The following is a 144,179-nucleotide window of genomic DNA, read 5'->3' on the forward strand; positions in this document are numbered from 1 at the left end:
TTGTTTTCTTTTATTATATGGGTCTTTTTAATGTTTTACTCATTGGTTATTTTTAGATCCTTATAGGTCACTTTGGGAATGAACCTTATTTATATTATCTTATTTAATCCTTTTTTGATGACCGGATAGCAATTTCAGTAACGTATTAGTACTGGTTTTTAAAATGTCAGTATGTCCTCCTTATAAAATGAGTTTTAAAAAATATTCTTATTACGAAAGTTCTAATAAAAATTGTTCTTATATTATATATTCTTATTAAGCATGTCTTTATAAAAATTGTTCTTATAATATATATGCTTATTAAGTATGTTCTTATAAAAATTGTTCTTATATTATATATTCTTATTACGTATGTTCTTATAAAAATTGTTCTTATATTATATATTCTTATTAAGTATGTTCTTATAAAAATTGTTCTTATATTATATATGCTTATTAAGTATGTTCTTATAAAAATTGTTTTTATATTATATATTCTTATTAAGTATGTTCTTATAAAAATTGTTCTTATATTATATATGCTTATTAAGTATGTTCTTATAAAAATTGTTTTTATATTATTTCTTATTAAGTATGTTCTTATAAAAATTGTTCTTATATTATATATTCTTATTAAGTATGTTCTTATAAAAATTGTTCTTATATTATATATGCTTATTAAGTATGTTCTTATAAAAATTGTTTTTATATTATATATTCTTATTAAGTATGTTCTTATAAAAATTGTTCTTATATTATATATTCTTATTAAGTATGTTCTTATAAAAATTGTTCTTATATTATATATTCTTATTAAGTATGTTCTTATAAAAATTGTTCTTATATTATATATTCTTATTAAGTATGTTCTTATAAAAATTGTTTTTATATTATATATTCTTATTAAGTATGTTCTTATAAAAATTGTTCTTATATTATATATTCTTATTAAGTATGTTCTTATAAAAATTGTTCTTATATTATATATACTTATTACGTATGTTCTTATAAAAATTGTTCTTATATTATATATTCTAAAGTATGCTTTCACAAAATGTTTCTTATTAAAGTGTGTTCTTATAATAGCCTATACACAAAGTATTTCCTTGTAAATGATTGCTAATTGTTTTTAAAGTGTGTTTATAAAATTATAAATTAAGTTTTTATAAATTCTTATCATAAAGTGTTTTCATATAACTGTTCTTAAAGTATATTATAAGGTGTGTTCTTATAAAATGTATATTCAAAAATTATTTTATTATAAAGTTTGTCCTTATATAAATGTATATTTATATAATATGTGTTCTTTTAAAAAGTTCTTATTGTTCTTGCTCTTATATAAGAGATATAAAGTGAGTTCTTAATTCTAAAGTCTGTGTTCTATGTTCTTTATAGTATTTTCTTAAAATAATAAATTCTTATTATAAACCTCATATAACTGTACTTGGTATTTTCTTATAAGGTGACGTGTTCTTATAAAATGTATATTAAACATATTATAAAGTTTGTTTTTATATAAATGTATCTTATAAATGTGTTCTTATAAAAAGAATGCGTTCTTATAAGAGTATATATAAAGTGTGTTCTTAAAAGTTAGTTCTTATTTCTAAAGTCTGTGTTCTTATGTTTTTTATAGTGCGTTCTTATAATAAATATGTTCTTATAAAAGTGTGTTCTTATATACTACAGCGTGCCAGAACTTATAAAAATAAGGTGTGTGATGGTCCTGTGAAATCGTTGACTTTTGACCAGCATCCATCATATTGTGTTATGCTGTATATTCATTTAAGGCTATCTATGGTTAATTGTATAAATAAAACGATAATTTGACGTCAGCAACATTACTTAAAACATGGAAAACAGGATTTTTCTTCATATACATGTATATGTATAAACAAATATCATATTAGTTTAGTTAACCTGTTAATAATAATAAGTCAAAGTCAGAAGTCAATGTCAAAATTAGCACAGATATTCATAAGTAACTAAGCTGTGTAGCCTTTTATGGCATTCATCATGCGTAGACGTTTCCGATTGAACTTTGACTCTCACGAAGGGAAATTCCCTTTTAACTTCCAATGTCAAAACAGAATAAGTGTGGGTGTAATGAACCGAAAACAGTTTCCTACTTTAAAAATAACTTAATAGGCCTGAATAAAGACTTTGCTTTTATTTAAAGAAAATATAAATAGAATTTTGCATAATGGCATTAATCGGATTAAGTGAGTGGAACCCAGTTTTCGACTAGCTTCAAACATTTTTTCCTATAATATTAACAATTTCATAATAATTATACAATAATTAACACTTCTATAGTCAACATAGAAAGAAATATTTTCCATTACTAAATCTGCATTTTACAGCGAATAAATCTAAAAAGATTGCATAAAAAAGCAAAAGTGTTAATATTTTATTTTCAAGAAACCTACATTATTGTATAAATACAATTATTTATATAAATAAAATATTACTCTGTATAATATATTATAAATTGTTTACTATCACTATTTTAACTATAATAAATATTAGAATTATTATAATATATGAAAATAAGTTTAGGTATGAGATTAAATTGATGAATAATGGAATGAACAAAACAAACCACCAATATTTTAAACTACTATTACTATCACTGCCACCACCACTACCCATACCACTACTACCAACTACTACTACCACTAACACTTCCACCACAAGCACCTAAACCACAACCACTACCACTTCCACCACCACCTAAACCACCACCACTACACTGATACCACTACCACTACTACCACTACAACTACCACCGCCACCTAAACCTTAACGGGACACCTCTTAAGGGAACAACAAACCTTAAAGGAACACCTCTTAAGGAGACAACTAATATATAAATCTTAAGGGGACCCCTTCTTTAAAGGGACACTGTGTTGGGTACTGAAGGTGTCCCAATAATAACGAGGAATTAATTAATCTATGCTCCTAACTAATATGATACGGTACACATAATATATTATGATAATTATAATAATATAATATTATGTAATGTATTAGCATTCAGTCTGCTATACAAATGATCTAAAACGTAAAGAACAATAAAAATCCCTTAAACAAAAAAGTCCCTTTTAGGTAAACATCACTTTCTTTTTATTTTCTTGAATCCAATTCTGTTCCTTAGTTCCTTATTTTGTATAATACATTGAGGGCGCTGTTTATATCCTTATATAAAATATTATATTATTCAACACACAAACAAGGAAACAAATGGAAAAAAATAATACAGATGATCTCATTAGTGTAAGGTAAATTCTAAAAATAGTTTTAGGGAAACCTCATTGAGTTTGTTATAAATACTAAGCGTGTCCATAGACATTCATTCAAACAGCATTCACATACAGACTTGGTATAACAATTCTAGTCCTGAACTATAATTGAAAACATTAATTTTTATTTATTTAACTGTACAGTGAATAGGCATAGAGGCAATATGAATTCAATGGATATTCTCAAGCTGGTATTATGTACTTTGGTATTCAACATGGCAATGGTGAGCGGCAACCCGCTATCATCTAGACTAAGACGATCAATTTCTTCGACTGCGAATCAGGACGGGCCTTACAGTACTTGTTCGAATACTACCTCATTAGAGCGAACAATGTACTATCCACAAACAACTATTATTCCTGTACATGCGTTTGATGTTAGTTTGTTGCTGCCCGGTGACTACGACACACAGAGTAGCATTCCGAATAGGGAATGCCCATACAATCAGGCACCCAGTAAGTTTTATTTTACATTATACTACCTAAACCATGGAACTATAAAATTAGATAATTTTACATCCATTCCAAAACAATGTATCCATGGAGATAGCTTGATATATCTATACATTACGAACCAGATAGAGTAAATAGTGTACTTTGGACATTTCTAGAATCGTTTAAATAATTCACTGTTCAAATAAAGTGCAGGGAACTGAATTGGTTCCGGTTAAATAATCGTGAATATTGTAACATATTCTTATTTTTTTATTGTCTTTTTTTGCAGCTGATTACAGTCTATCTGAGTCTGGTCTGTGTCCCTTTGATTACTACGAAGACTATCAATCTGATCGTATCCCAGCCAGAATCATGAAAGCAAGATGCCGGCCATCTTGTACAACATGTATTGATCCTTTTACCAACAAACAGACGTCAGCATTGCAGTGCAAAGAAGTAACGTATACAATGACGGTAATGAAAAAGGTTGGATGTGAAGGTGATGTGTTTAAGTATGAACAATACACTGAAGAGTTTCCAGTAGCGTGTGTCTGCCAGCGAACTGTAAGACCACAACCACCTAGAAGAGATGATACTGGTCTGCCACCACTTTAGATACAAAACGTCTTGTAAGTGTCCGTTCAGACGGGACAAAAGTTGAAGCCTTGAAATTATTTCGTATTTATAATATTTATTAAATTATTGTATAGATAGAGAAAATATATTACATAATGTAGCTGCATTGTGTAGGCTCAAATTGGGTTACTGACTTTCGTGCAATATGGCAATGTATAATATATATATATATATATATATATATATATAAATTTCTATTCTTTTTTAATTGCTAAAGATTCGTTCGTTATAGAACTTTAACGTGCCTTTTATATTATCAAACACAAACATATTAATTATTGGCTATACACTGTTTGTGCTAATTTATTATTAATGAGTTTAAATGAAATGGAAGCTTTATAAGTATTACAGAATACATGTGGTTTTAACACATGTATCATAATGTTGGATAAACTCACTGTTGTTAACAGAAAAATGATATGTATCTACTGTGTAGAGAATACATTGAGGAGCTCGTCACGTGACGTAAGTTCCAATCTAAAGAAAACAAAAAATATAAGCTAACTTAGCCTGTGTAGGCATACATTACAGCAGTATAATAATGTACTATTTTGAATATTTGTAAATTTATATTAGGCCTACTATTATTAATTATGATATTGTATGGTGTATTCCTTTTAGACATAACTAAGATTGTATATTGTATTCCACTTAGACATAACTACAAGTGATTTTTATAGAAAATAATAATAATTATTCGTATTTGAATCCAAAAAATTAAAGATGCTATAATTAACTATACTGTATATATAACTGCTAATCACAAATGAGATTTTATAAGCAGGAAATTTAGTTATCTAGTGCTATGTCAATTAGACTGTTACAGTTGATAAGAAAGTTAATGGCTCGTATTTATTAATGCTATTGTATATTTTTGATTTTGCTTTAGAATTTTTTAATTTTATGTAGATCGGCAATGATTACAGCTTATTTTCTATTTTGTTTACCATTACTTAGAAAGTAACAAACTGTATGATAAAAGTTTGAAACAATTACTGTAAATGTCAATATGAACATAAAACGTATTTAGGTTGTTTATGATTACTGTTTTTACCTTGAAAGAATGAAAAAAAAAACACTAGGGCCTATAGATTCACGGTTGTAATTTCCGGATAGGCCTATTTTTAAATATTTTATAAGCCTCTTGAAAATGCATTGAATTCAAATATTCTATTTGTTTCTATTGTTATTTGCTTATACTAAGCTTGCATATGATCGTCTATTGTTGTAGTGTTAGTTTATTATGATTATCATTCACGATTATCTTAAACATTGAATGTAGAACAATTATTCTTTATCATTTTTGCTTCAAATAAATATCATCGTATGAATCAATACTATTGAAGTTGTTTCTTTTTTTTAAAGATGTATTGTCCCCCTGAAATTTTTTGTTGTTGAATAGTCATTTTAATGTCACATAGTTATTCAGTTTGACCAAAAATTGGATCGGAAAAAAACTATTAACCTTAAAAAAACTGTAATTTAAAGCAAAAAATAGTCAAATTGGCTGATAGCCAATGTGTTTTTTGGGGGGCAGTACATCTTTAATGATTTACTTTTTAAATAACATCTACCGTAAATAACAATGCTTTTTTGTTTTTTGAAAATGACCACGGAGAAGTGCACTGTATTGCAAAGCCTAAACATCTGTTTACATTGACTGCTTGACTTGAGTAGAATTGAATAATGTGAATACAATGATTATAAACCTTCGTTCCCACTTGGCTGCAGCAACTCAAAGTCGTAATAATCGCGCCGCAAACAATCTGACCAATCACGACACGATCACCGGAACCAGTCCCTTGTGATCGGTCAACTCACTTAAATTAATATTTTTCTTTAAAATGTATCAAACCGAATGATTGATTGAAGAGAAATATGGAATTACATTTCCACCAATTTAATTCAGTCTATTCCGGATTTTCAAAACAAACAATAATCACACATGCTAGACCCGGGGGACTCCAACAGCGAACTCAATCGCTTTAATTTTTAGATCTCATTTGAGGGCAAAGATAAAAGTCTGTCTTGTAACTTTTATGCCATCCTTCTTCAGCTCTTCAATGCCTTTATATATTTACTTCACCTGTTATATCTTGCTCTTACATTGCTATCATCCCCCGGACGCATTATTGTTTAATGCCCATCGGACTCGCATCGCATCCTTCCAATCTTCCGTTCACTGAAACTAATGCAATAAACACACTCTCATTTCTCAGGTGTATCTTTGGTACACGAGGACTTGCAAATTGGAGATATTAATATTAGAATACAATACTTGTACATGTGTACAGTGCAGTACAGTTTGTTTTTAGAATGGTTTCAAACTTGGCTTTATATTGGACCAGAATGTCCATCCATGAGTGGACCACGTTGGGCTCATCATGACCTCTGAATTAAACTTCAGGTAATCGATTTCAATCTGATCTTTTATTACATAATTGACTAATGATAATAATAGTCTGAGGGAAATCTCTCAGAAATAGACACTTATTTTATCATATTCAAACAAATTATGTTATTAACTGGTAAAAGACATAGAGTGGGCATGCGTATTTTGAAGTTGCTATTATGTGCTCTCGTATTCTACGACGTGACGGTGAGTGGTAACCCCTTATCGTCCAGGCTAAGCAGAACAACTTCTTCCACTGACGGACCCTACAGTACTTGTTCGAATACATCTTCAATAGAACGAACACGTTACTATCCACAAACAACTATTGTTGCTATCCATGCATTTGATACTAGTCTGTTACTCGATGAATCTGGCAACACAGAACATGCAATTCCTGATAAGGAATGCGCATACAATCGGGTACCAAGTAAGTATAAATGTAAAGCTCTGTCTACAATATCAAATTTTATGTGACAACAAAATATGATGTGCCCATTATATGGACATGATGATGTTATAACACTACCATATTTAGGCATATCATTACCATATTTGGGCACATCACACTTTTTTTGTTAAACTAGTTTGATAGTGTAGACAGAGCTTTACATTACCCAAGATAATATTTCAAATATGGTATTTTAAATATCCGGAGTCTATCGAAATACCTCACTGTTGAATAGTGTAGGAAAACAATCTTAGTTAGTTCCGGTAGAACATCAAGTAATCACCATGTTCATATTTCATAATCATATTTTTTTGCAGCTGATTACAGTCTATCTGAGTCTGGTCTGTGTCCCTTTGATTACTACGAAGACTATCAATCTGATCGTATCCCAGTCAAAATCATGAAAGCAAGATGCCGGCCATCTTGTACAACATGCATTGATCCTTTTACCAACAAACAGACGTCAGCATTGCAGTGCAAAGAAGTAACGTATACAATGACGGTAATGAAAAAGGTTGGATGTGAAGGTGATGTGTTTAAGTATGAACAATACACTGAAAAGATTCCAGTAGCGTGTGTGTGCCAGCGAACTGTAAGACCACAACCAAATAGACCAGATGACGGTGACTTGCAACAATTCAGTTAAGAATTACAACATTTTGTCTTTCTTTCTAACAGAAAAAAAACCTGAAGCCTGAAATCATGATTGTTTATATTTAATGAGTTCTGTAAATAGTAATTGCTGATGACCTTCATGAAATACTACAATGTATTTAAATATATTAGGCCTATCGTGGAAATACCTAGTTATTTCGGGTTGTTTTACTTTATCGTTTTGGCTTAGTGTTTTACTTAAAGATATAATTATTGTCACCCTAATTTTGTTTTCCAATTTTTTTGTTGAATATGCCATATTAATGTCACATAATGGTCACATATTCACTTTGACCAAAACTGGATCGAAACAAAAATGATTTACCCGAAAAAATGTAATTTAATTGAAGCAAAAAATACTTAAATTGTCTATCAGACATTGGTTTTTGGTTAAAATTAACCGTTTCTTTGTCTTTTTATAAGTGAAATAATTTTTTTTACAGAAGTGAATAATTTTATTAAAACTGCAAACTGTTCTTTTTACAGTTCATTTCATATTATTGGGGTCATACACCTAATTATTTCATCTGAGGTCTATCTCAATTGAGATCAAGCCAATGATAACAGCATTGTCATGTTTTTTCAATAATGTGCTTATATGTATCTACTGTGTAGAGAATAAACAAAATAGAATAAAGGATACTTTATGTAAGTTGATTGTCTGCAAACTACAATACAACCACAATATTGACAAAGTGGCACATAACAAGTCACTCTTTCTGTTGGGTGGTAGAGCAAGTATTCTAATTTAAATGATGACAGATTAAATCATGTGATTTTGTATAATATTATCATAAAGTTAACATTGGCTTTATGAGTGAGCATGTGAACTACTCTGCATCTAACTTCATTAAGGCTATTTGAAATTTATTCAATTCAATATTTCACGTGATGAGTCATCTATGCATTATCACGTGATGCAAAACAATTGTCTATTTTGTATTTTCATAATTTGTTTTCATTTCTTAAATAGGCCTATACATTTTCTGTTTATACTATTAATAGATATAGAAGCATATAGCATATTAATAGCGCTCCTTCAAATTGCATGCAACGGCCTGACCTACGCTCATTGGTCGTCTCAAATTAATCCGCCAAAATTATGTAGAGTACACTGTAATCCAGTGAAAAATGTTCGTGCATGCACACATTGATATGATGTGGTCGTCCAGGTCATTACAGATGGTTCCCATCAACCACAATCACTAATTTCAAATTGATAAATCTATTTCATTAATAAATAATAATAATTGAAGTGTATAAAATTTGTTTTTTTTTTATATTGTTATAGGCCTGACGGGTGAAGCAAAGAGAATCTCTCCATTAAGTAAGGTATCTCCCAAATAGTATGTGTCCAGTAATAGCCAAATTCCTTAATACAGCATCTCATGTGTATCACGGGGTGGTGGCTGTATCATGTGGAATATGATACGGCGTAACTTCTGATACAGTACTGTATCACGTACCGTATTATTCTGTACTGGGAAAATTTAAATACAGTATCGAGAACTGGCTAAGAACTGAACAAAACAATGTAATAAACTATTAGTATTTGTGACCGATCACAAAATACGGATGACAAACATTAGAGAGAAACTCAGTAGGTATACCGCCATGTGCTCAGGACGGACCTAGGACCCTAACTTGCTAAAAAAACAATGGCGAGCACAGGCGAGTCGCGCGATGTCTAACGACGACTGGCGTTTAAGCTTGGTTCCCACTAGGACGTAAACGCAACGTAAGCGAGTTGACCAATGACAAGCGACAGTTCGAATATGCCATCGCTTGTGATTGGTCAACTCACTTACGTTGCGTTACGCCCTTGTGTTGCGTCTCTAGGGGGAACAAAGCATTAAAAATAAGACGAGAAACTTCTATTTGGTTATTATTGATTAAACCAACGCTTAACCAAATAATAATGTATAGTACCTTTTCCCCTCGGTGCCCTCCCGCTAAACGTCGTTCAAAATGTTGTTTTGTTTAAACTCAACGAATCCACTAGTGTTTAAGCATTATGCAAATGTGTGGGATGGGGGGGGGGGGGGGCTGGGGTACATGCACATGTAAGACTATAATAATATAGTGATTAATTATTAAATTCTGTTTTATGAACGTAATGGCATGTCATGTCTGAATATAATAGGCTTATAACTGTAGACAAATATATAATATAATGTCTACACTGTGTATTTAATCAATAACTACACTGTATTGTGTGTTGCTCATTGTCAATGATGTGATGGAAATATACTACATCAGTGGAAACTGTCAGAAAAGCAGAAACAAAAGCGAAAAATAAATAAAAAAACACTATACATGAGTGCTGGTGGTTCCATTCGAAGACATTATCACGATGAAATAATGATTTCATTTTCTTATTTGATTTCAAATTATTTGATTGGAAGTCCTTTGTGTGAAATTTAATATTCAAATCCTAGTTCTTGGGTTGGGTTAGCCAATACATTACGTCACACAAATATACCGGTATGTAAGTTTCCATTCATTCAGTCTGACCACAATGTATTTTCCCGTGGTCAGATAATAATTTAGTGTATAGTATTTTCCATGTTCGTAACAAACCGCAGGTTATTTTACAATTTACCAAAAAAAAAAAAATGGATAAAAATACATTAAGACATTAAGATAGTATTTTCAATTAGCCTATTATGTTATCTAATCATAATGCATAGGCTACGGTTATGTAAATTATTAAATATTGATATATATGTATATATTATTTTAAGTATAATATTATACAATAAATGTTATTATGAATAACTGTATCATTTCTGTAGCGCTTTGCTCAATGAGGTCACGGAAAGTAGTGGAAACCATTGATTAAATTATGACAGGTTCAATATAGTTATTTTCCATTACAAAACATTATTACGGTGTGTTACTGTTATTCGTCAAGGAAAAAAACAGAAATGTTGCTCAGTAGGTCACAATGGATACGGATGGCTAATCCCAAAGCCTTATCATAAGTACATCGCTCAGTCTTGTTATATTTTGCATCGTTATTCGGCGTTTCAATACAGAGTTATATAACTTTTCTTTATTGGATTTTCCCGACGTGCCACTCGAAAATTAAGAAATTCTAAGCCGATAACATGACGGGCACTCTTGAATATTACAAGGCCTATTTAATCAGCAAGTATAAGTCTATATTCTGACAATCATTTATTTCACCTCTAATGTTGATTGGTCAGTTGCCTGTCCATCTCAGCCCTCTTAAGCTCTACATCAAACTAGTTTGACAAAAAAAGTGTGATGTGCCCAAATATGGTAGAGGTATGCTTAAACATGGTAGTGATATGACATCATCGTGTCCATATAGGGGCACATCCCATTGTTTTGTCACATAAAGTTTGATAATGTAGATAGAGCTTTGGACGGTCAATTATTCAATCCTGTGATGAACAAATACAATATTGAATCATAAAGCTTTACCTCATTGTGTGCAATTTGTATTATTTAATAACGATGATAGCATTTACAGATTATTATTGCCATTTAAAAAATGTTTATACATTGATTTTATATGTTGTACAAGACTGCTTCTCCTGGAGGTTTTATGAAATAAACAAAACTGTTTTTGTATTATGTACCTTTTTTTTTAAATTGTCATGGTACTGATACAAAAAGTTTAATATTTTTACTGACTTCATTATGTCTTTTATTATATTCAAATAATTTTATAATAATAATTATGGTTTTGTTTGCATTGTTTCTTAGTTGGTAGAAGCTGGTGATTAAGCACTTTACTTCAAGTGTTTCCTCTATATATACCACTGGGTTAGGCCTAACTATGTCATCAAAAAGACCTTTAAACTTTAAAATAATTACTGTAAACGTCCCCGTTCGTATTTTCACGTTCGGGAAAATACAACATACACAAGAATAAGCTTTCTATAGAACTTCCTCACTCAGGGCTTGACAAAATTAGCCACACGCCACACTACCACGTGCAGACTTCAGTTGCGGGAAAAAGCATTTTTAACCAAAATAAAGCCTCTGTATCGCATGATTTAATAGAACAATTAATCTGAATGATATATATATATATACAGTATCAATTTAAAATGACACGAGAACAAAAAACAACCCGGAAATCATTATAAAACTAGAAATTTGAAATGAGGTACAATATAACACCGATGTGTTCATATACTTTGAATGAATTTTTCATCTGATCAAATCGATACATAATATACAGGAAGCTAATAAAAGACCAAACTATGAAACATAAACAAAAAGATATAGCTTCCTTTGATGAAACAGAACAAGAAACATAAAACAACGTTAAAATTAAAGTTCCTTTACTTAACTTCGATAGAGAAAAAGATTAGAGAAAATGATTGACTATTGAATATTAAATTAATGACTGACCGACTGAATATTAACTGACAGGCCGACTGAATATTAACTGACAGGCCGACTGAATACTAACTGACAGGCCAACTGAATATTAACTGACTGACCGACTGAATATTAACTGTCAGGCCGACTGAATATTAACTGACTGACCGACTGAATATTAACTGACTGACCTACTGAATATTAGCTAACTGACTGACTGAATATAATTTAACTGACTGACCGACTGAATGCTAATTGACTGACCGACTGAATATTAACTGATTGACTGAATATTTACTGACTGACCGACTGAATATTAACTGACTGACCGACTGAATATCGACCGACTGACTGGTACATTAATGACTAACTGGTACATTAATGACTGACTGGCCGGCTGAATATAAATTAACTGACTGACCGACTGAATAGTTGACGATTGACTGGACGACAGCGCGGCTATTATTTTTAGCGTGCGCAGCAGACACTGCAGTGTTGTTCTATTATCGCGTCATAAAATCGAAGAGTTATTAAAATCGTCATTAGAAATCACTCTTGCAGTCAGTTGAGGGAGACAAACATATTTTAGTTAATGTCACGTCTAAAAGTAATTTCGATTGTACTTGCATTTTTATTAAATTTAAAATTTATTTTAAACTGAGATAAAATTTGAATATAATGTTTTAAAGGCTTGTTGTTTTAACCTCAAAGTCAATATTAATTTCTACTTTGATAGGATGCTCTTAAGACCATCTTTAACTTCCCTCTTCCTTGTTTCGAGTATTGATGTTAAAAGAAGTAACTAAACTGGTGATACTTAAGTCATCATGCATGGTTATGAATATCCCCAAATAACCATTTTCTCTGAAATTTTGACTATAATTTTCGGTTGAAACTTACACTGAGAATCAATTACGATTTTGAATTTTCTAGACATTACAATGCATTCATTTATGGTAGAATACGGAAGGATTGGTGTTTTGTAATATCGATTTTTACTGTTAAACTTGAACTATTATTTTTAAAACCAATAATATATTTTTTTTTAATAATCTGTGGTCTCTAGCATACAAACCTCCTGGTTTCCTGAAACCCCATTTCATCATTTTCTTGAAACATTGTACATATTATAATTTTTATTATGACTTGATGAATAAATGTATCATTGTATTTTTTTGGTAGTTTCCTGGAGAATTTAATTTTAATCGTATTATTAAGTATTATGCACAAACGCTTCAGTCCTAATGCAGTTCGTAAATGAAAAGTTAAAAAGAAAAGCCTATTATTAATATTTGAAGTATTACAATATAATTCTTTTATTTCAATGTAACAATTGTATTGTTGACATATACTATACTTTTACAAGTGACATTTTGCACGACAATGTGTACAAGAAAACTGTACATCATCTCACATCATGTGGAGAAATCATGGAAGAAAAAGGTTTATGATTTAATAATAGAACAAGAATGAAAGTGCAGTACGTAGTAGTAACCGTTCGTAAAGTAGAAAGTTTGTTAATGAGAAGGATTTTGCTTTTTGAACCATAAGCTCTGCAAAACGTACACACTAAAAAAAAAAGGTGCAAATCTCTACCTAAAAAGGTGCAAACCGATGCAACAATAGCAGCTCCCTTTAAGGTGCACAACTGCACCTTTGACGGAAGGTGCAATTTTGAACCCTGATAAAGGGTGCTATAATGCTCCTTTGGAGTTCACATTTGCACCATATAAGGTGTAATTTTCTACCCTAAAAGGTGCAAACGAAATGCAACAATAGCAGCTCCCCAAAGGAGCAAAATTCAACCTCTAAATAAAGGTGCAACTTTACACCCTAATAAAAGGTTCAATAATGCTCTTCTAAGGTTCAAATTTCTGTTAAAAAGGTGCACAAATAAAAATCACCAAAATACAAAAAAATATTGATTAAGCTTGGTATAATTTTATTCAACTTTAAAACATTACATTATTCAATTCAACTGCTGAATTATTGGATGGCAATTACCAGTCTTTGCACCTTAAATAGAGTGTGGCCATCTCTTCTCAAACCAACAATAGGCCTATTGCTAAAAGTATCTAATGATGACATCTTTGACAGTATTCTCTTCTTATTCCCATATATCTGAAACAGTGTTCTTGATGTCTGGTTCACCTTTTTTCCGAACATTTTCACCTGATTATGTACTTTCCTAAAAAGCATGAAATAGGAAGGGAAACTATTATATTAATATTATCATTAATATGACAATATCATACAATACATTATTGACATTGTTCTGATTTTTAAAGTCAAATTACCTTGTCCACATGCTTCACATACTTTAAAGTATGTTCCTCTCCCTTTCCTCAGCTCGTAGTATAGTAGGCCCTATATATAATAGAGTATTACGGTACATGTGGTCACATTTCTTTCTCCTTTTCTGGACATCTTCATTGCTGCTGATCAGCAGAGCAGAGGTGCTCTTTCATGTTTAAACTTATTTTATCCCTCCATGACATCATGTAGGCTGTAACTATTTATAATTAAAAATAAAGTGTATAAGAAGAATTAATATAGCCTATAGGTAGGCCTAGGCATAATAATACCCAACTACACTACTGTAACTAATATTAATAACTAGGCCCTAGGCTAGGCCACTAGCCTGCCTAGCTAGGCCTATTATTAATTATAGGCCTAGCCGCCTGGCCTAGGCTACCCTCTAGCTAGCTAGGCCTAGCTAGCCTTATTTATTTATTTAGCTATCATTTTAGGCCTAGGCTTATAGGCCTATATAATAATTAATCTAATAAAAACCACCAAATTACATGCCTATAAAGCTTCATTACTTACTTTTAACACGGGAGAGGTGTGGCATCCGGGAGCTAGACCTAGTTTTATAGGCCTGATTTTTTGGGCGCAAACTCCTCTCAATATTTAAACTGCATGTTTAACAACCGCACGCGCTTAAAATTATTGTTCAATTCCTGTTTCAAATAAATTTACAACAGATGCCTACATTATGATATTAAATATTCTAATAATATTGTTAAATATGAAAGAAAAGTTTACTTATTCTAGACTTAAGCAAACCAGAGTAAATAACCTCTGAAATTCAATATTTTAAAAATTGTTTACAGACATCTTGCGTGCGCATACGGCACGAAAATTGTACAAAAAGGTGCTATTATGCACCTTTTAACTGATGTTAAACCTTATAGGGTGCCCAGTTGAACCTTTGAATTTATCATGTTAAAGGTATAAAACTTTAATTTTCAGTTACAAGCCAGCGACTTTCTAATGTTCCGTAAGAAACAGATTTTTTCGAATTCCGATATTATTATGAATCTTTCTTATTTTTGTTTTAACTTACCACAATAATGTCATTCTAAAAAAATTGTCATAATCATTACCTTTTAAGTTTTTAGAAGCCCTAAGTTAAATATATCAAGAAGCGTTCATTAATCTAACACTAATAGGTCTTATTTTGTCACACAGTCACCATGGCCTACTTGGGCCTTTGTGGTGCAGTTCTGCACCTTTTTATACTTGTCTGCATTTTTCGATATAAAAGGTGCAAAAATAAACCTTTTATGAACTCTGCACCATTTTATGAGAAAAAGGCGCAAATTAGCACCATTTTATAGGTTTGCACCCTTTATTGCACCTTTAGTTTTAAGTGTGTACTGCACTTGATCATAAAATTCCGAAGACAATGGTTGCGTAGCACAATGATGCGGTGATTGGCTGATTCGAAGATTAAGTGATCACTTACTGCTATTTCAAAGCAACCAGCCAAATACAGTTTTCACACTTGTTTTCACAACAAGTTGGTCCCTTGGCCTAGCGATAATAAGCCTACCGATTAAATGGTAATAATTATCAAATAGGATAAGTTTTTATAGCCCTTAAATATAACAAATAATGAATCACTTACTATAACAGGAACTGTGATGATTACAAAACACATTTCGATGTAGATTGAAAGTTTTCAGAGATATACGTGCAATAGGCCTACATGACGATAAGACGTATGTCCTACTCAGCGATATAATTCTGATTGACACGTGTCATTCAATTCTTACCCAATTCTCGATTCATGTATGGAAAATATTACAACATGAGGGGTTAAGCTTTGGCCATTTTTGACGGTTTTATATCTATTTTTGACAGATTACTAATTTCATATCAGGTTACCGATCCTCCGTTTTATCCTGGATTCGCCCTTGGTATTATCTATTTGTTGGGGTGGTAGTTGTCTGGGGTCAGTTTTCCAGGTGGTATACAGACAAGAACAACTTGTAGGCCTAGTACTAGACTTACATCTATCATTAGTATTACATTTACTGCCGTTCAGTATTGTAAAAAAATGCACCCCTGGCTCTACAAAAAAGTAATGAAAAGACATCTATTCACACGACTTGAAACTAGCATTTGGATAGGCCTACCCCTCACTTCACTCGGCAAATGATTCCATGATTTCTATATAAAGTTTTGTACCAGCGACACGGAGCGATCTGATGTGGTAAGTCCCGATTTCCAGTGCTGTATCTCCACATAGACCCTACTATCTATTTCCAAAGTATCATAGGAATATTTTTATAATACAGCATCTTATTTATATCACATGTGGTGCCTGTATCATGTATGGTTAACTAGGTTACTACTAGATAGATGTTAAACACAAATGTGATGTGGTATTAACAAACATTCCTATGATGCTTTGGAAATAGATAGACCTACAGTACCGAGAATCGGTTGGTAAATGCGACATAGGGTGGTCGTCAAGTATATGTTTTACTATTGGCTACATCTACTAACAAAGGTGAAAGAGCAACCATATACTCGATTCGATACAACTTATTATTATCGATACAAACACGAAAAAAAAATCTTTCAACGCAATTCAAAACTTCTTTTCTGTATTTTAAGAAATCATTAGCTCATGTAATCAATCATTTATTTCATACATAAATATAAAATATAAAGCAATTGTATACAAGACTGAAAATACCATAATAACATTTATTACGTACGTACGTAAGGTTGGTTAAGAAAGCTAATTGTTAATTAAGTTTGTGCTAATCAAAACTCATAATAAAGTATCCACCCACATACCATTGCCCTCCGTCCCCAGACGAGATGGCATAATGGAAACATTCATATTTTTATAATGATATACATAACAAGTTGAAGACAGAGGGCATTTTAGCAGGTGAGAGAGCTCAGAGTTTTTACCCAGATCATCATGAAGCACACCGCCACACCGAATAGGACAAAATAGGCCTAAATACATTAATTCACGTTTGTGAAGTACAGAACTGGGAATCTTGATAGATTATTCAACATTTTAAACTATACGACATTGAAAATTTGTTACTCTTCCTTCACACATGGATGTCTATTTTTATACCTCCATGCTTTACACATGATGATGATTAATACATCTTTAACAATATAATAAAGTTATTTTAATAACTTAAACACATAATTAAATATTGGAATGTTTATGAAGAACTTTCATTACATGTTAGTAGATAGGCATATGTCCTTTTAAAGTTTATAAATCAGCCTATAAAACAAAAGGTGCGTCGTTACTCCTACGCTGGACTTTGACTTTAGATGTATGATGTCCTGATTTTGACTTTAGATGTATGATGTCCTGATCCAGATTATTGTATCTTCTTAAAATGCATCAAAGAAAAAAACACCCCTTGTGGTGTGGAAGTAATTGTTTCTTTCTTCTCCTCTGATTGTCAGTGGATCGTCTGCTAAACATAAAAAAAACGTTCAGTTCGAAGGCCTGGAACAAGTACAAGCCACAGGTATAATTTCATCAACGGGTTTATAGGTGTAGACCCCGGATTCACATTTGCCTGTCTTTCGTAACACGGTAGTGATACGCAATATCGGTTTACACGACAAAAGAGCTGCAGCGGAATCGCGTTTAGTCTGGCATTCGTCACACATGCACCTGGCTACGGACACCCTTGATGGGATCCGATCCGGATCGTCGATGTTTTCCATACGGTACGGACACAGTGTGGTAGCATCTGTTGGACATTCTTCTTTATCGGAAGCATACGTGCTGATTCCGTCGTCGATTGGATCAAATCGTAACACTTCAGCCAGCTGGGAATAAAGAGTTTGTTCCAACGGTTCATTACATTCGAGGTCTCGGAATTTCGTTTCCAGTATAGTATTGGTAAAACTATACGGTCCTGCAATTGCGTTGCAAACCAGGCCAAGAACAACACATATGGAGAGTACCTTCATCTGAAAGACAAAACGAAACATATTATGATTAACAAATTTAACCTAAAATGGTATTATGGTTATCGACATCAAATATTCACAAATATTAACAATTTTAGTATACGGTATAGTAGTCGTGAGCAATAATTCCTTATATGCACATAATGAGAGAGCGATTTACAATAAGGAAATACATTATTATTTTTATACAATCATTGGAGACCGTGTTGTAATGTTAAACACAACACACGGGGTTAAAATAATATCAACATATTTATTCTACACTACTTCCGGGTTCTATTTTCGTCAGATATAGATTAAAATAATACCTTAACTTACTAAATATTAATAATATAGCAGACACTGTTGGATATTGTACCAAGAAGTCTTAATTCAAAAGTGGTATAAAGATCCCAGCATGAGCTTATATAGGGTTCAAATTAGCGGAACTGGGCTATATTAAGGAATGATAGATTGTATAATATAGAATGAATCATCTATTATGTGTGTTCAGATGCCTGTATTACACAACGCTATACTTATCTCTTTTGAAATGATGAAATATTGAATAATGAAATAACATACAGTACTACAACTAAAATTATCACAATATCACGGTGACAATATATTCATATTGACGGAAAGTTTAACATTATTTTAATAGCTTTGCCATGAAGTCACTTTCATGAAACGCGCCACTAAGAAATTACGATATAAGCCTACAGATGATAACATTTTTTACAGTTGACCATTTCTACGGTTACAATCTGTTTCGTAATGTCTGTCAGTATGTCCTATCATTTCGTTATTATTTTTATTGTCATAAATAACGTCTTCACCATTCATAACGGAGTATAATCATTGCCATGATCATTTATCATACCATTATCATCGTCATCATTATTGTCTTATCATCCTCATCAACCGCGTCATCATCACATAACCACAGTATCATTATCATCCTCATCATCAAGAAATATGTAAATGCTTCTTTTTAAATTGTAACCATTTTTATTGTATTTATTTACCAGTACTTTTTGCGCTTGCGATTGACGAGCACAGAGAGGTGTTATTATTATGTTATGTTGTTATTATTATGGAAGAAACTAAGTTAGAAAAAAAGAACCCTTAAAATGTTTGTCTTAATCCCGATTATCGCGTAAAGCCTTGTCTACACTATCAAACTTTATGTGACAACAAAATGTGATGTGCCCATATATGGACTTGATGATGTCATATCATTATCATATTTAGGCATATCACCACCATATTTGGGCACATCACACTTTTTTTGGCAAACGATTTTAAGTGTAAACAGAGCTATAAATATTATTTGCTGTATTTATTTTAAATAGCCTGTTCCAGTTTCGATCGTTAAAACATTTTCTTATTTCTCTTCCTTGTTCTTAGTAGGCCTACAAACAATCTTTCTTTCAACACACTTCACAAACGAAACCAAAACCACTTGAAGTTGTTCTGCTTATGTTCTTTATATTTGTATGAATAAAGTGTGGAGGAACAAATAAAGAAACACAAAGAAAGAAAAAAGAAGTAATTTCAATCAATTATTTCAACACAAGTAAACTACTTGATGTGGGTACCATTAAGTTTCTTGGTGAAGGTTCAACACTGGATAAAGATGTTGATGTATCAACAGAGTTACAAGTGGGGTACTGTCTCAGTTTGAATATTCCTGCTATTCACATTTAAAGCTATGTCTACACTACTGATCAACAAAGTGTGATGTGCCCAAATATAGTAGTGATATGCCCAAATGTGGTAGTGATATGACATCATCATGTCCATATAGGGGCACGTCACATTTATTTTGTCACATAAAGTTTGATAGTGCAGACAGACCTTAAGAGCGATATTAAAGGAATTAATCCGACCGAATACAATTACGAACTATTACTTTTATTACCATTGTTATTGAGTGGTCTTTATGTATTAATAAATTAATAATAATAATTAGTGAAGAATAAGCAGACCCATTGGATAGAAGTGAACGTGGTCCAGAAAAGTTCAGGTACATTAGGCCTACTCACTCACCACCTATATATGTAAAGCTATAGATTAAATAGAAAATAAGAAACACCACGGACAAAATTACTACCTTAATCCATAGTGGCTGGGGATGTATCAAAGTCTAGGCATCTCCATAAGTAGAGAGCACTCCCAACCCTTACCCCAACACAGGTCCGTTTCTTTCCATACAATACCACTCCAGTACTGTATACAACAAATACATGCAATGACCAGTTCACTGTATATGAGTCCAATCTCACCAGCGATGTAACCGGTTTTTGACCAGGGAAATGGCATGTACATTTCCTGACCGAAAACCAGTTACAATCAAATGTTTTGCTCAAATTCAGCACTTGAGAAAAGCTTGTGAACAAATTCGTAAGCCGAGCATAATATTGAGAACAACAATTTTCATATTAAATTGAAGTACTCCATGCTCAAACTCAATCAAATAAACTGAACACTAATAATGCCTTGATGTTTAGCCTAACGAAATAGTAAAAATGATAAAGATACATACCTTAACCCGGGCACACTGCACATAACAAGGCAATTGATTCGGTTAGTGAATGGTTCATGTAACGCAGATCAGTTAAACGGGGAATGAAAGGGGAATTCTCTTCTCGTAATAATAATAATCTATTGTTATTAGTACATCCTTCTCTGGACGCGACCATTATATGAAAGGGGTTGCTTGAAATGTGTGTAAATATAAACAGTTTGTGTTATTGTTCAAACTTAAACTTTGTACCAGTGCATGGATAATCAAATATATATCTTTAAATATTCTTGCAGATAAACTATCTAAAAGAGTGCGAGGGTCAAAACAATTTGTAAAAAGTTGTGCTGAACTTAACAATGCTACCGTATTTTACAATTTTCAAAATTTAGAGGGGGACCGGGTGGACAAGACCCTCTACTCAATACAACATTATTTAAAATACCACGTTAATTAAACATAATGACATTTGGATTCATAAATATAATAAGCTAATATAATATAAAATATGGAATTTTACATTTTTTTAAATCTCTAAAACAGAACAACAATCAATCTTTTGAAATTATGGAGAGAAAGTTTCGACTCCCGGTGATTTGAGTAACTTATGGCATCGCTGTTGGGTTTTAACATGGAGGTAAAAATAAGAGGAGTTATAAGTAGACGTTTTTTTATTTTTACCTCCGCATGGAATGCTACTCTTATTGTATACTTTCATCAATGTATAATCCATGGAGGTATCTATTTTTATACCTCCATGTATAATCCACATAAACCCAAAATCTTAAGGATGCGGTTATTTTTTTCGGGGTTTAATTCGAAGTAAATAATAATTATAAATACTACCGTTGGCCTACAACCATATGTTATTTCATTTTGGCAGGAAATATCCTGGTCGCAAAGTAATCAAAAGAGACGTTTTAAGGGGATGTTTATTTAAGTATTTAAGTCAGTTGCTACATCATTTATTTGGTTCTTGTTAATGCGAATAAGCATTATGGCGTAAATGATGGGCCTTCTTGTCACACATAAGTTGTAATTGTGAAATGACAGGAAGAGAAGAGAGTTTGATGAGAAAATCTGATCTTTATGCCCATGTTTCAATTCGTTCTAGCAAGGAGTAGGGCTCCGGGCAATTCATTTTTTATACACCATGTCAAAATACTAAACTAGTCGGGTATGGCTTATACTGTACTAACGAAATAGGAAGTATACAATTATTATTTCTATTTTAATAATTTGTTAAAATAATAAGAGGGCTAAATTTTGTGTTTCTTTTTATTGTATATTTTACTCTATTTTTACTCGTTTACAGAGGCGTAGGCCGGTTGCTGTCTTGCTGAGAAGTGTAAATGCGGAACTAAACAAACTCGGACTTTATAGGCCTAAGCCAAGCCCGTCGGCGATTTCTTTTTCCGTAGGTAAGTTCCTCCATCGGTTCGTTTCGGCCTCAATCAAATGCGTGACAACGTATACAAACCGCCAGCTAACTTCACACAAGGCAGTCATAACCAAAGATCGTATAGCGCTACACATAGTGCGGCCAGCGTCGCTTGCGGCCATACACACCTGCCCTGTTAAAAATCACACTTTTAACTTTTGATTTTGTTAATCAATTGAAATGTCCAATTCATGCAAGGTATTGTATTGTAATATTATCTTATGAATAAACGATTATTCATAACATATTACAATACAATATCTTGCATGAATCAGACATTCGCTACCAATGTAGCAACATTGATTAACAAATTCAAAATTTAACAGTGTGGCGTGTTCATTCAATACCATCTTTCCCACTACACCTGCACGTGACAATTGCATAACAACGCACGGCATACCAAACCGTTTTGTACATCTGCGATGAAAATATAAATTAATTCAAATTCTTTTAAATTTGAGGGCGGAAAACATAAAATTTACGAGATCAAATCCAAAAATAAAAAAAAAGTGCTCTCCCTGCCTCAGCACTAAGGCCCTGCCACAGACTTGGAGTCATTCCTACCACATCATCAACAGATGCATTGCTAGTGCCTTCTTACGATGTCTGGTGGAAAGGGGGACGTATAATTCTGTGAATCGAATCCCAAACACAGTTGTCGCATACCTTTAACTCTATTCCACCGACCAGCGCGCGTGGGAATCGAACCCACGACGTAAATGTTGTCAACACGACGCTCAGTCGTCTGAACTAACTGGTTATTTTGGTTTTAACAAAGTTAATATGATATTTATGACGTAATGATTTTTGACTTATTGACTTTTGCAAACTAAAAGAGGGGAGCTGCTAGGTTCTCGCCCGGAAAATATTTTATTTACATGATTTGAACAATCTTCTAATGTAAAGATATCATTGGAAAAAAAATGACGAAACGCACCAATATTTTATTTGGACTTATTTATTTTCTTATAGATCATGGAGGCCATGTATAGATCAACACATTTTAAATTTATACAAAGTGATTAACAATAGACCCATTCCCCCTCCTCTTCCTCGGCCCCTCACACCTTATTCCCCATACTTTATTAAGTTTTGAATTTCAATATTAAAGAGTTATTATATTATAATTAGTATTATTATTTATACATTTTTCACTACTTATCACACCCTATTAACGTTATACTGTACATTATATTATAAACAAGAAATACAAATGAATGTTCGCTTCTCCTCTTCCAGGGACATTTAGCCGGGATACTCAGTTGAGTCTCGAAGGTGTCCCCCTACAAACAACGTGTTTGCACGACGATCACGACGGACGCCGACAAACAAATGACGTAATCATCATTCTATATTTCTGTTCATACTTAGCAATATCATGCGAACCATAGCCTGTGTCTAACAGGTAAGGTACATTGTATTTAACTGGAAGGCAAAACTGGTCAGGAATCCGTTTATTTGTGTGTGGATGTATACAGTTATTATGCGAAAGAAGAAGCTCAGCTTGTTCGAACGAGGTCGGAATTGAACGCGTATCAGTGTACGTCACATGTACGTGTGGACACATCGTACCCAAGTTAAGCGGAGTGTAAACATCTGGTGCTCCAATCTCTTCTATAGGAGGTCGAAGTGGTGGTGTGAACAGAGGTTTTCTTGGAACCTGCTCTGGTTGCCTCTCACGGTAGAAGTATTGGTGACCCGTTTTAACAGTATTGTTTTTTATTTCATGTTCGTTTGCCGTTACATTTTCGTGCACAACATCAGATACTACAATTTGATCTCTGGTCAGCGGTTGTCGGGTTGTTGAATGTTGTTTCTGGTGCCGGTGACGATGGTGGTGGTGGTTATGATGGGTGTGGTTTGGATGGTGATGGTTTACTTCAGGTTGACCATTCGCAGGCGTCTGATCAGAAATGTGGCCAACAGAGGGCGATATTATGTTCTTCAATGTCACCAATACCAATATTATTGTCTGCAATTTCTGAATACCAAACAAATAAAATAAATATTTTTAAATATTTATATCAAGTATAATTCGTCAAAATGACGAATTAAAGTCTATTTATATTTAATATCGATTGTCTTACTATTAGTGTCTGTGCGTGCATACTTATAGTGTCTTTATTTACGGTATTTCAAAAAATAGCTCAAGAGGGAGATGTGTACATTGGATGCAAGGATCACCTACGGTACATGGAAGATATAAAATGAGTGCGAATAAAACAGACACTGATTTCTATAGGTTTAACATGGGCGCTAAAATGAATTCAATGGATGAATTCTGCCACAGTAGGCCCACATAAAAGTTATGCCAGAATTAAAATTTTGTGATTCTAGTATACAAAAGGATAATGAAACAAATATAAAACTTACCATTGCGTTATTTCGACAAATTAACCGACTGTTGTATAGCAGGAATTGTTTCCTTTCTTCACGAAAATGTAGAGCTATCTACTGTATGTAGCAGCGTAAAAACCAAGCTACTTGTTGATATAATTAGTAAATTAACTGATATACCTTAATTATGAGATTTTCTGCTTTTAAATGCTTTGACAAACGTACATAAATAGAACGTCGTAATATTATTTTTAAAATATACAATCATACACATGTGTGTTGATATGATGTTCTAAAGGTAGACCTAAATATTTGTTTTATTAGTAATATTAATTACTTCAAATGGAGGAAGTAGCTTCTTATCGTAAAACAATAAAATTAAACGCTACAGATAAAACTAAATATTTGCAGGTTTATCCTGTAGGTTGTTGTCGCGTTTGACGTCACATAGACACGTACTGACGTGGACTTCTGGTAGATACATCATTATTTTTACATCACATTTCCAAATTTGACCAACAACAAGTATTATTTTCTAGATGAATTCAAGTTTGAAAGAAAACAAAATTAACAAGAACATACCAATTGGAATATTGATATCTCTGTTTTATCCAAGTTCGCCCTCTAGTGGTGACTTAAAAGTTTTCCACTCTCAATTATTATCAGTTCGTGCAATTTGTTTTTTTAAATTCATATTGTTTATAATTTCTATAAAACCACAATAATACCTAACAATTGATTTAAGTTTACTTATTCCTTGTTCCAAATCTTCCTCACATGATAATAAATAATAATCATAAAAAAAACTAACCGAGTCTATGTACACTATCTATCAAACTTGATGTGAAAAAAGTGATGTTCCCGTAATGAACACGATGACGTCATATCAGTACCATATTTGGGCACATCATATATTTTTTTGTAAAACTAGTTTGATAGTGTATACAAAGCTTTACGATTTCATGATATTTGATAATTTGATTAGTTTTAAAATTTTCTTTATCGAAAACAACATAATGCTCTAGCATACCTAAACCTATTTTGTAGTATCAAATAACTGGTAATATAAACTAGAATAGGCTAGTCTTTGTAAATATCTGTCTACACTATCAAACTAGTTTGAAACAAAGTGTGATGTGCCCAAATATTGTATTGATATGACGTCACCGTGTCCATATATATAGGCATCATGTTTTTGTCACATAAAGCTTGATAGTGTATACAGAGCTTTTTTCTTTTGTGGTTCACAACCACGTACCTTTAATCATTCAAAGTTTCGTTACATATATTTCTAAACATTTCCTAACTACATACATCAAATGCATTGTACACACCCACATTGTGTTGACACATGTAAACATAAACATTCATTTATATAATTTTCACAAATTTAACAAATATCAATTACCGTATTTATTTATTTATAATAATTATTATAAACACTTTTAAGTATATACAGAGTTTTAGGATGATCCATCACGTCGTGATTTGTCAAATTATTGGCAGTGCGCTTACGTACGTCCTAATAGAGGGAACTATGCTTTACAATGCAAATTTGCTAGTACGTATTTGAGGCCTATGCAAATCCTAAAATTATGATTGTACACGATTGGGCGTGAATGATGACTAGGCTAAATGTATAAAATCTATTTTCTAATTCCCATGTTATGCATTTCCATTCGATTGAAAAAAAGAACCTTATCGATTAATCAAAAAGGTATAACGCACAACGTAGTTCAGACCGTACTTTCAAAACATCCGTATAAGAGGATATACGTTGTCACATGCCAAGCAGCACAACTTGTGAATACAGTGGGTTGTACCTCCGGAAAAATCTTTCTAAACACGGCCCGGAACTGTCCAGAACTAACAGTTCGTCATGTGGGTAATCAACAATGCCAATAATACCTACTGCTTAATATATGTCCCTATTAAATTTTTCTTTTATTGAATTTTCCAACTTTGCATTGTCTAAATTGTATATTTCATGTTATAGACATATATTGCTTTGCGCGTATCATCGTCCTTAAGTATATAACGTGACCGACACAAAGCTTGGTTCCGATTGGACGCAACGCAACAAGGTAGCCTCAACGCAAGTTCGGATGACTTATCGCGCGCGTCGTAATTGGCCAATTACTTGCGTTGCACCTTTTTCGTTGAGTTGAGTCCGAGTGAAAACGAAGCTTAAAGATTGTCCCCCAAAAACATGAAAAATGAAGATTAGTTAAATCAGACTTTGAATATGTTATTTATGTAGTTTTAATCAAGTTAATCACTTCAATAAAAAAAATGTTTTCACTTGACAAAATAAAATTGTAAAATTCAACCAAAAATCCATTGGCTGGCAGCCAATTTGACCATTTTTTTGCTTTAAATTACATTTTTTCAGATAAATACATTTTTTTCTATCCAATTTTGGGTTAAAGTGGATAACTATTATGTTACATTAAAATGGAATATTAAAAAAAAAAATTTTAAATTATTTTTCAGGGTGACAATTTATCTTTAAGTATAATTTAGAATGAAGAAGCTCAGAACATAACATTTTGTCACAAAACCTTTTATTAAATATCTATCATACTTAATCTATAAGTAACAATTACATATTTCGCATTATAAATACTAAATTACACATTAATTATACTATTCTACATATTAAAGCAGCACAAAAATGCTTACATGATATGATCACGTTATTTGATACAAATGACGTAATTTGTGTTTTTTTTTAATTTGAGATCTTTTTATATAATGTATACACCAAGACCCCATTATAAATACAATAGCCTATATAAATAATTAAATATATTATGTCTTATAATAAATAATAAATAACACATATTGCAAATAATACTACTTTCTACAGAGTGCTTTAAACTAACATTTTTATATTCACAATAGATATTATACTGTAATAAACTTCACGTTCAACTTATAAGAAGTAACAATATTAATATATAGGCCTAGTAGATTCAATTAAAACAAAGATTATACGTAACTTTAAATACTTTTGTTCACAATAAATGCATGGTTTACAAGCCTTAAATTAGGCTACATTTTACACAGCACACTCGGTAAATTGCTTCATTTTTGTTTTCACACACAAAACATCAATGTTAAGTACAAATTTAAACAAAACTCCCTAACTGTAAATTATGATGATAGCGGTATGGCATGATGTGAAGGAACATCATGTGAGAGAGGCATGGATTGTATCCGTAGATCGGAGGTAAAGCCGATGTACGGCATAATGGGACACCATAATGGTGTGTTAGGCCCTCTGGAAGAACAGTTTTTTTAGGCTATCCCAGTAAAAAGAATAAATTATCTAATAAATAATATAAAACTATGAAAAATTTATTGTAATTGTGCAATAAAATAAATATTAAACTAAAGGTGTCTAAAGCTTAATTGCCTATACAACGTTTCAAGTGAGTTGACCAATCACAGGCGGCAGTTCGGATGATCATACGTGATTGGTCAAACTACTTGCGAAGTATAGAAACCAAGCTATAGACAGACAGCCTATCGTCTTAAATACGTGATCTTGCACAGGCGAACCCAACAACTATTTCCTCAAAGGTCTGTTGATAATAGTACTTATCCTGAGTGTCCATACTGTTTACACGTTTAAAAACAGGCACGTTATACTTGATTGCTTCGCATGTACCCCCGTGACCAATACAAGAACTGCAGCTACTATTTTTCTCTGATAGAACTCGTGGTATTCGGTCGTTATCAATGTTTAATACGCTGTACCAGGGACACACAGCAGCATCGTCAATACTGCTACCCACATCAGGCGTCGAAGATCTTGGGCAGGAGGGGGCGGGTGACACCCCGCTTACAGGTGCAAATAAGGGTAAATTGTTAATAGATGTCTTGTTCGCGGCAAATAATAAAGCATTTGCACTTCGATCCGTTCGTAACTGTTTGTGTTCGTCTATATTGTTGTTGTTTTGTTTTATTGGTATCGATACAGCATTCATTAATAAACAGCAACAGCCAATTAAATACATCTGAAAAGTAAACATACAATTTCAAAAGGTAGCAGTTATTATGTAACTTGTGAGGCCCAGCTCAGACCTATTCCACCCCAATCCTCCGTATTTTATTTACAGAAACAATGGCAGTGAGTTCTGGTTATATGGTGAAAAAAAAACCCAGCAAAACGGAATAAAAATATTGTTAGGCTTATGCTGGTTTCTTGTCATCCACTTTTTTAATGTGAATTAAATTCACCACATATACAAGACAAAACTGGATAAAACATAAAACAAACACAACAAAACCAAACAAAAACAGGTAGACTTGTTTTGAAACGAAAATACATAAACATGGATAGTATAACATTTATATTACATTATTAAAAAATATTTGTTTTTTCAAATTTACTTAAATAAATACATTTTTAGTTAGATACTCTTTTGACGGTTATGAAAATGTCAACACTTTTATGTATTATTTTCATCACTTTCTATAAATAATAACAATAATAAAACATACCAAGTAATTCGCCATTTTCTAAGTCTGTGTTAGTAAAAATATCAAACAATTTATCTTGAGTTTTATCGACAACTTACAAAGTTCTCAAACTGAATTATGATGGATGCTAATTTTCCATAGGTCTTATAAAGAACTTAATCGAAAATAAATTTCCTAATATCTAATTATAGAACATCCAATAGTATTCTCAGTTCTATCCGTGATTGCATTCAATGCTATAAACATATCCTGAGTGGGATGTATGGATAGCCCCTTATAATAACAATAACAATTGTAATGGCACCCATTAATTAATAATCATAAATTAACTCTATGAGGGAAATGTTGGAATTTATGAATACGTCACCGAGAAATGGTCAAAATCCAATTATAACCTACCGACCTTTCCCTAATAATCAGATAAGGCAATTATTGATACTAAATTACATGTTTTTATTGTGAATATCATATAGTATTCCCTGGAGTCACGTGTTGAGTTTTGTTTATTTATTTCCTATCAAAACCAGGTTAAACGGTTGATGGATTGTTTCTATTGTTTTACCCACTTAATTAATTAAAAAAATAAAATAGTATACAAATTATGATGAATTACATAATAATATGGTCACACATTACCCATTTGTTTAGGCAGCTGAAATACGTCGACTCTGGATGTAACACTAAAGATGATGTTCATAAAAAAAACAAATTGGTTTTATTGGTAGATACAGGACAGGACATGGTCATGCATTGACCATCGTGTGGTTTTGTGTCCTGGAGCCCCGAAAGAATGTTAATTAAAGATGTATTGTCCCTTGAAACACAAAATATGAAGGTCTACATATTCTAAATTTAAATTGGCCATATCAAAGTAATATTAAAGTTATTCACTTTAGTCAAAAATTCGAGCCAAGAACAAAAAGTTTATATAATTAACAGGTAAATTAATTTGATTAAATTTCGTATGGAAAATTGTCGTGATTGAAAATAAAACAAAGATTTTAAACCACGAGCATATGCATGATGCTAATTAGAATTGTTTACAACTCGTCACGGTTGAGAAGGTGTTTTCACACAGATTGCGAGGAAGTTTTGTGATTATGCATACAGAGTAGCCAAATAAGCGCGTTGCATTATGAGATATGTTTTGATCGAAAACTTTGACTTATTTTTTGAATAAAAAAAACGTCTGTATTTCAGTCGAATGATTTTTTTTCGACTAATTTTTGGTGAAAATTAATAACTATTATGATACTTCAAAATGATCCACTTTTTTTCAAAATATTTTTTTTTCAATTTTTTTGGAATTAGTGAAAGTGACAATACATCTTAACCGTTGATTAAATTGAATACGCCTCATCGGTGCGTGGATATCTATAGTTATGCAATAAATACCTAACGCAGGGATGAAACACAATGATGTTACTCAAATGTTTTTTTAGGGCTCTCATGTGTTGAAGTACCGGAACCCGACCGAATTGGTAAAAGTAAAACGCTGATTAAAGCCTCATGCGTTTAATAACGTGATTAAGTTGTAGAAATGTCAAATGGAACTTCCGAAAGTATAAAATAAAATTAGAGATAACTATTAAAGACTCAGAACCAGAAATATCTGCAGCTTAATTACATGCATATGCCTAAGGGAGACAATCGTAGCTGTCAGTGAAGCATATATTGAGAAGTCATAGGGTTAGAGTTATGGTAGTGTACTGTATAGACCTAAGTAAATTTGAAAGGCTATAATACACACATCATGGACTAAGATATTTCTTATATGCCTTAAGTATTTCTTCCATTTAAACTTATTGTAACTATTCATTTATTTATGTGACCAATAGTTGCATTTTAATTTGTATTTATTTATTTTGAGATATAAGAACATTGGTAGGCCTATTGACATTCCGACCCTAATTTGAACATAAACTTTATTAAAACCTTTAAATACATATTTATAAATTATAGGCTACTACAATATTATAAAAACATTGTTGAAATTGTATTTGTATTTTTGGAGGCCTCCGTGGTTAAATAAAGTTGAATTGAATTGTATTGAACAAAGCCATTGTCTTCGTTTCTCTTCATATTGGTAGGCATACCATCTTCACAAGTTAGGCTTATGTTTGAGTTTCCCTTGTTTTTCACACCCCGGTTGTTTTACTACTTATTTCACATGGTTTTAAATAGCATTTAATTAACACATAATACACACATAATTATTGTGTTATTTTATTCATTTCTTTAGTTCTTTAGCGTTACATTTCATTTGCTATAAAAGCAGGTATAAAAGCCCTTGATTATCCTCATGAAAATAAAAACAGACAATAGAAATTGGAACAAATACGAATCACACTCTGGCAACATTATTTATTTTGAATTTAAAAATCAAACTTTTGGAAAGTCTGTCGATGGTCGTCGTCAAAAACACACTGCTGTTTAAAAACTGTATTTTCACGTAAGTTTGAAGTTGTAGTTTTGTATAAAGTTTGCCAATATGAGTTATGATACTTTTGTTTAATACAGACTATATTATACTTCTAAGACAGGGGCACATTCTGTTTTTTAATGCCTAGCTAGGCTAGGCCTAGCTAGCTCTAGTAGAGGCCTAGGCCTACCTAGGCCTAGTCTCCTATTCTTTCTAAGCTAGCCTAGGCATAGGCCTATGTTTTACGGCGCTTCCTTAGGCTAGTGTTTGTACTCTAGTCGTTTGGGTTCACAAAAAAAGGATTCGTATTAGCTACTACTGTAGGCTATATTTGGCCTATTCAGTCTCTTTATTTTAACAAATAACCATGCTTTGCTTATTAATAATTAGGCCTATTTATTATTACGCCGTGGCTAAAGATACGGTACCGTATTCTAACTTCTGTTTACTAAAGGTACGGTAAAATTGCATTACGTCATTACCAGCCAATGGGGTGCTGGTACGTGTGTGACGTCATCGTATAAGGACTTTGGATTTTTTCATATCGCGAAAACAGTGATCAACCGCATTTTCTTTATGTTTCATTTATCGCGATTATCGCCGTCGTGTGTGACAAAAACTAAATGTAGCCTACGTCTGTTATTATTATTAAATATTATTGAAAAGCCAAAACATGTTGATTTTAATTCTAGAATACAAAAAACCGTTTCAAAAGAGGCCTAGGCCTACTTACTACGTACTATATAACCTCATTATATGAGTTTGTTTGTGTAGGGAAAGCGATGCCAGGCTGGGTATGTTGACATGTGTGCGCTGATTTCTGTGACTCAGACCTGGGGCTACTGTCTAAAAATCATAGTATTTGAGGGCCCCTTTATTGTCCGCATTTGCTTGTTGTTTATGGTCACCATTGTAAACAAAGTTTAATAAAAAATATAGGCCTATAGGCCATTTGGAATAAAACCCTCATCAGAGCGCATACACGTACACCCATGCAGCCTGTTGGCGCCGCCGTCAGGAATTCTCTACATACACAACAGACGCGATATGAAAAAAAAATCAAAAGTCCTTATACGATGACGTCACACACGTACTAGCACCCCATTGGCTGATTATGACGTAATGCAATTTTACCGTATCTTTAGTAAACAGAAGTTAGAATACGGTACCGTATCTTTAGCCACAGCGTTATTATTACGCCGTGGTTAGGATTCCGGCACCGGAACTCAACTGCCCAGCGTTAGGGATTCCGACACGCTATTGCGCATGCCCAGAGCGAGGTAATCGGCGACTCTATACTTATCAACAGCGATGGATTATTTCATAGCTGCGCCACACGGCGAACTAGCCTAGATGCCTTCTAATATGGGATCCACTAATCTAGGCTAGGGCTACCAGTTAGACTACGTGACCAGTGGGCCTATAGTATTTATTTTGTAATTAAAAAGTGGTTGCTTCATTCATATATAAAATTCATATCATTATGAATTATATAAATACATGACTAGTTTTATGATTTTTCATAACGCATTATACTGTACATATACAACATGCAATCACAAGTTGATTTGTTGACGGCAGCCACCGCGTGGATGTGAAAAAACTGTTCGGGAAGTCAGGGTCGCAACGCTAAAAACAGCATTACGATTCTTAGATAGATCAACTCCCTGGATAGATACTGATACTTATTAATATCATAATTATTTTAACGCGTGGCGTAGTCATATTTTAATTATTAATTCATGTATGGCATAGGCCAAGTTTCATCCATCGCTCTCTCGCTCGCGCAACGACTATCTAGGCTACAGTAAATCCCTATAACACTCCGACTCTCCGTGGTGTGGCACTATTATTAGAGTGCAAGCTATAATTCACTTCCCAGAGCTCTGGGCATGCGCAATAGCGTGTCGGATTCCCTAACGGTGGGCAGTTGAGTTCCGGTGCCGGAATCCTAACCACGGCGTTATTATTATGATGGCGTAGGCCTATTTCTATTGCATTGCATCGTTCAATGTTTTATTTTTCAGAAATTTTAAGCGTTTCTTCCCTGAGTTGAGTGAGGCTGAGACTTGAATAATATCAATCCATATATTATTAATTACATTTATTATCCATTTAATTATGGAACAATCTGTCTATATCCTGAAGAATGATGAAACAACAATGGCTTCTTTCATTGTTCAAGCAATTTTGAACAAGATCGACAAAGGTATTTTCTTTATTTGAATATAAGTTATACAAAATACTAATTTACCTTGGCAACGTTTAGAGAGGCCTATGTTTGTTTGTCCCTCTTATGGATACATATGGGCTGGACCAGACCAGTTTATTCTATTCAGACCAGACTTAGGGATATTGACACATTTGGCATTTACAATTTCTATTGGCAGCGTGTTCCAATAATTCAATAGTAATACTCACACACACTATATCTCTTTCATATCTCTTTTTTACAAATATTAGGTCTACCTTTGTATACAGTAGTTTAAAATCATGACCTCGTGTTTTTGCTTACTTTATGAGCTTTTTCTGACTCAAATTCTATAGAAATTAGAATATCTTTTAAAATATGATGTTTCTTTTTCCAGGGTTAATAGTGATAGGAGAATTTGAGAATACCGAAAACATGATTGCAGAGACGTTTGAGAGTTTGTCGCATTATTTGATCCATATTTACAGACTACTGCGGCTTCATAAGAATGAACGACAGACAATCTACAGTGAGGAGGACCAGTTATTAGCCACGCAGCTTTGCATGGCTGATTATAACAGAGAGGTAGATTTTAAACAAACAACATTAAGCTCTGTCTATACTATCAAACTAGTTTGAAAAAAAAGTGTGATGTGCTGAAATATGGTAGTGATATGCCCAAATGGTAGTGATATGCCCAAATATGTAAGTAATATGACATCATCATGTCCATCCATGTATGGGAAGTAAAAAATAACAACAGTAGAACGTTGATGGAAAATGGAAAAACAATGTCATATTGATGGGATGTTTGCTGACTAGTTCTAAGCATTCTTCTCTTTAATCATCAAGATAATTGTGTCCAAAACGGTCATTATAGTGTGTGCACACAGCATTCTAATGCCATGTTGTATGTGCTTGACCTTTGACTGCCCAGGAAAAATCTAATTACCATTACGGTACCATTTCAATTAAAAATTAAAATATTTTGTTGGTAATTAGTTATTAAACTAATATATCTTTATTTACAAAAAATACACATTTATTCAAATATTCAAATTCTTTATTGCAACAAAATAAATATTGTTGAATTTACAATATTAAAATAACAAAATAGTTCACATTACGACATATGAAAATGTTAATACCTGTATATATAAAGTATAATGATAAAATGTTATTTAACAAAATAAAACAAGCGATGTAAATCATGTGTTCTGTAGGCCGACAATATTGTCATAAAATGTATTCATGAATTTGCTTTTCCTTCATCCAATCTACATAGTAAATGGATAAAGCTATTGTTCTAACCACGTGACTATGTAGCGTAGGTTTTTTTAAAAAATATATCTACATATATATATATAAACACAAGAGGCAAAGAACATTAATTCTAAACCGCCCGGTGATATACTGAAATTTAATTAATTAATTTGAAACGATAAAGATGAGGAAATCTGTGAGATTGAGAAAAAGTCGCCCCAACCGAGACTCGAACTCGGACCGCCTGCTTGATATGCAGATGTCCTAACCATTAGACCACTGGGGCTTTCATATATATATATGTATTTGTTATATTTGCAATAATGTACACTAATTTGTTACTGAACTATGGAGAATTTTTTTTTTCCGAAATAAAAGATGAATGAATAGTACAGAATCAAAATTATCTGTTGATTTTGCATTGTGAGTATGTGCACTACACTACAGTAACATAACTTTCAAACTTAACTAAAAAATAATACAAAGAAATTACTATTGTGCATCTTTTATATACAGAAGTATGACTTGTATGATGTAGCAACTAGCGAAGTTCTCGGAACAGCAGACCACTTAAACCAAGATGCAATAGAAGGGATAATGACAACCTCCGATTCCGTATCTGATTCAAAAACGTCCAAAAATGAGTACAATGAAATCTCAAGATTCTATCATGAATTTCTAAACAGTTGTAACAGCGTTGATCTTGCAATGGCATACTACAAAGTCAAGTGTGAGTTTTTAAATACTAAATCAGAAGAAACTGCAAAATCCTGGAGTAAATCGAAATATTTAATTCTTCAGCATCCCAGGAATATTATAGAGGTGAGTTTATTAAATATAGTTCAATAATTGGTTGATAAATTCAAATTTTCAACTTGTTTAAATAACTTTTTTTAATTCATTGTTACAGTACATTTGAATTTTTTAATTTTGTACAAATATAATTCAGGCAATGTAATTATATAAAATACACACAATCATTCTTTTGTATATAGCATTTCCTTTTTATTTACACACAGTTTTTCACTTAGTGATATCTATTTTTTACAGTCAGAAAAGAAACCAAAAACCATAGTATCTAACTATATAGAACAGCATGATATAAAACCTTAGTTTCTTTATTTTTTTAATGAAAAATACAGTTTTGAATTCTTACTAAAACAAAACATTGAGAATTACAGTTTTGAAAAAGTTTTGTTATTTTTTCGTAGTCAATTGCTTTTTTTAATTTATGGTATTTAATGCTCATCACATGTTTAAAGTTTCTCAATGTTGACAATTTTTTTTAAATCAAAGGTCAATAATGAATGTTTTTTAAAATGTTTTATTTTTGTAATCAAGTAATCTATCTAGTTTTTTGTGTGCATGATATTTAAATGATCACGGATTTCAAGATTATCAATGTTGACACAATTTCAAGGTTAATCAGTTTCTATATAATTTATTTTAAAATTGACCTACTAATTCATAAAAAAAAAATTAATTGTGTTTTTTATGTGCATGGTATTTGAATGCTCATCACATGTTTAAAGTTCTCAATCTTGACAAAGATCCAAATTTAAATATTTTTACTTTTTCTAATTTTCTTTTTATTTATGGATTTTTGTTATGGGATGTGCATGATATTTATGTTCACATCACATGGTTTTCAAAGTGCCAAAAAAACGTATGATACTTTTCAATTTCATTACATTTTTTTTAGAAATTAGGATGCTTTTGTTTTTGGTAATAATGCCAAAGTAATCAGGACACGGCATTAGTATCGCATTCACGCTGATTCGCTGACAGGAAGACGATTTTGATGTTTAATTATTTAGGACTATTGTTGCTAATGTTAATCCAATGTTGTCATCATCATCAGTTCCTGTTAAAAATTGAATTGAAAGTGTAATAGGACCAACCAACCAGGACAAAACAACATTACCATGACTAGGTCTGATTATCATTCTGCCTGTTTTAAAATATCTTTAGTTGAATTATGATACTAAAAAAAAATATTTATAGATATAAAGTAAATACAATTTAATGACAAAAAAAACAATTAATTTAGTTACGGTATTTATTTAAAAAAAACCCCAGCTTTGAATAAACGCTCCCCCTCCCATAGAATATCATTTTGAATAAACTCCCCTTCCCCCTTGAATAAACATCCCGGGGCCTTTAATTATTTCCACGAATAAACGCCCCTCCAACATACATTGTACATACATTTACAACACATTTCTATTTGTAGTAGAATTCATTGATTGATCGACATGATCTACAATTTACCAAACGTTTTGATACAATTTTTACTTCATACTTTATTAATATTAATAGTTAATTGTATTTTTTCAAGATACAAGAAACTTTATTTGTCTTTGTAAAAAACAAAGAAATGTAGATTATCAGCAAATCCAATTAAAAGATACATATCGTACTAAAAAATTACAAAAAGTGTAAAAAGTATAAAGTAAAAAAAGTATTGTTACAAATTACATTCTAGAGAAACCGTTGTTAAAAATATGAATGGAGTTTGGCACAAACAAATTTTGTCTAGATATACTTGTTACCATATTACTCCCCCAAAAAATAAACACCTCCCCCTCGAATAAACCTCCCCTCAACGAGCCCCCACCTCCCCCCCCCCCCAACCAACCATGAAAACAAAATACCTCTGCACAATAGACAACCCTTTTGCATGTAGTCAATAATAATCTTATCAATGATGACTAATTAAAAATTTAACTCAAAATAACTGCAGACTCTGTGTCTGTTTATAAATAACCAATAAAGGCATTCTCCTCAAATATTTTGATTGAGTTTAGAACCAGGAACTACAACAGGTGATTAGGACCCATGCTTACTACACTACACTATCAAACAGCAACATAAAAATATGATAAATTTATTTAAAATAACACAATACAGTGGGTATCCTCTTACTCATAAATCGAATGGGACACAATTAATTTTCCGGTTGTTAGTATTTAATTTTGTTTGTTAGGAATGGTACACATGGTTTGGACATGTGACGATCATACCACGACGCATAAAGCCAGTAAATGATGGACAGAAATAATCTAATTACTAATAAAATTAAATATTTTAACTAACAATAGATTATTATTTTAAAGATAAATAAGCAAAATGCTATTATTAAGTCACTGTTTCTCCCGATATTCACGTATGTTTTCTCAAATTTACCAGACCCACCCGATTGTTTCCTTCAAGATATTCAAAGTAAAATTTTTAAATTTATATGGAACGGAAAACCCGATAAAGTCAAAAGAAAAGTCATGCTTAACAATTTTGACGAAGGAGGGTTAAAAATTCCCCATATTAAGAGTTACTGTACATCTCTCAAATCATGTTGGGTGAAAAGATATCTTGATGGAAATCAATCCAAGTGGAAAGTGTTTTTAAAAAGTAAGATTAAAGAGGTTGGAGGAAATATTGTTTTCGAAACCAACTTTTCTAAATCTTCAAAAATATTAAAACAATTTGAAAGGTTCCATAAAGATATACTCTCTGCGTGGAGTGAATACAATTTTGTAGAACCGTATACGATAGAGGACATCTTAAATCAATCTTTATGGAACAACTCATGTTTTGATAAAAGAGAATTTAAAGTTGAAAAAAATTGGTTGGTTAAAAATGTAAACTATGTAAAAGATATCGTGAACAAAGAAGGGAAAATATTAGAACTAGACGAATTTAACCAAAAATATAATTTTAAACCAGACTTCTTATTATATCACCAGATTGTAAATTCAATTCCAAAGCTCTGGAAACAGAAATTAATTGAACAAGGTATAAACACAACTAATGAAGTTGAATCCAAATTACAGACATTCATTTCTGTGAAAACGAGAAATTGTCATTATATCTATAAACACATTATATTAAAAAATGTTGAAGAGCCAATTGGAATTGAATCCAAATGGGAAAAGGAGTTTGACAACAAACTTAATTGGAAAAACCTTTTCTCAAATTTACACGCCTGTACAAATGACACTAAGCTAAAAAATTTTCAATTTAAATTTATTCATCGTATAATTTATACAAATACAATGCTCTTTAAGATGTCAAAGGTCGATTCACCAATGTGTAGTTTTTGCAAGGAAAAGCAGGAAACACTGCTACATATGTTCTTTGAATGTGATCTGGTAAAGAACATTTGGGAAAATGTAAAACAATATATGTATCGAAATATCAACAATAACTTAATTATCACCAAAGAAAGTATATGTTTTGGTTTTGGAAAAACACACAGTGATGCAAACATTTTAATTTTAATTACAAAGTGGTACATATTTAGTTGCAAAATCAAAAAACAATTACTTAATTATAATCATTTATTTCACATTTACCAAAAATACAAGGCAACCATATTATTAGCAAAATGATTATTATTAAGTGTATTTTTGCGATACATTATTTTTTTTTTCTTTAATTTCATTACTCTCTTATTTTTGAGAGAGTATTATATCGTTTTAATTGTTACGTTGCCTTTATTTATTAATTTTGTATTATGTATGTGATGAAATGAAATAATAAAAAAAAAAAAAAAAAAAAAAAAAAAAATAAGCAAAATGCCTTTGCAGTAAACAAAATATTAAAAAAAAATGAGCCAACTAACACTGTTTACAGGGCATACCGTATGTATAGTTTTTAGTTGTATTAATTATTACATACACGATACATACATTGAGTGCAAATTTGTAAAAATTTAAATCACTTTCATAATATTTGATTCCATATGATTTTGTTATATACTGTATGTTCTATTCTCTCTTTATTTTTTAATAACGGACCACGTATAATTTTGTTATTTATAAAACATCGTGTTCTATTTTTTCAATCTAGGACTAACTGTTAAAGCCTTGTCTACACTTTCAAACTTTATGTACAACAAAAAATGTGATGTGCCCATATAGAGTATGGACATGATGATGTCATATCACTACCATAGTTGGGCATATTACACTTTTGTTGTCAAACTAGTTTGATAGTGTAGATATTCACTTGCAGATATCAGAAGATTATTTTATTAATATTGTTGCTGCTTGGTTATTCTGTTGATAACACATAATGCTATTTGCACTTTGTTGATTATCAACACAAACAAACAAAATCAACTTAGTTTGAATAAACAATTTATATACAAAATTTTAAAAAATAAGATATCCAAAACGGTTTGATTAATATTAATAATACAGTATATATGTATAATTATATACACTAATACTAATAGACATCTGTTTTATTCGTTTGTGTTTTTTTCTTATTTTCAGGCATCATTTTTATCCCTGTTGTGTAATACATCTGGACATTATTCACAAATAACTGTTGAAACCCACATCACCACATCGTCATTAGCGACAGACAACATCGAGATCAGTATCGAAGAAACGATACTGCCCTCTTGTGAGGAAATGCTCACCAAGAACATATCGAAATGTTGCGCAACTCCAAACATTTATAAATCGACATCTAGTGGTCACCGTTTATCTACAACAGAAGTGAGTTTACATAAATTTGTATAATAATGTATGGGTTATGAATAAGCTCACCCTACATAATATACAGCAAATCCACCCATATACTGTATTGTAAATTTTTCCTAGATACTAGGCAGACTTGATATTTCAATTTCAATTTATTTCCACAAAATTATAACATACATGATATACATTATGACATAATGTTAAACAAGTTTGTTTATAATACAATGAAAAGTAGTTCCGTCATGTGGGGGTTAGGGAAGAGAGTCATATTCAAGCACAAAATAAAATGTTGTAATTATAGAATGCAGTACCTTTAAATAGACAAAGAGAAAAATAAAAGAATTCATGATATTAAATATCGGTCAAGAATACAAATATATTAATTAGAGAAATTAAGAAATATATTTGATTCATATGTTATTTGAAAAACGATTATAAAATAATAAAAGAAAACAAAATGTATACAATAACATGTCCTATTTTATGTACAAGTAAAAAATTTTCTTAACCTTTCAGATTTATTTCAAACGTGTTTTCCTGTCTTATCTGACACTAGTTGTTAATACGCGTGATGAACTTGCTTTAGCCAGATGTTTCAACGTGCCCGAACGAGATTTAGATCATGCCGCCTTTACCGCCCTCAAACGAGAAGCTCGTCAAAAGAGCATGCCTATGTGTCAGGTAAAAAATAATACTGTATAATAAAGCTTTTATTTCCTTAAATATTTTTAATTAAAATAGAACGCATTTAATGAAATAAATTGTGACTTTTCCTGATATGACAACTATTCAACTGTTCAACTGTAGACAGCGACCTCATTTGTAATGAAGATACGAATAGGAAGCAAGAGCTACTCCGCAGACCAATCATGTCAGATTGCGCAATACGTAAAAGGTTTGAGTGAATTTGTCAGCCTTATCCAAAAACTGCAAGTGATCATAGAAGAAGAATTGAATCCAAGGTAAATTAGTTTACAAACACACCTTGCCATAAAATCAATCTTTATTTCCATCAAAACAGTACAAATTATTTTTATGATTATTGCATTTTTAACACTCTCTATCTCATTATCTCATTTTGTGTAATTTATGAAACTGTTTTTTCTAAAAAATAGTTCAGCATTGTTGCGGTTGGTCAATCAAATTAAAACAACTTTCCTGAAGGCGAAACAAGTGGGGTTTAACAAGGAGATTATTGAACGAGTTGTACGCTATTTGAAGTTATCCATAGGGAAGCTAAGTAGCGGAGACAGCTTGGGAACTCCTCAAAAGGTTTGTGCTATAAATGTTTTCAAACAGGTCTTAAGCTCTGTCTACACTTTCAAACTTTATGTGATGATGTCATATCACTACCATATTTAGGCATATCACTACCATATTTGGGCACATCATACTTTCTTTGTCAAACTAGTTTGATAGTGTAGACAGAGCTTTACTAAATAATATTTAACTGTATTTGATTGTTTATTAAAGTATCACCTCACCTATCCCATTGCACAAGGCGTATCATATTCTCTCCATCCATCTCTCCCGGTTTCTTGCCATCGCTTCTGCATCTATCCATGATTCTCATCCCGTTTTCCTTCTTTCCTGTTCATTTCTTTACTCTCTCCACATCACCTTAACCTTGTTTCACACTAGAACGCAACACAAGGACATAAGCACAAATAATTTGACCAATCACTATCGATAGTTAACCCGTATGAAATATCGGCCAAAAAATCAATGTGGCCAAGTGTATATAATGGTCTATTAGCCCTTCTTCCGGTTCACCGCTGAATAAAAATCCCATTTACCGTATTCCTCAATCTTATGTTTATATTATCTGATTCCAGAGTGTTGGAAATGGTGGTAGTATGGCTGGTACAAAGACTATCAAACTGTTGAATAGACTGCTGGATCAGGAGGCTAGCAAAGTTGCAAGTCGTGTCGATGTATTATGCGATGGAATGGCAAGCCAGGGAACACCAGTCAGACTCCCCTCCCTTCTCTCAATGTTCAGGTAGGTGGATTACCATATGCATTCAGTTTGTATTTAGTCAGTTTTTTATGGGTCTTCCCCCCCCCCCCCCCCACACACACACCAGTTTCCTATCATTGACTACCTCTTTATACATACTGTCATTTTGTGTACACATGGCAACAAAATTGTATGAATTAGGCCATTTTTTTCTGTATACTCACAGCTTTATACTTTATTTGTTTATAAAAGTATATATTTATTTCAGTTAAGATCATGGGACTGTTGACTCTTGTAGTTACAGTAATTTGTCATGCAAGTTAGTCTTATTTGAGGCTTAGGGAGTGTAGTAGAAAGAGTCAACCCTGGCACTAGGTTAGGTTTGAGCCCTGAACTTTTTATATAGGTAGATAACTAACATTTTTCTTATGTTTAATTCCTTTATAGATCACCAGCCATTGCAAGTCCAGATTCACCCGAAAACCAATCCCTAGTAGAAAGACTACTTCAGAAAGAAGATGAACAAAAGGTAGTTTTGTTTTGCACTGCAAACACTGACATGTTCCAGTGGCCGTCTTCACCAATCACACTTAGGCTAAGGGAAACACTTAGCCTTAAAATTAAAAAAAATCTCCTATCTAAGTGAATATAATTTAAGGGAAATATTTATTTTACATAATATATATTACTTAATATATATTACTTACTGTATATTAATACTTAAAATTTAGGGAAATATCTCACTTAAGTGTACTGTAATTGGTGAATACGGTCACAGGTTTTTTTTCTGGTACTGTATGTAGTACTATATATATTCGGCACTTTTTCCTTCTGAACAGTTGATGCAGCCATACTTGATAAGGCCTCTCCACTTTGGCTCTCTCTCTTTGAACTGCGATTGTGGTTGGAATTGACAATCTAGTTGTTTATTTTGACTATACATACATTTTTTGTGTACTTTTTATAGTTGCACTTGAATAGAATGGGTTATCGTTCTTGTATGATGTGGGCCGACCCTAAAGATCTTCAAAAAGACCAGTGCGTGAATGAAGAATACTTGCGAGCTATTAACAATGAATGTACGCAAGACACTCCAAGGAAAAGCTGGAAGAACACGATATGGGCATCTGATGATAACACTCCAAAAAATATTGGACACAACAGAATTAAAGAAATACTATGCAATGAAAAAAATCAAAACGATACGGTTATCGGTACTCAATCATGTAATGATTCGTCCAATGGCGTCACGGTTGGTGAAACACCGAAAGGAAGGGGAAAGTCGAAAAGACAACCTTTTAGAGAAATAAATGAACAGAATGTAATGAAGAAAGCAAAGAGTGAAAAACCAAAAAGTGAGAAACCAAAAAAGAAAAATATAAAGAAAACGATACCACAAATTAAAGGCCAAAAGACACTTAGTACCTTTTTTAGAGCTTAAAATACTTTTCAATTTCATGGTACTGTATAATAATCTGTTTTTCAGTGGAATAACAATACCTGTATTAACTTTTTATGAATAATATAGTAAGCTCTGTCTACACTATCAAACTAGTTTGACAACAAAAGTATGATGTGTCCAAATATGGTAGTGATGCCAAAATATGGTACTGATAATATGACATCATCATTGTGTCCATATATGGGCACATCACATTTTTGTGTCATAAACTTTGATAGTGTAAACAGAGCTTTAGAATGAGCAAAATTATATTATGAAGTTATCTTAAATAAATAAAATTAAAGCTTATTTCATTATTTGAACATACAAATGATTGCCCCGTCATTGAGTCAATTTTAACAGGTCAATGCCCACTGTTATGTAAAGCTCTGTCTACACTATCAAACTAGTTTGACAAAACAAATGTGATATGCCTAAATATGGTAGTGATATGCCCAAAAATGGTAGTGATATGACATCATCATGTCCATATATGGGTACATCACATTTTTGTTATCACATAAAGTTTGATAGTGTAGACAGAGCTTAATACTTAAACAAATACAGATTTATTGCTATCATAAAATTTAACACTTTTTTGGAAGTTGGCTCTGGAAAATTCATTTAATATCTTTTCCCCCTTTTCTGTGTATATTTGTTTTGCAGCCCACATGTTTAATTTATTGATGTAGACACTCTTGTGTTTGGAAATTTCCTTATACAGTAGTGAAATTGTTATCTAAGTTCCCTTTTGTAAAAAAAAAAGTCTAAAATATTGGATGTTTCCCATTCGGATCATCATAATCCAAGTCATAGTTCTCGAGGAATAAACATAATTTTTATTAGGGAAGTTTTTACAAATGGAATATTTATCATGTCATGTGATATTAGACTATATTTAGTAAAATTCCCATTTATGTATTGTTTATAATTTATGATTGAAACTTATTTATGTTTATAATATTGATGATGTAATTGTGATGGTGTAAATGTAGAGTTTTTTTAAACCCAGAAATCAATGCAATGTACTTTCAATTATCGTTATAATTAGTGCTGGTTTCATATACTATTTATTTGTACTATATTTGTTTACTCGATGGTATATAAAGTTGGTTCGTACTTTCGGTACTGATTTTAACCACCTGATGTAACCCTGTTTACTAATTAAATTGAGTCAGATAATTAGTTACGATAATTGTTTTTAATAGCTGAAAACCGGTTGAACAGCTAGAGTACACCATCATAATGTTGAAGACAGGCCGATTTTCTTTAAAAAATACTATTTTTATAGATTTAATATACGATTATACAAATGTATTGATTTGCGATGAATGGAACATCCCAATCTCTCAGTCTGCCAGAGTTTGGTTTAACACAAGTACTGTAGGTAAATTTATGAGCCCTTGGTTTAACACATACGGTAGGTAAATATATGGGCCCTTTGAGAATAAACTTGCAATACTTTGACAATACTGTAAATAACTATTTTTGGAACTCATTTGAATCGAACATTTCTTACTGTGAATGTTCGTCCTGTTAGATAATAATAAACTGTATTACTGACATTGTGGATAGGCTCTACTGTTAGATATATAAACACATTATTATATACAAATACACTTTATACTGACAGTTCCTTCTCAACGTTTGTATTAATTAATAATTACCAAAAATATAAACGTCGTAGTGGTGTATCGTGACATGTACTTTAATATTTCAATCGATTATGACAGTGACAGTTTTAACAAAGTATTAAATCGCAAATGTTTTACTGTATTTAGAGGTATATTATGTATAGGCTTATAAAACATGAACAAAATATTTCGTTACTGAGTGGATAAAGAATACATTTAAAAATTGTTCCTCTTTGTACCTATCCGCTTTCCCATCCCTCAACCCTAATGTTACATACAAAACACAAATTGGGTTTCTTTAAATGAGTCCAAATCAAAAATTTGGACTCATTTTGTGAAAAGTTTCTCCTTCGGAAGTAATTCCCAGGGTGCTAATTTTAGTTGACTACATAAATCATCGTGTCTATTTATTCGTTTCTGTAAACGACAATGTATTATAGTCCTGCGGTACGTAGATTTGAAATCGCCAGTTTTGTTACGCTGAAATTACTGTAGGCCTATATTCGAGAACCATCTGTGGGCATGACCTAGATGGTACGCGAGCGTACCATCTAGTTATTCTAATGTAAACAAATTCTTGAGTTCATGTTTATAATTTTTTTATTAACTTTTACTGTATATATTTTTGTCAATATCATGTACAATACATGGTAAATTTTTATGTATAAAAGCAGATTGTTTTCATTATTTTACAGGGTATGTCTGTGCAATTTTATACTTTAGCAATTATTATAATATTAAATATTTTTACCAAGTAAAACCAATACCTGCCAGTACTGTACATTGTAAATGTATTATTTGTTAGTTTGTAATAAAATGTAAAAAATACAATCTGATCTCTTTGTAATGTATTACCCCTTTCACACCAAAACTCTGGAGTTTTGCTTTTGATGTGAAAGGGGTATTAAAGTGTAGGCCTAACATGGTTTCTGACTAGCTGGCTATCACATACTTATGACCTTTCAACCTTGAGTTAATGCAAGGTGTTTTGAGCATACAATTAAAAACTGAAGATTATTACTGATGAGAACGTTTGTACTTTCCCGGCCATATCAACAAGCTAGTGAACTTTTTATAGACCGAGTCGATATTCATCCAAATTAATTTGATCTTGTCCATTTATTTTCATATGAACTGAAATGCATTTATAAATAGAACGGCACTCCGAAAGTGCATATCTCCGCCTACTGTAAAATTCTCCTACATACAGTAAGCTTTCACTGGCAAAAAAATTTTTTTTTTACATTTTTGTGTCTTTCATTACAATCATGGTAATGCGAATTTGGTGTAATGGTTATGTAACCAGCCTTTCAACTAACAATAGATTCAGTTGACTAACAATAGAACAGCAACAAACAGGTGAATTTGAAAATAAATTGGTTTATTTAAACTACTCGTATCAAAAAACCTGTACATTTAATCAAATTATGTTTTAAAATTACAAATTAAAAATTATAACTCTTGCCTCTTGTACAAAAATAAAGTTTTTTGGACAAGTAGTTCTCGAGAAAATGCAATTACAGTTTACTTGTTACTTCAAGACTGCTCGCCGGCTTTTTAAAATTCTCTCCAATCTTTCAATACTAGCAGGTCTGAAAATAGTACAAAAAAGTGGTCCAGAATTCGGAACCGGATTTAATGGAGTGATTCTTGACTACATATCTATCTGTAGTTTCATTTTGGTAAAGATCTTGCAATACCTTTTTGAGTAATCCTGCTAAAAAACAGACATGCACGATCGACTACATATACCACCTTGATGGACGTAAATGAAAAACATGAATACAAAATGTATGCTGTTCTGTTGGCTTAAAAAGCCAATTTAATTTCTTATAAAAAAAAATCACTGGAAAACAACCTGCTAAAATACTTTTGTTGTCAAGGAATAATTTCCACTGAAAGGAATATAAATAGCCATAGTGTATGATGTCTCATAAAACAACTAGACGTTCACCTCTCAACACAGCTACAGCACAAGAATTGATTCACCAAAATGGAGAGGGGCCACCAAATATGGTCAATAAGGCAAGCCATCACATGTCAGACGAACATTGATAAATTTTTTCAGAAATTAATTGTATTGCTATTGACAATCGAGATTATAAAAACAATACAATATGTTGTTTTAATTATACACTGTACTAAATAACATTTTCTTCAGATATATAGCAGTCATTTTTGTTCAGAGTGTTTGCTCAGCTGGCATCATGTCACTCCCAAAATGTTCATAAATGTACTATTTTGATAAAACATATGTATATGTATCAACAGGCATCCACCTTGATTTCTGCATAGCTTCATAAAATTCACCACGATACTTTTGCATAATGTCTGCATCTATAACACTCATATCTGTTGGTTCTTGTCCATGTTCTACAAAGGAGGTATTATAGAAAATATATTACTGGTCGATAAATCTGGTATGTTTTATTCCCCTATTTTTTTAAAAAAGCTTTTAGGTTAGTTATAATATTTTTACTATTTCTATGTTATCATGTAAGTCAAGAAAATACTGTAGTGGAGCTATAGCTCGATAATTAACAGGCTTGCTTTAAAATCCCAAGGTCTAGGGTTCAATCCTGACCTGTGTTTGGGTTGTAACTCACAGGTCTTTCAACTCCACTCCCTAAGCCTCAAATGAGACTGGGTGAGTTTGTGTTTGCTGTTGGATGTGTGTGTATGAAATAAAATGAAATAAAAAAACTTAAAATGACTTAAAACCAACTTACCCATTTCAAATTCATCATCATCTATAGCATATTCTTCAGTGGAATGTTCTTTTGTGCCATCCTAAAATAGATCAAATATTATACACCATTAATTTATACATGTTGCTGGCTATATTATTCTTTTGCTTGAAGCTCTGTCTCTACACTAACAAACTAGTTTGCGATATTCCAAATATATTACAATACTGTCTGCAGAAAAATAAAATAATATAAACAAGTATAATTCAAAATATTCACATCTGTTGTATCATTTTCAGATTGGTAGGTATAATATTGTTCATAATTTGCCGCAGACCACTCGTCCGTTCCTCCCTGGTTTTTATAATACTGGCTATAGTCTCCTCCAGCTTGCTGCGGCCATTGTTGGTTCCAAGGCCCATTGTACTGAGACTGAGCATATTGTTGATTGGCTCCATAGTAACCAGATTGTTGTTGTTGTTGTTTAAAATTTTCAAATGCTCGACTGCAAGAGAAAATACCTCGTTAGCAAAAAAAAAATCTCTAGTTATTATGTATTTATTATGTTGGTATTTCAATTTTGTCTGATTTGTAGACCATATAACAATAAAAAAAATCTGGGGTAAACTTAATGAGTAAAAAATAATTCAACATTCAATTTTTACTAACAATCTTAGTATAATTTTGTTGTGGTTTCCTAAACTTAACTAGTTATACCCTTTTACATAGAGACTACATATTATTTGTATCATAATATACTAGAATAGGCTTGTGATCGGAAATGTCCGCTATTTTAGACGCCATTATGTATTTGACCAAAAAGTTGGTGTTCCAAGTTTGTAGAGAGGTGGCAATGGGTGCTCTCTGAACAAGCTGTTATGTTGGACCTCAGCTTATTATCTAATATAGCAATATTGGATTAATTGCTGTCTAATATAATTCTAAAGTTAATCCTTTCTATACCACTACTAGTACTACTACGATACTAGTAGAAATAAGAAGTGTAACCTTTTTGGCGTGGCAACACTCAATTTGAGAGTCTTTGCACCAAGCCCCGCCGCTCCTTGCATTTCAGCAGCAGCTTTATTCCTTTCCTCTTCATTGTAAAACCTTACAAAACCAAACCCCTTTGGAATTCCACCATCATCAAGAACAACTGAAAGATCAAAATATAATATATTAAAGATATATTGTCAGAAAATTATTTTTTTTTTTACAATTTCTTTGTTGAATATGCCATTTTAATGTCACATAATAGTTGACTTTGACCAAAAATTGGATAGCTAAAAAATGATTTACCTGAAAAAAACTAGTTTAAAGCAAAAAATAGTAATTTTCTGGTTTCTGGTTAAATTTAACTGTTCATTTTGTCTTTTTATAAGTGAAATCATTATTTTTTTCTCTACGGAAGTGAATGACTTCATTAAAACTGCAAACAAGTTTGATTCTATAATTCTTGATTTTTCATGATTTTGGGGACAATACATCTTTAATAAAATGATATTGCAGTATGCAAGGTTTCACTTTTTTGGTATTAGTCAGCAGTTTTTTAAAAATATTTTGTGGACATCTGTTCCAATAATCATAATTTTATTATGGTGATATTTTTTTCTTTCTTTATTTTATTACTTTATCTTGATTTATTTGATTCTAAAGAAAGAAACATGTTTGATATAAAAATACAAAGCAACTGATCTTAATTTTTAAACTTTTCATATTCAAGTTACTAACCTTTGGCCCCTTTAACATCTTGGTATCGATCAGCAAAGAAGTCATGCAGCATTAGGTCATCAACCTCTGGTGTAAGGTCACCCACAAATATTGAAAATTCTGGCTTAGGTCTAAAAGATTTCATTAATAAAAAATATTTATGTAACAATACTATAATTTATTTATATTTGTTGTTTATTAATAAAAAAAATAAACTTACGCCCACTGATGACTAGAGTCTCTCTGGCAATGATTTAAGCGGAATTTTTTCTGTAAAAAAATGGTGTGAATAGAAAAACATTTTTTTTTAATACGAAATTAATAATAATTTAGATTATTCCTCTATAATTAAATATTGTTTGTTATAAATAACTTAAAAAAACTTAAAAGTTATATAACTATTGACATTTTAGCAAAAGCTATTCTGAAAATGTATTTATTCTGTTTTTAAACTTAGTGATACTTTCAGAAAGTGTACTGTATCAACTTGAAGGGCATACCTCCACCTACATATAATAGTATAATATAATATATAGTATAATTCCCCTACATATTATTTACCAAAATATTTGTTTATTATTTTTGTGTCTTAGTGCTGAGTTTGATTATGCTAATTGCACTACAATCTTGTAATAAGTCAGTTTGGTGTATTGGTTATATATCCAGCCTTACACAGTTGTTCTTTTTTTATAATTTTCATTGATGTTGATGAAATTTCAGATTTGAAATTAAATTTTACACACAGTGATAATTCTTACATTTGGCATGCCTGGAATTGGTTTGTTGTTGTATTGCCGTAGTACTCGTGACGCAACATCTTTATTTCCAAAATCAACAAAACAGTAAGCATAGCTACTTCCCTCTGGTCTGAAATGAAACCCAAAAGTAATGATAATAAAATAATTAATATTTATTGACAATAACCGAGGAACACTATAAAACATAGGAGAGTTGAGGAAGGCATTAATTCTTTCTCCAGTATAAATTCACAGTATTTTACCTGGTTTTTCTTATTACTCGAACATACACTACTTTTTCTCCCTGATCTTCAAACAGCTTTCTGACAAAGTGCTCATCCATTCCATATTCAAGCTGAAAATAATACCATTTTATAGTTTAACATACAATACATTGTATAATAAGAACAAGAATATGCCATATGATTATCATATGGCTGTAATTATTATTTATAAATAATGTAGTTTACTAAAATTTAAAAAAAAAGGGCCAGGGTAGTAAAATAGTATCTTACAGGAGGCCTACTAGAGGAGAATAGGCCTAGCTAGATTAATAGCTCTTTTTAGATTATACTAGACTAGGCATAGCTAGCTAGGCGGCCTATAATGCCATAAGCCTAGTCGCAGGGCCCGCAGTGCAGATGTCCTACCAGTAGTACCTTCACCAGGCCTAGCTAGCCAGGCAGGCTAGGCCTTTATATAGGCCTATGTTTATATGATATGATAGGCTATATAGGCCTAGGCCAGCTATATAGATGCTATTCATCCCTGCAAATATAATATATTTATACTTACGTTTGCCATATAAATAGAGCTTGAGGTTGTCGTTTTATTTGTCATTTTTGTACTTAAAATATGCCTTTTCAAAAAGAGACTCTAATTAATGTGACCTTATTTCGTTTGTTTTGACCTTAATAGGCCTACAGGCCTCAATATGTTCATTTTAAAATACTTATGGTATATTCAATTTACTGTTAGACACTTTATATTATAAAATAATATATATTTTGAATCATTATTATTTTTTTATATTTATTAATTTTAAATAAAAGTATAAATATTTAATTAAATTCATAATGGTATTTAAAAGTTTTGATAATGCCAAGCATAAATCAAAGATGGCGACCTCCATGGGAATCGACGTGGTTGTAGGATGTTATGAAAGATCGTTAATTGGGTACAGTCTAATCAAGAATGATGAAAAGGTATTAAGCTTTATATAATTGAAACACATTGCACAGCTAATATGATGTAAAATTATGTTAGTTAAATGAATGAATATGTAAAAAATCTTATGCTAGAAAGAGGAGTAGGGACGTACAGAAATACAGGCATGGGCTTCACCAGTGTCAGTGACGTGAAGGAGAGGCCTATATATTACTTTATGAATGAAGGGAAAGGCTTGCCGCAGTCCATCGTGGCTGGAAAGAGAACGTTTTTTTAGGCCAAGCTATGGGAAAAGCAGCATGACATAAGACTTTTTGTAGTCTTTGATTTGTGCTAGGCCCTACCTTAAATTAAAATATGTAATTAAATTAAATATTTGTTTCGTAAATACAGTACAGACAGTCAGTGTTAGTGTAGTCTTCTTTCATCGCCAGTGAGTAAGAAGGGTATTTATTTTAAAACTTTTTAACTAGGCCTAGGCCTAAACGTTTTTTGAACAAACAAAATCCAATACCTACCTAGATTGATTTACTATATTTTAATAATCTATAATCTGTAATTCAATTCAGACTTTTATGAACTTTTGTTTAATTAATAAAGAGTTTATCACACTTTTAGAAATTTATAATAAATGAGTGAGCTGTATTAAACTACTGTATTAATTATACTGTACAACCTATTGTTGGTGAATCTCCGCATTTTAAGGAGCATTAATACTAAAAACATGTTAAGGAGCTTGGAGGAGTGAGATCGCCTTCGCCCTCTTTAAAAACGAAGGACTGGTATGTACTTTACACGTCGTATTTTATTTATTACAGGAGTATACATTTCAGGTAAAGTTTACAAACAATGCACATACTGGCTGTGTTAAGACTATTGCATCCTCAGACAATTTCCTTGCCTCTGGCAGTACAGATGAAATGATTCAATTGTTTAACTTGAAGTCAAACTGTGAACTTGGAAGTCTTATGCATCATAAAGGTAAAATATTTTCTTGACTTGTCTAAAGCAGACAGAAAAATGCGATGTGCCCATATATGGACATGATGATGTCATATCACTACCATATTTGGGCATATCACGACCATATTTGGGCACATTACACTAATATTATCACAATATTATTATGAATGTAATGCACTTGTCAATTGTATGACCCACTACACGACCCCCGGGAGAGGTGCGTCATTTGTCCGATGTGCGTCATACTTTTGAATACCATGACGCACCCGTGCGTCAAAAAGGTGACTTACCTTTAGGTGACCATGACGCACCCATTTTGACGCACTGTGACCATGTTGTTTATGATATGGTGGGTGGTAAAGTGACGGACATTGACACACCTTGTTCATTGATGTGACGTACCATCTAGGTTTTTTGACGCACCCCTGTGTCAGTAATTATTTGTAAATGACGCACCCATGACGCACCTCTCCCGGGGGTCGTATAGTGAGTCATACAATTGACAAGTGCATAAAGTAATCCTGACATTTGCCATTCTTCCACTTAACCTTCCTTTAGTGTAGCAGCAGAAGTGACACTCTGGTCATTTGTTTGGCTTTAAAACCAGGTTTTATATGCCAAATTGTTTTCAATAACATGTTGCTAAAGATTTTATTAATACACATAGGGTCAATTAGCAGTTTGTGTTTCCATGACAACAAACACATGTTGAGCTGTAGTGATGATGGCACTGTTTGCATCTGGTCGACAAAGGATTGGGATTGCCACAAAGTTCTCCGAGGTCACAGGTCAGAGGTGTTGTCTGTAGCTGTGCATCCTTCAGGCAAACTTGCAATGTCCGTAGGGAAGGACAAGACACTACGAACTTGGAACCTTATACAAGGAAGATCAGCATATATTACAAATTTGAAAGCTGGTAGAATATTTAGATTTTTAAATTTTATCAAGACCATTTAAGCTTGTTTCCCACTAAGATATAAAAATAGCCCACAATGCAAGTTATCTGATAAATCTCAGTTTAGATGGTCAATCCACAAAAGGTAAAGGTATTTATACTGGTCCTTAAGCTTAATTGGAAACTTAGGAAATTTGGATTAGGCCTTCCACGGACCCATGACAGCCAGCAATGCAGCGCCTACCAGATAAGCACACTGGGAGACGATCCCCTACTCTTTTCGAATAGTGTACAGTATACAATGTTTGCACTGGCTACACACTTTTTCCACAAAGTAAGCCACCATCTTGGTTGTCAAACATTTGATCCAAGATTGAACAATTAGATTTTGACACATGAGTAGACTGGTCTATAAATAAAAGTTTAGGACCCCTTAAGCTCTGTCTACACTATCAAACTAGTTTTATAAAAAAGGTGTGATGTTCCTAAATATGGTAGTGATATATATCCAAATATGGTAGTGATATGACATCATCATGTCCATATATGGGCACATCACATTTTTTTGTCACATAAAGTTTGACGTAGACAGAGCTTAAAATTAAAATGGGGAAACTCTGTGGCACCCAAACATATTCTTCAAGTGAACTTTAGTATAATTATAATTTCAAATTGTTTTCTTTTGAATAGTTGCGGATCTTGTGTTATGGAATGCTAGTGGTACCAAGTACATGGTAGCTATAGACAACAGAGTTGATGTTTATTTACTTGAAACAGCTATGGTCATTTCTACATATACTTTTACTGGTAAAATTCTATGTGCTGCCCTCATACAGGTGAGATATTGAAATAATATTCTGTATCTCTAACTACAGTACCTACCACCATTAACAGTATATTAATATATATTATACTATAATAACCTTACTGGATTCATACAGTAATAGTTGTTGTTAGAAAGTATTCTGTGTTGGACAACTGATGTTAATAAAATTGAATAGATGATATATGTTTAGAAATACTACAGTATTATTCTCTTAAAAGTTGACTTAAATTGTCAAACATCCGCTCAGAATTCAGTCCAAAAGTTGTGTATATTAATAACCTATTGTAAAATGTGTTGCATGTCCTTGTCGTTAAAAATAAGAAGAATAATGATAGACTTAGCGCCTAATGTAAACTTTTCCAAGTACTTTACATCATGTATATTGTGCTTTGTTTAGTACATGTGAACGTGGCTATCTAATCACAATGGATTACATTTACCACAAATGTCTTGTTTTTATTTTGGTGTATGCAAACATTTTTATTTCTTATTGTCAATGTTATAATCAACAACCTTGAGTGTTTCTATATTGCTCTATGTAAGCTATACATCCTGTTTTTCTATTTGTTGTTGTTTGCATTGATAAGGACGATTATGTTGTTATTGGAGGTGAAGGGGATATAATAGAAATATTTAAATCTGATGTACCTAACCCAGTTTGCCTGTGTAAATGGAAAGCCCATACTAACAGGTAACTCATTTTATAGTGTATTCACCCCAATTGATCTATTATTTTTGTTTATTTATTGCAATAAACAATGATACAAGAACACAAATATTATTAATATATTCGTAGTATTACTATTAAATTAAAGTTTTGAATTACTGTACCATAGATAAAAACATTGTAGAAGAAAAGCAGAAATTACGACATCTAACAACCGTATTAAAAATGTAGTGTCAACCCCAAAACATGAACAAATTACATATGCCTCCTTGGCGGAGGTAAATAAAGATAATTAAAATTAAAACTTTAATAGTTTACAGTTATTTACAAAAATAATGATTTTGCTTATTAAACAACAAAATGCATTTAACCATAAATCCATTCATTGACTTCTAATGGGCTTCCAGTTTTGTTTTTTTTTAAATTACGGTTTTCTACTACTCTCTAAAACAATTATTTTTTTATCCAATTTTTGGTGAATAAATATTATGTGACTTAATACAGTATTTGCATTATACCTTTTAGTAAAGTAAAAGTTGGACAATTATCTAACCATGCAGACCTCCATGCATATATGATGTGATTATGTAAATAAGTATAATTGTTAAAATGCTTTACAGAGTCAAGGCAATGCAACATGTTGCGAGGGAAATGACAGATGGAGGAGCAGTGTCTAACTGGCTGTTTACAGCTTCAAGCGATGGTCACATTAAAGCATGGCAAATTGATATTGAAAAAGTAAGGATTTTTTAGTCATGTTAAAGAGGTATTGTCCCCCAAAACAAATAAAGATTAATAAAATCAGACTATAAATATGCCTTTTTGCAGTTTTAATCAAGTTATTCACTTCTTTAAAAAAACAAACAAAAAATAATTATTTCACTTATAAAAAGACAAAAGAAATGTTCAATTTTAACCAAAAACCATTGTCTGACAGGCAATTTAAATATGTTTTGCTTTCAATTAAGTTTTTTCAGTTAAATAATTTTTCTTCCAATCCAGTTTTTGGTCAAAATGAATAACTATTATTTGTCATTAAAATGGCATATTAAAAAAAATGTAAAACAAATTTTTTTTTAGGGAGGACAATATTTCTTTTATGATTTTGTATTTTTTGCTTGTTGTCGTCCTTATCACCAACATAACATTTATGCTTTATGATAAAGATGATGGTAGGTAAAGACAATATGGCTTGTAGTTTGTTTGCTCAACTTGGCAGAGACGCCACTGGTCATATCCCTAAGGTTTTCCAAAAATAACGGCAATATACATGGCTGCAGTCGCGTGCTCAAGTTAGTGTTTACCGACCAACTGACTGACCGACCAACCGACCGCCATAGTGAGCTGTAGAGTCCAATGTAAAAGTTTATAGTTGATTAGCTTTTGTGATACTTACCTGGGTAAATTACTATACATCTACAATGTCATTTATGTAAGCATCTGTTTGTCATGTTTCAATAAAATATGTTTACAGTTGTTTTATTAAATATTAATTTTGTAATTTATAAACATACAATACTACTGGAATAATAATAATAAATGATATTGTTAGTTGATATATTAATACATTCCATAGATTTCAGAGAAGCCATGCCTCATTGCAGCTGTTGATACAACAGCCAGACTAACATGTCTGACTGTTAGATCAACAAAAACTGCCCAATCAGATGCAAGTGATTCAGTAAACAACCAATCAGAAAATACAGTTAAATCAAAGAGGAAACGAAACAAAAAACAAAGATTGCAAGAAAGGAGAAAAGACAATGAAAGTAAAGAAAAAGAAGTTGATGACGACAGAGTCACAGAAAAAAAAAAGTAAAAAGTAGCAATTGTAAATTAAAGGTAAACATTTAATAAAAAAATAGATTTTAAATCAACTTGTGTGTATAGTTTATGTTCGAATTTAAAATTACCTTCTGACTGAACAACTTAGGTCAGGCTATAACATGTTATTCCTTACCCCACCCCGACCCCCCCCCCCCCCCCATCCTCCTCTGCTGCTAGAAAATATGTAAATTAATCCAAATCTTTTTAGAAACGGAACAAATTTCAAATAACTGGTAAATTATATTCTTAATGATAATAAAATGCCAATTAACTTGTTATAGCTGTTTTTGATTTTGCTGCCAATTCTTGGTACTGTATCCATTTCCGAAGTATTATAGGAATATTTGGTAATACATCATCACATCGTAGCAACCTAACCCTTAGCTTAAACTTACATGATACAGGCGTTACATGTGATATAAATGAGATGCTGTATTACCAAATATTCCTATGATACTTCGGAAATAGATAGTTTGTGGAGATGCAGCACTGGGAATCTGTGGCCGTATTCACCAATCACACTTAAGTGAGATATTTCCCTTAAATATTAAGTATTCCACTTAACTCAATAACAATTTAAGTATTTCCCTTAAATTTTACTTCATTAGCCTAAGTGTGAACGGTGAATACAGCCACTGGTGGATTTTGGATGTTGACAGTGCAGAAAACAATATAAACAGCACAATCTGATATAGATATGTAATTATCATTGAATCAAACCTGGTTTTTTAAAGGATGCTTTATATCAGACAATACACATTGTGCTCCAGACAACTTGTCCTTCGATAATAATACTTCTAAACTTCAAAATGTTTTGTTATGCTAATATTTATTTCTAACAAGAAGGACATAGATTTGTAAACTGGAAAAATGAGGGTAGCTTTGTATAGTTATAGTCGAAATTCTTATGGATGAATGCAAACAATATCACTATTGAGATGTAGTTCATTAATTGTTAACCAGTATGAATGTAACTGATAACGGTATGTTTAAAAAGTGAAAATTATAAAACCTTTAATAACAAGGCCATATTCGCGTGCTCAAATTTGAGTTACTGACCAACCAACATAGTGAGCTGTAGAGTCACGTTTGCACGCGACTAAAAATGCATTTAAGGGCCTGTTTTAACTGTGTAAATCAAAGAGGTCTTTAAAATAACACATTTCATACGCTATCATATCTCGCGTAAGTAATTCCGACCATGTCTCGTTTTCATTATACTGCTTTCAATTCATATACTATTAAATTAGTCTTTCTATTTATTTTGTCTTTGAAACCTTGACAATAGAATATGTCCTGTATCTAGTAGACAGCATTAATATTAAATAACAGATAAGTATTTCATAAACTGTAAATGAAATTGATAAGGATCAAAAAGCATGTGAATCATTGCTAATATGGATTATTTGATTTGATTTCACTAAGCTTTTAGGAAATTTAAGATTTACGCCAAGGAGACTCAACCGTGTCAAACAACCTGTTACCCAAGAAACGTGACAAAAAGGGTTAGGTCGCTTTGGGTATATTAGTCCATGCTTGTAAAATCTTGAAAGAGAACAAATCTCAAAATAAAGTTAGTCCAGCTAAAACTACTCCTAAAGTTAGTTCCTAACTAGTTAGTACCAAGTTAAAGTTACTGCACAAGTTAGTCATGATTTAAACTTAGTCCCAAGCTAGAGTTACTCAAGAAGTTAGTCCCGAACTAAAGTTAGTTCCAAGCTAAATTTATTCTAGAAGTTAGTTCAGAACTAAAGTTACTTCAGAAGTTAATCCCAAACTAAAGTTAGTCCCAAGCTAAAGTGACTCTAAAAGTTAGTTCCGAACTAAAGTTAGTTCTAAGCTAAAGTTATTCAAAAAGTTAGTTCCGAACTAAAGTTAGGCCCAAGCTAAAGTTACTCCAGAAGTTCGTCCCAATTACTCCCAAAGTTAGTCCCAAACTGTAATGATAGTTAAACTTAAACACCTTCAACCTTTATTCCATATGTTTTAATATATTGGAATAAAATACAAAAAGCCACGTGTTCCAACCAGGTGTCACGAGTCACATAAGACGCTAGTGATAGTTGCTGTGATAAACAGATAAACAATCTTAAACAATCAATATTATATAGTGTAACCAAGGACAATTGAAATAATAAATCGTAATATTTCCTAGTGTAACAAAACATGTATTTAGTGGTCATGGTTGCCAGCGTGTTTATCATACAAAAAAAAGGTTTTTGGGTATTTTTCCGTTTTTATTTCCTATAACCTTCAATTCAATCTACTTGAAAATCAGCGGTAGCTACTCAGCCAGACAAATGGAAACAATTGCTTCACACGACCAACCGTGGGGCAACATATGCACTTAGTCAGTGTTATAATTGTAGCGGATGTGTTTAGTTGAGCCTGGGTCACATTATAATGATGTGTCTAGATGGTAGAGGCCGATGTACGCTTCACCTGTGAGTGTGTGAATGTGATATTCTGTTGGTTGAACTAGGCCACTAAAAAAACATGACACATCAAAAATTAATCGTGATAATTGCGTTTCTTTTGTGTTCAAGTGAATGTTGAGCGTGGGGATACCCAGGAACAGTTCTATGACAAAATAATTTTTAGTTTTTAAAGATAATTGATATTGATAACTTATAATGGTCTTTTATGTAAGAAATTCAAATCGAAATTTGATTGTGCGACATTTATAAAGAGTAGTTTCTGGGTTCAATTTTGTATGAGGGATTTTAACATTATTTATTTTGATGTAGCAAACATGACTATTATAGTCTAAAGGTAGCCGTTTACCAATCATACGCACTTAACGAAAATTGCGACAATGCAATTACTTTATCAGATATACATAATAAAAGAAAATAGTAAATCAACTACAATTATAAGTAATATTACAAGTAATAATGGGGTAAAGAAGACGATTTTTGTATTTTTTAAATATTAAAATATATAAATATTTCTCGATTTATTTATTATTTATGATTTTGTTTTTTAAGCCCCGAGTAAAGCTCTATCTACAAAATCACACTAGTGTGATGTTCCCAAACATGGTAGTGATATACCCAAATATGGTAGTGTTATGACATCATCATGTCCACATATGGGCATATCACAATTGTAGTCACATAAAGTTTGAAGTTTAGATAAAGCTTAAGAACCTAAATGATATATTATAATAACAAACAACAAGAATCTATGACTGTTTTTTTTTAATCTCTTCCTGAAATTAAATTAATTCAATTAAATCTATAATTGAAATCAATTAACTGTATAATTGCCTCATAATAAATTCCTTCCAGGCTGAGCTTATAATGTTTTATAAATCATTATTTTGATTGAATTGTTTTGTAATTGACCGTCATTAAACGATTGTTGTTGCTTACATCCTCTGGGTTACGTCATGCTCCCCAACTTAGAAGAAATAGACTAGGTAGAAGAGCTGAGACTGGAAATCATACAAACAAATAGAGAATCGAGAAAACTGATGTAGGCTCTGTCTACACTATCAAACTAATTTGACAACAAAAGTTTGATGTGCTCAAATATGATAGTGATATGCTTAAATATGGTAGTGATATGACTATCATATCCATATATAGGCACATTTTTTTTCACATACAGATTGATTGTGTAGACAGAGCTTTATATTTGCAATACAGTTATAGAAGCCATATTATTATGGGGAAACCTTCAGGACACAACGAAGTGTCTCCTTGTTTGTTTTTTATTTTTTGCTCATTCATCAAATACAATACAATTTATAAATACATATGGCAGTATGAGAGGAAGATGATAACCCTATAAGCTCTGAGCATGTTTCAATAGAGGTCCCCTTAATACTAATAGAGATACCCCTGAATAGACTTTGATCGTAGTATTGAAACATAATAGTATGTATTCTGTGTCTTCAAGGAGTGTCCAAAGGGATGGATTCTATTTAGTTTATATATATAAACGCCAGAGCACTTTTGCGAATATGTTTGCTTTATAAATTCTTATTATATTATCTTATGATGATACCAGATACACGCTTGTTGAAATACAGATATTAACTTATTATTTTTATTCATACATTAAAAAAAAACTTGATAAAAAGTGTTTTAAATAAGTCACAGACCTAATTTGCTTACACTAAATATGTTCTGCTTCGTCGAAAGTTGTTTTAGGCAATGGTTTATTTTTAAAAAAAATAGTTTGTATTATATTAAAATAAACAGTATTTGCAAGCTGTAACAATATTTGTTTTGCCGGACTACATGTTGGAATTTAGTCATACAATAATTCACTAATAAAGTTTAGATAGTATAGTATATAAAGCAGTATTAGTTCACATTGGACACGACGTAACGACTTATGCGCATCGTAAAGCTTGGTTGGATTTAAAGTATAATAATTATTATTTTAGATATTAATTTTAGGATAGATTGTGATATTCCATTATTTCTTAACTGAGATTTACTGTCAGTGGCAACTTCCACAAATATTGTTTTGTTTTTTCCCTTCTCAATTGTTTCTAAAGGATTCAATACTATTTCCATATGTTATCCTGTTGAACGTATTTATGTTGTTTTCGTTATTATTCCGATGTGTCATTGCCGACTAAACTACAATGTGTAAAAAGCATGATTTTCAAATTATGATACAACAAACACGTCCATTCCCTGTCCTTTTTATTCAGGCCAATATAATGACACAATATTAGCCACCTATAATGCCTACTAGCCTCCATGCATTTGGCCTTGTTTTCTGCTAGGGTAGAATTTGGTTGCTATTATTATTACACGTGTTAATTAATAGTTGATGATATTGCGTAAGAATATTTTGTATTAGTCGAAGTGTTAATAATTAACCATAGGCCTACATGTAATACCAACGTGTATTCCTTTTCATATAATACAGGTAACAGACATTGGATGTATGCTGCGATATAAATCTCCTTTAAGAATTTATGTGGCGATTTCCATCACGACCTGAACTCAAGTCATTAAATGTTAGCAGATGATCTTCTTTTCCGAGAGACATGAAGAAAAGTACAAAAACCTTTACAGTGTCCCAGATGAGTTATCTTGAATCCTTTTGTTGATTCAATTTGTTGACCGGTTTTCCTAGCGTTTGTTTGTGATAAACGAAGCATGCGTTAAATATATGAAAACCTAATCGTAGATAAATCTATAATTTAAGTAGGATTTCCTCTAGGCACGCACAACACCAGTAACAAAGCAATTTTGAATATTCTTACTGTAAATTCTCAGATCTGACACACACTTAACCTGCAATGTCATTTCTAACTTATTTCAAAACTGAAAGCCAACGTTGGCCTATCATTGAAGAACTAACACAACCAATCACGAAAATAAATGAAATGTAACATTAAAGCTTGGTTCCCACTAGAACGTATCGCAAGGACGTAAACGCAACGCAAGCGTTTTAACCAATGGCAAGCGAAGTTATAGACAGTTAACAATCACAAGCGGATAAGCCATCGCTTGTGATTGGTCAATTCACATGCGTTGCGTTACGTCCTTGTGTTGCGTCGCTAGTGGGAACCACGCTTTAGATAAACATGTCAATATGTGGCAACGTAAGAACTCGCAGCCCACCCACCCCCGCCCAAAATGTTTCTTTGTTAGATATAGTAATCTATACGAGGTTACATTTCAAGGTTTCATGATTGTATTGGCAGTAACTTCCTAAAAAGGGATAGCTAGAAAAACAACTTTTGCGAGTAAAAGATCGAGTAGTACAGTAAAGCCTATTAAGCTTGGTTCCCACTAGCGACGCAACGTAACGCAATCTACTCAACGTAAGAAAATGCCCTTCCAATAATTGTGTTTCCCCCGCCTGCGTGAAATTAAACCTGCGATAGATACAGCACTCTTGCGTCGTCGGTTTCCACTTGTGGTGACGCAATACAGCACTTTGCGTCAATACGTCGTTGCGTTGCGTTGTAGTGGGAACCACGCTTAACATTGCAACCTTAACACTCTAGGTGAATTATTTACTTAAATTGACACCAATAACGTAGGCCTACTCTGAAAGAGTTTTCAATTGTTTAATACAATCATTAGTTATGTCTAAAGATTATTTCCAGATACTCTTTGCTGTTTTAAATAGACCTACGTTCATGCAGGGCAACGAGTATACGTATAGTGATGATAATTACGTTTTCTATGTTTAAATTTAATCTCGCACACAACTTTCAGCGTTAGACATTTGTTATTAGGTTACAGACACGTCAACATAAACATTTAGTAAACAAAAAGAACTTTCGACAAAAAAAAACGCAGTACGATAAACAGTTTTCTATCTTCAAGAAGAAGCCATATATTTTTACAACTTCGTCTTATTGGTATAAAATACAATTCTGTCTTTTTATAAAAGCTGTTTTCAGTTGAAAATAAACTTTACAAAATAGGCAATGAGTTTTCCTTGAACTGTATCTATTCTCCTCCGTGCGTATGACGTCACAAATAGTATGTACAAAATGTTCAGAATAACAATTAAACGAAAATATACCTCTGTTTAGGCCTAATTTTTTTTCAATATCATCAACAATATTATAATTTATATAATTTAAATATACATTAATTAAACATAATGAACGTTATAAGATATTTAATAAAACAAAAAACATGATGTTTACTGTATTACAAAAAATAAATAAGACTAGAGGTAGGCCCTCCTCAACAATAACGTTACACGGTTTTCTAAAGCCGTTTTAATTTTTCAGAGATCAAAATAAATATTACGTACGGTACTAAATATACTTTAGGGTATCCTCTCATTGGAATGCAGGGATCAACGCTATGCTATTGGGTAACTTGGCAGAAAAAGTTAACATTGTATATGGACTACATAGCTTATAATATACATTAACAAATAATAGACAATTTTGTTTATGGGGAATCTAAATACCAGAAAGTTAGAGGTAGATACAGTTAGCTTCCACGGTAAAAACAGAATAAAAAGAAATTATTTTATGGAACGGTTTTATGCCGTTCCAGGCCCACATACTGAAATGTTCGTTTCGTTAATGGGCAACGAGTATACCAAGAAGATACGGGTACTGCAACGAGTATACGAAGAAGTTGCCGGTACTGCAACGAGTATACGAAGAATATACCGGTACTGCAACGAGTATACGAAGAATATACCGGTACTGCAACGAGTATACGAAGAAGTTACGGGTACTGCAACGAGTATACGAAGAAGATACGGGTACTGCAAGAAATGACGTTTTTTACGTTTCTATTTATAAACAATTTATATTTGCACAAAAAGCGTTACACAGTTGTTACATATGCGTCAACCACCGTAATTTCCTCGTATGTAAACGCGATCGGCTGTTCGTCATAGAATTCTCTGTAAAGACGGTTTCTGCACCTCTTTCGGTATAATAGAATGTAATTGATTAAAGCTGCAAATACGTGTAAACCAGCGCATATGTAAAACGATAGGTCATACGTCCCTGTCATTTCGTACATCATTCCTGAAAAGTGGAAAATAAACTAAATTAATCTTTTATAATATTAAATGTTATAAAGCTTGGTTCTCAATTGGACGCAACGCAACGTCGACGGCGCAACGCAAGTGTTGACAAATCACAAGCGACAGCCCGGATGATTCATCGCGTCGTGATTGGTCAAATTACTTGCGGTGCGCTTACGTTCTTGTAGGAACCAAGCTCAATGTTTGGTTCCAACTAGACGCAAGCGCAACTTAAATGATTTTACCAATCATAATCAATTGATTATTTTCGTTTGCCATTGCGTTGCGTCTAAGTAGAAACCAATCTTTAGTTTGTTAAGCTCTGTCTACATTATCAAACTATAGTTTGACAAAAAAAATGTGTGATGTGCCCAAATATGGTAGTGATATGCCCAAATATGGTAGTGATATATGCTCAAATATGGTAGTGATATGACATCATCATGTCCATATATGGGCGTCATTGGTTTCTTTCATACGGGCATGTAGAGGTGTCCTTAATTCCTGATTTCATTTAATATACAAAATATATATTCAATATACAAGCGTATTTATTCAAAGTACGGCGATCTTATGTTAATTTCGATAGTGCTATAGTTCATTCTGAAAACTACATATAATAAAGCATTTTACGTAATATAAAAACTAAGATTAGTTTTTGTCATGAAATAACGATTATGAGGAATTTGATAAACAGGCAAACTGCCTTAAAATGTCTTGACATGTTTTGAGAAACATCATCAGAACAGAAAACAATGCCTAGAGTACTTATATACCTATAGGACAGGTTGTATGTAAATGAGGAAGTAATAATTTGTCATAACATGTTAATATGGACTGTAAAGTAACATACCTCCAACACCAGTAGCAAAAAGACTACCGACACCAAAGCTACAGACGGCCATTGTACATGCCTGCACCTTGGATTCACTCGGAAAGACATCCACACAGAAGGCGTACTGGTAGCAGAGTGTTACCGCTCTTGCAAGGCTTAGCACTAAAATGGAACAAAATTAGAAAAACAAATGTTGTTATGGCTGTAAAATGAATGTTTCCCTTAGTAGAAGAATGAGGAAACATTGACAATCGTGACAAAGCAAATGGTATCATACAAATAAACATTCTGAAAATGTGAAACAAATATTTCTCGTTTTCTCATGATAAAATAATTATTACCCATGAGGTGAAATTTGCATGTTCATAACATGAATTACACATTATTAAACAAACGAAATTATGCATATTCATAACATGAATTTACATATTAAACAAATGAAATTATGTATATTCATAACATGAATTTACACATTAAGCAAATGAAATTATGCATATTCATAACATGAAATATACATATTCAAAGGATGAATTAATGCATATTCATAACATGAAACATACATTTACTTGTACGACTCATTTTAGACTATAACGTACAGTGTTGAAATTGTTTGAGGTTGATATATACATAATTGAGAAACAATAATAACAAAAAAAAACAATCTAAAAAAAGACAGAAGAAAAGAAAGACATCGAATAATAACAATATTTCATCATCTTAAAATATATTTAAAAAATCCTGTTGGACATATGTTTACTGTGTATAATCCGGATTAGTGTACACGTGCGAATTTTGATGCTCAATGTTACACGTTATAATGCTTGTTAAAGGTTACCAGTTTTAATTTATAAGATAGTATATTTATGTTAAATATAGGTCTAGCCCAGTTTAAAAAAAAAACTTATAAATATTATTAAGTAGAATCCCCCTACAGTATGTGATAACATAAATGCAATGCTGGTTTGTTTATTTTATTTATAAAAAAACATGCATTTTATTTAACAAAATAATATGTTATTAGTATCAATAATGTGTTAATTTTGAAGGAAATATCGGTTACTAAAACCATACCAAGGGATACAATTTTGCTTCAAATTTTCCCAAGCACTCATTTTGAAATTACGCTGAATTCCCACTTTTTTTTTTTTTGTTCTTTCAATTTTACCATTGGGGTGATGATGATGATTTAATAAATAATAATAATAAGACTGAATCTGTATAATTATCTTTCATTAGTAAAGAATGATTTATGGTACGGCAAACAGCCATCGTACTTAAATTGCCTTCTAAACTATGAAAGGCCAAGTGTGTAAAAACACACGCCCTTCACACGGTTACCTCGTAACGGTGATAGTGCGATGATGATAAATGATAGTCGTGGTCGATGTCATCGGTATAGTCGATTTATATGGAGATGTGTTTGCATATGTCAACGAACTCAATAGTAACTCGTTTCGGTGTCGGTGGCGTCTTCAATACCCTCTCCATCGGTTACAGTCGGTTAGTGTTGTAAGCTTATCCAGTCTCCTTGGTCTCAATCTTCTCAGTTCACATGACATCAAAAGGAATTACGTCATACTTAAACGTTCAATGATCATCTAAGATGTAGTGACATGGTATTCCTTATGGATGGTATAAGAGACGCGAGCGTAGTGGTCTGTCTGTTGGCAAACACGGTTTTGTTTTGGTACTTTACCCCACGGACCCCAACTGTATCTATCCTGTAGCAAACTTTTAAAAGAAGAAAGAATAAGATGTTTGAGGGAAAATTATAAACATGGTATTAGTAGAACTGAACCTTAGATAAACGCAGATGCAATGCACACAAGCTGCCTGAAATGTTTCTCACCTGCGTAACTTATAACAACACCTGTAAAAGTCGTCACGAACGGTAACGGTGCAATCGGAATTGCGCCGATTACGCACGCTAAGATGTACATCCCAGCAACACTGATGGGCAGTTTCCCGCCTAACAGCGTGACGAAAAGGCGGCCGAATAGATCGGCTCCACCCATTACACCAATTGCCATGGAACCTTGATCATCACTGAATCCGACAGATTTCATAAAACTAGCCTAAAAAGAATAACAGAAACACATGCCATTACAATGTTTATATCCAATTTCATCTTGAATTATGACATGCGGCCGTCATACGAACAAAGGTTACGGACTCTAAAATTACCCACGATTTATAATAGACTTAAATTCATCCGTGTTAAATTTGTTGTGAAGTGCCTCTGTACAGATTTCCTAATTGATGGTGCTTTGCTACCTAAACCTGTTGAACGTAGAAGTGAGAAACTTGTTTTCAGACATGAGAAGTCTCGTACTAATGCTTTTTTTTATTCTGTTTTTATTTCATTTCCACGGATGTGGGATGAGATTCCGGTATATATAACAGACATGTTTATTTATAATGATTGCAATTTTTATTCTGTTTTATATAAATTCTATGTTACCGGGTTGTTAAATGTTTATCCTTGTTAATGTTATTTTGCCACCAGCACTATCAGGAGAGTCTTTTATAGCGATATTTTTTGCTTTTTGACAATCCGCCAGGATAGTGTTCTGCGCTTTTTCTCTGCTTGTTGTTGTTCTATGTAATATATGCTTTTTGTATTGTTTTTGTATTATTTTTTCTGGATAATAAATGAATATAATATGAATATGAATATACATAGCACTCTCAGATCTAATTGTATCAGTGCTGCATTGTATCATGTTTATTTAGTGTTTACAATACTGGGTGTTTGGGGTTTATCTCAAACAACTTGATTTCGCGAGGAACGTCATTTCACAATGCATGATAGGAAAGGTTTGGGAGCAAACGTGACAACGTGTACATACAAACAAAAAATCACCTACGACGTACGCGTCGTGACGCTTGCTCCCAAACCCTTCCCATCATGCGTCACGCACGATATTTGCGATAAACCTTATGGGCTATAGGTAGGTCTATTATTATCACTTTCACTGGTCTCTAGTTGAAAATGGCACTTCAGAAAAAAGAAGAATTTTAGTGAAATATTAAAATTAGATCTACAATATACTTACTAAGTTAACATAGCTGAATACTACTGCAATACCCATTCCAGTGTAACTAAAAATAACAAGCCAACATTCAACTGTCTTTATAAATTGGCAATATCGTTGAAGGAAAGACTTTGATTCCAATTCGGCATAGACCACTTCGACGCACACCTTCTTGGTGTCTTTACCACACCCTGTTTCCACGTCTTTAGAAGAGTACTCCTCAATGTTTTTGACAGGTTTGTAGTCAATGTTGTTGTTTTTTGGCGGCGATTTCAAAAATACACAACACACTAATCCGACGGGTAAGATTAGTCCAGACATAACACGTAGAGCTCCTCGCCATCCCACCGCGTTAAATAGAACTTCTAGGATTTGCGAAATTGCCATTATGCCTGTAAATAAAACATATAATAACAAATAAATATTGTATGTATAATTACATATACACCTTAAACACGGTGTCAATCAATGACCAAAGTTGGAAAAGAAAAAAAGAAAAATCTGTAAAAGCAGCAGCTGATATAAACTACTTAAAAAATTACATACGTTTTCATAATGAAATGTAATAATGAAAAGTTGATGTTTGTTCTCACTTGGACGCAAACGCGCCGCATCCGAACTGTCCCTTGCGAGTATGAGGTCATTGCGTTGTTGTACGCGTCTGGTGGTGCGCTGGGGTAGACACGTCCGTAGCACGTAGCGAAGATGTTATCGACGACATAAGTGAAAGCGAACTCGACACGGAAATTCAAACAGCGTGTGCATATTATGACAGTCACTCTTTCATTGCATTGTAGAACATCAAAAACAAATTTACTTATGTAAAATAGAAATACTGTGTAAACTGTCAGGGGAAAATTGCGAACATTTTGTATATCTTATCATTATTACTTAAGGAACGCGACATTGCGATAATAATCGCAGTAATGAGCGTATTATAATATCTATTGATTTGATAAACTATATTGCTACTGTTCAAAGTTCATAACACGCACTCTAATACTGTCTAATTTAGTTGAATAAGGCAGATAAGTTATCAGGCTTATATAGATACATTGTAATTCTATGTGGAACGAGGGGTCCGTGAATTAAATGAGTTTACATAAAACAGATTGAGCAAAACTATAGTGATTGAATTTGAATTGAACAAAAACTTCAAACTAGGCCTATAAGGCATGCATATGTATACACAAATGTATCGTGCATATAAACGTACAAAAAAACGCGTCGTTTCGTTTTTGTGTGTTGAGGTATATGTGCGAAACTACAATAGGCCTAACTGTTCACAATAATCAGTGTATACAAACGGAATATTATCTGCTTAGACAGCGGATTTGAATGGTTAAAAATAATATACCCTGGGAAAGCGATGGCGTACGGACAAAAGCGAATTATCTGTCAAGGATGATCATCACGCCTAAATTAATGTGGAGGTTCCAGATTGAATAGATAGACTTGTTAAGAGTGGTTCATTTTCAAATTCAGATTGTACTTTAAGCTATAGAATTTCGCCTTGACTTCGTCTTGTTCCAATATATCACGAAGATTATAAATGCAGGGTTGTTACTATATTTATAACATACGATCATATACCGGTACCCAACACGTAGCAAATAAACTGTGATTGGTCCATTACAAATTTGCATACAATATAGTCGATGTTACGGTATATAAAAACAAACAGGAAAGTAAAGACTTAATTTCTTATTGCATCCTATCCACTATAATGACAAACGTAGGACAGGTAGGCTTAATAATAAATATTAATGTTATTATTACTGTTCCCTGAGATGATGCAATTTTTAAACAAGTTCAGTACCGAGGATTGCGTAATCTTAAACGTAATCGTTTCAACCTCGACCTTATATTAGTTTTGTTATTTTCATAAACAACAACTGCAGTCCTATTAATGCAATGATTTGGTTGAGTTGTGGGGAATCCATTATGACTACTGACCTGTGAAAGTGACTATCAATAACGATTCCTATTATAATGGGCACACGTCTTTAAATTTGGAATCGCCCATGACCCATAGGCCTACATCATCAATACATTTAGTTTGTATTTTATAAATCATGTATGATTTAATATACACAACGTAAGGAAGAGCGACGCAAGTAGTTTGACCAATCACGGCATGATGGATCATTCAAACGGTCGCTTGTGATTGGTCAATTTATTTGCGTTTCGCCGACGCCTTTGCGTTGCGAAAAAAAAGGAGAACTAAGCTTGATTGAGAAAGGTTTGGTTCCGCAATTATGTGCTTGAAACTCCCAATTAGAGCAAACTCAATGAATACAAACGTTATACAGCAACTTGACCTCCATATATATTTTTATCTGGCCTATAGAACTGGAAGAAAAAAGACATAATATAGGCCTACTATACTTACCAGCACCGGTTCCTGTGATGGCTAGACCAGTTGCTTTTGCGCATTTCTTTTCGTCGAAATATAAAACAATAAGGCTAAGGGACGGATGCTGTATAAAGTTAGTGCCTAAACCAAATACGATGCTATAACTGAAGAAGATGTACTTGATTGCTGGCATGAATGACGTCACAAACAGACCTCCAGAACACATAAGAAAACCTAGGGCGACCACCCCACGATATGTTATCCTTTCGGCTAAGTAAGTTGATAGAGGTGATGGAAGAGTCAACAGAGCAATTGCGATGCATCCTATCCAACCTGTAAAATAATAAAATAAACTTATTATGTTAAAGATAATTGTCCCCCTAAAAAAATTGTTTGTTGTTGAATATGCCATTTTAATATCACATAAGAGTTATTCACACTTTGACCAAAAACTGGATCGAAAAAATAAATATATTTTCCAGGAAAAATGTAAGTTAAAGAATAAAATACCTAACTTGTCTGTCAGACATTGGTTTTTGGTTAAAATTGACCGCTTTTTTTTTTTTGTGAAGTGAAATAATTGTTTTTGTTGATTTTTTTCTACAGAAGTGAATAACTTGATTAAAACTGTCAAATGGCCTATTCAAATTCTAATTAATAATCTTCATTTTTTGGGGGACAATACATGTTTAATAGCAAGGCTACTAACATTTTGTATGACAATTTTTTTGCACCGTCAAACAATATATCCATGTCCCCCAAAAACATGATTATTCAAATCAGACTTATATGTTGCATAAAAAACAAAGTAATTAATAATTGTCATAATTTCATTTAGGCTGTTCACAGTGAGTGCTTTACAATGTCACCTTGTGAAAATCGTAATCTGTTATAACAATGTGGGTCATTATTCTTTTTTTATCGGTAGAATTCTTGACATTCGGATAACAATGCACGTCTAGGGTGAAATTGGTATCAAAACTATCAGTGTGTATATTGTAAGGGGGGGGGGGGATGAGAATAGATTTTAGCAATGCGTTAAGTATGATCTGAGTTGACTATTAGTCTATTCTTTTATTGTATCGTGTAAGAGATATGATCATTCTTGTGTAACGTTCTAATTGAAAGTACATTATATCTGTTTTAGAAATCGACCTAGAATATTGTGAAAAAAATCCTGGGCAAAAAATATTATGGGTGGAATAGTTTGTGTTTTTCCGCACGGGTGCGAGTTTAAGCTTGTACCAAATTTGACGCAACGTATTTTAGGAAGCGCACCGCACGGAATCGACAGCATCATCCAACATTATACCGTATATCGATCGCCTGTATTGGTAAAATCACATGCGTTCAAGTTAGACTTGCCCCAAGTTATATTTATTGTCTTATTTATTGATTTTTTTTTATTTCGATTTTTGTCTGAAAATACAAGCTCAAGCAGTATACGTATGAAAGGCCATATGTGCCAAAACATTTATCTTTTTACTAATATTAAGTCAAGACTCCGTCTAGAACCCAGACTACGTTCACGTAGCCAAACAACGGAACCAAACAATGAATAACACGTAAACACATAGCATTACGCTGTGCAATATTATATGTTTTAAACAAAAGAATGTTGATTATTTTAATATTTGATAACTGATTTTTAACATAATATAAGGCACGATTTGTTAGCTACGATAACATCCCCAAGGAAACGAGAAGATTGACAACAGACTGGTCACACTTCCTTTAGGATTACGGTTTCCCAGCAACAGCTATGCTTACCATAATAATATGGCACAGCACATGTGATTCCAAAGGTAGGCCTACAGTACTGGATAACGACGACCAGGTAAAATATCAAGGTCTTATCCGACAACGATATTGGTCAAAATATTATCATTTGGTACAAACAAACACGGTGAGACATGGCCTTCATCAGAGATTAATACTAGATTATTATTGTGAACCCATGAACTCACCAGTATGAGACCATCAAGCGTCTGTTTAATATAGGTCTGGGGAAATACTGCACTTCAAATCACGCTGTCAAATTGCTACCCACTAAAAAATAGTTTGATTTGATAGGGAGCTAAGTGTCGTCATACATCCAATTGGTTATACATTTTGTTGCATTATGTAACACAAATAGCTTTTTCGGCTGACACTTGACTCTCAAAACAGTATCTCACATAATTACAAAAACAAAATTAATACCTACATTTTGATAATTAAATCATTGAGAGGCCTAAGACCTAAATACTAGACAATTGGGAGTATATACAGGTACAACTTTTTTACTACAGTACCTCGAGGAGAAGTACGTGTTGCCAATGTCGGGACTTCATTATAAAGGTTTCGATCCCAGAAGGTTAAATCCAAAAGATCATGAATTCAAATAGGCCCACAATTTTGCTTTATTTGTATTTTTTATACATCTCCACTTAAAACCGAATTAAATATTTGCTATAAGGCCTACGGACAGAGTGACAAACTAACCGCATGAAAAGAATGTGGTCAGCATAGTATAGGCATATTGATTGATTGGTTGATATTTTTAGACCTATGTCTACTTGCATGTATTCCCTTTGGCTAGAGGCCAAAATGTCTAGCATTATATGATTAAATTTTGGCATATAACCCAATGAGGCCCAACCGAGCACATTATATTACATGCTGCTCGCAGGCCTCCACTTATATTATGTTGCATGCATGGCGTTTGCCAAATGCATATTTTGTAACTTATTTCAATTTAAAAAAAGTGTACATTTAAGGTTTTGATCATGGATATACGCCTAGCTACCTATTATGTTTTGCAGTAATAAGCAAGTAATAAATATGATGAGCTTGTCAAGGTCGTAACAGTGTCAGAGAGAGAGAGAAAATAGTATGTTTTAAAGCGTTTAAAAACCAGCCAGCAGAAATAGGCTCATAATAATTATCAAATGATCGATATTGTCAGATATATAGAGCGAGAGGCGGCTTAGCTAGCTATATAAAGAAAATCTCCATAACAATTGAAATATTCAAAAAAATCAAGGTGGTAGTGGTAAACAATTGTGTGCTAATTTCTGTACAGTATTTTATTCCATATCATATACTTAAAAACAAAATGTGCTCATTAATATATCTTTATCGCGTTAATACACCGTTCAATATACCGGTTCAATGTGAATCAGTGCTGATGTGATTATAGTACCGTACTAATCCATACTTCCATCTTCTATAATACGGCAACAAGTAGCAAGCTGTTTTCAGGTATAGCCTACTCGAAGATGATAGACATTCTTAAGAACAAAAGATTTCAAAATCATTACGTGGTGTTGTGAAATACCGTAACGCTTTTATTACAGTGTAGAAAAGAAGACCGAATGAGAACAATTAACATACGGTAGCCTTCCACAACCAAGACCAAATCGAAGTAGGAATATTATAAAGCTTACATTAGGAAGCAACGCAATTACGTAAGCGCAACGCAAGCAATTTGACCAATCACGATGAATCATTATCCATCGCTGACATGATTGGTCAAATTACTTACATTGCGCTTACGTCCTTCCATTGCGTCCTAGTGGGAATTAAAAGAAGCTTAAGTATGCGCAACATCAACGCACACGTTACCACGGAGAGAGACGTGCGCAAAAACTGTGACATTGTTCATCACAATTTGAACGCACGCGACAGCTGTTTTTCAAATGCTTAGTTCCCAAGAGAGACGCAACACAAGGACGTAACGCAACGCAAGTTACTGTGAGATCTATAATAATATAATATAATAGATTTATATAGTGCACAAAATTATAACAAAAATGATTTTATTTCCTCTGATTATATAAATCAAATGTTTACTGTATTTTATAACCTCCTTCTTTATTTCCTTGTTTTTATTAAATTAAAACTAAAGTCCACTTTAGAAAGAAACTAACTGGGACTAGCCGTGGTAAGAACAGTATCCAATGTGTCTTTTTACTAGGCTGTTCCTGTTATTGTATTTTGTTGTATATTTAAAATTAAATTGTCAGTGTGAATACGGTATGTTGCAATCATTTGAAAGAAGTGTTCTTTTTCATTTTCTATTAATGACGTGAATCACATTATCGATCATCACGTGATGTATTTGGAATTGTAATAATTGTAATGACGAAATTAATTTAGGTCTATAATGATTTCATTCTTGAGACGGTACCAGTAGTAATAATAGAAGTGTCGTTGACCGTATTAATGATATTTAAATATTAAACTTGAAATGTACTTATAACAGCTTAATATTATTTACAATAATAATAATAACAACAACTAAAGAATGACATAAATTTACTCCGTTCCAATCCTGATCTTTTTTCATTTACTGTCTATCAATATAATGACATATGAACAACATTGCATGTGAAAGAACAGACACTGTGATATTTATGAATGTTTCTAGTATTAATAAAAATGAAACATTAAATAAAGGTATTTATTTTATATTCAATATGAATGTCGTCCATCCACTATACTATTACAAAAGTCCTGCTTTAAATAATGACATGATATAGTACTCTTATTTAAAGATGTATTGTCCCCACAAAAACATGGAAAATGAAGATTAATTAAATCAGATTTTGAATGTTATTTTGTAGTTTTAATAAAGTTAATCACTTCCATAGAAAAAAAAACTAAAAAAAAATGTTTTCATTTGTAAAATGACAAAATAAATGGTTAAATTCAACCAAAAATCTAATGACTGGCAGCCAATTTGACCATTTTTTGCTTTAAATTACATTTTTTTTCACTCAAATTTTTGGTCAAAGTGGATAACTATTATGTTCTATTAAAATGGAATATTCAACCAAATTTTTTAAAGAATTTTTTTTTCAGGGGGACAATACATCTTGTATATTTTGTAGGGCTATATTAATATATATATTAAAAACACAGTATTTTTCAAGGCATACCTGTCTCTCCTGCACCACTGTCGAACTCCTCTTGAAGTCGAACGAATAGAAGATTGTAATTGTATAGCACACCTAACACAGGTATGTACATCAACGCTGAAACACACACAATCGCCCATCCTTGGTACTCTTGTAAAAGTTTCTGAGTCCGTTTGGAGCATTGTGCAACGCAATTTGTTTCTAAATGTTCGTGGAAGGCAACAGCAGGCTTCTCGATATCCTTCCCCATTCAAACCACCTGATTTGGTTTACAAATAGCTGTATTTTACCCAGCTCCCCGATTCCAAAGAACACGAGGAAACCAGCGTAACCAAACGTTATTAACGAAATCTAGTATCTACCTCACAATTCAGGATACACTGATTTAAAACGTATTATAATTTGACTGCGTTACAGCGTTTATTTATAGATTTCCACTTCACAGGCTTAACAGCTGATCGAATGTAAACAAAGAATATACGAAGCAGCAATATGCATCAACAATAACGGAATCTCTTCCACAGCGCGATAAGACTTAGCTGTCAACAAATTCCTTGCTTTTCCTACCAAAATACATCAACAGGCCCAAGATGACATTATTATAAGAAGGGCTAACATCCACACTAAAATGTGCGTCGTTTTCCTCTGCTGCCTGAACGTATGCTGCTGTGGTTGTAAAAAATAATAGATGTCTAGCTACGTTTAGCTATGGAGACAATGCGCATTGGCTTACTGCGCATGCCGGTTTTGACCGGTTCTTATCGGTCGGAACAATCAATTCTATTCGCCCATAAAAAACCATTGTTACTGGTGTATTTGAATCAATTTCGAAATGTTTTTATTAGAAAACCTACTTTAGTTATTACGGTTCATTCGGATTATGGTTGAATATAATTATGTCGAATTATGTTTTCTAATCTTAAAATAAAAAGAAAAATAAATCAGCGATGTTTGACAGTCTTTTTTCGTGCGAAACCAGATGTGATTCTCAAAATTTATTTTTTTTACATCTCTCAGTGTAATGCCAATTACCTAAATTAATAAATAAAATGAATTACAACGTGAACTATTTGTTCGTAATGATTGTATAATTTAACTGAAACAAAAAATGTCATGTGGTGCACGAAATCTAGGCCCATTTATGATCATGGAGGTATTCCATATAATGCTTACGGAGGCCCGGGTTCGATCGATCGCTGGGTCTATCTATCTCATTAGAATGTATTGTAGGGTGGCTAATAGGGGGGGGGGGGGTGATGGCGCAAGAATTTTTCCAAATCGTCTCAATTATGGAAATAGGAATACATGTAAAACAAATAAATGTAACAATTAAATGGGGTAATGTTTGTAGAAATTGTAATTGTTGATGCAATTCAGTTCTTGATTGCAATATCATATTATATATTTTTATATATACCAGAATAAAATATTTAAAAAATCAATAAAAATAATAATGTTCAGCGCTTAGAGGTTTCACAACTTTAGGCGCTATAACAATTCAGGATATTAATATTATTATTATTAGGCCTATATAACAGGAAAATCGGAATATTAACAACAGGTAGGCCTACTCTACATTGTAGTGCCAGCCTCATTAATGATTGTAGAATTCTTTATTTTATTATTTTAAGAAAATCGATATCATAATGGCTTGATATGTGTAGGCTTAATTCAATTTAAAATGTTTTAGTCTTATAAACAACGTCTCTTATATAAGTCAAAGATGCTCTCCGGGTGGAATGTCATCCTGAGATGAGTAGTATTGTAATTAGTACAGTTTTATTTATAGTTTATACGGAATTTTACTTTCTATAGACCAGAGATTCCAAAATAAAAGATTGATTGATAATATGAATTTGACCCTGGTAAATATAGCTATGGTAATTAAAAAGGTGTACCTCGATGCAAATTTGATTGTCACTCGCTTTGATTAAATAATCCAGCTCTGCCATAATTCCCAGGTAATGTTGATTGTGTACGGCCTTCATTAAAAATCTAACTGTGATAGCTTATCGATCATCTTTCTTCAGTGACCTAAGAAAACGTGCACTAATATCTATTCATACGCGGTAAATTGAAATTAGGTATCTCTTGTTTGATTGTTAGAAGGACGAATGATACAAACAGTAGTGACCATAGGCGGAGCAAAGATGTACAGGGGAGGGGGGTCTTAACATATACATCGGAAAAGAGAAAATAAATTCAGCAGTTAATTTTACAATTTTTGGCCCGTGTGTGACCATGACTCTATATCACATGACACAACTCGTTTGGATAGTCTATAAAGCTCTGTCCACACTATCAAACTTTATGTGACAACAAAATTTAATGTGCCCATATATGGACATGATGGCGTTATATCCCTAGCATAATTTATTTTGGGTATATCACTACTATATTTGGGCACATCACACTTTTGTCAAACTAGTTTGATAGTGTAGACAGAGCTTTGAGCAAGATCTGTGATCCATCAAGCTCATAATTTCGGAATTTTTTATATAAGTGCTAAATTAGTTTTTCAAAAGCAATCAAATTAAGTAATTCATTCCGAAATATACCGGTTTAATCCTATTCAATGCAAATCAATGTAAATTATTTTAAAATAAAATTCTAGTCTACATTAGAAAAACATCCTCTTTACAATTAAAGGGTTGATGCACATTAATTAGTTTCATATAAGATGATAATAATTCTGTTATTGTTTTGTTCCTTTCATGTGAGGCGTTTCCAGAAAAATACAGAAAGTTGTGATGAAATCATGGTAACACGCACTCTGTTGCATCCGTTCGTAACCTGATGTAACTGCGCATGGCTAAAGCTTGGTTCCCACTAGAGACGCAACGCAAGCGAGTTGATCAATCACACAAGTGACAGTTCGGATGATCCATCGTTGCGAAACATCCTTTTGAGTTTCGTCTCTCGCTCTTGGGAACATAAAGCCCTGGTTTCCACTTGGACACAACGACGCACGATACAATCACAATTGCCGCGACTGTGGTCACATTACTTGCGTTGCGCTTACATACGTCTTTGCGTTGCCTCCTAATCGAAACCAAAAACCTTAAAACCATGCATTGATATATGTCTATACGACTAACTTAACTGCAGTGTATGCAGTGGAGCCTCTATCGAGGGGACATTTTCCTTTTTAATAGGCTAGCCTTTCAAAATTGCCCTTTGTTCATTTCACGAGAAGACTCCTTAAAAGATGTATTCCAAAGAAGGGGTTTTACTGATACACTGTTCTGCCGCCTATAGGCCTAATGAGGAATCTTGCACTAAGCATGAACTTGTTACTTGTCACGAGACAGACAGAATGTGTTGTCCAATAAATTATGAAGTACTAATAATACTTTGCATTTTGTCTAGCAACATCTATTAGTCTTATATCATAAATTCGAACCGTTCATCATCTGTTGATGATAGTCTGGAAGAGAACGTCGAACAATGTCCTATTCATATAGTGGAGCGTACCGGTATGATGCATCATGACAGTTGACTATAATGCAAAGCTTACATATTTCCTAAATTAACTTAACCCTCTCAATCTGTTTCTGTCCCCAAGGCTGTGGCAGGGCCTAGTGCTGAGGCAGGGAGAGCACACCATATCATCTTTTTTTGTCTGCGGTTGACGCCACCTGTATTCGGTCTCGTACATTTTATGTTTAGCATTCTCAATTTTAAGAATACCCGCGTTATAATGTCAGAACATTAGGAACAGATAATACAAATTTTTGTGAAGATGCCGATGGATGTTTATACCAACTTTGAACGTATGAATTGCATGCCTCACTGGCTCGCACTTTGGTAAAACTATCACGATTCGACCTGTCCATTTAATTGAGGTGACGTCATATTAAGTGTTTGTTCTCATAAACAGACCTATGCATCGACGCTGACAGTTTAAATATTTGCCAGGTCTTGTACACTAAATTATGTTAGTATAACCATGAAATTAAATTGTATATCAAAAAAGGAGCTGATATAGGGTTTGTAAATAGATATTAATAATAACAGCTGTTGACAATGCGGTTTTGTCGCGCAGTAGACCGATGGTAAAGATAGGCTACAAAAGTTAACATGTGACGTAATAGGTAGGCTATGCACACAATGGAGCAGATCCGTTAGGAACGTGAGGATAGGGAACAATTTATGAGAACATTAGTAAAAGTTATCGGAAAAGTATATTTTTGTTTAGCCCTAAGCGTTATATATCACAATCCTTTATAATTAGCACTGTCCTTATTGTGTTTATTTCTATCAATTCCAGTCAACCATCCGTGCAAATGAATAAGTCAAACGTACCCTTTTAATACAAATTTGTTTGAGACACCACACAGTACGAAGCCTTTTCAATAAGGTAAATGTAGAACAATCGGTTTCACATGAACGGATTGTCTGTTCTCTTAAATATAATACCTTTCTGTTTGCTTTTTAAAATCATACACAAATAACATGCCGACGTTTTGATACGGAAGTTTTAAACTGTTTACAATCGATATAAAACCTCTTTTATAGTTGTTGGGATGATAGGTGGCGCTATCTACAGTATTTCCAATACGAAAACATTGATGTCTAACTCATGTCAAGGTTCGTTTCGTGTTTTCCTACGTTTCGTGTTTTCCGAAGTTGCTTATTGCATATATTGTATCTTCTTTGGTTATGTGTAACATTACTGTATATACTGTACTTAATTTATTTAGGAATGCAATATCATAAACTATAGTTTTAAAATTGAATGTTATTATTTTTATACTGACCGTGAGGAACACAAAAATAGTCAGATGTCAAATATAAGGACGGTGTGAACAATACAACGCATGTTAGCAAACGATGGCGAAAATCTATAGATCAAACAGCGTTCCATACTTTTTAAAAATTACATGAAAAAATTCCAAAACATTAATTGTATGTCATCAACACTTCTGCTAAACACTGCAGACTGTGATCGTATATCTACTAGATGATGCCAAAGTCTCATAAACAGGATTAAGAAATGTACAAACATTTCCTTATGACGTTACAACATATAAACACACAAGTTAGTTTATTTAAATACTTTTATTGCATTTTTTGCTTACTCTACTGTCTTTATCAATACAAACAAATCAAGACAATATATCGTATTCTCCAATGAACATAAAGTACATGTTTTTGTCAATTATTCATCTATGGGTTGACTTGAGTTGTTGATGAGCATAATTTAAATAAGCTATACTATAATAACGTTAAAGTACGTACTGGACAATTTTCTCCGGAAAATTAAGGAAGTAAGAAAATTGTATTACTGTTTATGATATGGAATCGATGCTGAATTGTCGAAAATATCTTAGTATGCAAAAGAATTCCTTTAATGTAAACGAAAACAATTTACATATATATATATGTGCACTCTTAGCAATACTAATAGCACAATTTATACTTTTTAACTTATGTATTATTTCCAAATAACCATTGAAACAACCCCTCAACGAACATGGGGTACCACCATAGTAATGAACTAAGTCTTTTTAACTAATTCTAAATATCTAAATAAGCAAAAGGTTCATATAAACATCACCGCTTAAACATTTACCATCGTGCACACTAGAAAAATATTAATATATCACTTAGCACTTTATCGAGAGAAAAAACAATGTAACGTATAAAACATCTCAGTATCTCGATTTCCAGAATAGTAATAATGAGAAACTTAATAGCACCTATTTCACACATTTTCTCATATAAACATAAACCATGGAGAATTTTTTACAAACTAGTAACATGACCAGTCGAGCTTTAGTGAAATATACAATTTTTTTTTAATGCAAGTCCCTTGCAAGTCCCCTTATTGTATCTGTGAAGAATTATGAACTACGCACCAAGTCGTGCACATGCGCACAAAGACTGTTAAACTGTTAAGATAAGGAATTTAACACTAAAACGTATTTACATCCACAATTGCAAATTTACTGTTTAAACATCGTTATATTAACACAAGCTCTAACTGGTCTCGGAAAATTGAAATCTAATGGGACTTGTAACATGCTGTATTAAGGTCAGTAATGACACGAGCGGCCACCGTAACGAGATGACGTCACATGTTCGACTTTTCTATACACATCAGCTAAACCGTTACTTATTTATTTTGCCGAGTGGTTTTCAGTTTCCATTTGTTTTGCTTTTTTAAAAACAAAACTTCAAAAGTGTGTTATAAATAAATTAAATAAATAAAGTGTATAATGTTTCATTCTATGACTTCAACATACTTTCTATTTTGTAAATTTAATTTGTGTGAACAGGTACTTTATAGTTTATGATTTTTAAAGTCTAAACAAATCGTTTTAATGCTCGAATGCATGTACGTAATGCGGTTGTAGTACTGTAGTTTAACATGTCCACAAAATGTCAATACGTTCGCAAGACTAAACATCTGTCACGTAGGCCTACTGTTAATTGAAGCAACAAAGGTGGTCCTTCAGGAAGGACGTTTAGACGGTGGTGATTATGTTTTCAATGTAGTAGACTTCGGTGTGTGACTGTGGTTGATGAAGAGCTGGTATACTCATCATACTTCCAAGGTATTTTACACGATGTGTTTCTGTGAGCTGATGTTTCGAAGTCCTGGTTCGATGACGTACAATTAAGATTAACACCATTGCCGAAACATGTAAAACACCACATAGGTAAAACGTAGCATTGTAGGTACCAGTTGCATCCAATAGAGTACCTAGTGTAAAAAAACGAAAACGTCACAAGTTACTACAAAACCAGACCTCTCTGTGGGGAGCAAGGATGACATTTTGCTTTTACATGAGAATGTTTAAAGTTCTATTTTATTGAGCGCTCCAGTTCCAGCTCAAAGTTTTGACACGCCAGGTGTGCCAAACTTTTTTTAGGCATATTAATCTAAAATCCCCGTCAAAACATAGACTATAAAAGTCAACAAAAAGCATGCCTACTTTTTTGTTCAGATCAACCATTCAACGCAAGGATATGGAATGGAAAGTATTGTCCAAGAGAATAGAATTCAGTGTTTTATGGCACAGTTGAATATAATAAGCCTACTAACCTGCAATTACTGAGCCAAGAAGATTTCCAATTCCAAAGGCTACACAAAGAAAGGTGCAACCAACAGAAGTTTGATTAGGCTGGAACACTTCAACGCACAGAGGAAACCAAAGCGTGTTGATCAAAGACCTCGCCAGGCTCAGAACTATTATAGAACATTAAAAACAATAGTTAAAATCTAATAATTAACTACTAAAATAGCTGTAAACACAATATGGTTAGCTCTGCTGTAAATCTTAAACATTGGCCAAATACTAATTTCTTTAGTTTATTATTATTTCAGATTTTAATAAAACCAAAATAGGAGAAGAATTGTCAAATTGACTGAGTCATTATAAGTTCATGGCAGTATGGTTTTTGTTGTCATTATTTTAAATTGAATTCTCAACATAATGCTGGACAAATGTTCAATATGTTTGGCTAAAATACTGTTTTGGCATATTAAATTACAGTTGGAATAGTTCCATTGAAATGGAACGATTGATTGATTTAATCAGCAATTAGATTAAATATTTTAGGATATCTAAATGTATGTCGTTGAAAATATTGATTGACCTTTACAGCATTTAAGTGCATCATGACGTCACGTGATGAAATAATTAGTTACAAAACGGCCAAAAATGAGTTTGATTTCGGTGAATATTGAATGTTTTGGATACATTTATTGAATAATATTTTTTTTGTTAAGAAAATTATGATTATGGCCAAATGTAGTTACAGTACATAAAACGAGCTACAAGATTGTGCTACATTGTGAGAAAATAATAACAGTGAACAAGAATTTAGAAGTCTAATAGAAAAAAAAGTCATACTAAAATGACAGTGTACCAAATACATATTTAAATGGACATCGATGTTCAGAGAGTGCTTTTTTGTGTAACAGTTGCTCGCCCGTGAGAACTACATGCGTTAAATTAACAATACTGAAAAAGAAATACAGTTACTAAATTAATCCGCGAACCCACTATCACCGTTTATTCAGCGAAGCAATGTGAAATCCAAATTACTTTGCAGTAAACAAAGCCGCGGAGCAATCTTGCGAAATTTGGCGGGGAAAGCCCCAGACGATAAATGGTGATAGTGAGATAATCCTAACATTACTATCACGAGGTAGTAAGTGTTACACAAAGCACATTTACTGAATACCGGGAAGTTTGAACAGTTTTACCTTAACGTGACCTTTCTTTTTTGAAAAAGAAGTGTTTCAATTACTTGACTCGTGTCTATTTGTTGGGATTACATCCAAGACATCTTTACTTAATTTGTATAGTTTTAAATTTGAATCTATCAGATTTCTAAAATTCTTTTAAATAAAAAAAAATGTGATTGATTGTGGCTCTTTCAAATTTGAAAAATGTCGTGAAAGAAAATCATTTAAATAGGTGGTAATAAAATATTGATTTTAAGATACAAATTTGAATTGTCACATGACTAAATTATTTAATTTGTTTCCAAAATTGAACATCGCAGACAATCATTCACAAGTTTAGTTATATATTGGGCGTACACCTATTTGGTGTGATTTTATATATTGGTGGTCTGAGAAAAATAGTTCCACCCATCGCAGGTTGGTGGTTACCTATAATACATATTAGCACTCCGGCGAAGTTGTTGGCCATAAACGGTAGTACCACTGCCGGCACAGCACCCACGAGGCTAGCTAGCCCGTAGGAACTTGAAACCGCCAGCGGTAGATGATCTCCAAGTAGGGTGCAGAGTACACGACCACCAAGCTCAGTTCCTCCCATCACGGTTAGGAATAGAGCACCATCCTCGTCGTCAAAGCCAACGCTACGCAGAAATCCAATCTATACAGATGTGGGTAGACTATGATGTTAGGCATATACATGAACATGGCGGACAACTGGAGGTGTTATGACGTTCATATTTAACATTTAAACCTTAAACTTGCATATTTTAATACGTAAACATTTGAATTTGAATTTTTACTTCTAAAGCAGTTTTGATTGGTTGGCGTTTGAATTATAACATTTTCGTTTCGCGACAAGCAAATTAGAGCGACTGCAGTTAAACAGAAAACCAAAAAAGAAATGTTTTTTTTTTTTTTTTTTTTACCACAATACAATTTCGAAAAAACATTGTATAAGCAATGATTTCGAAATTACATTTTGTTTTTTACAACAACCAATAGTAAACTGCTTTGTAATTAATTCACACGTCCAATACGCCTGCCATGATCGTTACGATTTTTTCCTTAATATAAACTGACAAGAGGTTTCCACATGTCTAAGCAGGAAGAAACCTCTCCACTTAACGGTCTAATTAGTATGTGAACTTAGATTGACACCAAGGTTGAAGGAAAACATTACGCGATCTCAAATCTCAAATGTGGATATTAATTAATCCGAATGTAATTCATTTAGGAAACTCTGTAAAAGTTATTTAGCTTAGAAATAACTCTTAAAGAGAACACATCACATAAGTGACTTCTAGAAAGAAAGAACTCGGGTATGATGAACAGTTAAATTAATTAATTAGGCTTATCAAGCTAACGCAATAAACCAAAATATATCATGTACACATTGCGGCAATATGTATTTGTTAAGTTTTTCAACAGTTTAAAACTTTAAACGACTTGCGCGAGTGCTTTGATTTGAAACCGTCGTAAGTTCCCAAAACCTTCGTGTCTGAACCGACCGAGGAAATTCTCTTTGTTATCTATAACAACTAAAAGGCATCCGTCTGACACAATCCTTGTCTCACCAAGCTGTCTCGGTTTACATTTTAAACAACAGAACCGCTCTTGATTACGTCATCATATATATATATATATATATATATATATATTTTGTTCAAATTAAAAGTTTATCTTATATTGTGAATGGTAATTTTACCATATTATTACAATGCAGACAAATGTGTATCATCTGTAAAAGACTTTATTAATAATTTAATAATCTCCTAAACATGCGTAGTCGCGGTAAGTTCACCGATTCGATGACATTTTACAATTAATATGCATCATTTTTAGATTCTGTTGTTGATTTAATAACCAGGATTGTGTAAAACAGGTAAAATTTGTGCAATTAATCCACAAAGGCAATTTCAATATCATATTATATAAAACCAAATACGTTATATTTTGTAATAACGTTATTATTTTATTTATGAGGTCGGGTTTTTTCCAGTTTGTGTTTTTGCATGGAAGTTCATCAGTCGGTTCATCTTATGAAATCTTACTCTAAATACCACGTGTTATTTACTAGTGTTGATACGTACCAGGTCTACATAGAAGAACACAATGGCGATACCTAAGAACAGAAAAGCCGTAGATATCAGCCACGCGTTGAGCTCTTTTAGCAAGCTAACTGACTTCTGCGCAAAGCTCTCTCTCCTCATTGGCATTCGGATTTCTTTGACTGGGTTTACTTTCTTCTCAAAGACTTCATCAGCATCTTCAGTTTCAAAGGACTGCGATGGTGAGCCAAGAAAGATACAACATACCAATCCGTTAAACATTATGATGGCGGCCATGATACGGAACGTCACACGCCATCCTAACATTTCTATGAGGGTTTCTAGTATGCCAGGAAATACCATCATACCTACAAAAAAAACACAAATTTTCCAAATTTTGCTGCAAATCTAACGTATGAGTGCGGAACATTTTGTTGTGAAGGCGGAATATTATTGTTGTAAGGGCGGAATATTATTGTTGTGAGGGCGGAATATTATTGTTGTGAGGGCGCTATATGGATTGATAAGTACAACTGATGTTGGATCTCAAACAAATAATACTGAAGTGAGATTAATTGTACTATATGAGACTTTGTATAATTGACATCTGTTGAAGAAGCACGAAAGATAAGAAATGTTTGTTGTACGGCAAATAAATATTTGGTTTGAACTTTAAGCACGGTCAATATTAGGTGAATTCAATAACACTTTAACCTTTATCGTTATTAAACAAAAAGTTGTCAAACTATTGTATTATTTTGCAAGTCATTTGCATACCAGAAGTAGATTTTAATTAGTTTAACATATTGTGTTTAAACATTTCCATGTGCCTGAGTATCTCTAGGTAATTGTTAAAGTTACTTCGCCATGACAGCACAAAAGTACACCATTCGCGTCGAAGCGCGTATATGGAGGGTTACAATAATGTAATACAGGCGAGGTATTTAGTGTTTTTTGCAATAATTGTTAATTTTTAACCTTCATCGCGCGCGCGCATGGAATTCTCTGTGTGGTATCAGTAAAGATAACCTAATGGTTAAATAGTAAACTTACCTAGAGCTGAGCCCAAGCCTACTGTACCGGTGGCCAATGCGCATTTACTGTTTCGATACAAGTTTAGAATTGTGTTGTAGGAAGTAAACTGGACCATATTACCACCGATGCCCAGTGAAATACTGTATGTAAGGAATAGAAGAGCTGCAGATTGAACAAATGACGTCACGATGCAACCAATTGAACACAACGCAAGACCAACGATGATTATCGGACGATAACCAAAACGATCGAAGAGCGCTACCGTTATCGGCGACGAGATAACGACAAGACTGATCGCAGCCGATCCGATCCAACCTAAACGAGAAAAAAAAAACAAGAATGATATTAGATAAGATTATTATATTAAAAATAAGAATATATACAACAATAAAATTAGTCATGTCAGTTCAGTCATGTTATGTTATGTTTTCAAAAATAGAAACATTTCAAAATAGGCCTATGCATTTTTATCAATTATTGTGTATAATAAAAACCCCTACTCCGAATCCTATTAATAAACATTTATCAATCATTTTAATTTCAATACGTATTTTTTCAAAACCAGGCACAGGGTCAAAGGTCTACTTATGCGAGTTTATTAACATTTCAAAAGGCAGAAGATAGCTGATATCTTATAATAAATGCGTCACGGGGACCATGGCAACATGTATAATGTAATTCACTGTCAAGTAAAGAGCTTCTCTCTTCATATTCTAATCGCAATATCTTATCTCGTATCAATACGGTTTTGCTTAGTTCTACATCATTTTTTGAATATTATCAGGTTCACCTGATAATAAAGTTTAATGTATAGGTTATATATAGTTATTTAATTACACAGATGCTATTGTAAAATGCTTCCTTATTTGCATAATATAATAATACAATAATAATACATTTATTGAACACCTGTTTATTAGTTATTTGCATATCTATTTTTGAAAATAAAAAAGTTTTATTTATTTGTTTTAAATGCTTGCAATTATTCACATTTAAATTCAACGTCTGTTGGTCTAAACCTCTGTCTACACTATTACACTACTGTATTTTGAATATGGTTGTGATATGCTTAAATATGGCAGTGATATGATAATCATCATTTCCATATAATATGGGCACATGTCTTTGTCGCATAAAGTTTGATAGTGTAGACAGAACTTTAGGATAATTCAAATCAGCTGTTTATTTCAATTCATTTTTACCAATTTATTCACATTCAGAAATTGGATAATTCACAAACAAAACCAGTGTCCTAATTACCCTTCCGGTCACTTTATTTAGCAAAATGAAAAAAAAGGAAAGTTGTATTACTTATCCACGATTAGGCAATTCTTTTGACACATTCTCTAACATTGCCCGACTGTGTGCAAAACGTTTTTAAGTCTAAATTTCAATTTTTAGAAATTATTTATACACTCGTATCAACAGCTACTGTAATATGTTGAATTCATTTAATAAATTATTATACTTATGTATCTCTAACGTATGTATATATAATATAACAATAATGATATCGCTAAAAAAACGAAGTTTTGGTATTTAAATACACGGTTCTTTATTTTCAATAGTGAATCTATTGTACAAAAGGCATGCTGCATGTAATATCAGCTCCTTATATGGATTTCAAAGGTTTCGATTTCATTACAGTTGATCCTATCATGGAGAATGATCCTATCGAGCAAAATGAGCGTGTTGGAATAATATTATAATTACCAACAACCAACGCATTAAAATAATGAATGCATCACGTGGTTTCGATTGCAAGCTTAATTAGTAAAGATCTGGTTCCAGCAGGTTTTTACCTGACTGACTGTCTGTTGTTATTGTCTGCTTCAAAAATACTACTGTATATATGCAAAGTACAGCCTCCTGTTGTTTTGTTGTCTGCTTAATATTAATACATTTCATTAAGGTTAAATCTATACTTAAAAACAAAATTAATATGTAAATGGCCCTGTAATTTCGGTGTCATTTAATTCATTTAAATTCACACAAATAATAATTTATTATAAAATAATAGTGTTATTAAGTTTTAGATTAGGTTAATTGAATATTCATTAATTCGATTAATGTCGGTTCTGAAGCACCATTTACAGTTGGCATGCATGATGCTAATTTTATTAAAACAATAATTGTTTATGGTGCTTAAACTTAACCTGCTGAACGTTTTTTACGGTACTTTTTGCTAAAAGAATGATCATCAAGTAACCTTGTTCCCATCCGGTGACCAATAACGAGTAAACACCCTTTCATACGGTAAACTACTCATACTATTTTTTTAATTGATGACAATAAATTCTGTACCTGTCCTCGTATTAACACTTATGTTATTTTGTGCATTTCTTGCATTGGTAGTCTAAAGAAGGCTACAGTGTCAATCCTCGATCTATCTACGTTATTGCTATGTCTGAGGGATTTTTTTAAAACTCACTTTTAGGCCTGAACAATTACATGGACGACGCAATGACGTCATTCCAACGTCTTCGATGGGAAGGCAATCAACAAAAGCTACAGGGTCTCGACTATAGTTACATTAGTTAGAGATAGGTTAGCCCGGAGGTCCATACATTGAATTACTAAAGACGAATGCTACTGTGTGTAAATAAATAACAATTGATAGCCTTGATGTTGGCACATAATTTCTATTTTCTGTTTTCCCATTCCGACCTGTTTCGCATTATTGTAGTTGCGTGCTATTGTTCACAACTTTCTATTGTTTTAAGACCACGTTTAAGGACGTTATTGAAACTAAACTTGTTATAACCTACACAAACATATATTTGCATACAATATAAAATCAATCAATAGGTCAAGACAGGTTAACGATAACCGTATTGGATATCAATCGATAACAATCGATAATCAGTCACAAATTGTTTTAGTAGAATTTCAAAGACTGGAGCTGGGTAAGGTAGTACGCTCTCTGTGCCTACTGATGGTTCTCTAATAAAGTTTCGACGTAACTGGAAATTGTCAAAATGAACGAAATGTTTCAGCATCGACAACCATTAGGCCTATATAGAGTTAGACAGACCACGTTCGGGGCAAATCGTTTACAATAACCGAACTTCGTTTTAATCGTCAATAACTCATTATCTAATTAAACTTAATTAGTAAAACAGGGTTACATTAAGTGGTTAAAATACGGTACTAACTTTACCATTGAGAACATTTTCTAGAAGTTACACATGATTTACCGAATTTTGTCCTATTATCGTAAATTTATTATATAGATTTTGTTAGGCATTTATACATTAACACAGAATCAAGACTATATGGGGTAATGCATACATAAACGTCTGATATCAACTTTAATTTACTGGTGTCTCTTTTAGAATTTGATATAAATGTTAGGCAAAAGTAATTAATGAATTGTAATTTGAACTCTTTTCGAACCTCTTGCGGTGTAGCTAATAGGAAATAATATGCACGAAGTCTCGCCAAAACGTGATGTCTATACGCAAAGTTTCTGACTATATGCTTCATTATAATGGGCGTTTTAACACTATGATTTTTTTAAAGTTTTGCCAATTTGTGGAAAGTGGATAACGCGCAAAATAACCCCACGCATAGAGAATTAAGATGCAATCCCCCTGAATTTGTTTTACAGAACGACGCCATATTTATTTATTGCATCAAAGATTAATATTACATTATTCTTTAAAATTTAAATTATGTTTAGTCATTCAACCAATATTGATTTCTAGATATCCATAAAGTCCATAAACTCATACATTTTTGCTGTCCGGTATTACGTGCAAACTTTTCATGCAAAGTCCGTAACTATCGACTAGGCTACTTATATCAGTGGTGGGTTTCTGTTAATCTTATAATGGACGATAACTGTATTTGGATAAATTATTGTGAAACCTTTTGTCGAAGACTAATAAATATTAGCTGTACCCTCCAAGTCCAACAAAAGCATACAATTGTAATAGTATTACAACAAAAACCATAATCGCAGAAAGGATGTTTTTCTTCCAGAGATATATTGCGCAAACCTAAGAATGCATGCACATGGAATATCGTTTGAAATTGTGCAATCCTAATAAGGAATGAATGGTTCGCCATTTATAGCATCGTTTCACAAAACCTCAGCATGCGGAACTACTTATTATTTTTAACAATTTAGACAACACCATCGAACTTTAACTTCTCATGATTAAGGAAGTGTTTAACAGAAAGAATATTATTATACGTACCAAGCACTTTAGCAAGCAAAACAATGGAGCGCCGGAAATCACGTTATGTAATTAAAGCTCGATTTATAACTCGGCTTAAGCGTATTTCAAGCAATTTGACCGATCACTTGCGTTGCGCATTACGTCGTTGCGTGTTGCGTCAACATGCTGATGCTTAAGCGTGGTTCCCACTAGCGACGCAACACCAGGACGTAACGCAACGCAAGTGAATTGACCAATCACAAGCGATGGCTTATTCGCTTGTGATTGCTAACTGTCTATAACTTCGCTTGTCATTGGTTAAATCGCTTACGTTGCGTCTACGTCCTTACGTTGCGTTCTAGTGGGAACCAAGCTTAATATTAACTACTCTACGTATATCAGCCCGGTATATAATGGTATATAAGCATAAATTATACGAGAACCAACCATGTGATCTAATTATATTAAGTCGTATGATTGCTGTATTCACCATGTACAAAGTTATACTGTAGTTTGTTATACGGTACCAGCATTTTCACAACAATTTTTCAATGTCAATATAATTTAATCATCGGTTATAGGTAGATCAAAAAAAATGTATTAGGTTAACAAAATAAATATATTCTTCTCATTTAAATAGCGTACATGATTGGCAACTGAAAACTGTAATTTGTGTGAAACCCTGAATGAAAAAATAAATAAAGCCGTTGAAATGAATTCAAATCAGGGACTAACCTATCTATACGATGTTTGAGACAGTTATATAATAAACTGGTATTTTGATATCTATCCACATATACTGATTCAACATTGTTGCAACAGACCATGAAAACTAGCCGTCCATCGTATGATCTTAAAAGTGCAATTGTAATATATTACACATAACGCGTTTGTGCAACTGCTTGAATAAAAATACTCTAACCAGGATTGCCTAAAATGTTATGCTGTCATCGTTATACACCACATGTCCGATAGTCTGGCTGTATAACTCATATTCCAGACTAAACTATGTATCTTCAATTACTGTATAAATTATATGTACTGTTGCAATGGTTATGGGCAATTTATAGGTCATAGTTTATTAGAATTATGCATACGCGCTGTACTGATTTTCTTAAACAGGCGCGTCTGATAATGTACTACATATTATATTACATTTTGCATAATATTTCCATACAATTATGAAATGTTATTCATGTGACCTTTGTATAGGATTATGATTATCATGCTATTGCACCATGAGAAGAGAAAATTAGATAGCTGGCTAGGTCACCTCGGGTGCCATATATGGTTCCTTCAGCCAGTCTGGCAATTGTTCAACACTAATCTCTTTTTAATGCAACTCGAGGACAACGAGGCTTTAGTTTATTAATAGTATTTTATACCGTTGGTGTTTTTATTTACAACAGATTTCAATGTCAAGTTGGAATTTATTTTCTAGATCATGAACTGTGATCGTCCTCTTTATATATAACGAACATTACATAAAAAGTATACAACAGAGCACTGCCAATGAATATTTTTATTTCAATACGTGTAGTTTTAGTGATTGAACGACAACAAGTTAACAAATCCAATCGTCCTTACTAAATACAGTACAATGCAAACAGCTGGTCATTCAAGGTCATTGATAAAATTGTACTGCAGTTAGGAATACGATGTGTAATTTACCAAGATGAGCTTGAATTATTTAAAAGAAAGCTTATTGTTCTATCGTATCATGGTGTGCATGCGTGCACGCATTCTAAGCACGAACATGATGGATGGTTAAGCCAGCAGCATACATGTAATTTGTTACAATTTTATTTAAAGTGGAGCTTCACTCAGACTTTCTCAGCTTATATTGTGTTTAAGTATGTTGAATACTATTTTCACTAACTATGATTTTGATGAAATAAACATATTTATTCGTATTCATAAATGTAACGCAAAACAATATTGAATACAGTATTGAATCGTCAGCGATTCAGATAAATAATGATGCAACAAATCAGGAAAATACTTACCTTCTTATTTATGACATATCGTCGGTTTTCCGATTTCACTGGCAGCTTATGCCTAAAAAAAACTACAAATATATTGATATTAATCTAATTCATATCTTACCTGTTATAATGGCATCGCTCTCAAATTCTTCTTTGAAACAGACGGAGATGAGATTGTAGTTGAAAATGAGCCCAGCTACTGGAACAAACAGCATCGCAGCAGCCAGCACACAAAGGCAGTTCCAGTACTTTGAGATGATCAGTTTTGACTTTTCAGCAATTCTGTAAACAATTGTTGTTTTATGATGAATTGTTCCGTTTGGTTTGATCATTTTTTTTAACGTTTCGTCTCCTTCTTCGAATTTGCAGACACGTTCGTAGTCGCAGACACTGTTCGCCATCACGGCCTTCTCCATACTTTCTTTGGTTAGATTAGATTTGTAATTATTGACCATGATAACTAAATAAAGACTGGAAGAGATTTTGTGTGTAGGTCTATTATACCAAACAACCAGTCCAGTCCTGTGTCACCTCTGCATATTCAAATGATTATGGCTTCACATTCCACTTCCCCAGCAACACAGCAAGCTAAACGTGACGTAACGCACAGCCAGACGAAACCGGTTTTTGATTCACCCGTGATGCATCACCTTCAACCAGTGAGTAATGACTTATGTTTGTTTGGTATAAAAAAAACGTGAATCTGTAAATAACATTTATAAAATAACAAGGCTTATTTCTACAATGATAATTTGTTAACGAAAAATCAACCCAATATAGTGAGTGTATTTTTCTAAAGCAATAAATCGCTCACGAGATGAGGCCTATAGTGTTTATTTTCATGCGCATTGATGCATGAATTGGCTACCACAACAGTCTATTTATAGAGATGAGTTGTGATTGGCTGTTGTGTTCATTCTTTGTTGTCTGGACAACAAAGCGAAGAAAAAGGTTCCCATCAACATTCAACAACATTTTAAAAACGCTCATATGCAACAAACAAGGTTGTCTGACCAATAACTGTTATCTGTGTTGTTGCATCATCTTCTTTTCAGTAAGATAATGATGTCAATTGTAAAATAAAACCGCTTGATCAAGTGGAAGGGAACAATTCCCTTACACTTGATCAAGCGGTTTTATATTTTACAATTGTGTATAGACTCCTGTGATTGGTGTTCGAATGGAGATCTAAAACCAGTTTCATGTCTTACCTCTTTTTCTTTTACAAAGATTAAGTTCTCATACGACAGTAAAAGAAAACAAACAGGAAAGAAAAATGAACAATTTCGAGGATAAACCGACAGAGATAAGCTAGCTCGGCACATAAAAAAACCCACCGTCGAATGTTTTGCAATTATGTAGAAAGTAAAGTCCAAATCCGCTTGATTAAGTTATTGAAAAGACTTTAGTTAGTTCAAGTAAATTTACCATTATGCTTACTATGAAAGGTAAGTCAAATTATTTAGGTCTCTCAATAAAAGCGGAATTAGACTTCAAACAAACTAAAAAAAAGGAGAATGAAGCCCGCATATTAAATATTTTATCGTCATTATTTTCAATTTGTCATTTCATTTAGCCTATAGCACAGTGCCCTAGTCCATTTCACATTACAACACATAGGTCATGCGCCACCATCTTGCTTCTTTGTTTGACCAGAGAGTTGTTATTGGATAATTAACAACTCTCTTGTTTAAATTTCGCATGGAGTAACTTCATGAATTTCGTCACAATCTAATGAATCTGCATCTAATGAACAATTGTTGTGTAGAGATTGAAGAAAACACTGATCAAAACATTTCTAACCTTGGATAACCTAGACAATTTTAACAATTGACATCTGTGTAGATTGTTGAGTTGATAGATGATTTGTATTTCAACGTATGGGCCAGTTCCAATTCAATATACCTCGTGTAATAAATTGTCAGTGAACCAATGCTGCTAAGACTAAGAGTCATTCCAATTGATTGTCATCACGTAGGGGCTAAAACCCTAAGTTTTGATTTAATCTTTCGTACTGTTTTCCTGTCCAAAAATATTCGACAAAAAATGTATTTAGGTCAGAGGAGTTCATAACCGTACACTGTATTTTAAGATAATTATTGTCGCCCTAAACAATTGTTTTGTTGAATAGGCCCTATGCCATTTTAATGTTACATAATAGTTATACACTTCAAGACCAAAAACTGGATCGAAACAAAAAAATTCCTGAAAAGATGTAATTTAAAGCTAAAAAATAGTTAAATTGTCAGAAAATGTTTTTTTGTTTGTTAAAATTAACCGTTTCTTTTGTCTTTTTATAAGTGAAATAATATTTTTGGGAGGTTTATTAAAACTGCAAAATGGCCTATTTAAAGTCTGATTTGCCTTAATACTATACAAATGAGATACAGTATCGAGAATCGGCTAACACAAAATAAACCTACTCTATTATAATGTTTGAAGAACGTTCGGTCATTGTCCTTCGACAACTGAATGAATGATTTAATCTAAATTGATTTCCTTTTAATTAAATGGACTTATGCAACTGACCAGATCAGGCAGCCACTTTGACTGGAATTGGGAGAGATGATACACCCCACGTGACACAGCGATATTGTTGTAATTTTAATCTATGATTTGATTTGAATTTATTAGGAAAATTCTCATAAAAAATACATACATTAGGCCTACTCACATTACAAATAAATAAAAGATTTTTCTTGATAGCCCAAAAAAAAGCTTATTAGCCTATTTCCATTGGATGTTGATTTCCGAAATAATGATGAAATGAATGTATTAATAAAACCTGATTTTGTGCCTTATTTGAAATGCAGACAAAAAAATGTTTATTGTGTGTTTTTTCTTCAGTGAACTTATAGAAATACTGAATGACCGATATACTCTGCAGGGTCTTTTTCTGGTCAAAATAATTGGCTCTGAATCCCGTTATTGTGTCGTCGAACATATATTTGAAATGCAGTCAAATAAATGATTATAATGTGTTTTTTTTCTTTAGCAAACTTAGAGGAATTCGAAATGACTCATATATAGCCTACTTTGCAGGGTCTTTCTGGTCAAAATAATTGGCCCTGAATACCTTTATTGTGTCTTGGAACATATGTTTGAAATGCAGTCAAATAAATGATTATAGGCCCTAATGTTTTTTTCTTTTGTAGAACTTAGGGGAATTATGAATGACCGATATACGTTGCAGGGTCTTTCTGGTCAAAATAATTGGCTTTGAATCTTTATTGTGTTGTGGAACTGGGTTATTGCATTCTGGCTGAACTCCAGCACAATGTTTACCAAGTACTAAGTAGTAGGCCTAGTATCGATTGATTGAAAAAACAAAACAAAAAAAAAAACGATGAACCTAAAGGGCATATAAAACGTTGCGGTATTTTTATAATGTTTATTGTTAGTCATTGTTATCATTGGCTGTTGGTAAAACCAATATTAACCAATGTTAAAACTGGACAAAGCTAGTTCTCGACTGTCAAGATCCAGTTTAGTTTACCACCATTTTGAACTATACACAGCATGGTTGAATGGCCTACGAGGAGGAACTAAACGTGTGACTGGTGGCGAATGAGGTCTGTTGTTCGTAACTGAACTAAAAGTTCAATGTGGTCAGATGTCGTAATGTTGGCTGGCTTTTCTTGTAAATCATCAAAAATACATTAATGAACGAATATGAAAATGATGATGTATACAAAAAGTTGGATCGTCGTTGCGTCGAATAAGCCTACATGTTATTAATGTCACTTCGTCGGTCGGTATTTAAATATAACATAAAAGCAGATAATTTTTGTATAATAAAACGTTTAGTTACGGGTTATTGTTTGCACAGTATAGGCCTATAACGATAATTCTATTTTTATTCCTTAATTTCAACATTAATTTTGGTCCATATCGAATCTTTATACATTTTAAAACGTCACATGAGTCGATGGCATGCAGCGAAACACACTTTCCCGTGGTATACATGTTATTAATTAAAGACATTCCTTTATATATATTTGTATTTATCTACTTTTTATCATTGACTATTCTGATATAAAAATATAGAAAGTCATGTGATAGGCCTACTATGGTGTCTGACACGATATTAATGGTTGTCGTAACAGCATCCTGAAAGAATGTAACATCAATATAGTAACAGTATTTCCTAATAATTGGAACAATAGAACGTACATGTAAATGACATTTCGTCGAAGTGACAAATTCAGTTCAATAAAACTTTATTATCCCAAACTCCGAGGAAATTCATTTGGTTGTGGTAATACAAGACCAATGCAGGATCCAGTCGTGAAAAAGGGAAGGAGAGGGAGGGGTTAGCAAAAGGGAAGAGCTGAAACTTTAAACCCATTGTTCTATCTTGTATTTGCCGAAATTTGGGAAGGATGCCTATGTTGACATGTATATCCAAGTTTTATGTGTTTATCATACTGAATTTTAAGTTAAAATGTGCCAGAGATTAGTTACATTGCCAAGACAAATATTAAGGCTAAACAAAATCATATTACTATTATTAATATTACAATAATATGTGCCATTACACATTTTGATGATTTTATGCAACTGTTATCTTCTGTGGTATGTTTTATATAACTGTCACCATATCTTAATTACCATTGTTGGCAATCTTATCTAGAAAACCAATTATTATACTGGCAGTCACTGATTCTATGAATGAGGTCTCATAAAAAAAACATTTCTTTGAGGGGATTTCCGTGTTAAAAAAGTTTGAAACCAACAGAGGGCGTGATACAATTTTCTATTTATTCAGGACATGATGGGGGCGGTAATCTCTTCTTCCTCGGTCACATTTGCCTAGACACAGAAGAAGAAGAAGAAGAAGAAGACGAGATTACCTTTCGCAATGTACCGATGAGGACACCACAAAGTTCAGAGCAGACTATTCAACCATGGAGGTATAAACTCCATGATTCAACGAATTAGATACAATTCCAACAACAACATTGCTAAATGAGTAGCCAGCTATTTATAGTGCATTATATAATTATTATTTATTATTTTATTATTTATTCGGTATAATAAAAATACAGCCAATTACAAAACGACAGTCAAGGACTGAAATGAATTGCATAATAATAATACATAATAATCACATGAATATACAATACAATAATAATAGGCAGCTACTTGTACAATGTTCCTTTCTTGTATGCATTTTTAATTCATATGATTTTATATGTCTGAAACTCAATTCACATGTATACTCCATTTTAACCACGTATCTTATGTATTATTTTAACGTCCATTCATATATTAAGTAAGTCTAACCACACAAAACAACATTCAGTTTAGAATACACCCAATTCATCCAACTATACCGATGTTATTATTGTAAGAAATTATATTTATATTTGTTTATGAATGAAGGAAATAAATTGTATTTTAATTGATTGATTGATTGAAAGTAAGCGTAACTTTTCTTTGTTTATTTGATAAATATAAACATTTTGATATTTACACTGATGATAGCCTCTGCCCCTTTAAGCTTTTCGTTATTGTAGGACAATGTCGCCCTCTTTAAAAGAGGCTCTTCCAACAGTAATCATGTTACAGTGATGCCTATTCTTCACATATCATACAGTGCTTTGGCATTATTACGTAAACGGCGTTCCATAAATTTCGTACTTGAACTTAAAGAACACAGTTCCTATACTTAGCAGATGTGAGTTGACGTACATCTGAACATAATTAGGCCTAAAACGTAGGCCTACATGTGCTTTTCCCTCAATATTCATGTGGTTATTGTATGGAAGTCCAACCTTAAAATGGTCCTAATTATATTTTATATAATTCTATTACATAAAACAACATGGGTTAAAATTGTATTTTTTTTTACTTCGATTATTATTATTTTTTTATTTTTTTCTTTTGCAAATTCAGTGACGTTCGTGGTGGTTGTATTGTTGATTTCAACAAATCGGTTACAATGAAAAAAAATAATGTTATCCAAACTAAAATAAAGTTTAGTGGAAGTGATTGTGATTAGGGTTAATTCATTTTTAATAAAGGTATTAATAAGTACACACTATTCAATATCAACAATTATGACCCGGTGCTCCGTTTGTGTAATTACCCCATGGTGAGAATGTAGTCAACCCAGATGAACTTGACTTGATTAACACAAGCCGTGACAGTAACAGCTATAAGGTGTGGAGCTCCAGTCACAAAGTAGTGTGTTAAATGGGGCAAATGGAAGGACAAAACACTACTGTACATGAAGTACTTAAATGTAAGTATGTAGGTCTACTCAGCTACTGCATTTTTAAGTAATGATAATTACTGTAATTTGGACAATTCTCCTTAGTCACTGTTTATGAATAAAAACAGGTAACCGTAATGCACCACTTGGCTAAGTGTGGTAACATTAAAAGTAAGGCCTGTACTGTGACGATGTCTCACTTTTCGGAAGCTGCGGTGCACGGTGGTAGCCACGGCAAAACCAGTTCGGTGAAAAATCCGCTTTGTTTGGTGTTGTATTTAGTATTACATCTTTAGTAATATGAATAGCTGTATTTAAAGAGATAAGCAATACATTTTTGCATAATACCAGCGCGCGCACGTAACGGTAATTATATCAATGATAAGACGTAATACTGACGTACGATACAACTTTTATCACTGTCAAAAGACCTACTGTGGATTATAAACTGTATCCAACTTTATCCAAGACAAATATTTTGACTACTACGTGATTAAGTAACTATACGCCTAGAGGAAACCCGTATTAAGGGGACGTTTTTTTGGTCCATAGAGTGTCCCCCTATACTTGGAATTAAATCCTTCCAAAATTAAGAAATGAGGGACAGTTATTTCATTTCATTTCTTTATTCGACAACAAGCGGTTTAGGGGTTGCGACAGCAACAGAGCGCCATAACACACTAGTGTCCGCAACCCCTTAGTACACTATAGGATCAACGTTACCTGAAGAAATTATTTCTCATCAGAAACAAAGAAACTATACGTATATATTATTTTACGAGTGCTTAAGATTTATGGGTTCTATAGAAATAATCTCTCAAGGGATGTATACTGAACTATATACATTATACTTAAAACTAAAAATGGCGGTCATGAATAGGCACGTGGAAAACCTGAATTTTAATGACTTTACTTGTTTTTATAAGCTCAGTTACTTCCAACAGCCATTGGCTTTTGTTTATTATTTCTGATTAACGTCTCATGATAACACAGTTCGAGAATCTTATAACTTTTAAATTTTAAATTCAACTTATTATGTGAAATAATATTGATCTTTATCCTTGTAATTAATTAATTAATATTAAATGTTTCTCTTTATTACGTCCAAGTTATCATTATCTTTCGCATTTATCGTCATAATTAGGTCATGTTTATGTCATTCTTTACGAATGTCTGACTGGATGGCTTCCGACGACGATAGTGGTAAAGTCCTACAACATTGACGCATTACTTCGTTGAGATCACCTTCGGTTGATTGAAAGGAAATTGAGAAAACTTACACCTAACGACGCATGCCGGTCTTCCTTCATTATAACAATCTAATTTTAGTCGTATATGTCTATATACTATAAGGCTATTTGATATTTTTTTTGTTAAAGTTTCCAACATCTTGTGAGGTATTCCACGGGGAGAATTGTGTGCAAACTGGGCGTAGATATGGTTCATAACTAAAATTCATGGGTGGCTGACAGTTTCAATGAGTGTAAATCGTGTTCACATGGAACGCGGGTGGTGGTGAGTAGGCCTACTGATGGGCGTAATTACTACAGTAACATGTTAACCATGTCCAGCACGGTATCCGCTCCTCTTTTAATCACTGTCATTATTGGTCAGTAATGGAGTATATGTATTTACGGTACAAGTTATAATATTATAATTATAATAGTATATAGCGAAGCACAGATACAATTAACGGTCTACGTATTTGATTTCATACTGTACTGACCACCACCGCATGGGCTAAGCGTTTCACATACGACGTAAACACGATGGCTTCTCACAAAGTTTGATTCTGTTATAACTGTGCGTTTCATTCATACCAGTCATGAATACCACAGACACTGGGAATACCAATATGGCGATACTATTTCAAAATCACTTGGAGATATTTATTCTTTGGTATTAAAGCTAAGTAGGGCTATTAGAGTGATAATGTCTAATAACTCGGGCGTTGAATTATCACATTTTACAGCATACGTAAGATTATGCATTCAGTAATTATATGATAGAACCGTTTCATATTTTAGTCCACGTGACCACCAAGGATGCATTCATCAGCTATGCTCCACATGTAGGCCTACTGTTCATTGTGATTTTGACAATTACGCGTCCCGTCACCATTAGCGTATCTGTAGGCGAATGCCACACTGCAATTTACTGACATTAATGATTCGAGTACGTGATAAAAAGGACGTAAATGTCCATGGCTATCATTACGGCCGCGGGGTGTTTAATGAGCCAAGTTTATTCAAAATGTTAGCATACCGTACACACATTTTGCTATCATAATACGGCGGGCCCATACTATAGGGTCGAAATATAGTCAATGAAATAAAAAAAAAAGCCTCCCTTAATTCGAAACAGTAGGTTACCGTAGGCCTACTTGCGAAAAATGTTTTTCTTTCATTCTTCTTGACCACTAACAAGCCGTCTTTTAAGCTCTGTCTACGCTATCAAACTAGTTTGACAAAAAAGGTGATGTGCCCAAATATGGTACTGATATGACATCATCATTTCCATATATGGGCACATCACATTTTGTTGTTGCATAAAGTTTGATAGTGTAGACAGAGCTTTATAAACATGAGATTCACAAATTTTGATCAGTTTGTGTTATTTATTTTTCTTCTCAGGAATGTGGTTCATGACATGGCATCGTAATTACATCGCCGCCAGTTACATTAAATACTAAATACATCAAATATCAGAAACAAATGAAAGTCTGGTCATATTTATGAATTGATTGTATCGAAATCAAGAATTCTATTTTTATTCCCATCGAACTTTACACCGTTATAGTATTACTAAAATTGCCATGTTCAAATGCAATATATCACATGATCAGGAAAGATCTTATAGAATTCAGGTCAAATTTACATGAATTGATTGAATCAAAATCCAGGATCATTTTCAGAAACATACTGGGCTAAAATAGTAATATAATAATGTGTATACTAATTACGTTGACAGGAAAGAGGAAACCGACCCCTCGAACTTGACATGATAGATGTTGGTAGCAGAGGAAATAACGCTGCCTTCCATATCTCGGAAATAAGAGCCTATCCCATATCGATTACATACAATAGTAGGCTTTATCAAAATTACAATACAAGGGTTGTTTCAGTAACGTATGTTATGCTGTCGATATATGTACGAGAAACAAAACAGAAGTGGAGTTGACGAAATGAAATTGTTTTGGAAATATTGTACTGTGATATTGGCGTGTTTATTTTCATTTACGCTACTTTTCAGCAACGTAAACTTCACAATTGAGCGCGTGCGCAGAGATGATGTTCATCTGTATTTACCGCTAGGAAAATATGCCGGATCACGCGGCGAGTATTTTCGCTTGGTCGCTGCGCATGTCGAAAAGGAAGCGGCACAAATAGCTATTGGTATTGATCTACATAGTTTTCATCAAATTGATGCGATGCCACCGCCTGATTACAGAACGACGACGAAGAGCAACTCCACTTTAATTGAAGATTTTTCTGTTAATACAAAGACATCTCAACTTCAAAAAAAGTCAAAAAGAGAGGTGAATAATCGAGCTGGAGAAGTTCGCAAACGTGAAAATACTATTGTTATTCTTGATGAATTTGGAATGATTTCAGAAAGTAACCCTTCAAAACAGACTCCACCAAGCTCCGATGATTTAGAAATCAAAAACAGGTTTTATGCATCAAATGGTGTAGTCAAAACATTGCCAAAAGCAAAACATAACTGTTTCAAAAAGATACTTCTTTGGGAAGACAGGTTGAGATATAATGCCCCAGAAGCCGCGGGTACATTCTTTTGTCCCGATATTTCTTGTAAAGTTCAAGTAAGTTACAGTAACGGATCTATTGATAAAATATCCAAAGCTGACGCAGTTGTTATACATCACAGCGCAAAGAAAGACTTGCAGAAGATGATAACAAAGCGCAAAGTTGGTCAGAAATGGGTATTAGCAACAAGAGAGAGCCCCCTGCAATCATCAATAGAACCACCAGGCAACCTGCGGTCTGTGTATGACTGGGTAATGACTTACAGGCAGGGCGCTGATTTTAGCCTAGCGTGGGGTTATTTTGACCGCGGTGTACCGCAGTGGAAAGAAGGCGTTAATAGAAATTGGGCTAGCGGTAAAAACAGGTTTCTAGCGTGGAACAAATCAAATTGTAGCGACACGCCTTCTTCTTACATCGAGTTCGTCTCTAGGTTAAACAAGTACATGCCAGTTAATATACCGCAACAGTGTCGTTTAACTGATGGTAACACTGAGGAATGTCAGCAAAGTATACGACAATTTAAGTTTCTTCTTGCACTTGAAAACAGCGAATGTAAAGACTTTATTACGCAAACATTCTGGGAGACAGCACTAAAAAACGATGTAGTTCCTATTGTGTTTGGCCCACCGAAATCAAACTACGAGCGGATAGCTCCACAACATAGTTTCATACATCTTGATGATTTTACAAAAGTAGCCGATTTAGTAAAATATTTGAAAAAGTTAGACAATAATGACACTTTGTATAATGAATATTTTTTATGGAAAAAGGAAGGAAAAGTAGTGAGTACAAAGGAATCTTGGACATTTAACTCTAGAGATAAAATGTGCGAAGTTGCTGGAAAACTTCGTAATCCGGGTTCAAATCAACCAAATATAGGCCTATACGATAAAATCATTGGTCCGTGGTGGAAAGGCTCGTGTGCAAAACGAAAACTCCCAGGTTAAAACAAACTTAATTAACATCTAATAATATTGAATAAACGTTATTCCATCTTTTTTAAATTAAACTAATATTTAAGTATTTTTTTTCTTTTTTCTTTATAAACTTCTTTTAATATTAACTTTAATATATATTTTTATTAATGACCTTTTGTATTAACTTTTTTTTGTATTAAAGAAAAAAAAAAGAGAACTATCGCATATCGAACTTTAGACAGAATTTGAATATAAACTTAAAACCCTCAAAACTTTCACGCTCTTGGCAGCTGAAACACACCAGGGTGGTGTAGCGAATTTACTGTTGAGCCAGGTTGAATGCATTCCTAACATATGGGGTATAATAAAACAAAATTACCAATTACCATATTATGCCATAGTACATTATTCTTTTTCGCATCAGCAACTATCAGAGCAGGAAAGAGTAAAATTGAAATTGTAATTGTGCTCTTCCCTGATGATGAGTTTTTTTAAACCGTCGTTTCGCTTACGGTTTTGTAGACAAATGTAATAAATCCGGAATCGTCCATCGCAGTGGTTTTTTAAAAACTGTTTTATCTTCAACAAAACTACGAAATGATCTATTTGAAAGCTTGATTTCATCCATCCTTACTTTTATGTTTCAAAAATATTTTTGATGTGCCTATATGTGGACATGATGATGTCATATCTCTTACCATATTTGTGCATATCACTACCATACTTGGGCACATTTGTTAGTGGAGACAGACCTTTATGTTCATATTGTTTGTGGGTGGGGGTGGGGGAGGGATATACATTAAATACACAAACGTAAATAACTCTCCATCCGTTATTAAAGAAGAGCAATTCATCTCCGCTTACTAGATAAATAAAAAAAAAAAAAACGATAATGCAAAAGAGGAGGAAACAGCTTTCATCACGTAATTATTACGTGACCAAGTTTTCCGATTTATGAATACCATACCATATCTGTGCTTATCCCATAAAGCGTGGTTCCCACTAGCGACGCAACACAAGGACGTAACGCAACGGAAGTGAATTGACCAATCACAAGCGATGGCTTATTCGCTTGTGATTGCTAACTGTCTATAACTTCGCTTGTCATTGGTTAAAACGCTTGCGTTGCGTTTACGTCCTTGCGTTACGTTCTAGTGGGAACCAAGCTTTATGATAACAATCTTCTGTGTTTATTGCGTGAATTCATGCTGTAGGCATACTCTATAAATTACACAAATCAAACACATTTCTGACTCGTGTTGTATGTTTTGTTGAATCAAAGTTTTCTCACGAAGTCTATTAGCAGACAAAAGAATTAAATAACAAGTAACAATAGTTGTTTTAGTAATAAGGCTAATCTAGGGTTTACATCACTACAGCTGAGCCGAATAATGCTACCACCCACGAGTTGCAAAACCACTGCTCGATGGGAACACCCTCCGTTATTTCAATTCGGAAACAGGTGCTACGTGTTTATGTCTCAATTTTGATAAAATTAATTTCATTAAAAGATATGATTATTGGTTAATAAAAGTCTTATTGGCCAGATGTTTGGCCAACTTTGACGTAATTGTACTTTATGCAAGAGATGCAACACAAGGACGTAGACGCAACACAAGCAAGTTGACCAATCACAAGCGATTGTTCGAATATTCCATCGCTCGTGATTGATCAAATCACTTAAGCTTGGTACCCACTAGCGACGCAACGTAACGCAATCTACGCAACGTAAGCAAGTGCCCTTTTAATAATTGTGCTTGCCCCCGCCTGCGTGAAATCAAATCTGCGTTGTTTGCAGCACTATTACGTCGTCGGTTCCCAATTGTGATTACGCAATACAACACTTTGCGTCGATACGTCGCTGCGTTGCGTTATAGTGGGAACCACGCTTTACATTGCGTTACGTACTTACGTTGCGTCTCTAGTGGGAACCAAGCTTAAGTAGGCCTACTATCCTGTTAGTGCAGTACCCACTGCTTTATTGGACTCGACTCAACCCTTGCCTTCAGCGCTCTCGGTGTTCGAGAGATATGAACGCAAGGCTAATGATCTGGAAGTAAGTAGGTTTGAGTCCCACACGAGAAAAAGGTATGAATATTAACGTGTTCTCATTTTACATGAAGTATAATACGTCAGAGTAGGGCAAACATTCGACCAATTAACTGCGTAGCTCTCCCTAAATCGTGGTTCCCATTAGCGACGCAACAGAAGGACGTAACGCAACGCAAGTGAATTGACCAATCACAAGCGATGACTTATTCGCTTGTGATTGCTAACTGTCTATAACTTCGCTTGTCATTGGTTAAAACGCTTGCGTTGCGTTTACGTCCTTGCGTTACGTTCTAGTGGGAACCAAGCTTAAAGCGTGGTTATCACTAGAACGCAACGCAGCGACGTATCGACCCAAAGTGCTGTATTGCGTAATCACAAGTGGGAACCGACGACGCAATAGTGCTGCAAACATCGCAGGCTGAGGCAAACACAATTATCAGAAGGGAATTTTCTTACGTTGCGTAGATTGCGTTACGTTGCGTCGCTAGTGGGAACCAAGCTTAATGCAAAGGTAATTCGCTGCAGTTAAACAATTGCCACTCTGTTTTCAATATTTGTTTTTAATGATCATTTTATTACAATACGGTACGGTAATATTACACACACCACAAGCATAAGACAAATTATATTCCCGGTGCAAACGTATCTATTTATTTTATATTATCCTTGGTATTAGGTTGATATACTTCTATTATTATTTCGTGAATCATCATCACAATTATATATTCATTGTTTATTTTCTTTTGTATGCAAGACAGTAACATACAGTAACAATGTAAACACATATAATGAATATTTGAATCAATTCAATTTCTAAATTATTATATTATTTTATTCGATATAAACTAACGGCTTTCTTTGTATTGTTTTTTAATGTATAAAATAAAGTACCGATTACCGGAGTATTAGGTTAAAAAAAATTAACATAATTAATGTACACTTTGAATTATTAAATGTTCATCTTAATAACAGTAGATCCATTCCAGAATAAGATTTAAAATCAAATCAACTTTTCATTGATTAAAATTAATATTAAATCAAAACCATGAGTTCTTGATTTAAAATAAAATTCGGTCTATAATCGAATTATTGCAAACACACCATGCTAAAGCGAGAACCAATTATGGAACGCCGTCGAGGCATAATTCATAAGAATATTCGGATTTGATGTAAGGTGTTTCACGTGGTTTGTTTTCAATTACAATCTCCTAACGTAGCGATTGTATCTGTAATGGCGAAAACATTGAACGATATTTGAATGACGAATTTTCAATCAAGCATTTCGTACGTTACCCATATTAATTATTAAAATACACTAATAAATTAATACTAATACAAATAAAAGGTTCTTACCTCTTTTTCAACTATGTTTTTCTTTGACATGAATTGCTTCGCTTTATCCTGTATAGAGAAAAGTGCCAAAATATAACATTTAGATTTAAAAAGACGAAAAACGAGAAAAATGTCTCACACATCATCATCAGGTCAGCCACTATCAGCTCAATGCAGGAGAGAGGCCAAACCAAAACCATCTTTTCTCTCCTCACGGTCATCCATAAAAAGAATAAAAATCCACCTCCTTCATCAATAAAAAAAGTTTAAACTATAATATACCTTGTTACCCGATTGCAAGGCCTGTTTGGCCTCAGTATGGTACGTCACTAGTAGCTGTTGCAGATTCTGGACATACTCTGGTAAAATAAATATAAACAATCCAGCTTAAAGGGGAGCTCCGATATTTCTTGTCATACATAAGTTGGGGACCCCTCATAAAACGTCACAAAATTAACATGAATATTCATTAATCATATCCATATATATATATGTTTTGTTTTATTTTGACTTAATTTGTGCTACTTAGTTTTGTTATTTTTGTATTTTATAAGTAATGATGGAGTAAGAGCAGTTTTCTGTTTGGGCTCATGCCTATTACTTGCTCCTGGCAAGATGAATTGTAAAATGTACTTTATGAACTTTTGCCGAATAAATATTATTATTATTATTATAAGTGTGACGTAAGAATTGAGCTAACTACAATTCGCTAATGCAAACGCTTTCTGTCGCGTGGATTAGACTATGGACTTTACATGTCAATATATGGGGTTCGAATCCAATGAGCAACTTCTTTTTATTTTATAGTAAGAGAAAGATTATTTAGAGAGTTAGGTTTAGTTATATTTAGGAATTAGTTCGGATATCTTTCACATAAGGGGTCCCCAACTTATGTACGAAAAAAAATCGCCTCCGGGTTTAAAATGCATAGCAGTGAAGCAGAATGAGAGCCACTTTTAAAAAGTTATGCTACAGGAATTTTTCATAATTTACTCATTTTACTTGATAAAATGGTTGCCAAGGTTTATAATTTAGTCGCAAGTATAATCCCGGAGCTATCCTTATAGGCATTTCATGCTTATAAGGAAGAAGTAATCGTTGTGTAATTTACTCTACAAGTTCGGTTTATTTATGCAGTATTAGCCTTATAGTACATTTATGTAAATAATAATTAGCATCGAACTTTTTGTTTGATTGCATTAGAATAATACGTGTCTGTGAATACGTCTCCTGCAAATTAACTGTCAAAAACAGGACCGAACTGTTCCCAGAAAAAAAATATAAATATATCGAGTGCCCCAGAAATAAACCTACAGGCCCAATAATGTCTGCAGCAGCGAAATATCCATGTCATTCCTTGTAATAATAAATCAAATCCGACAAATATCATATATCGAAATGGAATCACGTGTTAAGTAGGTGTCGGTATTTAATTTTCCGTGACAACACTGACAGAACAATTTAAATTGTGTTACCCGTAAACGCAGGCACACTACCGCGCTGGGGAATAGAACTAATATCGTTTGACACATAATATGTTTAAATTATGCATTGATCTTGATAAAGTTCCTCTGTCAAAGATCAAATGGGTTATTCGAGTGATACATAACCCCTGCACTTGAAGTAAGCTGTATAAATTACGAATGAGATACACGATCAGCGAAATGTTTACGTTTTGTAGAAAAAGTAACCCACTGTTAAGTATTCCATCGAATAATTGAAAATAGAGAGTTTAAGACTCACATGAAACGACCACTTATTATACGTTTACTGATCTAATAGAGGTTCGAGAGGCCTAAATATAAAATAGCTATATGATGCATGACATATACGTCTATATTTGCGCTGATTACTAGCTGCATTTTTGGAGTAATATGTTTCCATACGTGTTTGATCCATCCAAACAAAAATGACTAGGGTAATATTATGTTCAGCGCGGTTTCACAACATTATGCGCTATATAAATCCAGGATATTATTAATTGCCTAAAATTTGAATACTAATCTTGGAATTTAGGCCTATATAAAGAGCCCTGGCTTGATACTGTAATGAAACATTAAGTGCTGAAGTTGAAGAGGTATTAAGTAGAAGTGATGACATTTAAAAAAATGTAATACCTTGTCGAAGTGACGAGTCTGCTTGCCTTAGAATATTTTGACCCTGTGCTAAATTCCTTTTCATACTTTCATGTTTTGCTAATATTTCTTTCGGTACAACCATTCGTTTTGCCTTCATCGCAGACAACTACAACATAATGCATATTGTATACAGTTTATAATCAATGTATTTCATCATTTATATTTAACTAGGCCTACATAAATGTTCTAACACAGGATCAGCATACCAGAGATCATGTAAAGGAGAGGTCGAATAAGTGTCCTACCTTTTCTTCTAGTGCGTCAGTAGTCCATTTTAAGACTGCGACACTATCCCTGGGCGCTGAACTGAAAAGGAATGATAAATCTAAATTTAACCCGTGTATCTAAAATTAAACTATGTCTATCACATTAATTGACGTTTGGAGTTTAGTTTGTAAGCGAAGCATGTACAGTGAGTTACAACAGGCCTACAATCAAAAGATAGCTGCTGCTTTGTATGTAGGCCTATTAACGTTATGAACAATACTACGGACATTAGTAATGATACTGTACTTAGGCTTATGCTAAAATAAACAAAAATATATAGTCATAACCTAGCCTACTTGGTGATGTATAAATGAACACCTACGTGAAAGGGGTGGAGTTTCTTATCTAAAAAGTAAAATGTAGATAAAACGTATTCCATTTTGTGACATGATGAACATGTATTTCATAAGACGTTCATCGCCTGAATACCAATTCTTTTGTTTGTTTTATTGTTTTTAATTCAACGGAGAGGTATGTTCAACAGTGTACAGTATATAAAAACTGTGTATTCAGCTGTGTAGGCCTACAATATTCATTGATAAACTCTATGACCTTTTTGCTCTAACCAGCATTCTTGTACAACACCGTCCTAATTAACCCTTATTAATATCACAGCTTGCTGCAAGAATAACGAACTTCCCGGCTACTGTGTGTGCAATACATTTATTAATACATTCAGCTATGTGTCTATAACTCCGTACCGTGTGTATACAATTGTTTTTTAAATATTATACGCATCATAAAGGATGTATAGTCTCTTCTCGTTCATTATGGATTTTTACATTGCGCAACATAAAAACAACATAAATGACAATACACACTCGTTTATTGCACTCATGAGTTCACAGTAATATAAAATAAGATCGTCAATGTTACATTTAAAAAAAAATAAATTATCACAATTTCAAGTTTATCTTTGTATAAAACATTCATATATAATTATAATTTGATATTTACAGACTTTTAAAAAGGATTTTAAATGAAATATTTAACATAGTAAAATAATGTATAAAAATTCGTTCTTAAAACGTTTCAAAGATTAAAAATCTAGTATTATATAATTATTATCATTTATGAAATTCTTCAGCCATTAGTCAAAAGGCTTAAAAATGCTGTTCTAAAGTTTCATTTTTTGTCATCCCATAAAAGGATATATTCCCTATGGTTGCCTGCTATTAACAGAAAATGCCCCCCATGATGGAAAAGCTCACATTGGCCTCCCTACTAATAAGGGAAGGGAACGCATAAAATATCTAAATTCCTCATTATTTACCAACCATACTAAATAAAGATTTACAAAGTCTCTTAACATTAACAAAAGACGTTATACTATGTTAAAACCCTTACAAATCTATTCGTATATTTGACGTTATTCAACCATTCATGTAACAAATCACATGGATTGCCCCAGAGTCTCTTCTAGTACATTCTGCTATCCACTATAGAGAAATGTAATGTATTTTCTATGATTTTATTAAGCTATTTCGAAGAAAGTGATAATTTCATGCGGCTATTCTTTTTGACATATTTTCAAATCCCAAAGGTAAGTATAATGTGATGTAAAATGTACATTAATGTTCGTGTTTAAAGTTAGTACGTAAATGTGTGTACGAATTAGAGTAGCATATTATTTCATTGAAGATGACTGATTATAATTATTATTAATATATCATATATTTCACTTTTTATCATCTTCTGTTAAAGTGAATTATTCTTGTTTTTGTTGTTATTGATATTATTATTACTTCTTTTTATCTTAATATTTTTTAAAGCTTTGCTTATTGCTTATTTTGAATTTCCCTTTCCATAACTTGTTGATGACATCTCTGTATATTTTATGGAATACATTGATTTTTATTGATTGATAGATATATGTATTATTATGTGTTTAAACAATTCAGTGTTTGATGGATATGGATAACAACTTTATGCTGCGGTGTTGAATCCAAACTAAAACCAACAGAGAAATCTGTTCCGTGGTTGATTGCATTTCACATGACCCAACAAGAGCTACTAACCGCTAAACCCCGTGAACCCAACCCCTGTGGGCCATTTGAGGCCCATGTTCTGCTTTCTATACTCTATCTGGCCTGTGCGATTATTTCCAAATTACAATCATCTCCACTCTATTTTGTGATATAGTTACATATATTTACATCACTACCATATTTAAGCATATCACTAAGATATTAAGGCACATTTTTTTGTCGCATAAAGTTTGATAATGTAGACCGAGTTTTAGGAAACTCCAATCTACAAATCGTCGTTGTTATGGATATGAATGTATCATTTTTGTTGTTATTGACAATATTTATCCAGTGGTCCATTTGTTAGTCCCTACCCACCACCACCTCTGGTTCTGCCCTACACCTCCCCAACCCTTCTATTTCAAAATCATGTATGCACCATTGACATTTTTGAAAACCGTCCATTACAATAATTATGATGATTCTATAATAATGATTTGATTAATATTAATGATCATGCTGTGAGTAATGCCAGAAACCAGAGAATAACTGGTTTTAAGAGGCTGAACATATCGAAGAACTGGAAATAAAAAAGGAAAAAAGGGTATATTAATATCCCAAATACCAACATGGAAAACAAACAGAACAACGTTAACAGGAAGGACCAGATTATTTTGCATGCTTTGTTAAACAAATTAAAAAGTAACATTCAGAAATTAATTAAAAAAACTTGAGCCCTGTCTACACTATCAAACTTGTGTGATGTACCTAAATATGGTAGTGATATGCTTAAATATGGTAGTGGTATGACATCATCATGTCCATATACATTATTGGCACATCACACTTTTTTTGTCCAATAAAGTTGGTTAGTGTAGACAGAGCATTAGAAATAACAAAGAAACTTATAGCTCTGTCTACAATATAAAACTTTATGTGACAAAACAACGTGATGTGCCCATAATATGGACACGATGATGCCATATCATTACCATATTTGGGCACATCACACTAGTTTGATAGTGTAGATGACAGAGCTTAAAAAACTAATAAAGTAAAAGAACAGGTTTTTCCTAAAGTAGGGGTCTAACACAATGCTACTATGGCAGAGAGACGTGCATGTACTGTAATGTTAATTAATGGTTAGTGTATGTATAAGTGAAAACGGGTTATATATACTGTATATATACATGTGAGAGTTGTGTATAAAATATATTATTACTTACTTTTGTTGTGTTCGACTCTGAAAAAGCAAAAGAGATAAGTTGATTAACCAGCAAACAATGGCATTGGTTGGTAATTTGTTTACTAAATTTGTCTGGTAGGCCTACAGTACAGTATGCCAACATAGACTACTGATATGGTCATCTTAAATGAAGGTATATAGTATATTATACTGTATTTAGAAAATGTTTTCTAAATATTTCATGTAAAAAATTGCAAATATAATTCTTACTTTTGAAGGACTTCTGCTACTTGCCATCTGTAAACGAAAACAACAAATAACTTAAAATTTTCAAAGATTGTGTTGTTTTTCTATATATCTTCACACAAAAGAATTAATAATAGTACCGTTACATAGCTTTCTATTCTTTATAAAGTAGAGCATTTAAGAGAACACCTTCGTTACCCTACAAGTGTCCTCTAAATGAAGTGTTAACAGATATATTTCCCTCCATTCATTTCACGGAAAATAGTCCCTTTAATAGGAGGGGGGGGGGGGTACTTGAATAGGCGTGTCGGTTTAGTATAAGGCATTTTTTGAGGAAAATGGTAAAAAAAAAATGTCAAAAAAATACATACTTGTGTTGTTATTTTGCTGCTACCGTCAATAACTAGCCATTTCTCGCGTACAAATTCGTGTTTAATGCCAGATAATGGACGGTAGATTCTAACTTTTACTTCAAGCTTTCCGCCAACTTGCTTTCTTCCCTCAGTTAGCTAAAAATATGTAACATATCATTTCATTTATTTCATAATAAAAAAAGATCAGGAAAAACAAACGCAACCTAGGCCACTATTTAAATTGATGTTTATAAATTAAAAATTTAAGTTATAGTAAACTTTCTCTCTTGTAAGTAAGCTTTGTCTACACTATCAAACTAGTTTGACAAAAAAAGTGCAATGTGCCCAAATATGGTAGTCATATCCCAAATATGGTAGTGATATGACATCATCATGTCCATATTTGGGCATATTTTTTTGTCATAAAAGTTTGATAGTGTAGTCAGAGCATAACTTGCTTACTGTCACATTTTCATTACCTGAAGGCTTTCGTGAATTTCACATTTTTTTTCAAAGTCAGTCAGTTTTAAAGATGCAGTGCCGAATACACCATCACTTCTCAGAAACCCTCTGAAGAAAATAATAGTTTGAATTAGGAAGAATGCAATTCAAAACCAGGCTAGTGGTTTGGAGGTCGTGGGTTTGAATACTTTTTTCCATTTAATTTTTTTCCACTATTCTCAATGTACAGAGCATTCAGTACAACTACGTAATGCAACATATTATTGTCAGTACAATATTACTTTTTATAGTAGACTTCAAACTTGACAGACTTCCTTTTGACTACGCCTGCAAACGATCTCGACGACAAGTTTACTGGAAACTTAAAAGATTGCTCATACTCGGGATTGTCCCCCTCTTTGCTGTGAGTTTTCTCTGAAGGGGGTTCATCCTAAAAAACAAAACAAGTGATCAAAAATGTTATACGACAATCATTTTTTTATCTGCATAAGTCAAAAGAGATAGAGAATATAGTTCATTAATTGTAAACCAGTAAATGAACTTATGTGTCACGCTGTCAGCTAGACTTTGTTTGTTATAATTAATGAACTATATCTCAATACTAATCAAAACCAGAGGAAAATACTTACTGTTGGAAATGGAAATTCAAACTTAATATAAGTGTCAAGATCTTTGGCAGCATAACCTGTTGGAAAAAAAATGGAAAAGAAAAATTAAAACCAAATAAACACACTAATAATACATATTAGAATATGTGTATTCATGTGGCCAATCAGGGCGAAACGACCCACGAAATAGCAACCCAGGGTGAAACCTTATTCTCATTACATGCGATGTTTACATAGACAGATTATTATAGTAGGCCTAGAAATTTGTAAATAAAACATATCCGAAATTGTCATTGGTTTAAATAAATTGCACAAAATATGTCTGTTTATTCATCATGACCTAACGTCTATTATGTTTCTAGTATATCACTGGGCAGTATAGAATTTCTTCTATGCCTGATAAATTTTTATATATTACAGATTTATTTCAGAACAAGAATCCTTTTATAAATGATTTACCTGAAGGAGGAGTGTATTGCACACCACGTACTATGACTACTTCTGCTTGGCTTTCAGACAAATCTGCACACAATCTAAAAAAATAGACACATTAAAATAAAAAATACCAGACTAAGATATTGATAGGCATAGATGGTTTGAGATGCTATGATCTAGGAAAATCATAGCATGGAAAGTGAAATCTTGGTTTTATAATAACTATCTGTATACCATTCTTTACGTTAAAACAGCAATAAATATGTATGTGTGCAACGTTTCGTTTCCTTGCCAGATGAAAACTGTACATACGTATGTATTAATATTACTGGTTTAACATAAAGAATTGTATAGAAATAATTACTATATTTGTGATTCGTAAAACAATACTAATTTGCGTAGTACGTACTTTAACGATGGTAGTGTTCGGTATTCGTAGTGAAATCGTGGTATTGGATCACCATGCGTATGTGCTCCTACTAATGTATCTAAGTCCTGACGGGAACTCCTCGCCATCTGTTCAAACCTGAAAACCGAATTGAACAATAATAAATATATTTATAAAAAGAAAACTGTAGTGTACAGTTTAAGTAATTAAAAGTACGGGTATTTGCTCGTACTGCTGTCTCTACTATTTTTATAACTGAAAATAAATATCACATTCCATAATTCTAAGTATGTGTTCACACAACAAGTTTGCTATAAAATTTATCAAGTTTCTTACTTTTCAACTTCACTTATTTTACCCATCTTTGAAAACTGTTTTCGATTAGTTTCACAAATCTGGAAAAAATAACGTTAAAAATTATTATCATTAATTATATTAATCAAATTCATGTAGCGTATCACTCTTTATAATCTGTTTGTTTGTTATTTCATCATATAGAAACTTTAATTAAATACCTGTATCACTCTTTATTATCTGTATGTTTGCTATAGGAGAATTAATTATTCATTTTTATATTTAAATTACTAATTGTATTGTAATTTTTTTTTAATGGATTATTGAAATGAAAGAAAAAAAAACCAAATTGTACAGTATATACATTGTTATTATAATATTAAATCAGGTGGTAGTACATATTATGTATTGACTGCTCATAATTAATCTTAAAAGGTGTTTCAGAAACTTACTTAAAACCACTTTGTATCTAAGTAAAGGTCAAAGGTTATTCTCACCTGTATTTGTCTTTTGAGTGATGTCTGTAACCTTGAGAACATTTCTCCTCTGTCACCTGTCACTTCTTCATTACATTCCATCGCTGTTTCTACAGAATCTTCCACAGTAGGTAAATCAGGAATCTGCAAATTTGTAATTTCTAATTAAATACACTACATCGGGGTAATCATTTTTTTTCAGTTTATTTAGCAATAAGCTAATATTATCTACTACTAATAATGTTTAAAAAAGGTGTCTATAAAATATATATATATTATTTTTCTTTTTTATTACTATATTATTTATAATATTATTATTATTAATATATTTATTATTAAGGACATCTGTTGCATTGCAGCAAGAAAAATATTAGAGCTAAAGTTAAAAAAAAAGTTTATGGAACAGTGTTATTTGATGTTATCCGTTGCATAATTTATTAAATTATTGAAAATAAGACTAAAAGAAAGTACCCTGCACTTACAGTAGCCATGTTGACTAAAAGACCACCCTTTGACTTCTCAATGAGAGGATCAAAGCCCTGCAATATAAAAAAAAAACAAAAATAAAAATATGTGCTGCAAATTATTATGGATTTTACTAAAGTGATGGCTGGTTATATTATTGTAAGGATAGGGAGTTTACATATCGTGTTGCACAAAAATTTACAAAAAAGAATGATAATCGCATACATGTAGGTAAGGATAATACAAAGTAAAGCTAAGATGATATTTAAACCACATGCTTTTCATGATTCATCACATATCAGTGACTTCCACCTGTTTATTATTATTTATCTGATACATCCCACTTCTATAAGTTATACAATAATGTGGTAGAGAATGCATTGAAGAATATTTTTCCCTTATAAATAAACCAATAGGAAATGTATTTACAAAATTATAGGTTTAGACAGATTATAGAAATAAAATCAATTCATTCGGGCAGATACCTCTATCAAGGGGACACCTTACTATTAAGAGGACACTTTACTGTGAGATGGCTGAGGGGAGTACAGCATATTGTGTTTTAACATGGAGCTGTAGCTTGGTGGTTAACTTGCTTGCCTTCCAACCCCAAGGTCTGGGGTTCAATGCTGACTTACTGACAGGGTTGTAACTCACGACTCGTTCAACTCCACTCCCTAAGCCTCAAGCACGATAAAGTATTAAATAGTTTATCCATCCTATAATTTGCGAGTCACTCGCTGTTGGATGCGTATGAACGAAACACTACGGACAACTCTATTCAGGGGACACTCATATTAAATGTACACTTTGGTGCCCTTTAATATGGTTTCTACTGTACCTTTGCTATTTTAATTAATCTTTTTGCTTCATCTAGGTCTCCTTGCTTCTTTGCAGTAAGTGCTCTTAACTGGAATTCTTTCTTTCTTTTTTCTAGAACCTCTAGTTGTCTTACAACAGTTGGTTTTAATGCTGATAAATAAAAAGAAAAAAGAGCCATCATTTCAAGAAGACAACAGTAATAAAATATGAAATCATCTAATGTTTTGTAAATTCAATATTTTTATGATTGAAGACTTTTGTGCCACATTTGTTGTCTTGTCCCTTGGATGAAACATAAAGTTGTTGGTCCTGTACATAATACAGGTGCATGCTAAAAACGTGTTGCACTGCTGGCCTAGTGCAAATTTTCTCAGGTTCCAGGACAGCATGAGGTAAAGACTAATAATAATTGTTCAAAATTCTTACTATCTATCTCAGTTTCAAGTTAAGCTTAAGAACGATTATAAATACCTTTACCTTTTTTATTTATAAAATGTATAATATTTGTTGTTTATACCTGGAGAGGCTTGCTTTGCTGTGCCTTGCTGTGGTTTCTGGGCTTCTTCTTGTGATGCTATTTGTTGCACTGTTCTTGGCTTTAGCTTAGGCGGTTGGGCAGCAGCCTGACCAGGAGGCTGGGCGGCAGGCTGGCCAGAAGGTTGAGCAGCAGACTTTGTTGAACTCTTTGTTGGTATAGGGGGGTAGCCAGGAGGGGCTGGTAGTTCCTCATAATCTATCGGTCGTCCTGCTTTTTCTTTCTTTATTGCATCTTCATATTGCTAAAAAATAAACATATAACTAAAATAGTGTTGCAGTGTTTTTCTAGATGCAATGTTTGTTCTCTGGTAGAACATGAATCATGGATTCTAGCATAGAATCATAACTTTAGACCACTGAGATTGTACATGGTGACTATAGGGTTCAGTGGAGTAATGCAGAGGCCCGAGTCCCCTGGTTTAGACCTCGGGTGTTTTAGCCTTTTTCAACATATTTTAATGCCTGTTTTTTTCTCTGGCACTGTTCTGGGGCCTTTTGGTTTAGCCAGTGAGCACTGATAGCCCTACACCACTTCTAGGATGAGATTTGAGCCAGGAAGCAGTGGGTACTGTTTTATAACCAACACTAGTACTGTACATTGTATTAAGTAAATACTGTAGCATACTTGATACTTCTAATGCAAAATATCTAGAGTAAAACTCCTATTATGGGAACACCATTAGGACCAAACAAGGAACAAACTGTCCTTTTAGATAGGAGTGTCCCTTGAATAGGGGTTGGCTATAGTGGTAGAACATAAAGTATATTGGCCCTTGTTCATTCAGAAAGTGTCCTGTTAATAAGGGTGTCCTATGCAGGCCTTTTCTTTTAAGTCAAACCTAACACACTCCTAAACTGCCCTTGAGGAGTGCGATTTACAACATGCTTAAATTTGGCAAACTTCTACACACCAAAATACAAAACACATACATGAATTTACTGAGGAGTGCAATTTATAGCACACCTATAATTTTCAAAAGACAAGGCCTGCCTATAAGTGTTCTACTGTAGTCAAGCATCAGTTACTGAATAAATCAATCAAATATTTAATACTCGTTAAATTCATAAATGAATGCATTAGCGATTACATATTTAAATTCTAATACAGTATACCTTTAGTATTCTACCCATCCTCCTTGCCTTCCCTGAATTATTTTCCGCCTCAGCTTTTTTCTTTGCTTCTTTATATTTTGATAGTCTTTGTTGAAGTGCTTCCATGGCGTCCTTTGGATGAGACACGTCCTCAGTGGTTGATGGGCTTTGTTCAGCAGTCTGGCCTCCAAAGCCTGGTGGAGGTGGCGGCATGTCACTGAGATCAACATCTCCTGAATTTTCAAAGTCTTTCACAACCAGATCAAATTGCTGAAACAAAATAATTTGTTAAAACAATCTTTTTAAAAACTTTTTATACACAAGCTCTATCTACAATATCAAACTTTATGTGACAAAAAAAATGGATGACGATGTCACATCACTACCATATTTAAGCATATTACTACCATGTTTGGGAATATCACTACCATATTTGGCATATAAAACTTTTTTCTCAAACTAATTTGATAGTGTAGACAGAACTTATGGTGGGCTTTTATCTGATTAAGTCTGGTATTACATTTATAATATTTATAAACAAACCTTAGATATTAGTAAGAATTCTCTAGCCGTGTTCAGATCGCCTTGTTGCTTTGCTTTAACAGCGGCTTGCATATACTGATTCCCTCTTTCTGATAGAAGAATATATCTACTATCTAATATTTAAAAAAAGAAAATAGTGAGTTTTGTTTGGGATATAAATACCAGTTTTTTTCACAATTGAAAATGATCAACATACTAGGATGTTTTGTTTTTATATATTTAGGCAAATTGACAAGGATAAACATAAGCAAATCACTATCCTTAAAGATGGCAATCCTGCTCACAAGATGCTCTACATAAACAAAGTCTTATTACAAGTCTTTGAGAGAGGAGTTGTAATTTGTCATTAGAACAAGACCCGACATGACAGAACTTGAAACCAGGACCCTTGGATTGGTAGCCAAGTATCACAACTCAAATTTAATTTACTATGCATAGTTTTCCCTCACCTGATTTTAAATTTGGCCTTACAGATGGCCCTGGTGTGTCTTCCTGATGGACTGCAACACGGCTTGAACTAGCAGCTGATGGTGTGGGATTGTCTTCTACAGGCCTGGGAGGTGATACTTGAGATGTTGGAGGTGTCAATTGTGCTGGAACCAAAGGTGTTGGAGGTGACACTTGAGGTGCTGCTGGTGATACTCTGGATGCTGCTTCAGGTGCTGCTGGTGATATGCTGGTTGATGATTCAGGCTTTGGAGGTTCTGCTCCTTTAGGGGGAGGAGGTTTACCAACTATAACTGGTGGTGGAACATCAGCAGGGTCAACTTTCTTGCCAGATTTTAGCTTTCTGTTAATAGCCTTTACTTGCTGTTAAACAAGGTAATATAATTTATATTAGTAATAAATAATTGATTGGTTCTTTCTGCTGTAGAAGAGATTTGACTACATAACAATATTTACAAGTAAAGCATGATGCTGCTAAAAAAGCTTAAAATTAAAATTCATAGAATATATATATATTTATAATGGTTTGAAATAAAAAAAGATATAAAGATATGTTCTTTTAAAAGAAATAAACGTATTTGAGTTTTCACTTTTTATTTTGTCACATAATGTTTGATAGTGTAGACAGAGCTTTAGATGGTATAGTATGGTTATATAATATAAGATGAGTGAAAATGACATTACAACCCACCAGACAAAGTGGAGAACTTACATCTAACCCTCTTGAGAATCTTCTAACTTTTGAATCTTCACCATTTGCTTTAGCATTAGCAATCGCAGCTTGGTAATTCTCTAAACGCTCAGCTACAATTGAGGTAAGGTCTGTTTTCAACTCAACCTCATCATTACGGATCTGCGCTGGAGCAGGAGGTGAGGGGGATGCCTGCTTTGCAGGAGAAGGCCCACTGTCCTCTACAAGGTCCTGAAATTCAGCCTGTAGAAAAAAAATTACAATCATTAACAACATTTGTTGTATTTATTTATTCAAATTTAATCACACTCTTGTTTACAAGACCAGCTAATTCTGGTTTATGAGTGAACAAATATTTAGCAACTAAAATAGACACAGATAAAAACATCAAAAAAAATTTGTTGTCATATATGTAATTGTATTAAACATAAAAATATAATAATTAATTAATATAATAATTAATATATATAATTATCTGTATTTTGTAAGCAATATGTTTATTATGTCAATGTATTTTGTAGAATTAAACTTTTTTAATAAAGTGTACTCACTAATAGTTCGTCATCATCCTCCACATCATCATTGTCAGTGTCATCATGTGTATCACTCATAGCACTTGCTACCATGCTGTCAATCTCTGGCATAGCTGCAACTCCTATAATTAAAGATATAATAAACAAGATTGGTCAGATTGCTACAGTACAATATGTATAGTATGTAGAGAATAATTTTCAATGATTCTGGAAAAAAAAGTACTCTATGACCAATTGAATGTCATATCGTATTTATTCAAATAACAAGCCATAGTAGTGGTGGTGGTAAGGGGGAGGGGAAGGGGGGTGTTTGGCTGTTTAATAAAATAAATACTTGTAGATATAAAAAAAATACTACATAATTAATATCAAGAAGTGATAAAATAGAGTAAAAATTTAATCAGAATGCTCGGTCAATTGTAGATCATGTTAATCAGAATTCTACTACAAATAGAAATGTGTGTACACATACAATATTGTGTATCATGTGTCGGGGTGTTTATTTGAGAAAATAAATAAATAAAGACCCTTGTTTATTCGAGGGAGCCGTTTATTCAAAGCGAGCGTTTATTAGAATAAGTATTAGATTTTAGGCCAGGAGACAGGTCTTAAATAGGTGAGTCACTCAGCCAAAACGCAAATCTACTGTACTGAATGTTTGTGGTAGTTGTAACTTACCTGTAGTTCTTGGTTTTGGTTTGGGTTTAGGAGAGGATTCTCCACCTAACAACGCTGCTAACTCAGCCTCCAGAGCTTCATCGTTCCCATCATCTTCAACATTATTCAGTGACTCTAAATCAGGAATCCCTGAACTGTCGAGAAACCCCAGCTATATATTGAAAAAAAAAAAGGTATTATTATTATTAAATTTAGCATGATGATTGTTTTACACCTGGACTGAATTTCAATATGATTTCTATCCTGACTTTACCTTGATGATTGCTTGTGAACTTTATTATGCTAACTATATAAGTCGCCTAACTAGACTACTAGGCATAGGGTCTACCTAGAGTAGGCTAGGCCTAGCCTTTAGTAGTTTAGCCCTACCCTAGGCCTACTAGGCTACTTCTGCTAGCTAGACCGGCCTCCTACTAGAGTTCGTTAGTTAGGCCGCCTAGCCAGCCTACGTACTATTACTATTTTAGGCCTAGAATACTAGATAGGCCTAGTAAAAAAAGAGGCTAGATTAGATAGGCTCTAACTCTATATGGCCTAGCTATAGGCCTAGGCCTACTAGGCCTATTACTAAATTACTATATTATAGAAAATAGGCCTAATATAGGTAGGCCTAGCTAGGCTAGGCCTATTATAGGCCTAAGACTAAGCTAGGCCTACTAGACTAGTGGCTAACAAGAATAATTAACTTACTTGAGCTGCTAAATGATGTGACTGTTTCTTTGTACTTGTTTTATCTTTTTTCCTAAACATTGTGTCTGCAAAAAAAGAAGTTTTTGACAATAATACTTAATAGCTAGGCTAGGGCCTAATAAGTTAGGGCGCCGACAATAACGTTTCCGCCCCGGACTGAATCACTTACTTTCGCGAATCGCACCACCACCGACGACGGATGTTTTGTTTTGAAATTAAACACAACAAACAAATATCTGTTTTCGTCAATAGAGGGCGTTGTTAAAGCCTACCCGCTCCATGCATCCATGCTTGGTACATTTTTATAAAAAAAAGATTCACATATTTTACGTTATAATCGTTGATAAATCTACAATTTAATAATTTTATCAAAATGGTAAGTATTTGTATAAACATAAAGTTCCACATATTGTATTCATTTTAATAATAAGGTCTATTTACTGGCGATACAGTGCTTAGTCTGCTACTGCTAGCTAGCTAGGCTCAACCTCAGGCTCAGCCGAGATAATTTGGCCTAGGCCTAGGTAGATATCAAAACAATTTTTTACGGGCATATAATCGATGCAATGGGTGTAAATGCACACGTCAGTAGGCCTAGGATTTATGGCCGTTGAAGATTTCATTGTGTTGTCGTTGTGTTTTCTGAAATAATTCCGGCTAAAAATAATTGCCAAATTATAATAATATAATAATCAACAACAACAGAAAAATTGACAAATGATAATAGTAGGCCTTTCTATTTAAAATATATATTTATTATTGATTTGACTTTGTTTAATTGTTTACAATTACTTTTTCCCACTTTGTTTTTTTGATAGAAACCAATTGTACTATTTGGGCATGAGCGTTCAATAACGCAAATCAAGTACAACCGTGAAGGTGACCTTCTACTATCATGTGCTAAAGATACTCAGCCATCTGTTTGGTACTCCCTCAACGGTGAACGTCTTGGAACATTCAACGGCCATGGTGGCGCTGTCTGGTGTATAGATGCGAACTGTATCCTCTTGTTTTTTGATATTTCTATCATTTGTTTTTAAATTTTCATTTTGTTTTCAGTACAGTACAGTAGTTGAATTTTCTTCCTTAATGTATTCTACCAGGGGATACAACACAAGTTTTAACAGGTTCTGCTGACAATACATGCAAATTATGGGATTGTGAAACTGGTAAGCACTATGCACATGTCAATTGTATGACCCACTATATGACCCGGGAGAGATGTGTTATGGATGCGTCATTTACAAATAATTATTGACACAGGGGTACATCATAAAACCTACTGTAGATGGTATGTCACATCAACGAACAATGGTATGTCAATGTCCGTAACTTTACCACCCAAAATATGTTATTTGGGGTGGGTCAAACTTAAAGTCTTTCTGACTTATATGATTACTTCATTGTATTTATTATCCTGTATGTTATGTTATATTATATTGTGGAAATAAATTTAATTGAAATTGAACATGGTCACAGAGTGCATGAAAATGGGTGTAAATAATTTTGTTGATGCACATGTTTGTCATAGTATTCATACAGTAAGGCATAACGAACATCGGACAAATGACGCACCTCTCCCTGGAGTCGTATGTATAGTGGGTCATACAATTGACAAGTGCATTAACTGATAACAGTATTTTCTTGTTGAAGGGAAAAAGGGGAAAGCCAATATAATATAATCACAATTATTACCAGTTGTCTTTCCCATTTAGGGGTGACAGTTTAAAAATTACCTTTTAAAGTATGGTGCAGTACTGATGTTCTGTACAACTTTTAATTTGGCATTTAAGATACTACAGTAGTCTGTCAATAGGTTCTTGGTTGTTCGACTTAATACATTAAAAAGAAAAATTAATATAAAAAAAAATAATTGGTCCATACAAGTTGTTGATTTAGAAACCATCAAAAAGCCTTCTGGCGGTACAAACATAATGCCACTGTAACTTGGTAGACAAGAAGATACCAAAGTACTTGGGTTCAAATCCTCAATTGATACAATACCATAATTGTTGTAACCAAAACACCTTATACAAACTAAATTTGTTAAAGCCGACTTTCGTTTGTCCCCTTATTCGTAATTTGCTGCAATAACATATGTATCTTAAAGTTTATATTTTGTTTCTTAAGGTACTCAATTAAATGAGTTTGAAATGAAATCTGCTATAAGGACGTGTGGTTTCAACTACAGTGCTCGAACTATGATGTTTTCAACAGATAGAACCATGGGACAGACATGTCAAATATTACTATTTGATACAGCTGATGGCAGCCAAGTCAGTAAGTAGTTTTTGTTTTATTCTTGTAATCATTACTGTAGGCAGACATTGTAGTGGAACTGTATCTTCATTTTCATTTCATTTATTTATTTGACCATCAAAACATAAAAATACAATGTACAAAGATGAATTGGTCAGGGACTGCTAAAGTAATACGATTACTGTAACTACAAGAGTCAGCAGTCCCATCTTGGTTGTTAACATGCTTGTCTTCAGATTCCAAGGTTTAGTGTTCAATCCTGACCTATTTTAGTGCCAGGGTTGTAAAACATGGCTGTCTCTACTCCACTCCCTAAGACTAAACAAAACTTATTCAGTCATGGTATAGCTTATCCATACCTGTAATTAGAGATTTACTTGCTCTTTGATGAGTATGAAATAAAAATAGATAAATAAATCATTTTTAAAATAGACAACACAACTCATAATTCACTAACTGTGAATCAACTTGTTGTAATTTATTATTTATTTCTGTTTTGTAACCAACAACATTTTTTAGTAGTTTGAATCATTTTAGATTCATTTTATTTCCGTCACAGAAAACAGCAAACCTTATATGGTGTTCGACGTTGAGGGGCCAAAGGTCACAAGTGCTATATGCGTTGGATTAGACAACTACATTTTATCAGGGCATGAGAACGGTGAATTACGGTTGTACGACATAAAGGTAGGCAGGAAATGTGACAATACACTTTAAATACTAATGAAATAAATCAAATTTAAAAAATATATTGTAACCCCAACCATTTTATTCAGTGTACGTATTGACTGTAGTAGTTGAACAAATAATGACAAAAAAAAAACATTGAACCAACATAAAATTTGACAGAAGAGAGAGCACTGTAAGTGGCTGCAGGACATGACGAGACCCTTAGGTGAGAAGCATGTTATTGAAAGAAAGTGTAACATCTAGTCCACAGCCCCTTGAGCACTTTAGTTGATATGTGCGCTTTACAAATCTTATATTACGTAGTGTACATGTAAGACTCACTTGGTATATCTATTATTTTCTCTTTGTTTACTACTTATTTTTGCGGTAAATCATCATTTTTTGGTTCAAAAAACATAACAAAACATGAGAACTTCGTGATAAAAAAATCTAACTTTATAGAGTTCCTGTTTGAACAAGTCAACTCTGCTTAAATTTTTTTTTTTTAATGAGGGTGGGTTTCAAAACTAAAATATTGAAAACAAATGGTGATATAATAAAATAATAGCAAAAAAAAACCAAGACCAAAAACCAGGAAGCAATGGTTTGAATATTATATAAGATGATACAAATGTAAAGTAGAAATTCAATCAATTGCGATAAAGATAATTCTCTTAACTTGTAACGTTACACACTTACAGATAATTGAAATAGGACTTATGTTTCACTCTCCAACGAATGCTGAACGATGATAATAGTATTTTTATACAAAATGATAGTAATTTGTGGAAATTGACATGAAATACAAAGTTAAAGCACTTGAATTAAGAATATTTCAAAAGAAAATTGAGATAATGTTAACGTCGTACGTAATATTGATGTCTTATCACATAAAGTTAAATTTATAAGCGTACACTACAGTTTTTTTTTACAATATTTCTCAATTCTATTACCTATTTAATGTATATTCTGCCATATGATTTGGTGTAGGTTATGAATATATTTTAGTATTTTCAAGATGTGTTGTTTTACTGTAGTTATTTAATATTAATCTATTGCTAATTTGTATTAGAATTCCTCCATTGAGACACCCCTTTTATGGAACACCCAATAGTAGTACAGTATGTTCCTGTTTAATTAACAAGAGCCATTCAATACATTAGGTTTAACACATGGCCAACCACTATTCAGGTGACAATCCTAAATATTTGTGGGTCCTAAATGTGTGTTCTTTTCTACTTGAGTTTTTGTGTAACGTTAATTTTGGGTTTGTGTCTTTAAAATCATTTTAAAATCATTTTATATAGAAACAGAACATTGAATGATGGGAGATTCATTATCCCAATGTCTATTATTTCTTACTTACACTATTTTCTCCCTTATATAATTAATAATCCCAATTTTAGTATTCTCTCTTTATTATTTAAGAAAATACAGTAAATTGTAGGCTGCATTTAACCTTCATAATATTATTCAATTGGTTTTAATCAGTACTTTGAAGTAAGCCAGAACTAATGTATGTACAAAGTTTCAATAACAACTTTTACTATAAATTTGTTTTATTGCAAAGATTATAAACAAACAGGTCATTTTGTTTTACCATAAAATAGTTTATAGGGTGTTATGTAATGCTTTAGCAATTGGTAAGTGTTGGCAGTTTAAATGTTAGCATAAAGTTCAACAGTCTCACTCAGCTTATTGTTTTCCCTCTTTAAGTATGTTTTTCATGATTGTTTACTTTTACTCTGAGGCACTTAACTAGAATGCAAAAGTAATATAATATCGGCAATACTCATTTAAAAAATGTGTATTACTGTAGTTTTCTTTACAAAGTGGGAAGCCCAGATCAGTGATATTCACTGCTTTCCACTGGGGCCCTCCAAAATACATTTACCCCGTTCATTTCAATGTCGATGAATTGAAATTGATTTATTCGATCAAAACACATAATGGAACATAGTTCCATAAAACAGCTAGTAATCAGCACAAAGTTTTTGTCTTGACCTTACCACCAGGTGTACCCATTTGTACACCTGGGGATAAAAGCAATGCGACGAGCATTGGATTTGAGTACAAGATATCACGATCAGTAGTCCAACATCCAACACACTGCGCCACATGCCCTCACTCATACTGTAAGCCTTATTCAAGTTTTGTTTTGTTTACATTTTCAAATCAATATAGTAGTTAGGAATAATATACTTACTGTTATAATAACTTTAATAAATCTTTTCACATATACAGTTAGATTATTATATACTTTTTTTTTTCATTTTAATATAGTTTTGTTCCATTTGTTAACTTTTAATATTTCATAAGGTTAAACGATAAACATTTATTACATTTTTGTTAATAAATACTGTATCAAGAATGTCATTTCTTTTTTTTTTTTCAGGCAAGAGATGTTGTGCAAGTTGTCAATGAGCATAAAAACAGCATAAATGATTTGCAAAAAGGACGAAACGACACGCTTATCATCTCAGCTTCTAAAGATACAACAGCAAAGGTATGTAAAATTCCACACATCTTTGATAATAATTTACGTCTTTGATGGCCTGCAAGTGTCTGGCAAAATAAGCTTACGTCTACTGGTAAATTTATTATCTTTTTAGTATTGCTGGCTATGACTTCTGATATTTGTAAATCCAGTACCGATTTTCATGTCCCTTGAAGACTGTACTCTTTACCATTTAATTTTTGTTAAGCTCTGTCTACACTATCAAACTTCATGTGACAAAAAAGTGTGATGTGCCCAAATATGGTAGTGATATGCTTAAATATGGTAGTGATATGACATCATCATGTTCATATATGGCCAGATCATATTTTTTGTCAAGCAAACTTTGATATTGTTAGACAGAGCTTTACTCCCACTCTCCGCAAACTATAACGTTTAAATGTTTTGTCATGCTGAATGGTATACAAAAATGAATGTTTATGATATCGACCTGCAATATACCACTAGATAATAGATCCAAATAATGCATGACAAATGTCAAATAACATACCAATCAAATGACAACATTTGTGTTTTGTATTAAAATAAAAAGGAATTTTTAAAAATGGTTGGGAAAAAAATGTGGATTGATTTGAGCTAGAGAAACTACTGTAATCAAGTTTGTATAATAATTTTTTAAGGCAATTTTAATGTAATTTTTTTAAGCAAATTTCTCCTCTAGAAAGTAATAATTTTATATCTTGTGTCAGTTGAAATAGTCAAGTAGTGAATTTTATGTTGTACTGTAATATAAAAACATCATTCGTGTTATTAAAAAAAGGATTTAGAAATGCGTAAGAATAAAAATAATCTGTCCTCATGAATTTTAAATCCTTGTTTGGTCTCTTCAGCTAAAGCCATTAAGCTTTTATACTCTGTAAAGTTCATTGAAGTGTATTTTGTTTTAAACACCAATTAAGTTTATCTATTTTTAACATTTAAAAATGCTTTGTAAAATCTATTTCTGAGGCACAGTTTGTTTTTCAACTCGTTTAAAAATAGCCAAAACAAAATGATCAAGTGCTAGATGTAGTGCTTCAGAACACACTATTCCTTCATCATGTCTAAAATTTTTTTTTTATTATTATATAAGCTTTTTGATGCTACAACATTAAACCATATGAAGACATACAAGACAGAAAGGCCTGTTAATTCTGCCGCCATATCTCCCTTAAGAGATCATGTAAGTAAATTGTTATCTTTTATACCCAATTTTCACAAATTACATTTTTTTTTTTTTCAAATGGATGCTTTGTGCAGTTTTTCAATAGGCAAATTTATTTGCTCAAATCAAATATTTTATATATTAAAGTCATGGTGTCTCTTTATGATTTTCCACTGCGATTTTCATTTTTATCGTATATCCGCTGAGAAGTTTGATTTGCATGAGTGTTCATGATTGTCTGACAAGTTGTTTCCCAAGCTCTGATTGGTTGCGCAATTTTCGCTTTGCAACAACAAGTAGAAGCTATTCAAACTACTGATTTTGCTGGAGCGTAAAACTCAAAGAATAAGAATTCGTCGATACGTATTTTAGAAAATTAATTGGAAATGTAAATATGCATGTGTATAAGACCACAATTTCGATTCACTTAGTGGAAATCAGCGAGGTATTGTATTGATGTGGAAGAATTATTCAATGATATATTTTAAAATAAAACTGGACACATAGAAACATTAGCGGTGAAACTTCTGCGATAACCTAAAAAGGTCAGATTGTGGAAAACCGTTTTTTTTTAATCAATAGTTAGTTTGATTTATGTGTATCTGTATTTAGTCCGCAGATGGAAAAATATAAAAATAAGTTTATGAAGTAAAAATCACATTATATAAAAATATTTTTAAGTTTACTTTTTTTTAGAAGAGGCCAGGGATTATCAATAAAAATATTGTTCACATGTTTGAGTTGACATAGTTCTTACAAAACAAGCATATACAGCTTGTCATACTTTGTTAGGCTTTGATGGTGACGCAGTTTAGACCGATGGAAAATCCCAGTCTTTGACAGGATTTCAACCCCGGATTTAGTTTTATATCTGTAATTCTGATGTAATCATCTAAAATGTTCAAATAAATATATTAAATATTTATAGTAATTTTATTACTTTTTTAAGACTTATGAGACTACTGTAGGTAACATTTTAGAAATGTCAACTTTTAATTTACAAGCTGCAGTACTAAATAAATATCTTCTAATTATCTTCTTTATTTTGAATATGGTATTTTGGTAATGGTAATTTTAAATAGCATTCAATGATTTACATGTTGTAGGTTGCGCTTGGAGGTGGCCAAGAAGCTATGGATGTGACCACAACATCAACAAGAATTGGCAAATTTGATGCCAGGTTTTTCCATCTAGTCTTTGAAGAAGAGTTTGGCCGTGTCAAAGGTCACTTTGGACCAATCAATAGTGTGGCTTTCCATCCAGATGGCAAAGGGTGAGTTATTATGATAGTTTATTTGTTATTACTCAGGTGAAAACCCATACATATTGTAATATATTTTAATTTATTTTGATGTACAGTCAACTCTCCCAATACCGGACACCCTTGGGCGGGCATATATTTTCCGGTTTTTCGAAAGTCCGGTTTCCTGAAAACATATTTTTAAAGTCATCACGTTGTCACTGAAAATGCGTTGAATCACCGGTCCGAATGCTGCCCGGTACGGTCTAGCGTAGAGAAGGCCTAGGCTATGATTGTGTCAAGTTAGTGATAGGCCTAGGCCTACTTTATTAATTATGATTACCTTTTTTAAAAGTTAAATTATTTACTGTACAGTACCAATAAAACATGTTACAATAGTAAACTGTTTCTCAATGTGTTTTTAACGGCAAAAAGGCCTACGTACGTACGGTGAACATAATTTCGGTCTGTTTATTGTTTTTCGTGAGCTAGCTTGCAGCAGCAGCATGGGTGATAAAAATAGCAAATAAGCGGGGCTTTGATTGATGCGCATGTGCAGAGGTGTCATAATCAAATAAAAACGCCCACACCGTACCTAGACCACGTTTTTTAAGCTCCTTTATTTTGACGTAATTTGATAGCAATGATGAAAATTGATTAGGTAAACGAGCCAAGCAATAATGACACAATAATTAATTAGTAACATTTCAAAGTTTATTAACACTAGTTAAGTCAAGTTCATTCCGTTTTGCCATAATGATTTCCAAATTTATAATGATGCACATTTTTAGTGAAACATTCCTTTTTAAAGTCCTATTGCAATTGTGAATTTAACAATGATTTAAACAAAACAAAGACACAAAGTGGAATGTAAATTGAACTTTATTAAAAAACAATTCATATGCTAAAAAACAGGGAGGGAGTTGTTAACAACTCCCTGCTAAAAACAATAGCGCTTCGATGTGAAAAAGCCCACCACAGTTCGATACGCAACAAAGCAATTGCCGCCTCGTGGGTTAACAATGAACTGACCTGTCAAACTCCATGGCAACATTATTTGATCGTACCGCGAAACGTCGCGCACTTCATGCAGGGTATGGTTAAAAGCTTTTGTACATTGTGCATGTATTGAATCCGAGTCAGCGACAACGATGTTACGTTGTTTTTGTAAATATTTGGAGTTTTTTAACTGTCAGTCCGGTTTTCAGACGCTAATTTTCGTGTTTTGTACTTCATAATTTGTCCGGATTCCGGAATTGGGTATTCCGGTTTTCATAATAAATTACAGTACATTTAGAATAGGGACAAATTGGGCCCTCCAAAAAAGTCCGGTTTTTCGTGAATTCCGGTTTTGGGAGAGTCCGGTATTGGGAGAGTTGACTGTAGTTATATATGCATTTTTAATGTTTTTACAAATTTTATTCTAAATGTTTTTTATACAATCAGTGCAATAGGAGACCTACTAGATAGTGATTAAGTTCGCTTTTTAGGAATCCTGTCTCTGCCTGGTTTTGTGTGATGTTTTCTTGTTCATGTCCATGTTTTTTTATATTGTATTTTTATGAGACAAAGTAAATGAAATGAAATGAAATGAAATACAGTTGTGGAGCGAATAACATGTAAACTGTACTACAGCCTTTACTGTATTGCGCACAGGTGTGGACAACACATGCAACAACTCATGTCTTTATATGTGTGTATTTATGTCAAACAGTCGCCAAAGAATGCTCAATTGTCTGTCAAACAGGGACAGATATGGGCCAGACTAACCCCTACCATAGTATAGGGTAGGTTGTTCTAACCTAGATAGCTTGTTCTAGCCTAGGCAAAGCAAGCTGTCCCGAAGTTTGTTGCAACATTGTGACGTCTTATCCACTGACAGACAGGGATAAAACTAATATATTAATATTTTGTTTGATTGTTTTCACAGGTATTCTAGTGGTGGTGAAGATGGTTTTATACGTATGCATAACTTCGATGCACAGTATTTTGAATTTGAAACTGAATACTGAACAATAAATATATTTACTGTTACATTCACTTTAAAAAAAATATCCACGCTTTAAAACTACTACATAAAAAAAAAACGCCATACTATTTATGTATAAACAGAATATGTACATTCAGACTTTATATGTGGTGAATTGAAGTGAGTTTTATGGTACAACACAATGTCATAAGCATTAGGAATGTATTGTTCCATGCTTAACAAATTCTCAATGTATGAAAATAAAGGTTTTTTTCATATCCGGTATTCTAACGTTTCAAATGGAATAAGATTTTACATCACTATGAGAGTGTGTTTATGCGTTTGTTTATAAACAATTTTGCTACTTTACTGGGACAGTTTTAAACTACATTTTGAAACACATTATTCTATATTGTATCTAATGTGGAATACAAAATGGCGTCTAAAATCCCCACTTTTCACTACATATTTTTATGTTTGTTTGTTATACACAATTGTTGTATTGGACACATCCACACATGGCATGTCAAAATGACCAGAGTTTCTTTAGAGAAATTGTTTTTGGAGGAAGAATGGTGGTTGGTATCATTGCTATTCTGCCAATCTGTACATATACTGGTTCACTGGTGATAATGATAATGTCATTGCTGGTATCAACCTCGTGCTTGTGTAGAATATATAACTATTATAATTGTGTATTGTATTAAGAAAATCATGAATACAACAAAGTATGATTTTTTTTGCTGTTGGTGTAATACTAAAATAAAAATAAGCAGCATTATTTCGAAATCTAACAAAAAACGAACATCTTGAACAAAAAAAAATGTTTCGATGACGTAGATATTTTCCGATTTTTTAAATCACTATTAAATTTTTATGTGACAAAAAATGTGATATGGACATGATGTTGTCATATCACTACTACATTTGGGAATATCAGTACCATATTTGGGCACATCAAACTTTTTTTGTCAAAATATTTTGATAGTGTTAAGAGTTTTTGGCAAACGTGGTAGTCATAAGAAAAATGAGATAATTGTCTACATTTATCTGTTGAACACAGTAAAGTTGTTAAATGCAATATTTACTGTTGTGCATGGCAAAGAATACTTATTAAATGACTGTTTATATTCACACCACGTATAATTACATTTCAGATTTTGACATCATTAAAACGGACAAAAAGATTGTGTCTGTCAAAGTACTTTTTTACAATATTCTATCTATTTTTGTGGTGTTACCATGGTCTCGTTTAAATAAGCTATACTATAGAGAATTGGTGTGTTTTCCAGTTCAATGAGTATAAACGGTCCAAATAAATTGAATTCTAAAGTACATTGATATATGAAATGGTTATTTTGTTGTTATTTATTTGGTTGATGATAATACATTTTTTTTAAACCTAGGATGTCGAGGAAAGATTAATAAAAGTTATTTAAACTAGAACTGTTATTAATATTTTACTAAATAGTACAGACAGTTATTACAGTGATTGCTTGATGTGACGACTGGAATATTTAATGGGCGATATTTATGAAAATGTGCTCGAAAACAAGACCGATAAACACGTACATTAATTTGAGCAATGTTTTATTAATACACTTACCAAGGGTATAACATATAGTTATGATTGACGCTTGTCAAAATGCTTGAAAAGATTTGCCACATAGCCTAGCCTATATCGGCTTTTTAGTTTTGAGTGTAAATTTGTTCGTCGAATATTTTCTAAATGTTTGTTTATAATACCATCACACCATACCTATTGATCTTCATTAAATCACAGGGAGAGACCCTCTTCAGAGGTCCCTCGCTCCAGCAGTAGAACCATTCTGTCTTAACGCCATTTATCGTTCAACTTTCACAAACCAACAAAAGTATAAACTGAATTAGAATAACGTTACAATAAATGATTTGCTATAATAAGTTATAATCAATTAATAGGCTGTGACTAATGTTCTTAAACTAAACTGCATTAATGTAAAGTAGATAAAAATGACGAGCGGTATCCACAATGACGTCATTGTGACGATTACGTAGTAAGCCTACGAATTCGTGTATAAATACGTTTGCGTATTATGTTAAATCGAAGAAGCTTTTCGCGCGCAATTGATTATGCAGCCTGGCATTACCGCATAAATATGCAGTTTAAAACACCTGCACAAAACGGCCGACAAAGTATTATATATCTTTGTTATTAAAAGTGTTGCTACATTTATGACGTAAATGCGCCGACGTCTGCATTTTTTCCGAAACTTCGAATCCAACTTTCGCCACATTGCTTGTATCCTTAGGCAAGACACCTTACTTGCATTTGTCTCTCTCCACCCAGGTGTATAAAATGGGTACCATTATTATGGGAGTATGATTTTGCGCAGACGATGACAATAACGAACACCTCGTTAGTTAGTCTGTGGATTCCAGACTGAGTTTTGACTTAATATTAGTAAAAAGATAAATATTTTAGCACATGGCGTTTCATACCTATACTACTTGATCTTGAGACAAAAGTCGAAACGTCAACTGGTGGACTCTAACACAAAAAAGAAAATAAATACTGACTTGGGGCAAGTCTACTCGTTTGGTGTTAGTATAATTTCGATACTTAATAACGCCGTTAAATCACCACATAAATGTGTCTCCATAAATGCTGCACACTGGTACCAGTCTAATACAACTATATTAATCACATACAACATAGCTAATCCTAACAAGACTACTGCAATAAAACTGATTTGTTACTCACAACATTGTTCAATACAGATTTGCTTGCTTTCAATCGATGCTCATGATTTCTTATTTAAGTATTTTTCAAAAATAAGTATATTTTCAAGAATGTACACCCCCCCCCCCCCTGAAAAAACAATTCTTAAAATTGTTGTTGTTTAATATGCCATTTTAATGTCAAAAAAATGTGTATACCTAAAAAATGTTATTTAAAGCAAAAAATAGTCCAGCCATCGGGTTTTTGGTTGAATTAAACCATTTATTTTGTCATTTTGAAAACATAATTTTCCCGATTTTTACTACGGAAGTGATTAACTTGATTAAAACTACAAAATAATATATTCAAAGTGTGATTTGATTAATCTTTATTTTTCATGTTTTTCGGAGACAATACATAATCATATGAATATTATATACTGAAAATGATTGAGAATTTAATTTCTTAGTAAAATATTTCTTGTTAAGAAGAAAACTGCTTATTACAAGAAATATTTCTTAAAACAAGAATTTGTTTTCTTCTCTTAGAATTTCATATTTTGCTCTGTGATGATGGTACGTTACAACCTATATAATACGTTATATTAAACAATGCCAAAAAGACAAAATACAAATGAGTTTTTAAATGTCTTATTTCACTATAAGTAGGCCAGGCCTATTTATTTTAATGGTCAGGAGCACATTGATAAATACTTGCATTTCAATCGCTGATTCTTAAGATACGATTTATAACGATTTCAATGTGAAAGTAAAAATAACATCGTCAACGTATTGCAGTATATTTATATTCCTAATGTACGTCTATTTTAAAACAGGCTTAAGTCAATTGGAACGTAAATCCTCTCTAGTGAATAACTTTGAGTTCATCTTTTTTTAGTTGCATCGAATTGAGCGCGCATAAATACTTTCTCAAGTGAAATTCGAGTTTTAAATTGATTTTATATGCTTGTTCCATAGCAATCAGTTTGTCCTCGCGTTTTTCTCACCCGATGTGAGTAGAGAGTAAAGTGTTATCGTTGTGCTTGATCAAATTGCGTTGCGTGTACGTATTTTCGTTGCGGCCTATTGGCATCCAAGTTTACACTTACTTGCATCTTACGTATAGCTTTACATAGAGTTAGCTCATTTAAAACTATTATATTTTAAACTCACTCAACGTAACTCATCGTAGCGCCACCTCAATTTATTGAAGTGCCGTAAGAGGCTGGTGGGTCGTATTTATAACCTATTATATTATAAAATAAAATTAAATACTAGGCCTATTCCAAATATGAATTTAGATCAATTTATAAATTGCCCAGGCCTACAATTACCATTATATGACAGCGCATTCAAGTGTATGAGCCGTCATAATTTCACGTAATTTGTTTTACGTTACCATTACCTTATAGGTCCCTGGGTGCCCAACCTAAATATTTACCAAAATATGAAAACCTTATGTTTTTCACCATTTCATGTGTTGTTCGTAAATTAATTTTAAGAAATCATATAATTCTTTACGAGTCTCGACACTACGACTGCTCACCCTCCATTATCCAATGATAATATTAAGGTACGGTGTGATGACGTAATTGGGAAGCAGAAGAAACTTGTATACAGCTGTCAATCATTCCGATATGTTTCCCATTTCTCTTCAATTTAAATTCATGACTGGATATCGCATTAAACTAATAGCAACATATGCTGTTTTATCGAACGTTTTACTTATATACGTACATAATATAAACTAATACTATATTGTTATTTTTGGCACAACAACACATGCGTTTGCAATTATTATTAACGATCATATTTAAGAATATTATCATTATAAGTTCATATCGATAAAAATAATTTGAGGCTGTTGATAGTAACAATTATAACAATGTTAACTTTGGCAACAGATTAATCGCATAACATCAGGATCATGTGCAAAGCTCTGTCTACACTATCAAACTAGTTTGACAAAAAAATGTGATGTGCCCTAACATGGTAGTGATATGCCCACATATGGTAGTGATATGCCCATATATAGTAGTGATATGACATCATCATGTTCATATATGGGCACATCACATGTTTTTGTCACATACAGTTTAAATAGTTGTAGACAGCTTGTTTTACGTTGGTCTGGATTCAAACCATGATTGCCTCTGAGAGGTGTTTTAACATTTGTTAACTGTAAGTGTTTAGATCTTAAACATGTATTTTGTACCACTTTTCCACACATGTTTATATTATATGAAACATGTTTAGGTTCTAAACACATTCTAAATATGTATTCTGTACTCAACTCAACATATCAGTGACGTGTTCATTGTTAAACATGGAGCAATATAAAGATACGTTTAGGTTTTTAACGTGTTTAATTCGCCATGTCGAGAAATTGAACATAACAGTGACATGTTGACTGCTAAACGAGTGGAGGAAAACAACATGTAGCTATAAACACGTTTAAACATGTAACTACGTTTAAAAGCTCCACACTGTTTTAACAAAATTACCTCACGTACATGGTCATCAGGCTCATTCCGACTTCTGGTCGAATCTTCCAGTGGGCCTACTTCATGTTTTTATTTTGTTGCGAAATTACATCTAGATCTAATCAGAATATATTCATATGAAGGTTTATTAATACTTAATCGAGAGACACGATAGTGTCTCGATAATTTCCCCTGATTATGTTTTTATTACCCAATCAGCCCATGTCGACTGGATTCTATGTCTGAAGCGTTGTTTTCAAGACGAATTAGGCGTTTCGTGAAGCCACATCTTTTTTGGCTAAGGCGTCTAAACTCATCTGCAACTGATTGACTTGCGAGTTGCGCCAACTTGTTCCCCCTATCTAGGAAATTCTATAGCTCATCTTTTTATTATACTAATTATTAGCAAGCAAAGGATATAGTTTGTTTTAAACAACATATTTTTATTAAACAGGCGTCATAAGTTTGCGCTTTTGGTACTTATAAAGGATCGATTAGGCCTATACAGATTTTCCATCCAAACTGCTAAAAAATAATTTATTCAATATCTATGCCTGATAGTCCTATCCTACGGATTGTGCTCAACATGTTTTTGTTTAAATCTTGATTTACTCCATTTTTGGAGTTTTGTGAAATTAACTGCAAAACAAAACAAAATTTGGATATTTGTAGATTCAGCAATAAAAACAAGTATGACATTGATAATTACGTAACGATTTACAATTAATTCCATGGATATAATGAAAATAGTATAGATTCGAAGATAGATTGATATTCAAGATAGAATTATTTTAATGACGTGGTGGTTATAATTGGAGAGAAGGCGACAATGATGATAACACTATGATGAATATTATACGATAAAGTCAGTTTAATAGATTAACCACCTTTTGTTGACAAAGGTATTGAGACTCAAATCATACGAGGCCAGCCGGGTGTCAGGGATTTTGAAAGTATTGGTCTTTTATATACATATCATAAATGTTGACGTTGTTCTAGTGGCATGGCAAATGTTTCCACTAGCACCTCATTCTGCAGTATATCTTTCGTACATGCAGATATCTCTCACTAAATCTATGCTATCAGTAGCCTGTGGCATATAAATTTAAGAAGCCGAAATAGCCTGGGAGTAGACTCGTCGATACCCAAACGAATAAAACCATACAAAACTAAATTGTGGGGTTAGGATATGCCTAGGGCATCACTTTATAAGAATTTTGTACGAGAAAGTCACGTTGCTTCTTATTTACCGGTAAATAAAAACAGCCTATAGTAATATTATCTAAAGATCTGTCTACACTAGTCAAACTATTTTGACAAAAAAAAAGTGTCCATGCCCATATATGGACACAATGATGTCATACTGTATCAGTTCCATATTTGGGCACATCGCTTATTTTGTTACATAAAGTTTGATAGATTAGACAAGGCTTAATACGTTGTATCCGATTGTCTCACTCTTTAAATTGTTCAAAGATATATTGTAGGCTACATATGCTTAAATATGGTAGTGATATAATATGACATCATCATGTCCATATTGGGCACATCAAATTTTTTTTGTCACAAAGATTGATAGTGTAGATAGAGTAACATGGCCATGATGTGCTCTATTTCGCAACTGCGCACTAGATTCTACACCCAGAAGTGTACTATATTTCAGAGTTTATATAACGATTCTCAATAATCGTGTCCTTTTTGAGATCCAGTGATTATTAGTAAGTGTAAACGAGGCATTTCATTAACAGCAATTTATGGACCGTGTTAGCCAAATCCCGCAATGTTATTAGACTTTATCGATCTGATTTTTCCAAGGACAAAAAAATATGTAACCATGGAAACAAAGTAAAAACGTGTCAAGGCGCTACATTATAAAAATTGACGGCTCTTTTGCTCTTTTTTAAAGATTTTTTGCTTGATGTTAAAATATAATATAATAATTGTGTTAATAGTATAATGATATCGGTCGGTTTCGATTTGGTAATTATATTAAGTAGTTATACACTAGTAGATTACAACCTATTATCACTATATTAAGTTTTTTGTTTTAACTGAACGAGTATGGTTCAGGATAAAAAAAGAATTATTTTAAAATATAACGCAATATGCCTACACAACCGCAGAATTATTTGTGTTCCATTGCATCTCATACGGTATCATGTTTAGCTGTCAAGAAACAGCATGCAGTATCGTGACTGCTGACAGCAACAGATCCATCCATAAACTTAAACATAATCCTTTATAATCTCCATCAGCCCGCAATAGCAGCATACTACGGTTGCTGTAGCAGACACATTTCAAGGCAATATCATCTAACAACAGGACAATGAGCTCGCCCTACAAAGATAGGAACTCGTAACAGTCCTTTAATCTTATGTCTGGCTGCGACACATACCAACAATACTGTACTATGTATATATTCTCCTCGGCACGGTGTCTATTTCAGCAGGGCGTCGAACTGATCGTATCGCAGCCACAGATAAACCCTTTGATTTCCGGAATTCAGCATCTTGTTGCTAGATTGTCTTGTACATAATACGTAATTGTCGTTAGACGTGATATCGCACCCATCATGTCGAGTGAACTATAAAGTTTTACTAGAGGTCTTTCCATGTTGGTTCGTTTTTTTGACATCATAACAGGCCTACTTTGTATTCCACTCAATAAAGAAATATTGTTACGTCATTATGACGTGTTGAATGTAATAAATAATAATGCTTTATTGTTGAAGAAACGAACAGGTATAATGTGTATTAATTATGTATTTAGGCTCAATTTGTATATGCACGTGTGCATAATAAATTACCTATGTCTGTCTAATGCATTTAATATAACTAAAACAGGTCATATTAGTATGACGTTTTTTAAACATTATTGATAAATTTACTTTTAACAAAATTCACAGGGTTAGTGATGTGTGGTAGGCGGGTTTGGGAACAACAGGGGAAGGGGGGCTGTGAAGCTGTCAAGACAACAGCACTTAGAAGTCATATTACCAATGCCCTAGAGAATAACAACTTTGATCAATTAATAATATTAATTGATCAAAGTTGTTATTCTCTAGTTTTTTTTGTACAATATATGACTAGAGTATTTCCATAGCTTATAATACAATACCTTTGCAATAAATGAGAAATGATAGGAAAGGAGATATCGCAGTATGCGAATAAAACGAGTATGGAAAGCTGAATATGCCAAAGTGAGGGAATGTACACTTACGAAGACACATATCTTCAATTGAATCTTGTGGACGAAAATGCCTATGATGATGATGATGAGGAAGCTTTGGCGCAATATGGTATATGATAGACGGGGGAGGGGAAATATATCCTATAGGTGGTTCTGCCATTGTTTTATGTGCATTTCTATTTGGTTTTTTTAAATAAATGTTTCTAAACTGCGAACAATCACAATAAATTGTAAAAATGAAAACATTTTTTTAAAATTACAAACGCAGATTGCTTACATAAATAACAATGCTAGATCTCAATGGAGATACACATTAAGAATTATATAATATTAACGACTAGTCTATAGCAACAGCATGGGAAAACGAGTTATTTAAATGTAGTGTGTCTATCCTAATTCACAAAGAGTCATTTAGGTTAATATGCATATCCCATAATACTCTAATTATAAATAATTATTACAAATCTCAGCGCAATGATTGCAGCTGCACGTTTAAATTAATATCTGTAGGATTCGTAAATTTCTGCGTAAAGTATTAACCCAGGATTATGATTCTATCAACACAATGAAAAGAAGGTTAGTACGTTCTATATCCTTAAAAGGCTTTAATAACTAGGCGTCGGTATTAAAACAACCTGCTAGTTTTATACTTAAGAGAATAACTATTAATGCATAAGCATAATAATACATTAAGGCCCATTGAAGAAATATGTAACATAAATTGCACATTACATAAACTTCTAATGAACTTGTCATGAAAGTGGTATATAGAATAGAAAATTACATTACTCCTGTAATATTAAAATTTGCATTCATTGTGACGTCATCGAACTAAAAGTATGAAGGTAACACCTGCAAAAGATAATTGTCTGAGCAAGAACATATTGAAATATGAAAAAAAAAAATACTTGTGCTGTTAAATGTCTTTGATTCGGGTCTCGGTGAGATACAATACCAATTGACGTCACCGAACTAAAAATATGAAGGTAACACTTGCAAAGAGAATTGTCTGAGAAAGAACATATTGAACTGAGAATAACGGGTGAATGCATTTTTAGCCTATTATTGTTATCACTATTTCTATTATGACGTCAGAAACTGTACCAAAATGTTGTTTTATCTAACTGTTCCTGACTTTTTTGGACCCTGCCACAAAAACACCGTGGTCTAGTGGAAATGAAAATGACTTTTGTTTAATGTCATGTCTTTGATTCGTGTCTCGGTTAGATACAATAACACTCTCTCAGTCGTCGGCAGACGTTTCAACTTCCAATCATTTATGTATTGCTGTAGGTTTTCACTAAGATTATATTACTTGAACAAGCGACTTACGAATGATTTACTGTCAGTCAGTGCAACATTCATCTTCTGACCATAAACACATTATTGAATGTGAAACATAGAGATGTCTTTATTTGCTCACAGCATTGGCTTCTTCGTTATGTTTAGTTGCAAATGAGAAGTGGAAGTGTTTTTCTAAATGAAGCCTAATCAATGAATGAACTATGAAGATCTGACACTTTATAAAACAAAAACAAGTGTGATATCATGCTGTCATTTTCTGTTATTGTAAAGCCTAACATTTTCGCGGCCCTAAATTTTCGCGATTTGAGTTTCATGTCGTCTTCTACAATTTGACGAACCAAATTAACGAATGTATTTCGCCTCCGCGATGAACGTCAAACATTGAATAGCGCCAGTAAAATCATGAATACGCGATTGTAAAATATCCATTAACCACACTTTGAAGTAAATTCTCGCCAATAGGATTGATGATATCGCTTCAATGTCATATCATGTGCTTATAAAATAATATTAATGTTAAGAAATATGAATCTTGTATTCTTTATAGAAAACAAACGATTGACAGATTTCATAAAAGAGCCAAGATAATGAAACCAAGCTTAACTTGCCGGAAATTAGAAAACGTGGTTGCAAAAAGGCCTCCTTTTTTTTTTACAAAACTAAAATTGTTATTTTTTCCTGATTCATTTTTTATTTAAGACAGGACCACAATGCAAAACAGGTTTTCGTTTACCTGATTGTGTAATCTTGTATAAAAAAATAAAAAAATAGGCCTAGTGTCTTTAAGTGAAATACAGTGAAGACCTTAACATGTTTGTTTTTTAGAAGGTAGAATTATTGATTATCGTTGATTGTCTTATAAAACAGTATACACTATTTGCCCTGTTCAATAAACTTGAAAAGTGATGTGATGATGTTATATCACTACCATATTTGGGCACATCACATTTTTGTTGTCACATAAAGTTTGATAGTGTAGATAGAGCTTTATCAACAATATACATTTAATTTTAATGGATGATACCATTTATTTAATAAGCTAATTTATTAAATGCAGTAGGCCTACAAAACGTTTCGATCTCTTAATCAGAGATCTTTATCAACTACAATGACATTTGATGATGATGATTTCGCGTTTGGTCAAACTTGCCTTGTGGTTGCGTCCCTGCGTGGTGTTAAGTGTGAACCAAACTTAACAGTCTAAATGAAATTCTTCGACGAAGATTATTTTATTGTATCATTTTTTTTTATTATATTAAATTATACCAAATTTTCCTAATATGAATTGTTAAATATAGTGATTTTAAAACAGAATTACACTGCTATACATAATGTCATTGTGGACAACATAGTAATGAAGTAATTAATCAAGCTCATGTAATACCACTGTTATATTATGTAAATTTAGACTATTATTACAAATCTATATCCTTTTTTGAAAGATTTATAGTCAATAAAGGACTTGTTTATTGTACTTTAAGTAATAGCCTACGTTGCCGATAATCATGATACTAAAAGTGATATATTATATAAATTTTGCTGTTCGTCACTACGGGGTATTTTAGACATAAAATACATATAGTTGCGGGTGGATAATGAACTCGTGATATATATATGAGTTGTGAAGACTCAAACAGTCGATAAAGGCCTAGATCTAAGAATAATAAACTACCTATAGATAATGGTTATTTCATTTCTTATCTCAAAATCAATTGCTTGTTAAATAATATTTGAACCATATTTCAATTTAAGCATTTGACTAAATGTGAATTAAGTATACACGAATTAAGATACATGCATTATAAAAACATTCCTCATATCAATCAAGTTCGAAAGAATATTGTTGTATGAAGAAAAAAAAGTTTAATGGGTTCAAAGGGAAAAAAAATCACACATCACTCTTGTATGAGTTGTTCAGTGCTTTTTAGTGCAACATTATATAACGTATCATA

The 144,179-nt window shown here is 32.9% G+C and overlaps 9 protein-coding genes, 1 long non-coding RNA gene and 1 other non-coding gene across 12 annotated transcripts; 5 read left to right on the forward strand and 6 right to left on the reverse strand.

Annotated features, from left to right (window-relative positions):
* Nucleotides 1-3,349: 3,349 nt before the first annotated feature.
* LOC140062501 (uncharacterized) lies at nucleotides 3,350-5,678 on the forward strand. The gene is made up of 2 exons (XM_072108752.1): nucleotides 3,350-3,737; nucleotides 4,006-5,678. Exons 1-2 carry the CDS (start codon nucleotides 3,446-3,448, stop codon nucleotides 4,329-4,331), a joined length of 618 nt encoding a protein of 205 aa, XP_071964853.1. The 5' UTR covers nucleotides 3,350-3,445; the 3' UTR covers nucleotides 4,332-5,678.
* An 8,444-nt stretch (nucleotides 5,679-14,122) lies between these two features.
* On the reverse strand, nucleotides 14,123-15,242 carry LOC140063031 (uncharacterized). The gene is made up of 3 exons (XR_011847567.1): nucleotides 15,038-15,242; nucleotides 14,506-14,720; nucleotides 14,123-14,396 (listed from the first exon to the last, which is right to left on the reverse strand). It is a non-coding gene; the product is annotated as an uncharacterized lncRNA (long non-coding RNA).
* Nucleotides 15,243-31,636: 16,394 nt separating this feature from the next.
* Nucleotides 31,637-46,456, forward strand: LOC140063040 (PCNA-interacting partner-like). Its single transcript, XM_072109466.1, has 11 exons — nucleotides 31,637-31,684; nucleotides 33,682-33,863; nucleotides 34,243-34,460; nucleotides 35,625-35,930; nucleotides 40,385-40,612; nucleotides 41,114-41,278; nucleotides 41,405-41,559; nucleotides 41,713-41,869; nucleotides 42,433-42,599; nucleotides 43,005-43,086; nucleotides 43,525-46,456. Exons 2-11 carry the CDS (start codon nucleotides 33,776-33,778, stop codon nucleotides 43,996-43,998), a joined length of 2,040 nt encoding a protein of 679 aa, XP_071965567.1. The 5' UTR covers nucleotides 31,637-31,684; nucleotides 33,682-33,775; the 3' UTR covers nucleotides 43,999-46,456.
* Trnad-auc (transfer RNA aspartic acid (anticodon AUC)) lies at nucleotides 35,323-35,394 on the reverse strand. The gene has a single exon. It is a non-coding gene; the product is annotated as a tRNA-Asp (tRNA).
* A 654-nt stretch (nucleotides 46,457-47,110) lies between the features above and the next one.
* LOC140062530 (tRNA selenocysteine 1-associated protein 1-like) lies at nucleotides 47,111-51,691 on the reverse strand. The gene is made up of 9 exons (XM_072108783.1): nucleotides 51,562-51,691; nucleotides 51,030-51,121; nucleotides 50,788-50,896; nucleotides 50,250-50,299; nucleotides 50,051-50,160; nucleotides 49,328-49,475; nucleotides 48,599-48,824; nucleotides 48,362-48,422; nucleotides 47,111-48,005 (listed from the first exon to the last, which is right to left on the reverse strand). Exons 1-9 carry the CDS (start codon nucleotides 51,604-51,606, stop codon nucleotides 47,869-47,871), a joined length of 978 nt encoding a protein of 325 aa, XP_071964884.1. The 5' UTR covers nucleotides 51,607-51,691; the 3' UTR covers nucleotides 47,111-47,868.
* A 200-nt stretch (nucleotides 51,692-51,891) lies between these two features.
* LOC140062124 (p21-activated protein kinase-interacting protein 1-like) lies at nucleotides 51,892-57,106 on the forward strand. Its single transcript, XM_072108182.1, has 7 exons — nucleotides 51,892-51,971; nucleotides 52,752-52,914; nucleotides 53,564-53,812; nucleotides 54,482-54,627; nucleotides 55,205-55,308; nucleotides 55,905-56,022; nucleotides 56,861-57,106. The coding sequence occupies exons 1-7, from the start codon at nucleotides 51,897-51,899 to the stop codon at nucleotides 57,101-57,103; spliced, it is 1,098 nt and encodes a 365-aa protein (XP_071964283.1). The 5' UTR covers nucleotides 51,892-51,896; the 3' UTR covers nucleotides 57,104-57,106.
* A 6,271-nt stretch (nucleotides 57,107-63,377) lies between these two features.
* LOC140062123 (monocarboxylate transporter 13-like) lies at nucleotides 63,378-76,418 on the reverse strand. Of its 2 annotated transcripts, none has more exons than XM_072108181.1 (6): nucleotides 75,739-76,412; nucleotides 70,853-71,149; nucleotides 68,482-68,852; nucleotides 67,275-67,500; nucleotides 65,444-65,587; nucleotides 63,378-64,591 (listed from the first exon to the last, which is right to left on the reverse strand). In XM_072108181.1, exons 1-6 carry the CDS (start codon nucleotides 75,965-75,967, stop codon nucleotides 64,386-64,388), a joined length of 1,473 nt encoding a protein of 490 aa, XP_071964282.1. In that variant the 5' UTR covers nucleotides 75,968-76,412; the 3' UTR covers nucleotides 63,378-64,385. The 2 variants fall into 2 exon arrangements, 1 of the variants encoding a protein (XP_071964282.1); XR_011847461.1 differs by lacking the exon at nucleotides 63,378-64,591 and adding an exon at nucleotides 66,764-67,156 and having other exon boundaries at nucleotides 65,448-65,587; nucleotides 75,739-76,418.
* A 4,355-nt stretch (nucleotides 76,419-80,773) lies between these two features.
* On the reverse strand, nucleotides 80,774-93,725 carry LOC140062236 (monocarboxylate transporter 13-like). Its single transcript, XM_072108359.1, has 6 exons — nucleotides 93,270-93,725; nucleotides 87,019-87,315; nucleotides 86,008-86,333; nucleotides 84,347-84,575; nucleotides 82,769-82,912; nucleotides 80,774-82,426 (listed from the first exon to the last, which is right to left on the reverse strand). The coding sequence occupies exons 1-6, from the start codon at nucleotides 93,601-93,603 to the stop codon at nucleotides 82,188-82,190; spliced, it is 1,569 nt and encodes a 522-aa protein (XP_071964460.1). The 5' UTR covers nucleotides 93,604-93,725; the 3' UTR covers nucleotides 80,774-82,187.
* A 5,572-nt stretch (nucleotides 93,726-99,297) lies between these two features.
* LOC140062476 (alpha-(1,3)-fucosyltransferase 7-like) lies at nucleotides 99,298-104,824 on the forward strand. The gene is made up of 2 exons (XM_072108711.1): nucleotides 99,298-99,395; nucleotides 101,999-104,824. Exon 2 carries the CDS (start codon nucleotides 102,496-102,498, stop codon nucleotides 104,077-104,079), a length of 1,584 nt encoding a protein of 527 aa, XP_071964812.1. The 5' UTR covers nucleotides 99,298-99,395; nucleotides 101,999-102,495; the 3' UTR covers nucleotides 104,080-104,824.
* A 1,838-nt stretch (nucleotides 104,825-106,662) lies between these two features.
* On the reverse strand, nucleotides 106,663-122,840 carry LOC140062724 (coiled-coil and C2 domain-containing protein 1-like). The gene is made up of 25 exons (XM_072109047.1): nucleotides 122,752-122,840; nucleotides 122,062-122,212; nucleotides 121,402-121,505; nucleotides 120,872-121,093; nucleotides 120,162-120,522; nucleotides 119,713-119,825; nucleotides 119,191-119,439; nucleotides 118,058-118,319; nucleotides 117,560-117,690; nucleotides 116,736-116,792; nucleotides 116,275-116,397; nucleotides 115,820-115,878; nucleotides 115,505-115,621; nucleotides 115,120-115,193; nucleotides 114,682-114,737; nucleotides 114,334-114,482; nucleotides 114,070-114,160; nucleotides 113,609-113,746; nucleotides 113,262-113,288; nucleotides 113,032-113,048; nucleotides 109,817-109,877; nucleotides 109,551-109,677; nucleotides 107,716-107,792; nucleotides 107,455-107,502; nucleotides 106,663-107,327 (listed from the first exon to the last, which is right to left on the reverse strand). Exons 1-25 carry the CDS (start codon nucleotides 122,809-122,811, stop codon nucleotides 107,310-107,312), a joined length of 2,892 nt encoding a protein of 963 aa, XP_071965148.1. The 5' UTR covers nucleotides 122,812-122,840; the 3' UTR covers nucleotides 106,663-107,309.
* A 188-nt stretch (nucleotides 122,841-123,028) lies between these two features.
* On the forward strand, nucleotides 123,029-133,961 carry LOC140062722 (eukaryotic translation initiation factor 3 subunit I-like). Its single transcript, XM_072109045.1, has 9 exons — nucleotides 123,029-123,127; nucleotides 123,570-123,750; nucleotides 123,855-123,920; nucleotides 124,882-125,031; nucleotides 125,570-125,697; nucleotides 128,075-128,185; nucleotides 129,270-129,359; nucleotides 130,448-130,614; nucleotides 132,512-133,961. Exons 1-9 carry the CDS (start codon nucleotides 123,125-123,127, stop codon nucleotides 132,591-132,593), a joined length of 978 nt encoding a protein of 325 aa, XP_071965146.1. The 5' UTR covers nucleotides 123,029-123,124; the 3' UTR covers nucleotides 132,594-133,961.
* Nucleotides 133,962-144,179: the final 10,218 nt, after the last annotated feature.

Source organism: Antedon mediterranea, chromosome 11, assembly GCF_964355755.1.
Source record: "Antedon mediterranea chromosome 11, ecAntMedi1.1, whole genome shotgun sequence".
NCBI lineage: Eukaryota > Metazoa > Echinodermata > Crinoidea > Comatulida > Antedonidae > Antedon > Antedon mediterranea.

Bases quoted from the DNA above. Each gene is read 5' to 3' on its own strand.
- LOC140062501 (XM_072108752.1), top strand. From the start codon at position 3,446: ATGAATTCAATGGATATTCTCAAGCTGGTATTATGTACTTTGGTATTC. The intron at 3,738-4,005 runs GTAAGTTTTATT...CTTTTTTTGCAG, and splicing joins CCCATACAATCAGGCACCCA to CTGATTACAGTCTATCTGAG.
- LOC140063040 (XM_072109466.1), top strand. From the start codon at position 33,776: ATGGAACAATCTGTCTATATCCTGAAGAATGATGAAACAACAATGGCT. The intron at 40,613-41,113 runs GTGAGTTTACAT...TTAACCTTTCAG, and splicing joins ACCGTTTATCTACAACAGAA to ATTTATTTCAAACGTGTTTT. The intron at 42,600-43,004 runs GTAGGTGGATTA...ATTCCTTTATAG, and splicing joins TCCCTTCTCTCAATGTTCAG to ATCACCAGCCATTGCAAGTC.
- LOC140062530 (XM_072108783.1), bottom strand. From the start codon at position 51,606: ATGACAAATAAAACGACAACCTCAAGCTCTATTTATATGGCAAAC. The intron at 51,122-51,561 runs GTAAGTATAAAT...TATTATTTTCAG, and splicing joins GCTCTATTTATATGGCAAAC to CTTGAATATGGAATGGATGA. The intron at 50,897-51,029 runs GTAAAATACTGT...GTTTCATTTCAG, and splicing joins CGAGTAATAAGAAAAACCAG to ACCAGAGGGAAGTAGCTATG.
- LOC140062124 (XM_072108182.1), top strand. From the start codon at position 51,897: ATGGGAATCGACGTGGTTGTAGGATGTTATGAAAGATCGTTAATTGGG. The intron at 55,309-55,904 runs GTAACTCATTTT...AATGCTTTACAG, and splicing joins TGGAAAGCCCATACTAACAG to AGTCAAGGCAATGCAACATG. The intron at 56,023-56,860 runs GTAAGGATTTTT...TACATTCCATAG, and splicing joins GGCAAATTGATATTGAAAAA to ATTTCAGAGAAGCCATGCCT.
- LOC140062123 (XM_072108181.1), bottom strand. From the start codon at position 75,967: ATGGGGAAGGATATCGAGAAGCCTGCTGTTGCCTTCCACGAACATTTA. The intron at 67,501-68,481 runs GTAAGTATATTG...TATTCTTTTTAG, and splicing joins TATTCAGCTATGTTAACTTA to GCTAGTTTTATGAAATCTGT. The intron at 65,588-67,274 runs GTGAGAAACATT...GTTCCATTTTAG, and splicing joins TGTTGTTATAAGTTACGCAG to TGCTAAGCCTTGCAAGAGCG.
- LOC140062236 (XM_072108359.1), bottom strand. From the start codon at position 93,603: ATGGTCAATAATTACAAATCTAATCTAACCAAAGAAAGTATGGAGAAG. The intron at 87,316-93,269 runs GTAAGATATGAA...TTTCTCGTTTAG, and splicing joins GAGCGATGCCATTATAACAG to GTTGGATCGGATCGGCTGCG. The intron at 82,913-84,346 runs GTAACCACCAAC...GTTCTATAATAG, and splicing joins AGTGCTAATATGTATTATAG to TTCTGAGCCTGGCGAGGTCT.
- LOC140062476 (XM_072108711.1), top strand. From the start codon at position 102,496: ATGTTATGCTGTCGATATATGTACGAGAAACAAAACAGAAGTGGAGTT.
- LOC140062724 (XM_072109047.1), bottom strand. From the start codon at position 122,811: ATGTTTAGGAAAAAAGATAAAACAAGTACAAAGAAACAGTCACATCAT. The intron at 114,483-114,681 runs GTAAGTATTTTC...TTTGTTTTTTAG, and splicing joins TTGAATTTCCATTTCCAACA to GATGAACCCCCTTCAGAGAA. The intron at 107,503-107,715 runs GTATATTATAGT...TTCTCTATACAG, and splicing joins CCTTGCAATCGGGTAACAAG to GATAAAGCGAAGCAATTCAT.
- LOC140062722 (XM_072109045.1), top strand. The intron at 125,698-128,074 runs GTAGGCAGGAAA...TTTTTTTTTCAG, and splicing joins TACGGTTGTACGACATAAAG to GCAAGAGATGTTGTGCAAGT. The intron at 128,186-129,269 runs GTATGTAAAATT...TTATTATATAAG, and splicing joins CTAAAGATACAACAGCAAAG to CTTTTTGATGCTACAACATT.